The sequence below is a fragment of the Podarcis vaucheri genome (genome assembly GCF_965113315.1).
Source record: "Podarcis vaucheri genome assembly, chromosome: Z".
Classification (NCBI taxonomy): Eukaryota; Metazoa; Chordata; class Lepidosauria; order Squamata; family Lacertidae; genus Podarcis; species Podarcis vaucheri.
In genome coordinates this window covers 33,077,756-33,213,521 of record NC_138758.1, presented here as the reverse complement: position 1 = coordinate 33,213,521, position 135,766 = coordinate 33,077,756, and the positions used below count along the sequence as shown (strand labels likewise).

At 46.3% G+C, this 135,766-nt stretch overlaps 3 protein-coding genes and 1 long non-coding RNA gene across 7 annotated transcripts in view; 3 read left to right on the top strand and 1 right to left on the bottom strand.

Moving 5' to 3' along the window:
- Positions 1-55,367: 55,367 nt before the first annotated feature.
- On the top strand, positions 55,368-114,978 carry NACC2 (NACC family member 2). 4 transcript variants are annotated; one of them, XM_082208384.1, is made up of 6 exons: positions 55,368-55,519; positions 103,035-103,926; positions 106,021-106,188; positions 107,563-107,668; positions 109,111-109,208; positions 110,821-114,978. In XM_082208384.1, exons 2-6 carry the CDS (start codon positions 103,089-103,091, stop codon positions 111,336-111,338), a joined length of 1,728 nt encoding a protein of 575 aa, XP_082064510.1. In that variant the 5' UTR covers positions 55,368-55,519; positions 103,035-103,088; the 3' UTR covers positions 111,339-114,978. The 4 variants fall into 4 exon arrangements, with proteins under 4 accessions (XP_082064510.1, XP_082064507.1, XP_082064509.1 ...); XM_082208381.1 differs by having other exon boundaries at positions 55,394-55,543; XM_082208383.1 differs by lacking the exon at positions 55,368-55,519 and adding an exon at positions 70,455-70,472.
- TMEM250 (transmembrane protein 250) lies at positions 55,404-59,276 on the top strand. The gene is made up of 3 exons (XM_082208392.1): positions 55,404-55,543; positions 57,322-57,379; positions 58,666-59,276. Exon 3 carries the CDS (start codon positions 58,807-58,809, stop codon positions 59,224-59,226), a length of 420 nt encoding a protein of 139 aa, XP_082064518.1. The 5' UTR covers positions 55,404-55,543; positions 57,322-57,379; positions 58,666-58,806; the 3' UTR covers positions 59,227-59,276.
- LOC309524046 lies at positions 113,526-117,532 on the bottom strand. Its single transcript, XR_014215767.1, has 2 exons — positions 115,660-117,532; positions 113,526-114,665 (listed from the first exon to the last, which is right to left on the bottom strand). It is a non-coding gene; the product is annotated as an uncharacterized lncRNA (long non-coding RNA).
- Positions 117,533-133,674: 16,142 nt separating this feature from the next.
- The window catches only part of UBAC1 (UBA domain containing 1), a 13,379-nt gene continuing 11,287 nt past the window's right edge, over positions 133,675-135,766 (top strand). Inside the window, exons 1-3 of the mRNA XM_082208577.1 lie at positions 133,675-133,894; positions 134,499-134,619; positions 135,190-135,263. Coding sequence (XP_082064703.1) covers positions 133,757-133,894; positions 134,499-134,619; positions 135,190-135,263 — 333 coding nt within the window. The 5' untranslated portion in view covers positions 133,675-133,756. The remainder of the gene's footprint in view (positions 133,895-134,498; positions 134,620-135,189; positions 135,264-135,766) is intronic.

The window sequence follows — 135,766 nt, the reverse complement described above, 5'->3', positions numbered from 1 at the left end:
ATTTTCTAAGCATCCCCCCTCCTCCTTCTTCCAGGAACCCCTGTGTTTTTCAAAGCAGACTCCTGTATATCATAACCTGTAATGCTGAATATTACCTGTTGGTTATGTGTTCTGTCTGTTGTCTCTTTCTCTCTGACCAAATACCGTGAAGATTTTCAATAAATTTGTCAGCAAAAGATTGATGGGGCCTCATGCTCAATGTGCTCAAATATTCTCCTGGTTGTAACTCCACAAAGCTCCCACACTTACTGGTCACTATTGGGGGGAGTGCTGGGGGGCACTCCAATGACCCCTTCTGTCTTCTGTGTCTGTTCTTTCATCCCAGGCTGTGGACTGAAGGGGTCTGAAGTCAAGGCAGCCCAGGCCTGGTCAGTAGTAGTGGCTACTTGTCACAATGGCTATGTTTTCCCTCCCCTGTTGGAGGCAGTAAACATATCTGAGTAACACCAGTTGCTGGGAATTACAGAAAGGCAGAGTGCTTTTGTGCTCATGTCTGCTTGTGGGGCTTCCATGGGTTTGTGGGTGACCAGTGTGTCTGTATGAAACCTCCAGGTCGTCTATCTAGATTCCTAGATTGGCCACTATGATGATAGGATGCTGGACTAATGGCTTTTGGCCTCCAGCCACAAGGCTCTTTTGATGTCCTTCTGAGGTGTCCTTGGAAGCCAGGACCCATTCCTCTGATGGTCTCAAAGACCATTCCTGTGGGATCCCTTTCCATGGAGGAATCCCTCAATAAAGCCGCTTTCAGTGCCACTAGCCACACTTGGGTTCCAGCAGGATGGAAAATGAACCTTCTCTAAACCTCCTCATGACCCTGTGGATAAATACAATTAATTCCTCATTTGCCTCCTAAGTCTCATAAGCTCTCTATTTCAGCAGAGAGAAAGATGGTGGGGCAGCCTGACCTTGAATCGTTCTCATTGCCAAGATGGTGGGTAACCTGATCCTTGTGAACATAAGGAAACAGAAGGGGGGAAACAGGTGAGGATGTGTCACATGAAGAACTGCTAATCCAACCCAATCCTCTCATCAAAACAGTTTCCAGGCAGGTGCGGCAGGTTTCCAGGCAGGTTGCGTCTACCTGGCAACCAGATGAATCACAAATAACATGGGATCAGGGTGTGAATTAGTGATCAACCTTTGTCACAAAGCTTGTGTGTAACTCACAGGATGACTTTTATGTGATCTCTGTGCTTCTGCAGCACTATGCCAAGCAGATCTAACGACAAGGGAAGGGCCACAGCTCAGCTGCAGAGCACCTGCCCTGCAAGCAGAAGATCCCAGGTTCAATCCACACTGGCATCTCCAGGTGGGGCTCAGAGAGACCCCTGCCTGAACCCCTGGAGAGCTTCTGCTACTGTCAGTCATTGCAGACAATGTGCTAGATGGACACTATGTGACCCAATGTGGGATGCAAAACGAAACTGATGCTCAGTCTGTCAAATGCCTTAGAAACAGAGGAAGGCCTTATAGTCTTGCAAGCACAAGATGGGCCTCTGTGGGGAGATGTCCTGGTGTTTGGGGGCCCAGATTAAGGGAGAAGGAATAGAAGTTGGTGGGGGCTTTGTGAGGGGACCGAAGGAGAGCTGTCCTGCCCCTCTGCCCACCCTTCATAACCATCTAGCTTCCTGCCCCAGCCTTATCTTGGAACACAGAACAGGGGTGTTTGAATTAGACTTACAGAATTGGTACTCAACTGTTTTCATAACAGATGTCCCTGGATCTCTGGGCTTCTGTGACATCACACCAACTCAGCTAGTGCCTCTAAGGATGATTTCTCAATGGGCAGACAGACAGCATGAAGGTTGGGACAGAACCCCTGCTAGGGAGTTCCTGTGATTATGAACATATACATACTCAAAATCTATTTTTCATCATATCTGTTCTTCTGTGCTTACATCTGACACGTCATCCATATATCTGGGGTAATGTCAAATACGACAGAATCCTGAGCCTGACACCACAATACAGGCAAGATTTGATAGCAAACTGTGTAGGTTGTTTCATCTGCTTTCCTTGGCCTTGGAACATCAGAAAGAGCCTTCTGGATCAGGCCATATAGTCCAGCATCCTGTTCTCACAGTTGGCAGCCAGATGCTTGTGGAAACTTGCAAGTGGAACCTGATCACAAGAGTATCTCTCCCCAACTGTGGTTTCTGGCAACTGGTACATTCAGAAGCATTGCTGTGGAGGCAGAGCATAGCCATTGTGGCTAGTAGCCTTCAATAGTCTTCTCAATGAATTTACCCAGTCCTTTTTAAAAGCTACCCAACTTGGTGGCCCTCACTACCTCCTGTGGCAGTGAGTTCCACAGTTTAACTCTGCACTCTGTGAAGAAGGCTTTCTTTTTATTCGTCCCGAATCTTACAACCTTCAGTTTCATTAGATGTCTTCAAGCTCTAGTGTTAGCAAACTACGCGTTTGTTTCTTTTGCTTTCCTTGGTTTATAATTTCCTTGTATTTATGGAAAATGTTCTTGGTCATCTTTTGGGCACTGCTGAATCTTTTCTTGTTACTGGAATGTAGAATTAAGCAGAGGCAGTAATAAAGGAAATTTGAAAAGACCTCTCTCTAGCCCGCAAAAAACCACTTTGCTGCATTTAAAAGCAAACACAGAGATTTATGTGGGCTATTTTGATGGGGAGCCCTGTATACCAACTCTCCCCCTCTGCATCCAGTTATCATTCAAGGGCATTCAAGCCCACTCATTTTGGCGGGGGGCGGGGGCCACGAGGATTAAACCCTCCACCTACTTGCTACTGCCGCCACCAAGCTTGGGATGAATGAATACAACCCGAGGCCACCTGGCCCGCCTCACAGGGAGGCTTGTAAATGTCCCCCTGTCAGCTGGAGGGGAGTAAATCACCCCTGACAGCTACATCTCCACAGAGCCGTTAGAATTAATGTCACAATTTGGTGCCTAATGGAGCGAAGAGATTTGCCGAGCTGTGGCCAACACCTCCTGGGACAACGGCCTCTCCTGGGACCTTGACTAGCACAGATGCCATCAGGGGTTGGCTTGTTCTGGTGCCGAGGCCAGAGCCATGTGGTGGGGCAGAGAGTGTGGGGAGGGCGGCAGGAAAGAGGCAAGGACAGGCAGGCAGGCAACTGAACTGTCAAGCAAAAAAGGCCCTTTGTTTTGCAAAACCTTTGGCTGTGTATACACCACACCATTTGGGGGTTTGCGTGGCATATTTTTATTTATTTTCAAGAAGAAAAACTAGGTCCAGGATAATAAAAAAGTGTATTCAGCGGTACAGACGTTTGTCATTTTGGAGTTAGTAATGGTTATGGTAAAGGTTGATGAATGCACATCATCACCTCCAGTACTGCGTTTGTAAGAACGGGGTTGCTTAGTGTGGCAACGCCTACACTTTGGAACTCCCGGCCTCTTGATATCAGGCCGGTGCCTTAGCTGTACTTTTTGCAGCATATGTCAAAAGCATTCTTGTTTAAACCAGCCTGTGTAGATATTTAGAAAGTTGAGGTGAATTTTAACCTGTTTTTATATTTTAACTTTTTGCATGTTTTAAAGTACCTTTGTCAATTTTTTCTGGATTTTCTGGCTCTATCATTTTGTAAACTGTTTTCAAGTATTTTTAAACAATCAAGCAATGTATCAATATTATGAAATAAAAATAAAAAGTAATAAATGCATCAAGTAACCACAGTACAAATAACTACCCTGAAAAGGTTCAGAAAAGGGCAACCAAGATTATCAAAGGAGTGGAGGCGACTCCCCTCAGAGGAAAGATTGTAGTGTTTGCAACTTCTTTCTTAGAAGAAAGAGGTTGTGGGGGGAAGTAGACATATAGATCACCCAAGTGGGGTAATTAATAAAATAATTGGCTGGATCCCTAAATCCAAAGCATAGGGCTAAACACACACCTCAGCAAGAGAGAGCTCCCAGCAGCATTTAAAATCTTAGAATTAGGCAACACGGTGAAGCTTGAGGAATATAGACGTAGACCTTTTAAACATCCCATTTAGTCCACTTAAAGTGCTTCTCTGGTTTCCACCCCCCTCACAATAAACAGACCATTAGTGAATTTAAAAGCTTTACTTACAAACTCCAAAGGTCAAATACATGTGTTCATGTGTTTTTCCATGCAGCATCAAGAACAGCACAGGTAGAAAATTTTGGGATACAAAATACAGTATAGTGAAATAGCCCTAAGCACACTGTAGTGAGCAAGCTTAGGCACATCCAATCTAATGTTCCCTCACTGGGGAAAAATAAGTACATTTTAATCTTCCTAGATGTATTTCCTCAAGGAGGAAAGTGAAACAGTGGATATGTCCAGAAACTATTTTCCCACGGTGAACAATAACTTTCAGAGGAAACCTACAACTCTCGTAACAACTGTGGTGAGTTTGTTTCATACCATATGAAAACCCTCCTGTAAGAGGAAAGGATTACATATAATCATAGATTTGTAGAGTTGGAAAGGACATTGGTCATCTAGTCCAACTCCCTGCAATGCAGGAACCCTGCCCATAGCTGTCCATGGGTGGACTCAAAGCACCAACCTTCTGGTTAACAGCCAGACACACTGACCCATTATGGCACTGGGGCTCATCCCAAATAATTATTTTCTCTGCTATCCCCAACCTGTCTTATTTTAACCATCCTGCTTCTCCCTACAGTGTCCATGAAACTCTTGGCTGTGCCCTTCCATCATCCTAACACACCAGACCCTACAAAAGCCACCCACCTCTGCATCCTAGTTCTCAAAGTGTCCAGTCAGATGCCTCTAGGAAGCCATTAAAAGAAGGCACAAAGGCAGCAAGGCTAAGAACATAATAAGAGCCTTGCTGGATCAGGCCAGTAGCCTATCTGGTCCAGCATCCTGTTCTCACAGTGGCCAACCAGATGCCCATTACAGGAAACCCACAAGCAGGATTCGAGCACAAGAGCAGCATTCTCCCCTCCTGCGGTTTCCAGCAACTGGGATTCAGAATTGCTGCCTTTAACTGTCGAAGAAAAGCATAGTCATCCTGGCTGGTAGTCATTGATAGCCCTCTCCTCTGTGAATTTGTCTAATCTTCTTTTAACGCCGTCCAGGTTGGTAGCCATCACTGCATCCCAAGGGAGTGAGTTCCACATTTTAACACTGCAGTGTGTGAAGAATGACTTTTAAAAAAATCTGTCCTGAATCTTCCGACCTGCAGTTTCGAGTTCCAGTGTTAAGAGAGAGGGAGGAAAAAACATTTCTCTATCCACTTTATAAACTTCTTTCCTGCAACCTCTCACTTTTTCAGAGTATCAGAGGTAGATTCCTTGTTCCCTCTGTATTTCCAAAGCAAATCTGATAACAAAGATTTACTGCTTGGCTATCATTAATCACCACATAATTACCTCTGTCAACAAACTTTCAACAGGAGATGTCTAGTTTGCCATCTTCCCCCCTTGAAGCTGCTGCTAAGGACAAATGCTTGACTGTGAGTAAAATATATGCTTTAAACTTACTTTTCAGTCTCTTGCCTGTTTCTTCTTCTTTTTTTATCCAAATAATTTTATTGGTTTTCATGTAAATACAAGAACAACATATAAATACAGCAACTTGTCCAGTGGTACATTCTTATTAAGTTTCATATGCAGTACACAGTATACAAGCAATATGTTTATTTATGTATTGTCAATTGAATAAAGGGGAGATCAGGCTAATGGCTAAATCCTGTGCTTTCAATTAAAGTACTTAAGATGGGATTTAAACACTGCTCAGGCACACACTTTCAAATGCAATCAGTAATCTTTTTGACTGTTAACCCACACTCGTGGGTCTGTAGAGGGGTAATATTTAGTTAATTATATCCCCTCACCTACTTAATAAAACCCATCATAGGGACCTCACCTGTTCTCCAAGAATTCTCAAAGATTATAGACAGAGGCACAAGCTCCTTTAGTATCCTTGGGTGCTGCTCATCAGGCCCTGGAGAGTTGTATTCATTTGGCAAATTCATGGAGGATAGGGCTAGTGATGGCTACTAGTCATGATGGCCATCCTGTTTCCATAGTTGGAGGTATTAGTGCTTCTGAATACCAGTTGCTGAAAGCCACAAGAGATGAGTGGGCTCTTGCACTCAGGTCATCCTTGTTGGCTGCCCATGAGCTACTGTTGAGCCATTGTAAGAAGACAATTCTGGACTAGATGGGCCATTGGCTGATGCAGCCGATTCTTCTGGTGTTCTTATGTTTGAAGGCTGGGAGGATGGGGGCCAGGAAACACCCCTTTGGAGGATCATGCCCACAGCTCAACTCTTCAATTCCTCACAATCTAGGTGAGACAGGTGTTTCAGCTCATGACATCTAATGGCATTTAACATGCATCTCCATGAAGATGCATGTACGTCATCTGGGGCCAGAGTGTTGCTTCTTTGCAAAATAATATAACTTCAGCCATCACTGATCACTTCTTATGTTCTTAAACAGCCTCGAAGGTTTGCTAAAGAGAGGCAAAGAGTTTTTTTAAATGACAATAATAATTGCAAAACAGAGTGGCCTGCCTAAGGGAGGGATCTGTCTACACCATGTAAATATATCTTTGGAACTCCCAAGTGATGGGGATTAAATGTCGCTCTGGGGTAGGTATGTTTGCACCTTGGTTCAGAAAGAGGATAAGGCAGGGGAATCGACCACAAACACTAATTATCTGCAAGACTAATTCATCGTGTGCTGTTATTGTGAACTGCAGTTTGTATCCTGGAGGTTGTGGGTGGTGCAACCCCCTTAAAAACCTTTTGTGGTGAAAGCTAGTCATCAGCATTAAGGCCCGGACAGATTTATAAACTGCTAAGTGTCCCCCTGGGACAGACCGAACTGCTCATGGATAAGATCTAGCCTGCTGCATCCAGCTGGCGTAGCAAGAATGCACGAAATCTAAATTAATTTGGGAATCGCTTCTGCTGCTCCTGATGGCAAGTTGTTGCTTTAAGCCTCTGGAAGGCATTGAAACAGGAGAATTGCACTGGGGGAGAAGAGAAAGGTATGTGTGTGTAAGATTATATAAGAAGCAATCCTTTTAAACCCAGGAGCAGATCCATTAATGACAGTGTGATAGTCACACTTTAGATAGACACTCTTCCAATATTTTTAAAGAGAGGTGTGATCTCCTCTGATACACAAATACGGGGAAATAAGGGAGGGGGCCGTGGCTCTGTGGCAGTGCAGGTTCAAAGCCCAGTGTCTCCAGACAGGGCTGGAGGAAGATGCCACCTTGAAACCCTTGATTTTGAGGGGAAAAATATAGCTTAGTTGGAGATCATCTGTTTTGCATGCAGAAGACCCCAGATTCATTACCCAATGGCACAGCTAAGTAGGGCTGGGGAAAGACCCCATCTTGAAACCTTGGAGAGTCACTGCCTGATGATGCAGACAACACAGAGCTGGATGGACCTGGGGCCTGATCCAGCTTACTCCACTAACCCCACAGGGCCACATTCACTGGAATTTGCAGGCATTCAATAAAACCGAATGTTGGAAGATTCAGTACAGATGAAAGAAAGGCCTTCTTCATATAGCAAAGAGTTAGGCTGTGGAACTCTCTCCCACAGGAGGAAGGAATGACCACCTACCTGCAAGCAACTTATCCAAGGAAGGACTTTCTGATGCCAAGAGACATTTGACTGTGGAACAGTCTCCCTTGGAAGGTGGTGGACTCTCTTTTCTTGCAGGTTGGATGGCCATCTGTCAGGGATGCTTTAGTTGATATTCCTGCATTGAAGGGGGTTGGACTAGATGACCCTTAGATTCCCTATCAACTCTACAATTCTATGGTTCTATGATTCCATGCTGGATGAGATGGATGAGGTGGTTTGTGTCGGCAGTAAAAAATTGCCCACCTTCCCTCTTCTGGGGAAATATGTTGGGGAAGCAGCAATCATGGTGTTGCACTAATGAAAGTTCTCATTTATGAAGGCCATTAATTAAAAGCCTCCTGTAAAAGGAGGGTTGACTAGCTGGCTGGCTGGCTCTCTAGCTGCATTTTCCTGGGGACATGAGACATTAGGCCCCTGCCTGAAAGCCTTGTCAACATTTTTTCAAGGAACGATGAAAATGTAAACGGCACTAAAATGATTCCATGGCGTTGCGGTTTGGGGAAAGGTCACCTCGCTGGATCTCATTTATCTCCTTGCCAATTTAAAGAGCTTCTTCTCTATTAGTGGTTTTTTTGAAATTAATGTTACCAAAGTAATGTGAACAATTATGGGCTGCAAAGGATTGATAGTTTACATGGAATAGAGACTGAGATCCTCAGAATGGGGGGGGCATATATAATTTTTTCCTCTTGCGTCTCTGTTGCCTTTTGATGGATGGGGGATCAAAAATGCTTACGTGGTTTAATTTGGAAGAGGACAAAAGGGCTGGGTGAAAAATGCAGTGAAAAGTTTGCAAAGAGGAAGGTTACATCTGGGAAGAAGGAAAGAGGAAGCTGTTGGTGGATTCTCTTTGGCTGGAGGTTTTTAAGCAGAGTTTGGTTGGCCACCTGTCACAGATGCTTTAGCTGGGATTCCTGCATTGCAGAAGGTTGGGCTAGATGACCCTAGGGATCCTTTCCAAACCTACAGTTCTATGATTCTGCTCCTTCCTGGCCTGACTTGACTGGGAAGCTAGAAGGTGCAGCCACAGATGTTGCTTTGCATGCCATAAATTTCTGCCCTCCTGGTAATGACCTTGCTCCAGCTTGCTCCATATGCCTGTGGATTGAGACTCATGGCAGCTGGCAGGACCCAAAGCAAATGGGGCCATTTTCATTAGGAGCGCTTGACACCAGCCTGCCCTGGATGTCGTCAATCCTAAACTGCCAGCCCTTTGAATATATTTTTAAAAGGTGCAGTGAGATGGGATGATTAAGCAGGGCCTGCTGGGTTGCGAACAGGGCATCTCTCTAAGTCACGACAAAGCCTACCTGCCCTGGCAAGAGGATGCTAATCCCTTGGGACTAAAAAGGGATGTGAGTTGGTATTACAGTCATCTGGTGTTTTGTTTTGACAATGCTGCTTTCCTGGGATAAGGATCAGGTTTTAACGGTGAGGGGGCTGGGAGGCCTCCAAGTCATACAGAACTGTCTTTAATTTAAAACCATGATGACTAGAATCTTGCTTTGTCTTAGAGGAAGGGCCATAACTGCTTTGCATGCAAATGGTCCCAGCTCCAAGTTGCATATCCAAGCAGGGCTTGGAGGATCCTCTGCTTGACACCCGGGAGAGCCACTGCCAGTCATTGCAGATTATCCTGAGCTAGATGGACTCATGGCATGGTATTAGGCTGCTTCCTATGTTCCTATTTAATTCAGCCCTCGAGGACCAGAATCTTATTTTATATTTTCAGGGAAGAGCTGTAGCTCAGTAGCAAAGCACCAGAGTTTCCCCCACCACTTGTATTGCATTCTGATCTAGATGGAGAGATGGCCTAACTCTGGATAGGCTGCTTCCTATATTCCTGGGAGCATAGAAGAGCTTTGAGGGTGGTCAAGGCTGGTGCCCGTTTCAAGTTAGGCAATTTTGAGCTGGAAGAATCCTAAATGACTCAACAGACAGGCCAGGATGAAAGGAACTCGCTCCCCAGCCACAATGCAAATGGCAGCAGCAACAGAGTCACAAGGTTGCATTTCCTCCAATTGGGCCCCTCCAGGTGCCTTGTACTACCTTACACCAGCCCCAGTCAAGTACAGCTAGGCTCCCATCAGTCCCAACCAGGACAGCCATATGATGTGGGGGCTGATGGGAATTGCAGTCCAAAACATCTTCAGGGCTCCAGGCTTGCGAAGGCTGGACCAGATACATGTATTAGTTAGAAGGGGATGTTGAGTTTGCTTCTCTGAGTTCTGCCTCTAGTGAGTCCTGCTCACCACACAAACTTTGAAACTTATGGCCTATTGATATGAAGCAGACACCTTCACTGTCCTCGTTTTTGCTACCTGCAAAAATCTATTTTGTGTAGGTAAACCTATTCAGACACATGTAGAATGCTGACATGTGTTTCACAGATTATCCACACTTCTTCTTGTCCAGCTACTTTCCCCCTGGCAAAGCTGCTCTTTAGAGCTCAATTGGAGAAAAAAGGCAAATTGGGTTCCCCCTGGATTGCCATTTGTTCCAACCTATTGCTAAAAACCACTCAGGCCTGTACTTTCTAGGCATGGGACCAGCAGAAGTGTGGCTGAGCCCTTAATCTGGTTTTTAGCTTGATCATTTACTTTTAATTGTTTTTTGAAGGTTTTCAATTATGGCAATTATGGCTGCCCCCCCCCCGGGTAATTCAATTGTTTTATTATTTTTGTAAAGTGCTTTGAGGTTTTCTTTTTCTTTTAATAATCAAGCAGTATATAAACTTTATGGAATAAATAAATACCCAGTACAGTAGACCCATTGAAATTGATGGGCATGACTCAATTAAGTTCATACACTGTGCGCCCCGACACTCCCCACTGTGGTGGGCGCTGTACTGGCTGTGACGTCGCATGGGGGCGGTGCGTGCATTAGTCACGCACCGTCCCGACATCACCTTCCTGCCCGCTGGCAGATCGGACATTAAGGTAAGAAACAATATATGCAGTTACAGATAGGTAGCCGTGTTGGTCTGCCATAGTCAAAATAAAAAAATTCCTTCCAGTAGCACCTTAAAGACCAACTAAGTTAGTTCTTGGTATGAGCTTTCGTGTGCATGCACACTTCTTCAGATAGGTATCTGAAGAAGTGTGCATGCACACGACAGCTCATACCAAGAACTAACTTAGTTGGTCTTTAAGGTGCTACTGGAAGGAATTTTAATATATGCAGTGTTATACTTGTTTTAAATGTCGCAATGGTTTTGCGGCTCCCAGGTTTTTTTCTTTCCTTCAGAAACGGGTCCAAGTGGCTCTTTTCGTCTTAAAGGTTGCAGACCCCTGCTCTAACCACTACATCATACTGGATCCTCCAGTGTTTGGGAAAGGGGGAAAGGCCCCATAACCCTGCCTGCCAAGATCACTTATGAGTAAGCCCCTGATTCCGGTGAGTCTTCCTCACTGCGTTAATCCATCTGCCTGCATTAAAAGACCGAGTTTCCTTTTGTTGTTTTGAACACAGACTAATATGTAAAGGATCTAGGTGGACAAGACTTTAGGATCTAATTAGAGAGTTCCTCTTATGCAAATTCCTTTTTCATTAAACTAAGTGTCTTATTAAAATATGGGAGATATTTGAATATATTGCTATGAGGAAATTAATAACACTGACAGGGGAAGTTTTATGGCTTCCCCTTTTCCCTGCTTCCCCTGCACAGCCTCCCATTCAAAATACTTTATTCCAAAGTTTAATTATTTTGACGACCAGTTTTAAACATTGCTGGGGAATATTTGCATCAGGCACCTAAATGGCGAAGAAAAGGGATTCGGAGACAGCATATTGGTTGTCAGAACCCATGAAATATTGGGTGAAATTCTTGACATATGTAGGATTGGAAGACAAACACCTAATGCAATATGATGTCACTAGAGAGAGAGATTCATGTCCCAGGAAAACAGAATCAGCGACCCATCCAGATCTGCATAGGGCCCATTGCAGTCCATCATTATCCCAGTTGCAAACCAAGAGCCACAATATTGTTACCATGTTAATTTTAATCTGTTTTTGTATTTAAACTTGTGTATCTTTTAAAGTACTGCTGCTTTTTCTTCTTCTTGATTTTCTTTTTCTATCATTTTGTAACCAGCTTTGAGGGTTTCTTGCCTCCCCCTTTTACAATCATGCAGTGTATTTTTTTTTATGAAATAAAGAATTAAAATAAAGCAGCATAGAAGGGATCAGAAGAGATAAACTAGGTCAGATTGAAAAGCCTGGTGCAGAAATGGCACCCGTGGGTGCCTCATCCCCACTGCACTTAAGCTGAAGCAAGAGGACCTCAGTTGAAGAGCTCAGCAGGCAGGCAGGTGGAAGCAAATAGGAAACTGAAGAGTTGGAAATGGTACAGAAAAGAACAATCCAAATGATCAAGGGGACAGAGTGACTTCCCTATGAAGAAAGGTTGCAGCTTTTGGGACTTCTTAATTTACAGAAAAGGCAAGTAAGAGGTGACATGATGAAAGTTTGTACAGTTATGCATGTCATGGAGAAAGTGGTCAGGGAAAAGCTTTCATCCCTCGTTCCTAACACTAGAACTGGTGGACATCCCATGAATGTTGGAAGATTCAGGGCAGATAGCTAATAATAATAATAATAATAATAATAATAATAATAATAATAATAATAATAATTTATTATTTATACCCCGCCCATCTGGCTGGGTTTCCCCAGCCACTCTGGGCGGCTTCCAAAAGAATATTAAAATACTATAATAGATCAAACATTAAAAGCATCCCGAAACAGGGCTGCCTTCAGATGTCTTCTAAAAGCCTGGTAGTTGTTGTTCTCTTTGACGTCTGGTGGGAGGGTGTTCCACAGGGAAGGCGCCACTACCGAGAAGGCCCTCTGCCTGGTTCCCTGTAACTTGGCTTCTCGCAGTGAGGGAACCGCCAGAAGGCCCTCGGTGCTGGACCTCAGTGTCCGGGTAGAACGATGGGGGTGGAGACGCTCCTTCAGATATACTGGACCAAGGCCGTTTAGGGCTTTAAAGGTCAGCACCAACACTTTGAATTGTGCTCGGAAACGTACTGGGAACCAATGTAGGTCTTTCAAGACCAGTGTTATGTGGTCTCTGCAGCCGCTCCCAGTCACCAGTCTAGCTGCCGCGTTCTGGATTAGTTGTAGTTTCCGGGTCACCTTCAAAGGTAGCCCCACATAGAGCACATTGCAGTAATCCAAGCGGGAGATAACCAGAGCATGCACCACTCTGGCAAGGCAGTCCGCAGGCAGATAGGGTCTCAGCCTGCGTACCAGATGGAGCTGGTAAACAGCTGCCCTGGACACAGATTTGACCTGTGCCTCCATGGACAGCTGAGAGTCAAAATGACTCCCAGGCTGTGCACCTGGTCCTTCAGGGGCACAGTTACCCCATTCAGGACCAGGGAATCCTCCACACCTGCCCGCCTCCTGTCCCCCAAGCTAAAAATCCTTCTCCATGCTGTACAGAGTTAAACTATGGATCTCACTCCTGCAGGAGGCAGGGAGGGCCACCAACTTGGATGGCTTTCAAAGAGGATTATACAATTCACGCAGTGGTGTAGCGTGGGGGGTGCAGGGGGGGCCGGCTGCACCGGGCGCAACATATGGGGGGTTAGGGTTAGGGGGCACAAATCCACGGTTTAGGGGGCGCAAATCCACGGGTTAGGGGGCGCAAATTACTTGCCTTGCCCCGGGTGCGGACAACCCACGCTACGCCACTGAATTCATGTAGGAGAAGACTATCAATGGCTACTAGCCACAATGGCTATACTCTGCCTCCACAGTGTGAGGCAGTCATTGCTGGGACCCTTAGGAGGGGAGAGGGCTCTTGTGCTCAGGTCCTGCTTGTGGGTTTCTGATTGAGGTGTCTGCTTGGCCACTGTGAGAACAGGATGAGGGACTGGATGGGCTGCTGGTGTGATCCAACAGCCAGGCTCTTCTTATGTTCTTATGGAACCTCCAAGTCCAAAGGCAGTCTGTCAAGATTCCTAGGTTCTTTTGGGTATTTGGCCATTGTGTGAAGAGGATGCTGGACTTAGATGGGTTGTTGGCTTGATCCAGCAGGGTTTTTCTTATGTGCCAAAGGCAAACCTTGAAGGACATGAGGTGCTGGCTGTTGGGCAGCTAGTCTGCCCTCAACCCGCCCCCAGCCACCTGCCTTTTGACTTACAACCAGTCCAGTCACAGAGTTGCCCCTTGAAGACCTCCTCAGCAGCGAGGAGGAGGGGGAGGACACAGCTAGGTCTGGCTCATCCTACAGGTGGCCCCTTGCCTTTTGCCCTACTAGACCCAACTGATGTCAGATACACCTGTGCTCTTCCTGAACCAAACCTAAAACTTTCTCTCCCTCCTCCTGTTGCTGCTTGCAATGGGTCCCTTCTTTTTGCATCTTATTATGCAAAAGAGCTTCTTAATAAAGGTTAATCATGGATTATCACAGAAATGCATGGGGGGGGGGCAATCACATCAATCCACGTCGAATGATTGTGTTGGTGTGTAGCCTAGAAAAAGAATCTAAATCAAGGCTGGCAAAAAGGGTCTAGATTTTCTGCTCCAACATCAAGCAGAAAACTTGTTTCTAGGCAACCCTCAAATCCAATTTCATTAAATCCAGAAATGCATTTGATTTATCTATATCTATATCTATATGTATGGATTGTTTATGGAATCTCCCTTTTCCTAATTCTTTTATCCTGTACTATTGTAAAGGATTTGTGTCCACAATAAATAATGCTGGTTAAATTACATCCTCCTTTGGCTTAAAATTTAATATTCCTATCTCCATAAAGAAATTGTATTGGAAGGCATTGCATATATGTACAGCTGCACTCATAACCCTAATGGAATTACTACCCCAGAGCAGGCGAGATTGGAAGGAAAAGGTAAAGGTTCACAGTTCAGATGGCCCCCGAATTATTTATCTCCCTAATAACTTAACCGATTGAATATATTACTTGTCAGTGACCTCAGTGTGTAACAATAAAGACCTGCGGTTATGTCAGAAAATATATGAGACTGTAATACATTGGACTTGCATAGCAAGCTGGAATGCTTTCTTTATGCTAATGAAGTCCTTTGCAGAAGGACATCCGAAGGACAGGGAGAATCATAGAATCATAAAATTGCAGAGTTGGAGGGGACCCCAAGGGTCATCTAGCTGAACCCCCTGCAGTGCAGGAATCACAGCTAAAGCATCCCTTGACCCTCCAACCTCTGCTTAAACCCCCCCAAGGAAGGAAAGTCCACCATCTTCCAAAGCTGTCCTTTCCACTGTCCAACAGATTTTGCTGTTGGCAAATTCTCCCTAAGGTTTACTTGGAATCTCCTGTCTTGTCATTTGAATCTGTCAATTTGGGTCCTTCCCTCAGAGTAGCAGAAAACAAGTTTGCTCCATCTTTCACTGACAGCCCTTCAGATATTTGAAGATGGCTCTCATAGTCCTCTTTTCTAGGCTAAACATATCCAAAGTGGGGGAAGGATCATATTGATGCATCTGATCCATGAAACCATAATTATGGCATATCAGGAGTTGAATGCTGTTTTGGCCCTAGAGAATAGAATATCTTTCAAGCCTTATGAGCAATGGTTGATGGAGCTGGGTCTGTTTAGCCTGGAGAGCAGAAGACTGAGAGGTGAGATTATAGCCATCTTCAAATATCTGGAGGGCTGTCACGTGGAAGAAGAAGGAAGCTTATCTTCTGCTGCTCCAGTGGAAGCTTGTCTACTCTTGCTTCATACCTAGACTTACAGACGCTTCAGGTTGCGCGTTTTCAGGATATGGACGCACCAAAAGCTGAAAGTACCGGAACGGGTTACTTCCGTGTTCCGGCACTCGTGCATGCACAGAAGCACTAAATTGTGCTTTGCGCATGCGTAGAAGCGCTGAATTGCAACTTGTGTGTGCGCAGATGCGGTGCTGCGGGTTGCGAACATGCCTCCCACACGGATCACGTTTGCAACCCGAGCATCCACTGTACCCCTAAACATTTTTTAAAGAAAAAAAGCCCTGGCATTAACCCCTTAATTAGTCTTAAGCATGTTGGTTATATGAAACTGGTTAGCCCACAAACTGCTTCTCAGTAATGCAACTTACACACTTGGTTGTGTGAGATGCACTTTGGTTTACCTTCATCCATGTTGCAAGTTCCTTGTGTTGCTGTTTCATGATTGCTCTGATGGCTCAGTGACAAAACCTTCTGTGCCAGAGTTCTGGGTCTGCTTCATTTTTCTGGAAAGTCTGTGTCACATTTACAATGTCTGCTGAAAGACTAGTCTTGTAGACATCATAAATCAAACATGCTTCAACATACAACTTCCCTTCTTTGGTTATCTTGCACTTGCCATTTCCATATTGTATGAAGAAGCCTTTTCTGTCCCAAGTGGACATGCTGATCATGTTGCAATTTAACTGTGGGACATATAGGAGCTGATCCACATGATTTGCCTTCCATTTATTGCTTAGTTTGCAGTTTAAGGTTCCAAAACCTGTACCACAAATCTTTATGTTATCACCATTTGCAATTTGAATGCTTCCACCCACTGATGGGTTAATATCCTCAATGCCTCCAAAGAATCTTTATCATAACTCATATGCTGCATACATTCATAATCTATTAACCAATTGTTTGATATTATATCAGAGCTGTTCTCACCAATACTCTTCTCTTGCAAAATAAAATTGCTTTCTTTGTCCTTTCTTTCCCTTATTTCTTTCCCTTGTCTCCTGGGATGTGGTGGCTTAGATGAAGAGGTTTTTTTTTGCTGGTTTAGGGGCTTCACAAAATTTGGATATATGTATTTCTTTGTTATATCTGAAACAAGTAACTCTTTTGGATGGAGCCTTGACTCTCCTCTGAAGAGTGGGGCATATAGGTTGAGTCATTGGGTTCATCAGTCCTGGTCTCCTTTCAGCACATTCCTCTCTCAAATGACCAATGACATCAAATAGAGTTGACTTTAGACTGTCACCCATGAAAGTAGCAAATGTTTCAAACTTTGGTCCAAATGACCTCCTAAAGTTGCATACTTATCCATTTTAAAATCTGCTAGTTCCAGCTTCTTAGTAATAGCTAGAAACTGTGTCACATGGCTGTTAGAGTCTCTCTTGGACTCAAGCTTTAATTTGAATACAGTAGTTCCTTCATCCAAGCTCAGTAAGAATGTTTGCTTTTAAATCCAAAGGCTTTCTGTAAATTGTCAATCATCTGAGTGGTTGTGTCACAGTTGTTTGTGAAAACTAGCTGGGAGTCTGAAAGACTATCCATAATAACAGACACTGCTACATGATCCTACTGTTCCTATCTGATTATTAATGCTGCATCATCTATAGGCTTTTCCTGTTGGATGCAAGAAATAACCCTTATCTTCTCAGAGTGACTTTGTATCTTATCTTTCATTGGGCAAAGTTACCCTCTGTAAATCTACGCAGTTTAGGGCTGTGAGTAGCATAGGGATTTTGGATATCCATTGCAAAAAGAAAGAAAAAAGCCAGAAAGAATAAAAATGATGGCAGGATAAATGCAAAAAAATGAGAGATTGTTCTCAAAAATCTCCCTCAGGAAAAAAATGAATGGCTACTTGGGAAGGGGTGGAAAAAGGAGAAGGCGGGTCTGTCTCCTTGGAACACAGAATAAGAAAAGAACAATAGAACAAAAATGCTTTGCCTGGAACATCATGGCTTGGGAGAGATCAGGGAAAAAATATTTCACTGCCTTAAAAAGCAGGCTTTAAAAACTCATTTAAAAAGCTGAAATGTCCACATAAATATTCAGCACTGGAATCTCAATGACAATATTCTTTCCTAGGCTCATAACCCATGCAAAGAAAAGGTATATAAGGGAAGAATTCCTCAGTGCCAATACCCAAGTTTGAGGCAAGTACTACTTGGTGAGAGAACCCCAACAGAGATTTAAAATCACAAAATATCCAGCAAAGTAAAGCGTGGAAATATAGGCTTTCAAATATGCCCTTATGACTTCTAGTACTTCCCTCTTCCCTTAGCATAGAAAAAGACTACAAGTTTGGTAAGTTAAAACTTGTTTACTTACAAACACTCTGAAGATCAGGTTCATGTGCTTTTCCATACAGCATTCTGAAAGCATTGCACAGGCAGTAAAACGTGTCTTTTAAAAATGTTTTTGGTTTTTAAACAAATACAAATACAATAAGCATTAAACACATATCCAGCAGTACATCTAATTGTGTTCGTTCTAGCCATTGACTTTTGACATAAACTTATGCATTCAGTGTTCAAACATATTACTTAACCTCTCCACTTAGAATATTGAGTGGTTGGTATAACAAGGTCTTGATTTGGGTCATTAACATAGTTAAAGAAAGGGGTCCACCTTTCTTTGATTTGGAGTATAGTTGCTTAATGAGGTGCAAGAACTTAGATCCAAATTTCAATTTGGTTAGCAGGTGTGTCAAATAAATCAATGAATCAATTCTATCAAAAGTCTTATAGGCATCAAGAGAGATTAATGCACCATCTATTTTCTTTCTATTGAACCCATGTATAATGTTTAGTGCCCTTCTGTTAGAACTTGTGATGTTTCTGGCTAGCACGAACCCTGTTTGAACTGAAGATATGTATTGAGTTATAAAAGTGTTTAGACGCTTGACCATTATTGCTGTGAACAACTTTGCATCTACATTAACGAGAGCTATTGGCATATGACTTTGGTCTCATAGGTTCTTTCCCTGGTTTAAATATTATCACATTTGAAGAATGCCGCATTTGTGATGCTTCCCTCCATCTAGGATTGAATTGTAGAATTTAGTCAGCCATGGGGCAAGCTCATTGCAAAAGGCTTTATAAAATTCTCCCGCAAAGCCATCCAGTACTGGTGAGTTTCCAGATTTTAAATTCTTAATTAACTCTAGAACCTCTTCCTGAGAGATGGATTGGTTTAGGTACTGTTTGTGTTCATCTGACACTGGCTGAAAATCTACTTCTATTGAGGCGGGTTGTCAGATGAGTACAGAGAAGCATAATATCCTCTGAATTTGTTGCTGATCTCTACTTTGTCATTACATACTGTCCTTTCAAGGTTGCAAACCCCAGTAATTAGATTTGTATTTTTACATTATTATTATTTTTACCACGTTTGCTAATAGTCGAGAAGCTTTGTTGCTAAATTCATAATAACTGTGGCTAATGCCTTATGTATCTGTTCAGTTTCTAAGAGCTGCAGTTTTGCACGTGCAGTTTTTAAAGCTCTAAGAGATGTGGCCATTTAGGACTTGCGGTATATCACCTCAAGGGACGCAGGTGGCGCTGTGGGTTAAACCACAGAGCCTAGGACTTGCCGATCAGAAGGTTGGCAGTTCGAATCCCCGCTCCCGTTGCTCGATCCCTGCTCCTGCCAACCTAGCAGTTCAAAAGCACATCAAAGTGCAAGTAGATAAATAGGTACCACTCTGGCGGGAAGGTAAACGCCATTTCCGTGCGCTGCTCTGGTTCGACAGCTTACTCTATGGCAGGGCCGTTCAATTTTTTATACCAAGTGGGCCACAAGTGTACTTCAACATGGATCCCATGGGGATGGGGACAGGGAATGGGAATGGGCCCCAAATCTGACACACACAGCTGTTGTGCAGCCTTCCCAAAGCTGGCTGAGTGAGGTGTCGGGCTTTGGGAAGGAGGCTTCAGGTTCCACCAGGGTTCTAGAGCCCTCCCTCTTTCCTAAAGCTGGGAAAGTATTAACCAGACTCTGAGAAAGAGGAAGGAGGATTCTAGAACCCTGTCAAAGCTCAGCTTTGGGAAGGCAGTGTGAGAGCTGGTCTGTGTGTCAAATGTTGCAGAGGACCACCAAAAAAGGCACTGAGATCCACATGCAATCCTCAAGCTGCACATTGGACCACCCTCCATCTATGGTATTAATCCATTCGTTCAGTAATTAGACTTAAGCTGTTGGTTATATGAGGCTGGTTATCCCACAGACTGCTTGCATCTGCAAAAGGTTTGGGGTGGACACAGACTGCTTTGTTTCCAATTGGTGCACATCCTGCAACCTCCTGCAGAAATCCTGTAACATTCTATACCATAAATTGTTTTGGTTTATTGTTTGTTCCACCTTTGCTGCACCATAATGCAAGAGATGCCCTCCACTGCTCCAGAATGAAAAAGGCAATGAAAATGGGGAAGCATTTTGAATCTACCTTATAGGGTTGTTGTGGAGATTAAATGCGGAGTCGGGAGAACCATATACACCACCTTGGAGGAAAAGATGTTCTATTAATTTAATCAAGCAAACACTCATAAATTAATTAATTGTTCCTTTGTGATCCCCTGGGACCTGCTTTCTGCTTACCAGCCTAGAGGTGAAAAGCCCAGTGGAAATTCAAGGAGTCATTGTCTTCATCATCACCAACTGTTAATATTAGATTTATTTATTTCCTAATATTTACTCCCCAAGGTGCAGTGTTGCTGAGATTTGGCTCCAGACCATCCAAATCCCATCCATTCCCTTCAGAACATTTCCCACTAGTTGCAATATTGCAAAGGGAAGAAAAAAAATTGTAAATAAATGGGCAAGCAATTTCCCTGAGTGCCAAAGCTCACTACCTTTCAGTATTTTAATGCTTCTTACTTTCCAGGTCTTTGCATTATTATCTGGATCAAAGACACACACAACTGGTTATTGTTCTGCTACGAGTTTCAGGAGATTCTCTTCTCATCCCCCCCCCCCCGTATCCCATGTGCATCACCATTAATAAAAGATTTAAATGGGATGACCATTGTCTGCGTGGTAGCAAGGGGACCGCTAGCTCCAAGGATTTGCGCAAAGCTGGAAAGACCCAGACAAAACAAAGGAAGGAAGAGGTCTGGACCATTGTTTGTGGAAGGTGATAAGGGGAGTTTTATGTCTTTATTTCTCTCTCTTCATTTTAGGTGTGTGTATACTACCTTTCAGGCCAAATGCACAAACTGGTTGATGGAAATAATAAAAAAATAAGCATCAATATACAATTGTGGTGGTGGACTCCCCTTCACCTTCACTGGAGGTTTTTAATCAGAGGTTGGATGGCCACCTGTCATGGATGCTTTAGTGGAAATACCTGCATTTCAGGGGGTTGGGACAGATGCACCCCCAGCGTCCCTACAATTCTGTGATTCTGTTAAAAATTCCCCAAGATCTGCAACCCCATTCATTCATGATTCCAGATCCCAGTAAGCCTTCTTAAACATGAAGTCACCTTTGATAGATTTGTCTCCATTTATAGTTGTGTCATTAAGATAGGGGCACTTTGACTGTAACCAACAGAGAACCCCTTTGAGTACAGGAGGGTTGGAGAGTCAAGGTGCTTCAGTGATCAAATGTGCCAGACCTGTGATGCTTCAGAATACCAGTTGCTGTGGACCAGTTGCTACTCGTGCTCAGGTTCTGCTTGTGGGTTTCCCTTGAGGGCATCTGGTTAGCTACCATGCGGAAAAGATGCTGGACTGGGTGGGCTCCCTTTGGCCTGATCCAGCAGACAGGCTCTTGTTTTGTCCTTATGGAAACTCCCAGTCCAGAAGCCCTATGTTCTTAGGTCTATTTGGCCACTATGAGAACAGGATGCTAGATTAGATGAGCCCCTTTTGGCCTGATCCAGCAGTTTATTTCGACCTTCTTATCTTCTTATGTCAGGTGCTTTGTGGCTGGTCCATCAGGACCTCCACAGGATCTCCACTGCCTGCCTCTCACATTCCTCATCCAAGTGGTCCTGCATCCCTAATTGTTTTGATGGTGACTTACTCCGCCTTAGCAGGATATATCAAATATATATCTGAACATTGATCAGCTTTGGGCTGATAGAAGCCTGAGCACACGAGGTCTTGGTCTTTGACCCACAAATAGCTTATGAATCTCAATCCAATAGACTGATCTTCACACACAGAGGCTGTCTGAGGAAATGTGGGGGAGAGGAGGAGGGAGAAATCGATGGAGCACCTTAATGATTCACAATTTATAGAGCGGCTGCCATTTTAATATTAGAATAAATGTTATATGGCAAAGGAATGGGAACAGAGGTGGTGGCAGAGAAAATATTTCTTTAGAGGCTCCTTTTCTGCTGGGAAATTATGTGCAGGGGATTTTATTATCCATAATTTATTGGACTCATTTAGACGTATAATTTAAAATGCTGTATGGGAAATATATGAACTGTTCAGGAGAGAAACTCCGCAGTGGATGGATGAGGTTTGGGGTCTGAAATGGCTGCCAGGTTTGGGGTCATGAAAATTTTGATGTGGGCTTGGGGTGTGTGTGATGGGTTGGAGGGGGGGGGCTGCCTGCCTGCCTCCCTTCTGCCAATGTTTCTCCTCTGGGAGGCATCAGGATTGTGGTGGTGGCCACTGAGCAAGATGGGTCCCCTTTTGGCTGATTCAGCAGCCAGGCTCTTCTGGTATTGTAACCTCCATTCAGATACAGGATGAGGTTTCAGGCAGAATGAGACCTGCACATTGCATGTGTCTTGGATGATCTCAGAAGCAAAGCTTGCATTTCTCTCCCCACACATGCGATGTGCACTGGAGTAAAATAACCCCCCCCCCCTAATTTCACACATCTGCTCATAGGGCCTGAACGAGTGGTGACTAACAGGAAACGGACTTTGGCATCCCCAAGGGTCATCTAGTCCAACCCCCTACAATGCAGGAATCTCCACTAAAGCATCCATGACAGATGGTCATCCAACCTCTGCTTTAAAACTTCCACTAATTTCTGAGGGAGTCTGTTCTACTGTTGAACAGTTCTTGCCATCATAAATTTCATTCTGATGTTTAGTCAGAATCTCCTAGTAAATTGATGCCATTGGTCTTTTTGCTACTGCATCACACTTAATTCTGACTAAACCTTGTGGCCTACGAAGACCCCTAGAGTCTTCTCACATGTACTAGTGGCAAGCCAGGTGTCTCTCATCTTATCTTTGTGCAGCTGGTTCTTCCTGCCTAAGTGTAGAACCAGACATTTGTCCCTACTGAAATTCATTGTGGTAATTTTTGGCCCAGTTCTCCAATCTGCTAAGGTTATCTTGAATTCTAATTCTATCTTCTTGGCATTAGCTACCCCTCTCAGTTTGGTGCCATCTGCAAATTGGATGAGCATCCCCCTCAATTCCTTCATTCAAGTCATTTATAAAGATGCTGAACAACACCAGGCCCAGGGCAGAACCATGTGGCACCCCACTTGTGAAACTCCAGAGGACACAATCACTTACTCTCAAGGTTCCCGTACTTTCACTTTGTCAATTAGTTTCTCTATGTTGGTGACAACCAGATTCAAGAGAGATAACCCCTTGTTGTTTCTTCCACCTTCTGGGAAATGAAATTGTCAGTGAGGCAGTGGAGGAATTTGCCGGACTTACATTCTTATCAGCATTTAAGTTCCAACAGATATCGGGGTAGCTGAAGTCTCCTATGACTACCATATCTCTCCTTTTTGAATGTTTGGTAATCTGCTCCAGGAAGGCATCATCCAAATGTTTAGTCTATCTTCAAGGTCTATAGCAGACACCCGTCACTGTTGTTTCCCTCCCCTACAGTTTTTACGCAATACTCTCAAACTGCCTTCTATGCTCCAAGTCATGGATCTCTTCACATGTACACATGGCTGAGAATCCATGTCCACAGTGCGGGCATGGAATCAATTCTATAGCTCCAGAGACACAGGATTCTGTCAGTCCTGTGTGCCACATTCCTCCAGGAGTTTGTCTCCTGCACTGGGCGATATTCCTCCACCCTAAGGGCACCCCACCTGCATCTCTGTAGATCAGTGGTTCTCAACCCCAGATGTTCTTGGACTACAACTCCCATCATCTCTAGCTAGCAAGGCCAGAGCTCAGGGATGATGGGAGTTGTACTCCAGCAACATTTGGGGACCCACAGGTTGAGAACCGCTGCTGTAGATAGTAGATATCTTGATGAAGACATTGACCTAGTGTGTGGTAATCATGAAACAGGCAAATTCCATTGAAAAAAACACTGTCAACATGTTTTAAGCAGGTGCTGGAAAGAGTCCAGCAAAGGCTCCTGCCAGTTCCAAAGTGTAGGTGCTGCCACTCTAAAAGTTATAGGATATTAAGCTTACAAATGAACCCTAATGTTCTTGTGGGAGTGTGTGGTCTTCCTTAAGCCACTCAGCTCTCTGGCTTGTTCCTACAACATTACCTGCCTTCCTCCAAGATGCTCAGGGCTCTTTACAACCACCCTGTAAGGTAGGTTAGACTGGGCAATACTGCTAGCCCCAAATCACGCAGCAAGAGATTCAGCTGAGCAGAGATTTGAACCTGTAGCTTTCTGATCCTAGGCAAACACATTAACCACCACACTGCTCCACATTTGCAGCTGAGGTAAATCACTTTGAGGGTTTGTAAAACAATGCAGCAGTGTAAAAAAAAAATTGAAATAAATAAACAGCGCAATGCGGTGTAATGCAAATGCTGCAAGAACAAATGTGATCTGCTCACTTTCCTGTTTGGGCCAACCTGATTTTATTTATTTATTATAAAGTCTTCAGATAGCTGCTTGTTTTATTTACACAAGCCCATCGTTCCTGAGCTCAGTTAGCAAAACGTTCATCTCCCTTATAAGCTCAGGGTTTTCTATTGACAAAATTGTATGAAAAATGTCCATTCGACTTGCCAAAGCAAAGACCAGCTGATGGATGACTCTGGTCTAAAATGATTGCTCTGCTGGTTCACAGAAAGGCTGTCGCCAAACTGTGTTTGGGTGTATTTTAAGCCCACACCCCACTGCAAGTCCATGAAACAAAAACACACCCTCTGCGTTCCCTTAACTGCTTCACGAGTCAAACAGGCAGACACACCAGCAATAGACACTTGTTACTTACTGGAATTAAACCCGGATTTATGAGGAATAGATTCATAGAATCATAGAATTCTCTAGTTGAAAGTGACCCCGAGGATCATCCAGTCGAACCCCCTCCAGTGCAGGAATCACAACTAAAGTTTCCGTTTCTAGCATGACCCTCCAGTTATTTTGAACTACAACTCCCATCAGCTAACATGCTGCTGAGTATGTTGGAAGTTTGGGTGCAACATACGTTGCTGAAGAGGGGTTGCATGGGGTTGAGAATGACAGAACAAGAGACCTCCTGATTTCCAGGCTGTCCTTGTACTTTTGATCTCTTTGCTGACCTCCCTATCTCTCTGATGTTTTGACTAATCCATCTTAGGTTGCATCCTACTTATAATTTCATTCTGCCTCTTCTCTCAGACCTCAAAATCTTGGATCTATCCTCCGGGAGACAAAAAGAGCAAGGGTGTCTGCCTTTGCCTTATTTAGATTAGCCAATGTGGTATAGTGGTTAGAGCATTGGAGTAGAACCTGGGAGACCAGGATTCAAATCCCCACTCAGCCATGACATTAATTGGGTGACTTTGGGCCAGTTGCTGCCTCTAAGCCTAGCCTACCTCAAAGAGTTGTTGTGAGGATAAAATGGGAAGATAGAGAACCATGTACACCATCTTGAGCTCCCTTGGGGGGGAAAGGTGGGCAGTAAATGCAATAAAAACTAAAAGTTAGGTTAGAACCCAAATCCTCCATCAAAGTTATGTATCATAGAATTGTAGAGTTGGAAGGGACCCGAAACACCAGCTAGTCAAATTTCCTGCAATGCAGGAATGTAGTCCCTATAACAATAGAATTTTGTTATTTTCTTGCTCTAGTCTACAAGCATCTCTCTCTCTCTCTCTCTCTCTCTCTCTCTCTCTCTCTCTGTGTGTGTGTGGTTGCAATAGGTAAAAATCTGCTCTCTTGCCAAATCCATGATCCACAACAAAAGACTCCCAACAGGGTGGCTACAGTTCAAAATGACCAAAGGATGCAGCCAGGAGGTTAGGAAGCACCATAGTCATAGTTCATTACAGCTTTGTGGTTCTTTAGTGTTGGGGAAAATCCTCTTCTCTTGAAAAGATGATGCTCATTTGGAAAAAGGGCAATCCCTCCACTGGACTAAAACCTCCCATCTCCTTAATTTGAAGTTTTCAAGCAGAGGTCAGATGGCCATCTATCAGGGGTTCTTTAGCTGTGAATCCTGCATTGCAGGGGGTTGGACTAGAAGACCCTTGGGAATCCCTTCCTACTCTACAATTCTATGATTCTGTGATCTTCCCAGACCACGACTGACCAAGCTGGGTAGAGACGATAGGAGCTGTGGTCCAGCAGCAACTGAGGACTCCACATTGGCTACCCTTGATTGACAGTGACTTGGCTGCCTGTGGAAGTGGGGGGGGGGATGACAAATGGAAAATATGGGGGGGGGTCTCCATTTGCAGGGTCTCATTGGTTGCTGCCAGCTTCCAGCAACCCATTTTGTCAAGCCTGGTGGTGGCTACCGTCAGCCTTTTCATCAAGAACGGCTTAATTTATAGCAAGCAAAGACTAACAAATCAAATGCCTTTTGGATTTATGTCCCCTGGGATCTGATTGACCAAGCAACCTTTCCAGCACTTTAATAAAGTTTAAAAATATAAAATATGTATGCATGCATGCAAGGACCTCCTTCCCTGATCCAGAATTTATGCAAAGTGTTTGGTGCCCTTCTGGATGGATGGATGGATGGATGGCAGGCAGGCAGAGAGCAACTCCTTCATCTTTTAATTATGTAAAAAGACACAGTTGGGACCTTTCAGGCTGCAGCATTTATGATTGCAATGATGAAAAGCATGAAAGAGGCACTTCAGAAAGGGAAGCATCAAGAAGGCCCGTGCTTTTATGAGTGGGAGGGAGATCTGGTTTAGCCAGATTCAAAAGGGGAGCAGCTGAACACAGAGAGAAGCCATGGAGGGTTAAGAACCCCAAGATTTCTGCAAATGTCAAAAATGTTTTCTCCTACATTGCTTAATTGCTGGTGGGTTTGTGATAAACTTGGTACATATTATTATTTATGGTGGGATTGCCAGTTGGTGCAAGATTTTTTGGGACTTGATTTTGACAGAAATGGTGAACATTGGTAAAGAAACTAATATTTCCAATGATAACAACATAGATATATTGTCAAAAAAAAATCATCTTATGTAAGATATTGGCAGTTCAAATAGTCATTGCAATTCAATAGAAAACGGCCCAAAATCTTACACTGGGCACATGGTGCAACTTCCCCTGCAATATAGTTATAATTGAGAAAATTATGCATAATTTGAGATTTCCATAAGGACTAGAACCTGCAGACATTTTTCATAGGATTTGGCATTTTTTATGACATATACAGCAGAACCATCATTTTCAAGGCAACCCTCATCCTAAGCCTGGCAAATCTGACTTGATTAACTCATAATACTAATACTTATGCACTGCAGGCAATTAGAAGAAGAAGAAGAGTTTGGACTTGATATCCCGCTTTTCACTCCCCTTAAAGAGAACCACAAAGTGGCTAACATTCTCCTTTCCCTTCCTCTCCCACAACAAACACTCTGTGAGGTGAGTGAGGCTGAGACACTTCAGAGAAGTGTGACTAGCCCAATGTCACCCAGCAGCTGCATGTGGAGGAGCGGGGAAACAAACCCGGTTCACCAGATTACGAGTCCACCACTCTTAATCACTATACCATACTGGCTCCCTGGTTAGACTAGATGATCCTTTGGTTCCCTTCTGATTCTATGATTCTTTACTGGGACTTTGTTTTTTCCACAATTTTTATTGTTTTCAATTTTAGATTTAGAAATAAACATTTTACACACTTTAAAATATCCAGTGACTTCCCTTCTTCTCCTTCCATGGTTCATTTTACGTATCATACATTCCTGCATATTTTACTAAACCATTCAAATCAGTTTTCCACTTTTACATCCATCAAAAATTATTTACCCTGTTGAATTTATCTTAGTGCTGCCAGCGTTTTCAGCTGTATACAGTTATTTCCCATATATTCAATAAATGTTTTCCATTCTTCTTTAAATATATGTTCTTCTTGCTCTCTTATTCTATGTGTTAAATCCGTAGGTTCTGCATATTCTGTCAACTTAAGTTGCCAATCCTTTTTAGTTGGGACCTCACTCACTTTCCATTTTGGGGCTAACAAAACACAGGCCGCAGTTGTTGCATACATAAACAACCTTTTCTGACACCTAGGAATTTCTGTCTGGGTTATTCCCATCAAAATGGACTCTGGTTTTTTGGGGGGAAAGTAGTTTTAAACATCTTTCCCCAATTCATTACAAATCATTTTCCAGTATACTTTTACCTTTTTAAATGTCCACCACATGTGAAAAAAGGTTTCCTCTGCTTCTTTACACTTCCAACACATATCTGATTCCTTTTTAGAAATCTTAGTTAACCTACTCAGGTTTACTCAGGTAGAATCTATGAATCATTTTCAAATAGTTTCTTTACTGGGACCTTGGTACTTGAACCCCTGTGCCACTGAACTCACTCTACATGCCTGTTTGATAGTTTTGTTTTTCATCTTTTAATTTACACCTGCTATTATAATTCTTCCTTCTGTTCTATATACACAATAGATTTTTTAAAAAAAACTTTACAAAGAACAAGCCCCAATAATTTCTACATCTGGAAACTACACTGGAGATGTACTTCTTCCCCCTTGCTTTAGATACCCATGATTATTAGGGTCCACCCTGTTCCTTTTATCGCACCAACATTAAAAATAGTTTGAACCAAATTGCAATCATTAGAATAAGAGGAGCCCCAAAAATGCATGTCTCAGGTGTCCACAAAGTGTGTCTTGAGCATTTGCTGGAAGCTGTATCATGAAGGTGCCCAGCACACATCTGCAGGGAGTTCCACAGCTTAGGGGCTGCCACCGAGAAGGCCCTCTCCCCCTGAGCAGCCACCCTACATGGCTCTGAGAATAAAGGAACTACGAAGAGGGACCTCTCTACTGATATTTTCATGGAGAAGACAGCTGTCAATGGCTATGAGCCACAATGGCTCTGTTCTACCACCACAGTTAAGAGGCTGCAATACTTCTAAATACCAGTTACTTGAAGCCACAGGAAGGGGTAGGAGCTCTTGTGCGCAAATCCTGCTTTCTGGCTTCCCACAGGCATCTGGTTAGCCACTGTGAGAACAGGATGCTGGACTAGAAGGGCCTAGATCTGTCAGGAATCACAAACCCTCCAAGTGCCCCTATTATTCAGGGACAGTCCTGGATTTACAGAAGCAGTCCCAGTTTCTGATCTGATCCCAGAATGTCCTGCTTTTTCATAAAAGTAAAGGTAAAGGGACCCCTGGCCGTTAGGTCCAGTCGTGGCCGACTCTGGGGTTGTGGTGCTCATCTAGCTTTATGGCCGAGGGAGCCGGCGTACAGCTTCCGGGTCATGTGGCCAGCATGACTAAGCCACTTCTGGCGAAGCAGAGCAGCGCACAGAAATGCCGTTTCCCTTCCCGCCGGAGTGGTACCTATTTATCTACTTGCACTTTGATGTGCTTTTGAACTGCTAGGTTGGCAGGAGCAGGGACCGAGCAATGGGAGCTCACCCTGTTGTGGGGATTTGAACCGCCGACCTTCTGATTGGCAAGTACTAGGCTCTGTTGTTTAACCCGCGTCCCAACCTTTTCCATAGGACGTCCCTATTTTCATCAGATAAATGCTGAAGGGTGCGGAATAGGGTATCCCCAACACTATTTTTCACCTGGGACCCACTGAAACTCAGTTCCAGCACCTCTCAGGTAGGCACCATTGCCATTCTAAGAGGTGTTCATGGTGAGTTCTAGCACCTTTTTTCCCTAGAAAAATAGCACTGGATGTCCCTATTTTCACCAGAGAAATGTTGGAGGGTATAGAACAGGCTTCCTCAAACTTGGCCCTCCAGATGTTTTTGGCCTACAACTCCCACGATCCCTAGCTAGCAGGACCATTGGTCAGGGGTGATGGGAATTGTAGTCTCAAAACATCTGGAGGGCCGAGTTTGAGGAAGCCTGGTATAGAATCATAGAACAATAGAAAGGTAGTGTTGGAAGGAGGCTGTTTCTCAGATAATCGGGACATGTGTCATTTAGGGCTTTAAATGACCTCAAATTATGCCTGGAAACAAACTGGCAAGCAATGCAGCTGTTTTAAAAGCTATAATCTGACCGCTGCATTTTGGCCCAATTGCCATTTGCAAATTGTCTGGCCTAACTTTGAATCAACTTTCCCATAGACTGAAAGCATGACAGAAGTTTACAAAATGATGAATGCCATGGAGAAAGTGGATTGAGAAAAGCTCCCCCCCCCCCTTTTCTCCCTCTCTCATAGCACCAGAACTGTGGAAATCCAAAGGAAGCAGAATGCTGAGATATTCAGGACAGATAAAAGAAAGTCCTTCTTTGTTAAACTATGAAATTCCTTTCCACAGGAGTCAGTGATGGGCACCAACCTAGACAGCTTTGAATGAGGATAAGATAAATTCATGGAGTAGAGGGCTATCGATGGCTACTAGCCAGGATGGCTATGTTCTGCCTCCATGGTTCCAGCTAGTCATGCTTCTGAAATTGCAGGAGGGGAGAAGGCTCCTCTGCTTGCGGTTCCCCATTAATGCATCTGTGGCCACTAGACAGGTCACTGACCTGATTCAGCAGGCTCTTATGTTCTTATGGAACCTCCCAGTCCAGAGGCAGTCTATCTAGAGTCTTAGGTTCTTAGGGGCATTTGGCCACTGTGAGAACAGGACGCTGGAATGTATGACCTGATCCCCTTCGGCGTTCTCATGTTTTTATGTTTGGGTCATCAGCATATCAATAGCAAGGCAGCCCAACTCTTGCTGGCCTGCTGCACCCTCCAGATTTAGGGTGACTGCATCCTGGCTCAGTGCTGCTGACACCTTATAGGGCCAAATCCTGCCATCTCCTCAGATACCTTGAGGGAATGCTGTCCTCATCCCTTCCCTCAACCTCGCGAGCGCCGGCTGAGCGTCCCAGGGAAGAAAAGCATCAAATGGACCCTACAAAGCATTGTGGGGACCCACAAAGACAGGAGGCAGCCTCCTCCTGACCTGCAAAGAGGTATTAAGGCTAACCTCGAAATCCGCCCCCAAACGCAGCCCAGAACTCCCACCAAATTGCTTTTTGCTCTGATGCAATATGATAATTCCTCTGGCAGATTCTGATTTCGACAAGCAAATCTTGTAGTTCAAACATGGGATTAACACAGAGTATATATATATATAATATTAAATATTATTATTACTTACAGTTAGGATTATGGAGTAAAGCCTTGAAAGTAGCCCTGGGCAAGCTGGCGCCCTCCAGATGTTGAGGACTACAACTCCCATTGGTCTCAGCCGGGCCAACACATCTGGGCAGACCACCAGGTTGGGGAAAACAGAACTTGGGCAGGGCAAGGAATGCAAGAGATGCAGGATGGAAAGGACTTGCTCAGAGCAAACTGGCACTGCCAGCTTTCATTGCATCACACACACACACAGAGATTATTGCAGGGGGTTAGATTAGATGATCCTTAGGATCCCTTGCAACTCTATATTTCTATAAGACTATGATGGGCAGGGTGGGGGACCTTGTGGATAGTGCCACCACCAGGGGGCTCTGCTTGGTTGGTGCTGTTCTCGGACAGGGGCTTCTTGGTGGTAGCTCTCTGTCTTTGTGGAAATCCCTCCCTTGCAAGACGGGCTTGTCTCCATCCTTACTAACTTTCAGAAGAAATTTGAAAACAGTCATAGAACCATAGAACTGTAGAGCTGGAAGGAAGGTGGGGTCGCTTCCAGTGTGGGGCTCCTTTGCTAAGTCTCTGCTGCCCCCTGTTGCCCAGAAGGAAGACCACCTGCCCTCCCTCAACCCGCTAATTTATGGCAATTGAAAGCTGACAGCTTTCCCGGCTTCCTCACTAAGACTATGGGATGTTAGGCCAAGACTTATCGATCAGGCAATATATCACCCCTGAGTGCTCCCTCCCAAGCTGACCCGGGGGCCTCTTAAAACAGGGTTCACCAAATTGTCAATTAAGTGCAAATCAATCCTTGGCTATTTATCAATGTGTTATTCTGTCTGCGCCATCCCTGGGTGGAGAAATCGATTTGCTTCCTGTCACTGGGGACCTATTGAGGGGAGCTGGAAGACTGACATATGCAGGGTCTGGGAAACGACTCAGACTGAGGATAATTGCTGCAGTGGGGAAGCAGCTTGGCCAGAGGACAGTTTGAGGTGGATGAGGCCTTGGGAAAGTTGGAAAACATTCAGAAAAGGGAAACAAAAATGATCCAGTTAAGCTGGATGTTGGAAGATTCAAGGCAGATAAAAGAAAATCCTTTGTGCAGTGCAGAGTTAAACTATAGAACTCACTCCTGCAGGGGGCAGGGGTGGCCACTAACAGGTGGCTTCAAAGAGGATTCTACCAATTCATGGCAGAAGAGTATCAATGGCAAGCAGCCAAGATGGCTATTCTCTACCTCTGAATACCAGTTGCTGGAAACTACAGAAGGGGAGAGGACTTTTGTGCTCAAACCCTGCTTGTGGTTTTCCCACTGGAGCATCTGGTTGGTCACTGTGAGAAGAGGATGCTGAACTAGATAGACCATTGGCCTGGTCCAGCAGGCTCTTATTATGTTCTCATGTAGATCAGCTTGTGTGAAGTCGATCCTCTTCCAGCAAGGAAGAGGATCATGCCAAGCATCACTAATCCCATAGAACTGAATGGAAGCCACCTAAGGGCACAGTGCCCTGGGGTCTTGGCCTGGAAAGGTATCATCTTGGCCCATGAACAGGACAAGGAAGGTGGTGGATACTCCTTCACTGGAGGTTTTAAAGCAGTCATTGGCTGGTCATCTGCAAGGGATTTTTGTGTTGTGATTCTTGCACTGCAGGGGTTGGGATAGATGACCCTTTGGGGTCCCTTCCAACTTTACAATTCTGTGATTCTATGAAAGTGCATCTCTAGCCATCAGCCTTAATTGCAAGAGCTGTACTCATCTTCCTGTTTTGCCTTGGAAATCAGGTTAAGTGTAATCTGTCCTAGATTCTCCCGCAGATGGTTCGTTTCTTAAATACTTGAGGAGAGTTAAGTTGATCCTTAATTCCTTAATCTGGGAAGCAAGACAAACAGATTTGGAGGGGGGGAGGCTTTTCCTTGTTGCAAATCTGGCAGGAATCACCCAAGGCTTCTTTGCTTTTAATTCCTAAGGAGTTAATTGGAAGCAAGTAACAGGATGGGGGAGGAGGCCATGATTTCCCTTCCACGTTGGGGATGGTGGTTCTGTCTGTTATAGTGGGTAACTTGATTTATATTTTGTATTTGAAATTGTTTGTTTTTATGTTTTGGCATGGCCTTTGGCTAGCACAATAAACTTACTGATGATGAAACCTTGGGCATGGGGAAACCTCAATATTCCCTAGCCATTGCCTCATCAGTACCCCAAGAGCTTCCATCCATCTCCACTGGGCTCCTGGGAAGCTGTGCAATATGGATGTTCTCCTTGGTTGCTCTCCATGGTAGCCATGAGATTCAGGACAGATCGTTCCTGCAATCAATTAGGGTTTAGGCCCAGTTTTGGCACAGAAACTGCTTTGATCCCCCTGTATAATGACCTCTATCGGGAGAGATAGGGAAAATGTGTCCCTGTTAATTTACCTTGACCTCTCAGCAGCTTTTGATACCATCACCCATGGGATCCTTCTGGAGCAGGTGTTAAGGGTGGATGGCACTGCTTTACGGTGGTTCCGGTCCTACTTGGATGGTTGTTTCCAGTGGGTGATCCTTGGGGAGTGTTCTTCAGCCCAGTGTAGCCTTCAGTGTAGGATTCCTCAGAGTTAAATTTTATTTCCTATGTTGTTTAACATCTACATGAAAACTCTCAGTAGAATCACCTGGAGATTTGGAGTATGTTGTCAGCAATACACACACCTCCTTTATCTGATGACACACAACTCTACTTCTCTTTTGAGAATTGTAGCAGTGGACTTGCTGGACCATTGTCTTGCCTTGGTAATGGACTGGATGAGAGCCAACAAACTGAAGCTCAATCCAGATAAGGCTGAGGCACTGTTTGTGGGTAGTTCACTAAAACGGATGGATGGGAGGTTGCCTGCTCTTGATGGGGTTATACTGCCTCTGAAGGAGTTCCATAGCTTATGAGTACTTCTGGATCCATTGCTATCACTTGAGGCTTAGGTGGCCTCAGTAGTATGGAGTGCCTTCTGTCAACTTCAGCTGGTTGCCCAGCTGTGCCCCTATCTGGACAGGGATGGCCCAAAGAGCCTTAAACAGCTCAGGACCACAATATCTCAAGGACCACCTCTCTCCACCCAGACATTGAGATCATCCTCTGAGGCCCTTCTTTGTGTGCCTCCTCCACAAGAAGTTTGGAGGGTGGCAACAAGAGAAAGGGCCTTTTCTGCAGTGGCTCCCTTTTTGTGACATGTTCTCCCAGGGGAAGTTTGCCTGGCACCTTCATTATACACCCTTAGGCACCAGGCAAAAACATTCCTCTTTAACCAGGCCTTTGGCTGATTGACATCCAATGCCCATTTAAATGTGTTGTGGGGGATATTTGTTCTTTTTAAAAATTGTTTTTTTATTATATTGTATTGTGTTGTGAACCAAATGAAGGGCGGTATACAATTAAAATAAATAAATAAATACAGGAATCACAGCTACCTTTCTCCGCTTAGAGAGGAGGAAAGGGACCTCAAAAGACTGGGAAGTGGCATTTTGCTATTTTTAAGCAATGCAGGAATCTTTCACCCAACATATAGCTTGAACCCACGACCTTAAGATTAAGAGTCTCATGCTCTACTGACTGAGCTATTGAGGATGACAGATCTGCTGGAAGAAGAAGAAGGCTCTGGAAAATAAATATGGATTCACCAAATCTGGAGCATATTTCAAGCGAACATTTCCATACATGGGCTGCTTCTTGTTTGCTCATACTGGAAAGTGATCCATAACTTACTTTCCATCAGGCAGCCTCCCTGGCCCATCACAGAGCTTCTCCGTGGGGGTGGGACCTTTTCGTGGGATGAATCATTCCCACCATGAATTACAGCAGCAGCAGCAGCAGCAGAAGATGCTATTGTGGAAGGGTCTGTATGATGATCACCTCACTGCTACTCCCAGCCCTGGCTTGGCCTTTTTAATATCGCAGAGAAGAAAAGTATACCTCGCCTCAAAAAGGAGGCTGGAAAAGGAAAGGGGATGGAGTGACTCTCCTCAGAGGAAAGGTTGCAGCATTTGAGTCTTCTTTAGTTTAAAGAAAGATAAGAAATGGTGTGATGGAAATTCATAAAATGATGCACGGCATGGAGAAATTGGATGGAGGAAACACTCTTGTAACACTATCACTAAAAGAGGATTCTGCCAATTCATGTAGGAGAGGACTATTAATGCCTACTAGCCACAATGGCTATGCTCAGCCTCCATAGTTGGAGGCAGCAATGCTTCTGATCACCAAGTACTAGAAAGCACAGGAGGGGAGAGTGTTGATCTTGTGCTCAAATCCTGCCTGCTGGATCAGGCCAGTGCCTTAGCTGCCCAGCATCTTGTTCTCACACTGGTTGAACAGTTGCCCATGGGAAATAAGGAAGCAGGATTTGAGCACAAGTGCACAGTTTCCAGCAAGTGCTATTCAGAAGCACTGAATGGCTAGTAGCCATTCATAGCCCTCTATGAATGTGCCTAATCCTCTCTTAAAGCCTCTCAAGTTGGTAGCAATCACTGCCTCCTGTTGCAGTGAGTTCCGCAGGTTAACTACACACTGTGTGAAGAAGTACTTTCCTTAATCTTCCAACTTCCAACTTCATTGGATGCCCAAGAGTTCTAATGTTATGAGAGAGGGAGAAAAACTTTTCTCTGTCCACTTTCTCCAAGCCATGCATAATTTTGCAAGCTTCTTTCACCCAACAGCAGGGTTTTTTTGAACCTTTCTGTGGATGTCCCCCCCCCCCTGCTGCCATCCCCCTCCTGAAATGGCCTGGAGACTTGCGATCCCTTCCTCTGAATCAGTCAAGAACTCCTTGACTGAAACTTCACTCCCAACATGCAAGCAAGAGACTGGAGCTCTCCTTAGCAAGGGCTTGATAGTGTTAGACAGATAATTATTGATCTGGCCAGAGTTTATTCCGGCTGCCTAATTTCAATAAATGGTTGTGCTGGGGAATTAGCAAGGGATCTTGGTTGCCCTATTTCTTGGGGATCTGTCACAAACGTGATTTATACATGCTACAAAAAATTCATACTTACTGGTTGGCTGGGCAACTTTAGTTGGCAGAAGGTGCTTAGAAATGTTTTAGCATGTAAATATTTCCTCCTGGCTCTTAACATGCTGAGCAATGCCTTGAATAATGCCAAAGGCTTCTCTGCAAAACACGATCACTGAATTTCAATGTTGTCCCAGCTTTGTTTACACACACACACACACACACACACACACACACACACACTAAAGGAAGAGAAATTGCCAGGAAAGAAAATGAAGCATTTCCAGGTTCTTTTCCAGATGGGAAGTCTTCTACTGCGGTAACCAATGCCCCACTGAGAGAGGCCCAGAGGAAGCCACACCATGGCTTTTGGCTATTTGAGTTGGTCTCTTCCTTCCAGCAGTCTGACTTGCCAGTAGTTATCAAAGAAACAGAACAATAGAGTTGGAAGGGACTCCAAGGGTCATCTAGTTTGACCTCCTGCATTGCAGGAATCACAACTAAACCATCCCTGACAGGTGGTCATCCAACCTCTGCTTAAAAACCTCCAAGGAAGGAGAGTCCAGCTCCTTCCATTGTTAAACAATGGCTTCTATTCTAAAGGCTACACATGCCCAACTCCCTCAACAGTTCCTCACAAGGCTTGGTTGCCAGACCCTCCATCTTCTTGGTAACCCTCCTCTGCACACCTTCCAACCTGTCAATAGCCTTCTTAAAGTGTGGTGACCAAAAATGGGCACAAAACAGGACATAGGTTAGGAAGTCATAATAGGTGCCAATGTGTACTTTCCCTTCCCAGAGTGACTCTGGGCATCTCTCCAGAACATGGCTAGCACCCATCTTGGGACTTAATAATTCAGTATCACACAAGAGCGTTCATGGGAGAAAGAAATGCTCCATCAGTTCACAATAACAATGCAATAAGCATCAGGACACCCTTCTTGGTTAACACCTACAGGTGGATCTAGGCCATCCAAATGCCTGAAGATGTCTCCAAGGAAGGTGGCCTGTATACAAAGTATGTCCAAATGTAGTAAAGGGCTTTGGACCTTACATGATAGATCCAAGCTCAAAGGGTAAACCTTCCATCGTCTTTAGTTGCCCAAAAGCACTCAGTACCTTTCTGCAGATTTGTGTCTCTGCCTGGAGCAAGTCTGTTAAGTAGCCCCTGACAGCCCAAGACTCACCCTTGAGGGCGACCAAACCCACAGGTGAAACAGGATTCTGGGCTGGAGTGAAGACAAATGCACTTGGGCTCACGCCTCTAGCACACTCCTTGTTGCATCCTGTGAATAAGTGGTGGTAGTGAGGCTAATGTTTGCAGGATCCTTGCTTAGAAAAGAGGACAGCCTTTATTAGCATGATTCACTTGGGGCTATAAGAAACCTTTGCAGAGTCAGGACCACCCAGAGTGAACATTTTGAAGCTGCTCTTGGTTAACAAGACTCTCCTCTGTGATTTAATGGAAGGAGGGCAGCCCTGTTATTACCATGCCCTATTTAAAGCTGTTAGCAATGTTTCTTTCCTTTTAATTCTTCTAAAACAGGAAAACACACAAAACCTGTAAAAGGAGCTAAAACCTGAAGAAAATCAGGGGGAGATGCAGGAACCCCATTGCTGGAAATCACGAGCAAATTATTTCCCAGATGAGAGGCCTTTTTGGCGCGGCGGAGATATTGCCCATTTTTCACAGCAGACAAAAACATTTTCCAGCGGATCAATTTAACGTCGCCAAGTCGGCTCTTTTCAACCCACAATCCATCATATTTCCCCTTCTGCAATCTGCCAGTGTCCAAGTGTTTTAAGTTTCAAATGAATTATTTGATCACACACAAGCAAGGGGTGCCTTTCCCCCCCACCGAAATTAGGACATTGCCGGCCTGCCCCATTCGGGTCACAGGCCATTGGGGGGCTGCATGGAAGAGCCCCCCACCCACCTAGGGCTTCTGTATTGGCAGCCCCGTTAGCTGGCTCATCTGTCAAAGAGATCCGGCCATCAATCACGGGGCCGCCTGATCAATATGCAGCTTATGCATTCATCGCTCCTTCTGGGAGACTATTAGGATGAAGTTGTCAGTGGAGCAGGAGCAAAGGGGGGAGGGGAATGTGTGTCTGTGTGTCTGTCTGTGTCCACATGTATGTGTGTGAGAGAGTGGTCAGCAGCAGGAAGCATAACCCCAGCGGGAAGCCCAAAGTGAGCTGCTTTTTGAGCAAAAGATTTTTTTTGACAGATTTATTTGGAGGCTCCAGAATGCACTGCTGGAGGTGAATCATCCTTCAACAAGGCAGAACTGGGGTTTTGGGGGAGGGAAAGGGGGGGAGACCCCACCCTTGATTGGCCTGTCAAGGTGATTTGTGAGCTGCACCAGCTCAGGTAATGGGTGAATCCTAGAATAATATAGTTGGAAGGGATCCCAAGGGTCATCTATTCCAACCTGCTGCAGTGCAAAAATCATAGTTAAAGCATCCAAACCCACCAGTGCAAGGGCACCAGGAGGTGGGTGGGGTGGTATCCAAGGCAGATCAGAGCAAGGGGGCTTGCAAATGAAGGACTCCACCAGTGGAAGCATCTGACTCCTTTTAAAACACCTTTTATGCTTTTATTTACCAGTGTTAATGAGGAATGGAGCAGGTGCATCCATCAGGATCAGGAGTAGCAGAGGCTGGCAGCTGCAAGACCTGTGGCTACATCTCTAGGGGAGCTCAGAGCCTGGTGGGCTTGCTTCTGTCTGCCTCTTTTCAGTTCTGGAGGGCTGTCCTGACCACCAGACCAGGAGACACCCACAGTACCTTTCAGCTCACCTCACATTTATGTCTAAAAGAGATGCAACACTTGGTTTGTTTGTATTGTTTGTTTTTATATCCAACCTTTTCTCCAGGGAGCTCAAGGTGGCGTATATGCCTCTCTTACTCTCTGTTTTCTCTTCACAACTGCCCTGTGAGGTAGGCTAGGCTGAGAGACTGTGACTAGACCAAGGTTACAGCCAGTGAGCTTCATGGCTGAGTGGGGACTCGAACCCTGGTGTCCCCAATTATTGGGACAGCATACTATGATGGTGATGGTGATAGTGATGATTGGGGCAGCTAGGAGAATACAATACATAACATCTAAACACAAAGCAGGTGTATTTGTTTTCTTTATCATATGCAAATGTATACAGATACAGTCAATTAATTGACAAGCTTAATTAATTGAGGCAGTGATGCCACCAACTTGGATGGTATTAAAAAAGGAATTCACAGAGAGGCTATGCTCTGCCTCCCCAGCTGGAGGCAGCAATGCTTCTGAATCCGTTGCTGGAAACCACATGAGAGGAGAGGGCTCTTGTGCTTGGATCCTGCTTGTGGGCTTCCCAATGAGGCATCTGATTGGCCGCTGAGAGGTCAAGACAATGGACTAGATGGGCTACTGGCCTGATCCAGCAGGCTCTGCTTACATTCTTATGTATGTATGTGTGTGTGTGCTGGTGGGGGTGTTGTTGAGCCTTGATTCCTGACACTAATCACTTTGACCTCCATGGCTGGCCGCTTAATCCAAGGCTGCTGACCCTGTGACCCCAGGGGCCTTCGATAATGATGCAATAAAAGGTATTGGGTGGGGAATGAGCTTTGCCTTTGCACAGGGAGCCCTGGCATACAATACACCCTTAACTAATTTGGGAGAAACCTGGGAACACATAGACTTATTGCATTAACTTTAATCTCCTCTGTTTACAAGACATGAGTTCCTTCAGAGACCTCATAAAAACATCCCTTCACCTCTGACCTCGCAGGGAAGCCACTGTCCACATGCAGGCAGAGAGCAAAAAACACCTGCACACCCCTCACTGTTCATGAAGTGGACACCATTTTGTCCTTTTCCTCAGGCAGGCAGCAAAACGTAATGGGCCAGACCTCAACATGGGCTGCCATTTTGAGCATGCTGGCAAACTTCTCCATCCACCTGGGATTCAGGGGTTTTTCCTTTTTAAAAATGAACTGTGGTACCCACCAGACTTTGAGGGAGGGAGAGGTCCCCCCCCCCCGTCCCTCTCTTTTCTCCTGCCCTCCTCTTCTGGGCACTCCAGCTCATGTTACCTCCTCCACCAGGCCATCTGCTCCGCAGGGCCAGGACTTGTGCATAATTCACTAGTGTTGAGCAGTGAAGTCCTCGTGAGCCATTGTAAGCCAGCTATTCATGAGGAAGTTGCCTCCGAGGCCCAGATCTGGTGACGGGAAACCAGACACCCTCCATGGCTGACTCCTGATCTCTTGTCCTTTTGCCCTCCTGCGCACATTATGCAAGGGAGAGGCTGAAAGGGAAGGAGGTCGATTGGGCACTGGAAAGGGGGAGGGAGAGGTGGGGTGTCTTCTCCATGCAGGAATCAAACACCTGTGCTAAAATCCAGACACGGAGAAGTACTGGTTTTCGTGACAACTGAGTTAGTGTTGCTGCAACTGCGTGGTCGTGATGGGTGCAGTTCAGCCTTAGGACAAACTGTGTCATCTCTTTCCAAAACTTTTTGATAGGAATACCCTTCTGAGGGGCTGGCCCTAATGTTAGATGGGGTGAGGAAGCCGCCTCAGGCAGCAGAGGCTGGGGTGCAGGGAGGGTGTTGAAGTGTCAGAGGCTGAAGGTGGCATTCCAGCATTGTGGAGGATGCAGGCCCCTTGCCAGCATGGAAGGAAGACACTGAACCCAACCCAGCCATACTCTGTGGGTTAAGTCCAGCATTGCCCTAAGGAACATGCCTGGTTAGTGCAAGCATGCATTGGTGGGTCCTGGGATCATCAGAAGACACCCACACTTTGTCTTGCAGGCATTTGTCTCTTTATGCCACTAAAATGCACTCTTGGGTAGCTGTTGGGTGTGTGTTTGTCTGATGCTTCCCGGAGGCTGACACAGCCATGTGGCCCCAGGTAACTTGAGGATCTGCCTCCTTTCTCAGTTTCCGCCAGCATTCATTTTTAAAGATATCCCAGCATGAATATTTAACAGGCAGTATTAACAAAAGATCTGTAGCTAACATTTGGCAGGCATCATTTTGGACACAATGGGCAGGGGCAAAAGCTGGGCTACTGGGGGCAGGAAACAAGGCTGAAATGGAAAAGTCACTACTATAAGGCTGCCAGCCCATTAAATAATATTAGCTAATTAATCTCTGAATGGAATAAAACCAACTTATTACCAAAACCTTGGCAAGGGTGTGTCTTTGTGGTATAGGTACCTTATAATTCAATAAAACAGAACGTTTTCACATCCTTTTTTTCATCCCAGGTAAAAGCAACACTCAAGAGTCCAAATAAGCAGTCAATGATCAATTATCAAAAACTTTATTGTTGCCTTTTTATGGGGAGGCTTGTGGTGTATGTAAATGTGTGTGTGTGTGTGTGTGTGTGTGTGTGCAGGTGGTGCTTGGAAGCTGGTCCCCAGCTCTGCATCCTCTCCAAAGACACTAAATAAGTAAGATGGGGGAGGCCTTGGAATCTGTACCTTCTTCTTGGTTGAGGGACCAGGTTCCTATGTTCTCTCTCCATTGTCAGAGGTAGTGATGCTTCTGAATGCCAGTTGCTGGGAACTGCAGGAGAGGAGGGTGCTCTTGTGCTCAGGTCCTGCTTGGGGGCTTCCAGTAATTGGCATCTGGTTGGCCATTGTGAGAACAGAATGCTGCACTTGGAGGGCCATTGACCTGATCCAGTAATAATAATAATAATAATAATAATAATAATAATAATAATAATAATAATAATATATTATTTATACCCCGCCCATCTGGCTGGGTTTCCCCAGCCACTCTGGGCGGCTTCCAAAAGAATATTAAAATACTATGATACATCAAACATTAAAAGCTTCCCTAAACAGGGCTGCCTTCAGATGTTTTCTAAAAGTTTGGTAGTTGTTGTTCTCTCTGACATCTGGTGGGAGGGCATTCCACAGGGAGGGCGCCACTACCGAGAAGGCCCTCTGCCTGGTTCCCTGTAACTTGGCTTCTTGCAGGGAGGGAACCGCCAGAAGGCCCTCGGTGCTGGACCTCAGTGTCCGGGTAGAACGATGGAGGTGGAGACGCTCCTTCAGGTATACTGGACTGAGGCCGTTTAGGGCTTTAAAGGTCAGCACCAACACTGACCTGACACAGTAGGTGGTTCTTATGTTCTTATGGAACCTCCATGTCCAGAGGCAGTCTATACTAATTCCTAGGTTTATAGGGGCATTTGGCCATGATAAAGAAGAGGATGCCAGGCAGGATGGGCCCTTTTTGGCCTGATCCTGCAGGTTCTTCTCATGCTCTCATGTTTCAGCACTTAAAATGTCCCAGCAAAAACATTAGAGCTGACCGAACTCAACCCACCCCTGTCCTTTTGCCCCTGTAGTATAAATGAAAGGACTGAGTGTGAACAGTTCAGATGTTGGCACATTTCCAAGACTGATGCAGTCTAGAAGCAGGTGATCACTTTGCATATTTTCTATCATGACCTTTAAAATAATTAACTTGCAATCATTACAGCGGAAAAAGGGTAAAAACAACAAAGCAAAGCAGCATTTCCAGCTTTGTCCAACCTTGACCCCAGGAACTCGTTACCAAAACAGTGGCTGGCAGGATTACCCAGTGGAATCGGATTCCCTGACTGAATTGAAACCAGTAGCTCCTTTCCTGCCAAAACTATGTGTGCTAACAAACCCTTAATTGCTCTGCAATCCTACATACAATAGATAGGATTTGGAGGATGGGAAAGTTGAAAATTGGAAGGGGGTTAATTTTCAGAACACCTGCAGGACAAGAAGGCAAATTTCCTGTTGCTGAAATCTGCTCAAGCTCTCAAATCCAACATCTGCATATTCCATGTTGATCGTGCAGCCATCTCCCATCTGTGCAATTAGGACAGGCAGCCATGACATGGTCAGAAGGCAGGATCAGTCACATCAAAGATCCACTTCTCTGCGGTTTCCACCACCCACCCCTGTTCCAGCTAATATCACCTTGCATAGCCCAGGTTCATAAAGAGGCCACTGCTGGATGAAGCCAAAGGGAGCCCACCATGCCCAGCAGTGCCCAACCAGGTGCCCACAAAGGGAAACTCATGAGCAAGCAGAACATGAGTGGAGCAGCTTTATTTCTCATTTATGATCCACAGCAACTGATATTCAGAGGTAGACTGCTTCTGATCCATCAGGCAGTACATAGCCATCGTGGCTAGTTGCCACAGATAACCTTCTCTCCATGAATTTGTCCAGTCCTCTTTTAAAGCTGTCTAGGTTGGTGACCAGCACTGCCTTTTGTGGGAGGGAGTTCTACAGTTTAACAATGAATTGGGTGAAGAAGTCCTTCATTATTATTATTATTATTATTATTATTATTATTATTATTATTATTATTATTATTTTCTGTCCATCATTTCTGTCTGACATTCAGCTTCATTGGAGAACCCAGTTGAGTATTGGTGTTATGAAAGAGGGGGGGGAATTACCTCTCCCCACACCACACGCTATCTTCTTCCCTTCCATCATGATTTTGTCCCTTCCCAGACTACCAGGGAAGAGCAGCCCAATTCCTTGTGGAGCAAAAGGCCTTATAGTGGAGCCTCCCAATTGGCTATAATTGCATAGCCTGAATTTGCTGGATGTGACTGACTCTCCTCAGCAATAGTAAGAGTCTGGAAGCCCACCCCACCCACTCCCTCACCCCCGTGGATAGTGCCCAGCCTTTGGAGACCTTTTGCAAGGAAGGGGTCTTGGGGAAGGCTGTTCTGAGGAGCATCCCATCATCATCACCACCACCACCACCACCACCTGTGGCCATTAATCCGTGATAGCTAGCCAGATTAATGCACACAGTAGTTACAAAATCTCATTCCACTGCCTCTTCTGGGTGAGAAGGATTAATGGCAGGGCTGTCATATCTACATATTTACATAATTACAAAGAGGTGGAGAGAGAGGAGCAGCTCCCAAGGGCTCATTCACAGGCCCTTCTTCTGACCCTGTGACATGGGGAAAGTGTCAAATCACTTTTGTTAGGGGGGGCGGCAATTTGCCTTCAATGATTCTCTATCTGGTTTGCTGTAGGAAGATTCCCTCAAATACCTCCTTTTACTACTGGAAGATCTGTGGGCTGACATCAGGTAGCCACGGGCAGGGGTAGGTGAGACACCCAGAGCTTAGCCTGAGACAGATTTCATGGACACAACAATAGAGAGCACTCTGGTTGACAGTAAGAGCTGTTCAATGGTGGAACAGACTCCCTTGGGAGGTTGCAGATGCTCCTTCAGTGTAGGTTTTTTAACAGAGGTTATGAATGCTTTAGTTGAGATTCTTGCATTGCAGGGGGTTGAACTAGATGTCACTTGGGTTCGCTGCCAACTCTACAATTCTATGATTCTATGACTCATTTCCACCCTTTCATAGTTTGTTTAACGAATCTGAAGCTAACCACAAGAAAACCATGACTATGTTCCTTAAAATGTGGAATTACTATCAGTAGCTGTGCTTTTTAGATTTATGTCCAGTCAAAACAATTGTCAGCTGAAGGTCCCTTTGTTGCTGCAACACACATGAGCTAACTTTGCCACAGTGTGAATTCAGGCAGAGATTTACAAGGAGGCTTTTAACAGATGATCTGTGTTGTGCAAGGTGGATCGATTATTGGCAGCTTTCACTCATTTGGGTGTCAAAATCTAGATTTACCTTTGTTTGGTCACTGGGATTGTGTTTGTTGCATGTGTGAGAGGGCCTCTGCGTAAATATGGTGGCGTGATCTGAATCTGAGCCTCTCCAAAAGTAGTGCTAAGACCAAGCCTCAAATGTTTCCCTCTTCAGGTGCCTGAACATTCATTTGGCCTTACTTTTTGGGGAGCCCAGATTGTGAGCCAAGGTTATTCATCTCCCTCCCTTTCCACCTTTATTTGGCTGGTAAGGCTGACACCCCCCTCCTTTGACATAACCACAACCACAACCGCTTTCCATTCCTAGGCACGGCCATAAGGCCCCACAAGCTGGCACCATGATGACCCCTGATGGCACCTTTGAAAACTCTCAGCAAAGATTCCCCCCAAACTCCATAATGCATAGAAAACTGTTTGCTCTTCCTGCTCAGTTCCACTTCACATTGGCTTGCCCATTTAATGGTCCTTAATATAGATGAGGTTTCCTTAGTTCCTGACCCCCACCCCAATCTTAGCGGTAAAGCAGGTTGTGGCTTCTCCTCCTACTTGCCCATGAAGCACACGGCCCAGTGTGTCATCCACTCCCCTGTCCTTTACAGGGCTGTGGCAAATTCAGTGCTTCCCTCCACCCCACATAAAACCCACATTCTCCCCATGCCCTGGCGACCCTTCTCCTGCTTTCTGCTCCAGAGCCAAAGGATTCCCATTTCACTGGGCTTTGTGTGGTGCCTCCTCTTGCTCCCATATAATTCCCTTGAAGAATCTGTGGTGTTCTTAGTAGATTCCATAATCACAAAAGGTAATTAAAACTGCCAGAGTCTAATTAAACCACTTAATTAAACACCCCTTTGGCAGCAGCTTGTGACTGCAGAGCCAAATAATCACAACTGCTTGGGTCTCTCCTACAGAGCCTCCTCCCTCAATTATTGGGGCAGGAATAGGCCGTAAATCAGAATAAAAGGAATCAATACTCACTCTTTGGGAAAAGATAATCAAGGCCAAGCGATCTGATCACTAAGCATTGCAAGGACCAGCCTTAAACCAGAGTAGGGCAGTCTGCAGCGGGGCTCCATTCCTACCCATACCAGGCCTAGGGGAAGCTGGCATGACTGTGGGATCATGGCTATGGATCATGTGCAGAGTACCTACCTCTGGTGCCGAGGCAGATGCAGGCATGCAGGATGGCCGACAAACGTTATTCTGGTGTGAGATGAATGAGGGTGTGGGGCTTGTCAATAAACTCATAAAGACACACAGCCCCATAATGGCCATTCAGAAGGGAAAGGCCATCTAGGAAGCAAACAATTGTGACCCTTATTGATAACTGCATGGGCTCCCAAAGCTATTGGCACCTCAAATCAGCTGGGCAATGCAGGGCCCACTGGGAGCAATGACTGAAGGAGCCAGCAGGATCCTTCCAGAGGGGAGGATGGAAGCTTGCCCGCTCCTCACACAGGGCCATTTTGCCAAATGAAAATTGACATTTTGGACTGAACTTTGTGACCTCCCATCATTACGCTAATGGCCTCCTCTGAAGCAGAATCTCTGAGGTTGGGCTTAGGAGTCTATATGGATTCCTTGGGTGGGGAAACAGGCAGCAGCAGGCAACAGAGGCTGTCTACACACACAGCTTAATCCAGGCAGAAGGAGGTTGGAGAGAGAAAGGCACTTCCTCTCATTCTGGCCATTGTTGAAAAATAAAGGGCAGAGATCTGCATAAAATTTGTATGGATACAAAACACCACCACCACTACTGACCTGTGTTTTGGGGTGGATGAATGAGGGGACTCAAACATCCTCTTGTTTTTTTAAAAAAATCACCTTGTGCAAATATCACTACACACACATATATATTGAGATGCATATAGCTAAATGCACCCTTGCATATACATCACACACAAAACCTATCACCACCTTGCATTGCAACCACACTGTTACACATTGTGACACAGTGTTTCAGCTGCAATGTGTAGGTGTGTTGTGCGAACACACCCCACGTTCCTCCCAGGGCTGGAAAGAGGCTAGTTTAACTTCCAGTTTGCTAGTAAAACTGAATTACTGTGTTGCAAAATGTCTAAAAAGTGTGTCACCAACATGGGAAGTTTGGAAAGCTCTACTATAAGCTCTACTATAAGACCAGTGGTTCCCAATAAGGGGCCCAGGGACCCCTGGGGGTCCACGGAACACACCCAGGGGGTCCATGACCCCTTTCATTGCATCGCCCCAATTAATTTTTTGTCATTTTTGCATGGTAATATCACAAATTTTATTGTCTGATTTAGTGTTTGCTGTGCGATTTTCCAATATATTTTGCCAAAATCCATTTTGAAATCACACTGAGCTGATGATTTTGACCTGGCAATATGCAGCAATATATGGCTCCTGACGCAAAGGATAGCAGGGCAGCCAATTTCTAGGCACCATATCTCACGATGATCTCAGCCGATAACACTGATCTACCTTTCCCTCATGCTGAGGGGAAACAGGGCAGCTGATTGCCCTCACTGTAAGGCACCATGGCACTACCTTCCCCTGGCACTGAGGCGGAGCATCTTTTCTCAGTCAGCAGGAAAGCAACAGCAGTCACAGTGGACGTGCATCTTTGCTGGCTGCCACCACTGATAGCAGGTTGATGCACCCAACCCCCACTTCCATTATATTTGCCTGATGTTCTGTGATGATTTGGGTGGTAGCTCTGCCAGGAGACCCTCCCAAAAGCAAAAGTATAAAATGTCAAACACGCTTTTGTTTAGCTTTCTTTGCTGATTATTCTGTAAGGACCAATTTACAAATGTAATAAACGGATCAAAGTCTACTGGCTGCTATTGCTTTGGTATTCTTGGTTGTATTGCCTCTGTCTTTTCTCTGACCATCTAGCAATCTCTTTAACAGGCTCCTGCGTCTTCTGTGGTGTGTGGGGATCCCTCAAAGCTCCCTGCCTCATATATATTTTTTTCAAAAACCTGGCAATCATGAAGGGGCGACAGCTTCCCCGTTTAACTGGCACCAGGCCAATTTGCCGAATCGGGTTCAGACCCAAAGGGAAGTTCTGGGCTCTATTTCTGTCCTGTGTCTGCCCAGTCACACCAGTACTGACTGGGGCTCCTCAGATTGGGCATCCAAAGCAAGGGGGCAGGCTCTGTTTCCATCCTCTTCACTATCTCCTGTATAGCCACACCTGTTGCCTGCAATCGATTGTTATGAAGTGACAGGGATGCTTCAGGAAGCAAGGGGACCATTCTTTTCCCTGCACTATCATCGGATTGGCCGCACTGACATTGCTAAGGGAGGAAGCATTCATAGAAGGTGGCCCTTGTTTCCTTAGCTTGTAAGAGGCAGGAGGATTGCCAGGGAAACACTCTCCAGTGAGGACAGTGGGAAGAAAGGGACCGGGACACAAACCACCCCAGAAGGCTATAGGTGCAAATAGGAGGGATGGAATCCAGATTGTATCCGGTGGGAGAGCTGTCATGACAAAGGCCATGGTCCCAAAATGTGCCCACATTCTACCACAGCTCACTGGGGAGAGATGAAACTTGCTGAAAGTATAAAGAGCTTCTAAGAATGGTGCAACCTGTCTGGGATTTGACATTTCCCAAGGAAGTTCCCGGCTCCATGCCAGCAGGTCAGGAACATGATGGAGGGTTAAAGATGGGTCAAACACCATTGCCTGAGCCATCACAGTTCACCCTGTGTACAATATTGTGACTTTTGGTTGTTGAGTTCCATTCATAAATACACTATTTCATCCATAATTTTGACATTTACATTCATAAAACACAGAGCAAGGTCTGTATATTAATTATTTCTGGAAGGCATGCACTTTTAATTATCAACAGATATGATCAGTTTAGGGCAATGGTTTCCAACCTTTTTGAGTCCACAGCTCCCTTGACCAACCACATCCTTTCTGCGGTTCCTTTGTGGAAGCCGCTTACACTGGGGTTCTGTTACAGGATGAGCTAAGTGGAGATTTCCCCATTCTGCCTTGCCCCTTTTCAGCACGATTTTTGGTGCTTGTGTAAGTGGGAGTGCATGTGTTGATGGGAACCCAAGCAACGCCATGGCTCTGCAGGGCTGAGCTGACTCACTCCACATGGCAGCCCCAGCCTACCTTCCCCAAAATTAATGTACACATGGCGGGGCAGGGATGGAGAGAGCAAAACAAGATGAAGAACAGAAGCAGAAATATTTTGTTACTGAGGTGAAGGAAAGCAAGAAACACACAGCACTGGACACACAGGCAGACATGGCACTTTCCTGCAACATTCTCCTTGTCCCCATAAAGCTGGGTGACTGTTAAGAAGGAGTTGGGTTGCCTGTGGGAAGAGGAAGAGAAGAAGAGGGGTGTGTGTGGAGTGTTGAGGGTAGAAGGAGAGAGAAACACACAAGACACTCCTCACTTTCAGGGTTATTTATAAATCCCTCCTTATAGAGCACACACACATCAAGGCACACATCATCAAGCTACTTTGCTATTTTCTTGCATTTCTCAAGCCCTCTGTTAGTTACTGGAGCTGGGGAGGATTTTTGTTTGGGGCGGGGGAGAGATTTTAAGAAAATAAACAGTCATGGAAAAAGTGTTTCCCCACTTTTTGCCGCTGTTTTATTTTGGGAAGATATTGGCTGCAAGTTAAGGAAAGGACAGTGCCCGCCCCCTCCCCCCACTCCCCTGAATGCCCCTCAAGTCATCCCAGGGTGCCATGGCCTACTGGCTGAAAACCAATGGTTAGGGCACTTGCCATAGTGCCTCTAGTGGCTGGCCCATTTGACAGCTAGCACACTGACTTAAAGGCCACTTTTTTGTTTGTGAACTCACGTGTGGGTTATGTTTCTGTGCTTGTGGGTGGGTATTAATGCACTTATGTACATGCACTTATTTCATGTATATATTTCTTATATCACTCTGATGGAGGCAATGCGTTTTGAGCATTTCTGCAGGATATTAATAAGCAAACCTTTAAAGATCATGCCATCTTATTCCAACCCTACAGTTCTATGACCCTATGACTCTGTTACTTTATGATCTCACCTTTTTCTCTGAGAAGCAAACGGTGGCATATATGGTTCTATCTCTCTCCTCATTTAATTCCTATGACAACCCTGTGAAGTTGGTTAGGCTGCGAGGCAGTGAGCTTCATGGCTGAGTGTGTATGTGGGGATTTGAACCTTGGTTTCTTCCAGGTCTTAGTCCAATGCTCTAACCATTACTAGCTACATCCCAAAAATACATTTCAATCTTCTAGGTTGGATGTTGTTGTTGTTTTTAAATGTCTCACTTAGAAGGTTAATATTTGCCATTCTTTCCTGCCACTTTCTGGACATATATGTGGTCCCCAAGCCCACACAGATGTTTCTGAAGCCTGTAATCCTGACAAAGGACTTAACTTAGTGTTAAGGAAAAATGGGTTACATAAAGACGCCTGATCTTCTTAAGAAAGCGAGGGTGGCCCCCCCACTCTGCCCTGCGGGCATATTGTATGCCAAACAAGACTAAAAGAGGGGCACGGAGGCACCAAGGCCACTTGACAGATGTCTCTCCTTGGAAATCCAGTTTTATTTTTTCTGATTTCTTAATGTCTGGTGGAGAAACACCTGCAATATGGACAGGGACTGATTCTCAGAATCATAGCCTTCCTTTTATTTGGAGAGGCCCTTTCCCTTTAAAATTTGGGCCCACATCAGGACTGAGCTCAGATATGTGCCTCTGTCTGTAAAGCCTGAAAAACACACTTCTTGGAGGTTTCCTATACTAGTGCATCATTTAGTGTAGCTGCACATACACTTTGGAACCCCATGCCAAAGCAGGTGCCTTTGCTGTACTCTTTTTGTCATCTGCTAAAAACATTCCTGTTTAGATAAGCTTGTCCAGATACTTGGAAAGCTGATGTGAGTTTTAACCTGTTTTCTAGTATTATAACTCCTTTAACTGAGCTAGCCTGTATAAATTACCCCAAAGAGTCCCACAGTCCCCTGGGGAAGGTGAGGGGTTTGGTTGCTGAAGCAGTCACTCTTGTAGTTTTAATGAAAAGCTTTGATTAAAAACATTGGGAGCATTTTTATAGCTGGTAATTGGTCTTACTTTCTGAAGAAATTCTGTTAAAAGAGAATTATTATTTCTCATTTTGAGGTGGGCAACTGCTGGGGTAAGGGGGTGTGTGTGTTATGGCACTGGTGCCTCCCTTGCCTCATCGTGCCATCTTCACAGTCCTTAGTGCTCTCAGGAGCAAAGCAGAAAGCACAAGAATAGTTGTGCAAAGACTACAAAAGTGTCTCACAAATCCATCACCATGTCTGAAGCTTTTGTGGACTCCATCTCATCAGGCAAACGTGGAAAGAGAGGGGAATAAACAATAGCAATTTCCTCAGGATCCCTGGCCACACCGGTGCCACCTAACAGAGAGGAAGGACACGGTGTACCAACAAGGCCACACAGGGAAGGCTCCAATCGCCCCATGGCACAATCACCAGGAAGAAGTCTTCCGCCAACCAAATCACACATAAGAACATAATAAGAGCCCTGCAGGATCAAGCAAATAGCTCATTTAGCCGAATATCCACTTCTCACAGTGGCTACTCATATGCCCTCAGCTGGAAACCCACCAGCAGGACCTGAGCACAAGTGCACCCCTCAATGGCTTCCAGCAACTGATATTCAGAAACAATACAGAATCCAACTGCGGAGGCAGATCATAGCCATGGTCATTAGTAGCCATTGCCAGCTCTTTTTCCTCTGTGAATTTGTCTAATCCTCTTTTAAAGCCATCCAGGTTCATGGTCATTACTGCCTCCGGTGGGAGTGAGTTCCACAGTTTAACTATGTACTGCGTGAATGACTTCGCCCCCTCTGTCCTAAATTTTCCAACATTAAGCTTCATTGGATGTCCACAGATTTTCAGTGTTATGAGAGGAGAAAAACTTCTCTGTACTTATCATTCATACACTTCTATCTTGTCCCCACTTAGGCATATTTTTTCCTAAATTAAAAAGACCCATTAGGGTATTGCTCCCTAGCTTCTTGATCATTTTTGTTTCCTCTTTCTCTGCACTTTGAGGTGTTCACCGCTTGAGTAATTACAAGCTGGTAAGAATGACCTCACACTATTTAAAAACAATGTGAGGGTAGATCCCCACCTTTTAAGGAGCAAATTTAATTCTTTTCCTTTTAGCAACCCTATTGGAAGGAGCTATCTTCTTGCTAAGGGCTCCTCCTAATGGCCAAACATCAGAAGCACGCCCAACAAAGAATTCCTCCGAAAAAGCTCCAGGGAAGGTTTTATGGGGTTGGCACAATGAATGGACCTTACTGTAAACAGGGGAAGATATACTACGAAACTAATGAAGCTCAAGCTTCTGCGCCCCTAATCCTGGAAGGGCCCCAGAAGTGGCCTTAGTCCACATTGCTTTAAAAAACTGAGTCTAGTAGACCCAATTTGAGTCACATGCCTAAAAAACAGTAAGACATAAGAATTTTTTATTTACATCGGTGACTTTGACATGTGACATAATCCAGTAAATTACAGCATTTTTTTTAATGGACATATTGTACTTTTTTTAAAAAAGTGATCTGTTGTGGAACAACCCCACTGAAGAAGATAACAGTGGTTGCCCAGATCTTGTTACTGGTTGCAAAGGGCCCCTCTCATAACAGTTCAAGCTTCAAGATCCCAAAAATGTAGGTCTGCCACTGACTTTAAAAGCTGTTTTGAAAATAGTTCTGCTTTGTCCCATAAGGGAGCATAGGCAACTAAAACCCAAGAATAAAGGGCTCCTCAAGAGTAAGGGCTCTTAGAATACCAGCAGCTGTGAGCAGGTGTGGGTGTGGAAGATTATTAGTCCTTATTTTGAGCAGGTGTGGGTGTGGAAGGTTATATTAGTCCTTATTTTCAGCACCCCAGTTGCTAGAACACCATTAGTTTCTAGCTCCCTGTAGGTGGAAGAGGGCCTTTTGTTAGACCTTGCTCAGAATAGATCCTCTCTGTGTCTGGACTGCTGTCTTCTGCTGCTGCTCCAGGATCATATTTCGGACTGAGATTGCTTGTGCCTGATTCTGTTTTGCCTCCGACTCTACAGGTTAGACAGTTTTTTTTTGTAATTTGGCTTGATACCTCCCCACACATTGTACCAACTGGAGTAGGATTGACCATCTCCTGGCCTAACCTACTTCACAGGGCTGTTGTGAGAATAAAGGGAGTGGGAAACCACATAAACATCATTGAGACTGATGGTTGTCCCTGCGGATTCTTCCTCTCTAACCTCCCCCTCCCCATACATCCAAGCGGCAAATAAGTGTGCATGAGATGTTTGCCTTTTCCTAAGGCCCATGGCAGTGAGGGAAGGGTTAAATGCTCCCTTCTCAAGTACTACTCTCCCAATTAAATTTAGAGCTCCTGTTTTGAAGATGTAGAGTTGGCATAACTGGTGACAAAATCCTGAGTTATCAGAGCTTCACTCTCTCCTCTCCTACCTCACCCTAGCTTGGGCTCAGGTGTCCAGAAGCCCCTTTCCTGCTATTCTGTGGTTGCTTTGCTAAGCAATGCTGCTCTTATGAATATTCCAGCTGGGTGGATTTTGTTGATGCTAAGCTGACACCTTTTGGAAAGGTTTGCTCATTATGCTGTCCAGCATTTCTCACTGCAAGTTGTTCCCACCTGCTCTTTCCCTTCTGCCTCTTAGTGTTGAACCCTCTTGTAATTCATCACTCCTGGTGATCCAGTTTATTCTTACTGTTGATTAAATTAGTAAATGCAATCACAATCTGAAGTGATTTAATTGAGAGGATTTATTTGAACATGACAGTTTAATGCATGTTTGATAAACTATTATAAGGTTTAATTTTGATTTTGCATAATTTAACTTTTAAATCTGCACAGGAGGGTCCCCCATCAACTATTAATGACCAAAATAAACTCTTTTAAGATGCATATATTTATAATTTATTTTGAAGTCCAGGTTTTTGCCTCCTCAGTGTTGTTCTAGTGACAAAGTGACAAATATATTGAAAATAATATTTGGAGCTCTTCAGCGGTGCTATAAATCTTTAGGAAAGCATACAATTTATTAAAAGTTTGGAAAAGTACAAGTTAGCATTTATATGGCAACAAGTGACAAACAAATGTGTGTGTTTGTCTTCCCAGGTGACCATCAAACACCCTGTCCCTTGCCAGCGACCCCTGAGGGCACGGCAGCTCCCTTGTCACAGGTAGCAAAAAGCACAGCACTTCTGCTTATATAAATTCAGCATTAACTTCAGTAAAGGTAATTCCATATATAATCCACAATTATTATTTTTTGCAGTGTGGTGGATACTGCTTGAAGAGGTTCCTTGAACATACGAAAGCAATTTCAGGTAACTATTTGGGCTAATTACAGCCTTCGTTTCATTTTTTACACACATGAACGCAGGCCAAAACCTCCCTGGTGATGACTTCATGCCACGAGAATGCAGCAGTTGGTGTGTGTGTGTTATCCATTCATGGCAGGGAAAGAAAATTTCATTGATACAGATGATTGGCTCCAGAAGTGGGTGTTTGCCCACCATGACAATTTATTACTAGATGGCCATGGGCCAGCCCTGGTCTCAATTATTTCATTATGTACATATGTACGGCGACATATTAATACATATGTATTAACTAACTTCTCTAGCAGGGGTGGGGAATATCAGGCCTGGGGCCAAACAATCTAACCCTTGGCACGCTAGCCAGGACACACATGCCTATGCCAGAGCACCCCCTATCTCCTGAGTGCCCTGCTCTGCACCTTCCTCAAGTGCTTTTGCCAGGCTTAGGGTGGTTCCCAGGAAATTTGCAGGAGAAGCAAAATATCCCGGGCAGTGTGGGAAGCCACATATTACCAGCAACTGAATTTATGTGGTTACAGGTATGTTGGTCTGCCGTAGTCGAAACAAAATAAAAAAATTCCTTCCAGTAGCACCCTAGAGACCAACTAAGTTTATTATTGGTATGAGCTTTCGTGTGCATACCAATAACAAACCATGTTCGAAGAAGTGTGTATGCACACGAAAACTCATACCAATAACAAACTTTAAAGGTAAAGGAACCCCTGACCATTAGGTCTAGTCATGGCCGACTCTGGGCATGACTAAGCTGCTTCTGGTGAACCATAGCAGCACACAGAAATGCAGTTTACCTTCCCGCCAGAGCGGTACCTATTTATCTACTTGCACTTTGATGTGCTTTTGAACTGCTAGGTTGGCAGGAAATAACTAACTTAGTTGGTCTCTAATGTGCTACTGGAAGGATTTATTTTTTTTTTGAATTTATGTGGGAGATAGAAATAAAACTCCAGTGCCACAGATAACAGCATAACAAAATAATGGTTGATTTCCCAATCCTATAGAAAAGGGCTTCTTTTACTACAGTTAAGCAATCGACAGGGCAGTGAATTTTCCCAATGTGGGAGTTGTTATCAATGGGATTAGTTGCAAAAATCGAGAAAAAAGTGAAAAAAGGAGAGTTTACAAGGGTGAGGAGCATCTGTGCCACTCCAGATGTTGTTTACCCCCAGTGGCTCCCATCAGCATAACCGCTGGAAGGCTAGAGACCCCATCCTGCCTTTCATTTTTCCAACTTTTCCTTTCCAGGCAGGAGAAAGTAAATCAATTGTATGTTCACACTATGCACCGAAAGCGCTGAGAGACCACTTTTAAAGAGCCCTGACTCCCCCCCCTCCCCGCTCCATGGATCCTGGGATCTGTGAGCTGCAGTTTGCAGAGTGGTTTGGCAATCAATCCCTTTTCGCAAGGAACTCCGGGAATTGTAACTGTAGAGCCTCGTACCCATCTCCAGCACCTTACACAAACTACATTTCCCAGTATTCTTTTCTTATGGGGGGGAGGTGCAGAGCCACGACTGGCTTAAAGCAATATGAAGCCACTTTAATGCATGCCATTGAATGTAGCCCAAGGCCACAACAAGGCCTTGGACTTTCCTCTCCGTTGCTAGGTAACCGCTTCCCGGTTCGCACTTCCGCCTTGGAGGCCGCGGCGGATTGGCGCCCTGCGATGATGCCATCGGCCCGCGCGGCTCTTTCCTCGCCGCTGCCCCAAAGGAAGGAAGGCAGAAAAGCTGAGGGGACGAGAGAGACAGATCAGTCGTGGTGCCGCCGCCGTCCGTCCGTCCCTTCCTCCCGTCCCTCCCTAGCCATGAATAGTCTCCGCCGCCTCCGCTGGTCCCCGGTGAGTCCACAGAATGCCCCGCGGGTGAGTGTGAGGCGGGAGAACCCCCATAATGCCTAGAAGGGTTGGGAGTGGCAAAGGGCTTCTGGAAGTCCCGACGGCGATGGTGTTTCAGCCCCTTGAGGGAGTTCAGGGCGCTGCACGTGGACCCGCTGCCCTCCTCCCCGTAGTGATAATCCCCACAACAGCCCTGCGGAGTAGGCTCGGCGGATTCGTTGGGGCTTGCCCGGTTTCTGCCTGCCGCGCCCCATCCCCCCCCCCCCACGCAGCCAAACAAACGGGTGAATGGATGACCGGCCCTTTGGGCAGCCTGGAAGAATTGAGGCCGCCTGCCTTTTGCACGGCAAAAAATGCCCCTGCCTGGCGACTGCTGATGACTGAGCTGCTCTGTGGGTCAGCTTCCCAGTGCACCGTCCATGGGGTCACCAGAGCACCAGCCATGCTCCTGCTGTTGCTGAGTTTCTTTCCTTTGCCTTGTTCGCCCGTGTGAATGTCGGGCTTAAGGAAGGCCCTGCAGAGGGTGGCAGGAAGCATCTCTGGTTTGGTTAGTGGTAGAGCGTGGTCTGCAGGTAGCATCTCCTCCAGGTAGGGCTGGAATCTTGCCTGAAGCCCTGGAGAACTGCCAGTCCATGCAGGTGGGCAAGACGGGTCAATGGTCTGACCCTGTATTGGCCACCTTCCTATGTGTAATAATTGACAGGGAAGCAAGAGACATATTTTATGTTATACTGTACCGGTAAATTCAGATGGAAGACCTTTGTAGAAATTTGTTGTTGTTGTTTAGTCGTTTAGTTGTGTCCAACTCTTCGTGACCCCATGGACCAGAGCACGTCAGGCACTCCTGTCTTCCACTGCCTCCCGCAGTTGGGTCAAATATGTAGAAATAGACGGTGCTTTTTTCCCCTGGGGATACGCAAAGGTATGCAGTACCAGCACCTTTTTTCTTAGAAGAAAAGCATTGATTAAAAGTGTGGCATTTACTGTAAAAACTTCATGGTGAGTACCAGCACTTTTTTCTCTAGGTGAAAAGCGCTGTTTATCAATAAACCCACATCTGAGTGAAAGAAATTGCTATATCATAGCAGAAAAGTTGCCTAGTGAGAAATAAGATGCAGAGAAGATTCACTCATTTGTGCATTAATTGTTTATATTCAGACATGCCACTTGAGTAGAGGTCATATTTGCTTCCTGGGATTTACTTGTGCGGAATAAATCACAGCTTGCATGAATGGGAAATCTGAGCTGGATTCTTGATTTGAAGCTGTAGTGCGCAAGTGGCAAAAGAGGGTTAGTGACCTTCATGAGAGGTCATCAAGCATGATGGTAATAAGCTCCCCAAATCCACATCTTGTTCATCTCCACATATAAGGTATAAGCAGAGATTTTAAATTGTTGACTGTGTTTCATATTGTAAGTGGCAGGTAGGGGCTATGCTGTGGAGGCAAAGTAGTTTAAGAAATTGTTGTGCTCAGCTGTGGTACCTGGAAGACAGGATACCCTATGCTTTAAGAACAAAGATGCTATTTCAGTGATTTTTAATAAACTAAGAAGGTTCCCCTGGCTCAGCAGAGGAATAATTCCTTTTCCCTTTTTTGGGTCAAGAGTCAAATGCAGATACTTTACAGTGTCCTTGGAGGCAAGGATACTTTTGTAGGAGAGAAGTGCAGTCATAATCTACCACTGACTGGGCTCTTATCTTGTATTTGTATTTGTTGCGTCAGAGTGTTTAGGAACATTGTGTGTTTGGGCAAATTTGTCTCATAGTTAACGTTTTTCAGTTACTTTCCTTTTGCCGTTGTCAGAATGGAGCTGTGCATGGCAAGTAGGCAGTGGTCTGGACTCATTGCTGCAGTGTGGATAGTGAGTATTAAATGTGTCTTCTGTGATGAATCCTCTGTGCTCTCATCAGCTATCTGGAGATCTAGTGGGTGGGATTCGTTGCAGGGGTGTTAGGCAGGATTGATTGATCACAAAATCAAGGCCTCAAACCTGGTGTAGCAGTGAAGCCATGGGCTTAAAAAACCCCCTCATAAAAAGCAGGGGAAATGTTACAGGTAGCCTCTCTGAAAGGGTCCTTCCGGATGCAAATGAATGTACATTTTACATACCTGATGGTGTATTGTATGTGGGCTTTTCCCTGTGCCTGTGACAACATGTCATATGTAAAATGGCCTTTTAGAATTCTCCTAATACAGAAGAAACCATCCGGGTTCCTGACCAGCCTGTCTGTCCACCTTCCCTTTTTTTAATCACCCGGATAGAGCTCTCTCTGGTCATACACTCCCTGGCTTTCCATCATCCAAACCAACCTACTTCCTTACCAAAGCTAAACTGTTTTTTGGCATTTTATTGATGACATTCTAGTCTAGTTGCTGAATTTTTTTTTGACTTTGCAGTAACTCAGCCAATGGTTTGGGATTCACCATCCATCAGTTTTTAACCTACTTATATGGTGTGAGAATTTTGCGTAAGCTGTTCATCTGCGATTCTCTTCCTAATGTAGTAAGATCTCCATAGACTTGTCACCAATAGTTGTTCTCTTGCACTTGTTCCATTAGTAATTTTCCAGGCTTGGCGATTGGCTAGGAAAATCTTAGAGTGAGTTGATCAGTTAAAATCTGGAAATGTTTTGGAGCATTCATGGGCCAGGCCAGGTTGACTTTACATATAAGAGCGGCCTGCACAATCAGACTAAAGGTGGTCCATCTAATCCAGCATCATACTCTCATAGTTGCCAACCAGATGCCCCAAAGAAAAACCTGCAAGCAGAACTTGAGTGCAACAGCGCTCTCCCCACTTGCAATTCCCAGCAACTGGTACTCAGAGGCATACTGCCTCTTGACAGCAGAGGGAGAACATTGCCATTGTGACCAGTAGCCATTGATAGCCTTGTCCTCCTTCATGACTTTGTCTTGTCTTTATAATTCATCCAGGTTGGCCTCCTGTGGGAGCAAGCTATAGTTTGCACCGTGTGACAGGTGGCTCTGGGTGACTCTGCTTTTGACCGCTGTCTGGGAAGCAGCCTTTTGGCCAGCATGGGTGCAGATGGGCCCTGGTTTGGAGCCAGTCTTCCAGCCCTCTCCATGGTCCTCCTTGCCCTCTCAGGTTTTTTCTCAACCTGACTCTCCTTCTGTTCCTTCCTGCAGGCAGCCTCCATCCCGGCAAGTGCTTGTGCTCCTGGGTCGCCGGTCTTCCCCTCCATCTCCACCTTCACCTTCATGGATGCTGCCTGGGTCCTCCCAAGCAATCCCTGCTCTCTGGCTCTGTAGAAGGTGGGGTGGTGCCTGATGCCTGTCATCCCCATCCCGCGGCGGGTCCGCTCTTTCCATGGCCCCCACACAACATGCCTGCACTCTGCATGTGGGCCGGTCAGGACCACCCACTTGGTGCGCACCAAGTACAACAACTTTGACATCTACCTGAAGTCCCGGTGGATGTACGGCTTCATCCGTTTCTTGCTGTACTTCAGCTGCAGCCTGTTTACCTCCATCCTGTGGGTGGTGCTGTCAGTCTTGTTTTGCCTCCAGTACCTCAGCATCCGGGTCTTTCTCCGTTTCCAGTACAAACTCACCATCTTCCTGCTGTTGCTGGGAAGGAGGCGTGTGGACTTTAGCCTCTTCAACGAACTGCTCATCTATGGCATCCATGTCACCATGCTGCTGGTGGGGGGGCTGGGCTGGTGCTTCATGGTCTTTGTGGATATGTGAATAAATAAAAAAACAGTGCATGTCGGTCAAGGAGGCATGTTGGACTCTAACTTGGGTTAGGTCTTGTATGTGTGAATGCGTCCTCTTCTCCCTCACTTTGTCCTGCTGCTGAGGTTTATAAATTAATGGGTACTCGCTTAGAAGTAAGGATTGGAAGTTGACTTGGAAATTCATTTCTAATTCTTCATTGCCCTTGGTTGGTAATATGTGGAAAACAAATCGTATTTTTATCTGCTTCATTTTTTACCATAAGCACCTGCCATATGTGGCCAATGGCCCATCTAGTCCAGTGTCCTGTCCTCACAGTGACCAGCCAGATGCCTCATTGGGAAGCCCACAAGCAGGATTCAAGCACAAGAGCCCTCTTCCCTCCTGTGGTTTCCAGCAAATGGTATTTGGAAGTGTTGCTGCCCCCAACTGTGGAGGCAGAGTATAGCCACATGTTTAGTAGCCTTGTCCTTCATGAATTTGTCTAATCTCTTTTAGATCCATCCAAAAGCCATCTCTTTTGGAATCTAATGGTATTTAAGTGGGCCCTGCAACAAATTGTTGCAGTCCATTCCCGCCTCTTAACAGGGACCAGCCAAGATAACCTCCAGGGTACTCCGTTCCATCCTCCCCTTGTTTTCTTTTCCAACTAGCACTAAAAATTAGGTGGCCACTAAGCATGTTGAATCCTCATTCTTTCTTAAAAAGTATGTGATGTACTTCTGCGAACTTTTGGGGGCTCTTTCCTCCTGTTGCTCAGTGGCTGTTCTTCAGTCTTTCCTGAGTTTGCTCTTGGAGGCAGGGATGTGTTGTGTGCTTGCTGCCCCCAATGCCATTCTCAGGGCAGCCCCTCAGGATCTCAACGGCTTGTTGCCATTCCACTGCAGAGTTCTTTTGCTCAGACTATTGAAAAAACATATCCTGTATACGGACAGTTGTGCACTTCCATCCCTGTATCTTGGCTGAGGGATGTAAAATACAGAACTCTGAGGAACTGTTTGTTTCAGCACTATCATTTATCTATTTTATTTCAGAATTTATAAACTCCACTGGTGTACAAAAAATAGAATATAAAACATAATACAAATCTCAAAACAATGAAAAATGTGAAGCCAACAAGAATTAAAAGGCACAAAAATATAAGTGACCAATTTGGGAAAGCTTGGTGGGAAAAACATTTTTGACAAACATTGGAAACGGAACGGTGTTGGGTCCTGCTTCCCTTCCAGAGGAAGAGAATTCCACAAAGCTAAGAGCATGTGGATTGATGCATTCTTGCCCCTCGTTATGAGATTTCCTCTCACATTAGCCACCCCCAGTTCCTTTCAGGGTTACAATGATTTCCAGATTAAAGCTGATGATGGACAGGGCTAGTGTAGCCAAGGTAGGCGAATGGTGGAGATATCAACAAGGGTCTCCCAGGTTCAGCTCTTGTCTCTGCCATGGGTTGCCAAGCAGCCTTAGGCTAGCCTCGGCCCCTTACAACACTGGTGTAGTACTTGCCTACCTCACAGGGTTCTTGGTATAACGTATGGGAAGCACTCTGAAGTGTGTGTTTTTGCCAATGTTGGGCTGTGTGTGCCTCCATTCTGCAGCAGGAACCAGTTTTGCATTTGCAGAGTGATCCACTGACTCAGAGTCCTGGAGAAGACTAGAAGAAACTTCTGCAGAGAGGGAGAGGGAGAGGGAGGAGGAAGAGAGAGCTTTTCCTTGTTATTCCATTTAAGCAGCAAAAAGGTGGAGGAAAGGTGGTGGAAAAGCCTCTGAGAACATGGACTTCTCTTGGAGGAGAGAGTTGTGGAAGGAATCTGCCTTGTGAATTGTTTTTTTGGGGGGTGAGGGGCTTCATCTCCTGTTCAGCTTCCTGCTGCCCATACATTGGACTTTGGTCATATTTTGGGCTAGCCTTTGCTTCCAGTCATAGTTTCAAATGGACAGGCTTTCCCCAGTGGTGGGTCTGCCAGTGTTGCTGTCTGAAAGTCATTTATGTGCAGCAGGATGCCAGGCAGGGATGGCAGATTCCAAATGCTGGTTTGCCAGCTCCCTGGGGCATCTGGGTGGGCCAAGAACATGGAGCCCATTTTATTTTGGAAAGGGAAAGTGAGAGAGACATGTTCCACCTCCTGGGATGTGATTTGTCACTGGGTTTCAGTTCCGGAATCCTGGGCTTTTGCCAGCTCTTTCAGCATCTGCCCTTGGTGGCTGTCACTGCCTCCTGTGGGAGCGAGTTCCAGAGTTTAAATATGTGCCATGTGAAGAAGTCCTTCCTTTTGTCTGTTCTGAAGTGTTTTGCTTCTGTCTTTTGCTTGGTCAAAGAGTTTCTGTAGTTCTTGGACAAGGGTGTGAGTGGGAAGGAGAATAAAGATCTCCTTTCATTTCTTCGTGTGCCAACCCTGTGACTTTGCTTTCTCTCTTTTTCTCGCACCAAAGCAAAAGATTCTGCACAGAAAACGACCTACGGACAAAATTATTGCCACAAATCGTATTGCTTTGAATTAATTTCTCTTTGTTTTCTTCCGTGTCTGGGGTCTACCTTGATATATAGTTACATGGCAGTTTTAATCCAGGCTACAAATAAGGATTATTATTATTTTTTAGAAGGAGGAGGGTGTTGTTTGTATCGGTAGATCTTGCAGGCCCAGGACCATTGTAACCAAGGAGAGGAAGCTTTTCTGTGTTGTGGGATGCCTGATATAGGGAATATAGCTGCTGGGGGTCTTGAGGTCATGGTTGAGGGGCCAAGAGGAGTGGAGAGTAAACTTTTGCACTTTGGTTGCTGGTTTCCCTCCAGCTCAGTTTTCTGGAATCCCTTTTATTAAGAGTTTATTTCTGTTGTGAATCAGAACACATTGTAATAAGGAGCGGCTCATTAAAGTGTCCAACACAGAGACTGGACTCCAGCCATCTCCTGAGGCCCCAGTCCCTGTCCTGTGACACATCCATGCCCTTCACCCCCACCCTGCTGCTTTGCCCTTTCTATGCTGTAGCTGCAGCACCATAATTCAAGTTATGCAAATGCCATACTGTGCTGCGACGTCCAAGAAGAAACAAATTAAGGCCAGGTGGGGTCAGAAAGAAACTGAGCACTGATTTTCTGTTCCTAGAAATGTGTTCCCTGAAATCTTGAAAGAGGCCAGATAAAAGGGGCCACATGGATGAGTGTTTGGTTTTGGGTTTTTGTGTGTCCGCACAAATTCCTAACCAGTTGGTTTACTTTAAAGAAGAAGGACGCTGTTAATAGCTGGGAGGGCAATCTGGATTACGCTCTAGGAGACATTATCCTACCCTTCTCCCTGCATGTTTCCCGCTGAGCTGGAGAAAGGGGCAGGACTCTCAAATCCCCTGGATTCCAACTCCCATCCTCATCATCTCTGACCATTGGCCGCCCAGCAGCATCCTGGGAGTTGGAGTCCAGCAACACCTGCAGGGTTACAGATGCTTCCCAGCTCTCCCGTAACCCCACTTTCTCTCACTTGTTCAACTTAGGCCTCCTCCTCAAGAATTTGCCTTATTAATGGCTTAGCCATATTCTTTCCAACCTGTGACTAGTTCTCCCTCAACTTCTGCAGTAGCCAGATTAGCTACACAGATGCAAAGGCTCTGTGTGTGTGTATGCGTGGCTTGCCGTCCCAAATGTCTCAGCTGATATACATATATATATTTAGAGTATATTTTTAGGCTACCCAACCCCAAAACATTCTCTGGGCAGCTGGCAGTAAATATTAAACACATCAAATATACAAAATGAGTCTTGAAGCATTAAGAATAAACTCAGCGCTAGAGAGCAAAATCTGTGCTATAAACTTATCCTTAGAAGGGTGTGGCCAGAGGATCCCCACATTGTTATAGGCCAAGGAAAATGCCAGTGGGGGTCTCTGGGGACCCTTTGGGGTCGGTTCTTCTTACAGCATTGGTTGGCTGCTGAACTTGGATCTGAGAAGGAGGTATTCTCCCCCCATGCCAAGCAGGAGTTGCCCAAAGGAGGCATACAAGGCACCATCCAGCCACTTTAGGGACTCCACTTTAGATTTGTGTAGGGTTTACTCCATCCTGGCTAATAAAAGCAAGCTGGGAAGGGCTGGGCAATGGGCTCTGTGGGGCAGTGAATGCTTCCCTCTGTGAGGGAGCCTTCCCAGACCTGCTGAAAGAGGTGGTCATTAAACTGCTTCTTAAAAAAACATCTTTAGACCCGGCCAATATGGCCAACTATCGCCCAGTCTCAAATCTTCCATTCTTGGGCAAGGTGATTGAGCGGGTGGTTGCTGAACAACTCCAAGCATGCCTGGAGGATGCGGACCATTTGGATCCCTTCCAGTCGGGATTCAGGCCTCATCGTGGGACTGAAACTGCCTTGGTTACACTGGCCGATGATCTCCAGCGGGCTAGGGACAAAGTTGTGCTGGATCTGTCAGCGGCCTTTGATACCATTGACCATAACATCTAGGGGAGCTGGGGGCACTGTTATACAGTGGTTCCGCTCCTTCCTCCTGGGCCGTGTTCAGAAAGTGGTGGTGGAGGATGAATGTTCAGGCCCCTGGGCTCTCACTTGTGGGGTGTCTCAGGGTTCCGTCCTTTCCCCCATGCTTTTCAACATCTATATGAAGCCGCTGGGAGAGATCATCGGGGTTTGGGCTGGGTGTTAATCAGTATGCGGATGATACCCAGCTCTACATCTCTTTCAAATCAGAACCAGTGAAGGTCCTGTGTGAGTGTCTGGAGGTGGTTGGAGGATGGATGGCAGCTAACAGATTGAGGTTGAATCCTGACAAGACAGAAGGACTGTTTTGGGGAGACAGGAGGTGGGCAGGTATGGAGGACTCCCTGGTCCTGAATGGGGCAACTGTGCCCCTGAAGGAGCAGATGCGCAGCCTAGGAGTAATTTTGGACTCACAGCTGTCTATGGAGGTGCAGGTCAGTTCTGTGTCCAGGGCAGCTGTGTACCAGCTCCATCTGGTACGCAGGCTGAGACCCTACCTGCCCACAGACTGTCTCACCAGAGTGGTGCATGCTCTAGTTATCTCCTGCTTGGACTACTGCAATGTGCTCTACCCTTGAAGGTGACTCGGAAACTGCAATTAATCCAGAAAGCAGCAGCTAGACTGGTGACTTGGAGTGGCAGCCGAGACTATATAACACCGGTCCTGAGAGATCTGCATTGGCTCTCAGTACGTTTCCGAGCACAATTCAAAGTGTTGCTGCTGACCTTTAAAGCCCTAAACAGCCTCGGTCCTGTATACCTGAAGGAGCATCTCCACCCCCATCGTCGAACCGGACACTGAGGTCCAGCGCCAAGGGCCTTCTGACGGTTCCCTCACTGCAAGAAGTGAAGTTACAGGGAACCAGGCGGAGGGCCTTCTTGGTAGTGGTGCCCGCCCTGTGGAATCCCATCCCATCAGATGTCAAAGAGATAAACAACTATATGACATTTAGAAGACATGTGAAGGCAGCCCTGTTTAGGGAAATTTTTAACGACTGATGTTTTAATGTATTTTTAACCTTCTGTTGGAAGCTGCCTAGAGCGGCTGGGGAAGAAATAAATAAATAAATAAATAAATAAATAAATAAATAAATAAATAATAATAATAATTAACCTTTTCCCAGCGTGTATAAGGTGGCATATAATTAATAAATTATGACAATTTTTCATTGCACAGAGTTGATAGGTCTGTGGGAGGAGACTCTTCTGGGCTTTGTCCCAGAGGCCAGCAGGCAAAAAGATGATTTGCTTTATTCATTGCATCTATTTATATCCTGCCTTCCAAGGCGGCTTCTAAGTTTCCTGGTGCTGCATTTTGGGCCCTTTTCCAGTTTGGGTTGATGTTTTGATGACCTTGAGGCTCTCCTGTTCTGCTGGCAGCACATGATCTGTGGGGGCAAGGAGGGGGCTGGCACCAGCTCAGAATGTTTGTACAGCATTTGCTGCAGTGAGGCTGGAGATGCAGCAGTAGGAGCAGACTCTGTTGGCGGTGGAGGCGGCTGTTGTTCAGCTCTCCTGGAGCAGCGCCAGGCTCTGTGCTGGGTGGCTGGGGCTGCTCTTTGCCCAGTTTAGAGTGCCTCTTTGTTCCTGGCTCCCTTATTGCTGTTGTTTGGCCTCAGGACCTGTGGGTCGTGCCCAGCCAAACATTTTGCCTACCCTCACCTGGGCATTGGGGCCCTCCCTATCCCTCTACCCAGGGAGAGAATGGCTTTAAGCAGCTGGGTGGGGTTAGGTGGTATGCTTACTAGGGAAGACTGATAGGCCCTGACAGTAAAAGTCCAGGCTGAGAGACTTCTCCCTTCACTCTGACTGTATTGGCTTAATCCACAACCCAGTGTCCTCTGATAATTTTAGACTACAACTCCCATCAGCCCTAACCCACCTCAAAGTAGACCTATCCTACATGGATTTTGCCATTAGTTGTATTTTTGGGTTTGGGGTCAGGAACCTCCATGTTGTGGCATAGTCTACCTTTGAGTACCATACCTTTGATGAAGGCGACATCGGAAGGACCACTGCTGCTTTTGCTCCAAGGCCAGATAATAGACAGACAGCATCAATTATTTGAAAGATTTTGAGATGTTCTTTTCTAATGGCAGGAGCTGTTTGATAGTGAAAAAAGTGACATTGGAAGGTGGTGGACTGTTCTTAGTCGAAAGTTTCTTTAGCAGAGGTTGCATGGCCACCCATCAGGGATGCCAAGGGGGTGGACCTGGTGGACTAGATTTGCTTTGGTGGGGGGGGGGCATTCCAACATCATCCTTGGAAACACACTTCTTTCAGCAGGATGAAAGACCATTATCAAACTTTGGGGCAAGAGCTGGAAAACCCAGATACTTAAAATGGCTTGTTGGAGTTTGGCATCACACTTTGGGTGCAAGTTAATGAGGTGGGGGGAGGGGAAGGAATTGCTCATTCAGTATTAGTACCAATATCTATACCTGAGCCAATAAGGAATGCAAAAGCTTTGGCTCCCCCCCCCATTAGATTTCCGCCTTTTCCTTTTCTTTCTTCCTTAATTTTGTTTGTTCTTTTTGTGACATAGACTACCTGCCTACCTCTGCTTCCCCCCTTTTGTTTGTAATAATAGCATCAGACTTGAAATATGGATGCCTTCTGAAATATTTCCTGTCATGCCATCAATCAGATATATATTTACAGTCATTCATTAAACTAGAGTGTACATTTCATCCCTTCCTCCTTGGAATATTAATGCTGCTTCTGGCTGAAATGCTGTGTGAATATTCAGGTGGGGGTGAGGAATCAATCCCTGCACCAGCAATGATGTCACTCTGAGCTACAATCAAGCATTCTGTTCAAAAAACCAAAACCCAATTGGCATTGCAAAGTCCAATGTATATTGATTGCTATAGGGGAAATCTACAAGGTGGAGGAGAGAGATTTTGGCTTCGCTTTTTGTAGTTGAGGGCTGATGCTCTGGTTAACATTCTGGTTTTTTAAAGTAATATGATAACCTTGTAATAAGGCCATATGCTGTGTGTGTGTAGATGGTCTGTGACTATCTTCCTGCGACCATGCAGGGCTGAGAGCTGTCTTCAGAGGATTGTCTTTCTATTGAGGAGAGAGCATAGCACAGCAGTCTTTGGCTGCAGTTGGCTTCAATGGCCAAGGCTTACTTCTTAATTGTCTGCTTTGCCCCTCCCCACCCAGTAATGGGGTCTCTTCTCCTTCCTCATTTTTTGAATGCTATACAGTGGTACCTCGGGTTACATATGCTTCAGGTTACAGACTCTGCTAACCCAGAAATAGTACCTCGGGTTAAGAACTTTGCTTCAGGATGAGAACAGAAATTGCATGGCGGCGGCACGGCAGCAGCGGGAGGCCCCATTAGCTAAAGTGGTGCTTCAGGTTAAGAACAGTTTCAGGTTAAGAACGGACCTCCAGAATGAATTAAGTACGTAACCAGAGGTACCACTGTATTTGCACTCCATGTATGACTCCTGCTGTTGATTGGGAGCCCACCTCAAGTGTTGTTTTCTTCATTTTTTGGCACCAATTGCATCAAATGTTTTGGGATGTGTCAGGGTGCTTGATTACAGATTGGAGGCTTATTAAGTATAAAGAAATTGAGAGTCTGAAGAAGCTCCAGGTCAAGGCAGCAGACAATCTTATCATTGGAGGATCAAATAGGAATCCAAATGCATCTGGAGATCTGCCCTGGATCCACCAGGACCCAAACATTGCTGTGTTTATAATTAAAACGCCCCCTTGCACGTGGAAAGTACCGTATTTTTCACCCCATAGGATGCACTGGCCCATAGGACGCACCTAGGTTTTTTTTGGGGGGGGAGAAATAAAGATTTTTTTTATTTCCCCCCCCCAGGTGCGGGGCTGGGGCGGGGGAAGCCTGAGCTTCCCCCGACCCCAGCCCCCAGAACAGGCAGCTTTCCGCAAGCCTTGGGAGATCGGCGCGATTTCCCGCCGGCCTCCCACGGCTTGCGGATATCTGCCTGAAGCCCAAACCAGGTTGGGGAACAGCGGGATGGGGCGCTCCACCTCCCCGCTGTCCCCTGAGCTTGTGGGGCTGCCGGCGGGGAGAAGCGCGCTTCTCCCCATCGCCAGCCTCCAGATCAGGTCGGGAGACAGCGGGAAGGCACGCTGCGCGCTTCTCCTCACTGCCAGCCCCACAAGCTGGGGGACAGCGGGGAGGCGCAGCGCGTCTTCCCGCTGTCCCCCGACCTGGTTTGGAGGCTTCCTGAGGCTCCCAAGGCTTCAGCGAAAGCCTGCATTCGCTCCATAGGACGCACACACATTTCCCCTTCATTTTTTTGTAGGGGAAAAAGTGTGTCCTATAGGGCGAAAAATACGGTACATTTAGGTACCTTGTCAATGTGAATCTAGGGCATGCCCTCTCTACATGTAAATACAAATTTTTTTAAAAATATAATTTTACAGTGTATTGATGTGATTCCACGCTGTTTCTCTAAATGCTGGGTGTTAATGAAATTCCTCATCCTTTAGCAGTTTTTGAAGCAACACATTATTATTTTTAAAATCCTCTAGCATGGCAAGTAGCTTGAAATGCAGAAATGTCTACGCTGTGGAAATTGAGGAAAAAGGTGCTTGGAGGCATCCTCTCCTGAGGAAGACTTTTCAGAGGGGCTGATCTGTACAATTCTTGAAGCAAAACCAGCACTAGATCCATTGTCGTTAGAACTGAAGCTGCTCTTCCATAGTTAGCAACACCAGGCTGAGCTAGTGGGCCACACAGTTCATTGTCTTTCTATTTACATTCCAGTCATTTTTATTCTTCATCTTCTATTTGATTTAATTAATAAAATAAACCAAAGATAAGGAGCATAATAAATCCTGTAATGGAAGGCTGAAAGCAGCATAAATTGTATATGATGCTTGAACTTACTGTTCTAAAACATTACAAAAAATGCCTATTTCCCCATGAACCTGTTAGGCTGGTTTGCATGTACAGTATCCTTTTTTTGATAAGTTAGCATAGTCATATGAACCAGGTTTTCTCAGTCCATTCAGACATAGTAGGAGATAAGTGTGACCCTCCCCATTTTTAGCTATTATGCTCTTAGCAGTAGTTAAAAGGTTAAACACTATTTATTCATCACTTTCTGAAATAACATATTTTAGATAACCAATCAGAAATATTTTAGGTTCTAAGGGTTTATGATATCCTAACATATCACATATAGTATTAGCCTGATCAGATTTCTAGAGTATTCTATTTGAGAATAATTCCAAAAATGTGTATATAGTCTGCTTTATTTAATCCACATCACCAACATTTATCTGATCGTAACGTATATCTGAATTTGTATCAAGCCATGTACCATATTTTTCCGTGTACAAGACGCCCCCATGTATAAGACGCCCCATTTTGGGGACTCCAAATTAAGAAAACACCTCTCAGCACTACCTGTGTATAAAACGAGCCCCAATTTTAAACCTTTTTTTGGTAAAAAAACTTGCGTCTTATACAGTGGTACCTCTGGTTATGAACTTAATTCGTTCCGGAGGTCTGTCCTTAACCTGAAACCATTCTTAACCTGAGGTACCATTTTAGCTAATGGGGCCTCCTGCTACCGCCGCACGATTTCTGTTCTCATCCTGGGGCAAAGTTCTTGACCCGAGGTACTACTTCCAAGTTAGCGGAGTCTGTAACCCGAAGTGTTTGTAACCCGAGGTGTTTGTAACCTGAGGTACCACTGTACACAGAAAAATACAGTAAATTACCATGTGCATGTCTGCTTTTCTCATTTCTGGCCCTATGCCCAAGTGACCACCCCTGGAGGCTGCTTGGATGGGGCAGGGGACTACCCAGAGGCAGAAAAAGGGCAGAACACTTTTTTTGGGGGGGGGGCTTACAATTGCTGCCTCTTCCTCCTCTGATTTGGAAGCAAAAGATGGGTGTTGGTGGTCATAGGATCCACCCCCCTCCGCAAGGCCTTCCTGGTGCAAATCTTGCTATCTTTTTGATGCCAAGTAAGCACTTTCCTTTGATGGAGTGGTGATGGTAGTTATTTATTTATTGCTTTTCTATCCCACCTTCTTCTGGAAATTCTGCTTTTATTATTATTATTTTACTGTATGGTTTTATATTGTTGTAAATCCATATATTTCCATGACACATCAGTATATAAATATTTTAATTAATAAATAAAGGTGCTCAAGGGCGCCTATACATTCCCCCCCCCTCCATATTATCCTCACAACAACCCTGTGAGGTAAGTTAGGCAGTGAGTGTGGATTAAATAACTCACATTAATTTCTAGAGGGTCATAAGGTTTTAAGATGATGGAGATAAAGCAACTGTTAAGTTTGGTTTTAAAAGTTGTACCCTGCATGGAAAAGTGGCTCTTAATTAATCTGTGATCTGGCTTTACTCTGAGTAGTACTAGCAATGGGTGCACATACCTCTTCATATTATTAGGCTGATAACTCCTTGAGGTCTTTCTAGCCAGGATATCCCCCTCACCCCTCTCTGTTCAGGCAGTTTTGAAACCCCTTTCTCTTCTATGGCCGGGGCGGGGAGGCTCCCCCCCCGTGAGCCCCCCCTACCCCCAGTAACTAACACTGGGTGGGTGTGGGGGTGTGCCGCCTCCCACCCGCCCCCGTCAGTGTTGTGGGGCTGAGCGAGTAGAGGCTGAGCGGCTAGGCGCCCCCCCCCGCCGCGCCTGCCTCCCCCCTCCTCCTCCACGATCACTTCCTGCCTCCAGCCGGGAGGAGCTGCCGCCGGGGAAGAAGGAAGGAAAGGAGGAGGAGGGGGAGGAGGGCCCCGCCGCTGGCCCCACAGGTAAGCCGTCCGCCTCCAGTCTTACCTTTCCCCAGGAGGGGGGGTGTCTCTCTCTCCCCCCGCTTCAACCCCGCTTGCTCTCGCGCACTGAGTGGGGAGAGGGCGTCAGCTGCCAACCTCCCAGGCACTGCCCTGCGCCCCCTCTTATGTCACCCGAGTCTTCCCCACACCCTAGAAGAGGACAGGACAGGATAGTAGAGATTCCCCAGCGACACAGCTGATTTCCTCTTCGCATTCCCCCATATGAAGGGAAATCTGCAAGGGGGGGGGGGACCCGAACTCGAGCACAGCTTGTCCTTTTCCCAAAGTGGTCCAGGACGACTGTGTCTGCTGGGAGCCAGGCTGCTGCTCGTGTGGGGGACTCTGGAGGTTGGGGGCTTTTGTGCCCCATTACGGAGAGGGCGTAGTCTGGGGTGCGGGGTGGGGACACCTGAGTGCTGGTTGTCCAGGTGCTGCTTCTCCCGCCCTCTCCCCTGGCCGCGGGGGCTGTTGGGAGTTGGAGCGCAGCAGCACCTGCTTCCCCACCTCCCCGACAGTCGCCTCTTTTGCGTCCCTCCACACCTGCTCTTTGAAGAGAGGCACCGCAAATTCCCTTCTCTTTTTGTAGGGGGATGGGGGGCAATTTAGGACTCCTTTCCCTGACACCTTCACCTGCCTGCTCTGCCAGCTGAGCACCTCCTTGCCAGTTCAGTGTCAAAGTCTGGGAAGGGAGAGCAGCACCCCCTGTCTCAGGACCCCTGAAAGGACAAGCGGCCCTAGACAGCCCACAACTGGTAAGTGTTCCTCTTGGAGACCATCCCTCAATCCTTTTCTTTGCTGGAAGAAGGGGGATGCAGGCAGAAGGAGCAGCCCTCCATACCTGTTGCATCCCTTTCTGGGGTGAGGGAAGTGGTCCTCATCGGTTCAGGAGTTCTGTTCTGCTTCTCTTCACCTGCGCATGCCCCCCTCCCCTCTGTAAGAATTCTTTGGAGGGTTATGTCTGGTAGATTCTTCTTTGAATACAATTAGCTCAGTGTGTTAATCAAATTAACAGAGCAGCTGGATAATGGGTGCAAGAGATGGTCAGCAAGCAAAAAATGGCGTATTGGCTGTCACTTTGCAGGACAGGATGGTGTAAGTTTCCAAAGGCTAGAAAGAGCCAGAGGGCTAGTGTATTACACACACACACACACACACACACACACACACACACTTCCTCCTCCTTCACTGAGGTGAGCTGCTTAGATATTTCTTACCTCAGCATTTTGATGGACCTTGCACTTTAAATGCTTTTAGAGAAGGAGGAGGATTTTGGCAGGTGTTGCCAGGACATACCTGGCAAATGCACCCTCAAGGGCAAGACAGTTGAGGACTTCACAGAGGGGTCTGTGCGTGTTCTTAGTTCCAAAGATGTACAGATAGAAAGATTCTCAGTGTAAGGAACTGGTGTGTTGTTGGAGGTGGACTAGAGAGGAGTTGGGCAACTGGTAGACAGACACTGGTGCTTTTCAAGAAAAGTAACCTTGGTGTTCTGGAAGAATTTGCCTATGTTGCGCAGTTTTAAAAGATTGGTTTCTTTACTGGAAATAATTTGACAATTGGAGTAGAAATATGTTGTTTTTTCATTTCTTAGTCTTTCTCTCCAAATCTCTTTACACCCTTGGATGGAAGTGGCTTCCTCAAAATTTGCCAATGGGCAGCGTGACTGACCAGCAGGTGTGATTCTGCTCCCCTATGGTCAATGTAGATGCCTCATGGGAAAAGGACTTCTCAGAATTTCTTAAGGCTGTTTTGTTTTAATGAATACCTGATTTTAGTTTAGGAGCAGTGGTGCACCATCTGAGAAGATGGTGTGGCACATGTGGAAGTTTATTTAGGAAGGGCAGGAGGAGAGCTATTAGAATTTGATAGTGCTGTATATTGTCCCAGTTGATCAAGAATACACTTCCTGGCCTCAGCAGACGTGTGTGTGTTTGTGTGTTTTCTTGGATTCCAAGTCAGATAAGTGCCTTTCCCAGTGCTGGTGTGTTCCTGAACATGCTGTGGTTAAAAATGCATTTGGTGCCCCAGGACTCCTCCAAATGGTTCAGCTTCTGTGAAAAGGAGGGGGGCACTGTACTCCAGTACGTGAGTCTCTGTGCTGCGGCAGCAAAGTACAGAAGCACTTAAAAATGACGTGGATCCATTACATGCTGCTCCGTTAATTGGGAGACTGACTTGTGTGTTTCCTCCTCTTTGGGAGGCATTTTGCAGGGCTGTGCGGATTGATGCCCTGGCTGCATGCCCAGGGTTGGTCTTGTGACATGAGGAATTGATGAGCTGGTACACGCTCTTACCTTTTGCTAACTGAAATATTAAAGAGCAGTTGAAGTTGAATTTGGTAAACATAGTGGAATTTATGGCTGTTCTCTTCCTGTCAAAGCTGCTCCTATGAATTAGTATTCTGCTGCCTGAGCAAAATATTTTCCTGTCATGCAGTTTCTGGGCCTGACTCTTGTGATTTTCACAGCATTCACAGTTTGTGTTTATAGGACGATTTTACAAATTTCCACAAATCTTTAACAAACATACCTGGCCTCAACCTGTACAGAGGAGACACTCCTGAGCCCTGAATTGTTAGTTTCAGGAACAACGTGGAGTTTTCTGGCACAAGTTTGTAGTTTTTGTGGACTTACGGTAGGTCTCCATTAGGGTCATGAAGTGTTATGCAAAGCTTCAAATAAAGGTACACTTCAGATTTCACTTTAAAGGCTTTTAAAACAGAAATTGTGCCAAATTGTAGTAATGTTTGTAGAGTGAGGAGAGTTTTCCCAAGCATGACAACTCTCACTTTTATTACTTTCAACATAGTCATATAGAAATATTTGCGCCTAGCTCTGAAGGAAAGAGAGGGTAGTGATTTCTTCACTGGGGGCTGTTTGGATGTGATGTTTTCCTGGGCTTTTGGCTTTAGATTTGTGTCCAAGCTTGCCATCCAAATATGCTTCTTTGTTCTGTGGGCTTTGCTTCTAAATGTTTAGGCTCCAGCTGTTGTGTGGTCTCTGGGGAAAACGAAGTTGTACTGCTGGATAAGCATTTAATGGTTATTGTATTTGTATTTGTTTAGAAACCAATAAAATGGTTTTTTCCAAAAATAAAAAGTTGGAGGGGTAGCTTTGGGGTATTGCTCACAGTTTCAGATGTAAGGAAAATGATATCTGTGCAACAGGGCGAGGGTGGTGCTACTGGAAGAGATCCCACTCTGGTGCATTTGTTCACTCCTTTGTTCCATAACCCAGAGTCATCAGAAGCCAGATGAAGTTAAAGAGCAAAGACCTGCACCATTTTTTGCAGGTGCTCAGCCTTTACAGTGGATGGGTGTAGCTTCAGAACCCCTGCTGTGTGCCCTGAGTCTCCTATAACCTTAAATAGCAGTCCTCTCCAGGTGGATCTTGGAGGCCTTAACAGGGCCCAGTGGCAGACATGATCCTATGAAGTATGCTTGGCCCCACTTATCTAGTGTTAGAAATGTGGAGGTGCTAGAAGGAGCATCATTTACATTCTGGTGCTCCACCCAGGCAAGAGCTAGTGGCTCAGGTCTGCTCTAGTTGTGACTTTGGGGCAGTCATCAACGGCAGCCCTAAGCAGCACTTGGTGCTGACAGACACCACCAAATATGGGGGGTAAAAGGAGGCAGCGATGGGAGGCAGTGAAGGAAATGAAGGGCTGTGCTCTTCCCTCCAACCAGTGGCTTGTACCTCTTGTTATTACTTCATTCCCTTGCCTTGTTTAAGTTCTATGCAACAGCAGATGGCTGCAGAGAGAATTGTACATTTTTTGTTAATTCCTCTCTTAAACTCTGCTGGTGCCTCTGAGGCCAGCTGAGAGCATCTTGTGCAAATTGCTGGCTTAACATTTTCCTTGTTGTGAGTTGACTCTTCTTTCTGTGGGGCTCGATCTTGACAGCACAGTTTATCTCCTGTTTTAGGGGGGCTTTGCTAACAAGACTTGAATGAAGCGATTTCAAATATGAAAATTAAAACATGATTAGTAATCGAGAGAGTGATTGTTCAGCCAGCTAACAAGAGAGCACAAACCTCCCAGGGTCCTTTCCTTCCCCATCTGACCTGCCATTACATCCCAGTGACAAGGCTTTTGATAATCTCTGTGCCAATTTTTTTGTAGCAAATCCAAGGCCAGCCCAGGTTTTTCTTTCCAATGAGATCATTTGCAAAATATGTTTCTCCCTTGCTGCAGGCATATTTCACTGTGTCACTTGCCAGTGCTCATTTGCTGGGAACTGTGATTCATTAGCCAAGGCTGTCTTCTTCTTCATCATCATCTTCATCTTCATCTTCTTCTTCATTTTGTTTAATTTTTCAAAGGGAAGTCACAAAAATATATACCTTGGGATGATTCTTCATAGTGATTACTGTATGTATGCGAATCTAATGCACAATGCACCTCCATTTTCAAAACCTTGAAACCAAAGAAGTATTTGTGGTGAATGTAAATGCGCCAATAAACCTAATGTGCACCCTAATTTTCAAGACTTAGTTTGGCCGGAAAAAGGTGTGCATTACGTTTGAGTAAATACGGTAAATCGTGTGTAATGTTTTGTTCCATGACCTGGCTTGCTTGTCAGGGGGAAAACTGCCTCCACTCTTGGAACTGTTGTTCCCTGATGTTTGTTGGGACCTGTGATTTGGCCGAAAGTTGGGGCCAGGCCTTCCTAGGCAAGACCACAAACAAGTGACCTTTCACCTCTTGAGCACATGGCTCACTGCCTGCAAAGCGGGATGGAAGTAAGAGCTGCCCATATAAAACATGATCCTGAGGCTTAGTACAGCTGTGATCCAGGTTGCTGCAGGGCTAGGAGCAGCTGCCTTTGGCATTCAGGGGGAGCCTGAAAGCTCCATCTCCAAACAGTGAAGCAATTACTCTTGTGTTTCTTATCTCCCTGGTCTCAAAACCCATAAGTCCTGGAAGCTCACAGATCCTTATCAAGTCCCCCCCCCTTTTTGAATGCACACATTTACTTCAGCCATTTAAGTTTGCCATGGAAGAGAAATTTCTGAAGGAGGGAGAAATCTGAGCAGTGCCTTTTCTAGGTCAGCCTGCCTTTTATTTATTCATGCATATTTTCTGCTTCATCCAAAGGGTTTGAAGCTTTTCAATAAAATGCATAAATAATACTCCTCCAGTATTATTAGTCTTGTTATTATTTATTTAATTATTATTATTATTATTATTATTATTATTATTATTATTATTATTAATTTGCTTTTGGGTCACAGAATGAAATCTTCTGAAAATTTCATCCTGTCCCACCTGTCAAGAGCCCCATGAATTGAGAGGAGAGGCAGGCTCCTCCTCTTCATCTTTCTCTTCCTTCTCTGCCTCATGAAGAGAGTCATCGAGGAGGGCAGAGCAGTGTTCAAAATTCACCAGGTGCCAGGTGACCAAGTGAAGATGCCCAGGCACCAAGATGGCTTACATCTCCACGATCTGGAGGTGCATGCTTGGGGATCCTTCAATCTTGCCTGTTTTCACACGTTAACAACTAATCCCGAAGAATTCTATCAGTGATATTTTGTCTGCACAATCAGAATGAATTTCAGGAACAAAAAGCCGTATTGAAAAATAGAAGTTTCAAGCTGTCTGGCCCCAACATGGCAACTAGACATTCTGTTTTGGTGTCTATAACCCTGGTTTAAGGAGTTGTTTGGCACCTAGTTTATATATCTGAGTTTCTAACACTGGTGCAGAGGCCAGATCTCCAGGGATTTCAGGGACAGTTTGCTCCAGTGAATGTCTAAATGGACTTTTTCAGGGTAAGGGATGGGAACTACAACCTGCAGAATGGTAGCTTTGCAGTGGCTGTGTTTAGCACTCTGCACATACTCACAGGCATAGTCTACTTGCTCTGGGCACAGAGATACCGGGGTCCCCTTTATGCTTTCTTAAGAAAGAAGCTGGATTACTTATTGCTTGGTGCCCATGAAAAGGACTGAAAAAGAACACACAAACCCATATGTGTTGGCGGGGATAGGAGAGAGTGGCATGGTTTCTGGGACTCACAGTAGCCAGTGAAATCACACAAGGCTCTTTGGGCCTGGTTTTGTGTGCTCAAAACCTGCTGCACCAAAATAATATGAAACTCTTCCAGGGATCATAGCGGGGAATCTGCTTTGTGAGATTTGCAAAGATTCAGCCACTGTTTCGCTTCATGGTCTGCCTGGTTGCCACCCAGGTTCATGACATTCTTTAACTGTAGCCCTGCACCTGGCTACCAAAGAAAAAAGAAAAAAAGCAAGGGGGGGGGAAAGCTGGGGATTGGAGGATATTTCAGCCCCTCTCCTAAATCTTGCACCTTGTTTTAGAATTAGCATGTGGGACAAATGAAGCATTTCTTTCCTTTTGGGTCTGTAAATTGCTCTTTTGCTTAATATAAGTACACGGCATGCAGCTTAATGTCTGAAGTAATAATAAAGCAAAGGAGCCTCTTTGCAGCGCAGCAAAGCCCTTGCTTGCTTTTGCATTTTTTATCCTCCTGCCCACCTGTTCACCAGCAGTGCCCCCAATATGATGCCTTCCCAAATATCCCTAGGCGGACAGAGGAGTCTTCTGCCTGGCAGCTACTTCTACCCCTTGTTATCAGTGAATTCCTCTGCCTACCTGCCATGTTTGCATGTCTACAAAGGGTGCAGCGTTTCTCCCCATATTTTCCTTCCCAGCAAGCTTGTGGGGTAGGCCAGCCTGAGAGGCAATGACTGGCCTTGAAATCACCCAGTGAGCTCCATAGTTGAATGGGAATTGATCCTGGGGCCCTACCCCACCCCCACTTGGCCATAGTCCTCCACTTACAGCATACTTGATCTTCTGAAGTGTTGCCTTTTCCAGAATCTTCATATCTGGAAGCACTTTGATGCCCAGTTTTAATGCATCTCTGCAAGAGAGCAGAGTTAAGGTTGCAACCCTAAATTTGAATTTCCTGATGCTTGCAGAAACGTTTTCTGTTTTTAATGCACCATAGATTACTAGGCTTGTTTCAGTTCTCATTATGGACTTAAATTCTGTTAAATGTTGGAGGGGTTCTTTTGTTCTCAGCAGTTTTCCTCTTGTTGTTTTTTTTGAAGACTGTAAAATCATTAGTGTGAAGGAAGATTAAAAAGATGCATAACAATTAAAATGTTAATGCTGCCTGCATTTCTGACTTCTGAAGCTGCTCAAGCATCTTGGACCATCTTCTCTTCCTCCCCTTCTCATCTTAACTGCACAATTTTTATTCTGCACTGACCCCCTGCTGAGCCAGTTATCCTGAAATGGGAACACAGACACACACATTTGGGGAGTGGGGGACTTCAAGGCAACAAGCCCTGGGTCCTGTTGGTCCCCAAGGGACACCTGCCTGCCACCTCCCACTCAGTCCTGCTCTTACAGGTGGCAGTATTGGCTCTCAGGACGCATTGGTGCTGCCACAGGCTGCCTGCCCACCAGCTGTGGCAGGGCCTGCTCCCTTCCTCTCTGCCTTACACTTTGCCCCAATCTCATTAGCAGCTCTCCCTTCTGCAGGGCCAGTGGGAAGACACACCAAGTGCCTCTGTCTAAGCACCAGGTCCAACAACTCCCAGAGTTAGCAATTGGGATCTGCAAGGGGGAGGTGTAAGCTGCCAGCAGGGAAGGAGATTCCCCCCTCCCACCAATGCTGGTTTGTCTTTGAAGTTGCATTTTTGCCTGAAATGTATGGTCTTCCAGATCTGATTGACATCTTGGACTCTTGGGATTGCCTTTGAATAACTTGCTTGGATGTTTGAGTTCCTTTATTTTTATTTTTATGTACAGTATTTAAATTGTTATCCCACTTAACCCCAAAATTGTGTCTCCAGCTGCCAGCCACGTGCAGGGAGACGTTCCCAAAACTGTTTTATGGATGTAGAATGACAACATCTGAAACAGCAATCCAAGAATGCCAGTGAATTTGGCCGCAGCCTTTGCTGCTCCTGATTTTATAAATTCCCTCTTTCTCAAATAGTGAAGAAAACAAACTGATCCATCTGTTCTTTGCATTGGTGAAGATCTCATGACAACTGTGCAGCCATTTAGTGGTTATTGCTCAAACCTCTCTTGAAGCAGATATTACAGTCATACCTTGGGTTGAAGTAGCTTCGGGTTAAGCATTTTTGGGTTGCGCTCCATGGTTTTGCCGCTCGCCAATGCACAGGCGCTCAAAATGACATCACGTGCGGAAGCGGCGAATCACGACACGCGCGGACGCGGGTTGTGTTCACTTCAGGATGTGAACAGGGCTCCGGAACAGATCCCGTTCACATCCAGAGGTACCACTTTAAAAGGTAAAGGTAAAGAGACCCCTGACCATTAGGTCCAGTCGTGACCGACTCTGGGGTTGCGGCGCTCATCTCGCTTTCTTGGCCAAAGGAGCCCACTGTACTATCTCACAAAGTCCCATACATAATTTGGGGGAGGGGCCACTAGACACAGGGGACTCAAAAATCTCTTATGGAATCAGCCAGCCTCTTTTGTCCGAGATGCCAGCAGATCTCACATCATAAGAAACTGGTGGTCCTTATGATGCAACAAGACTTTTTGCTGTTTTCTGCAACAGAATGGCACAATGACCCTTCAGGAAATTCTTTTCTGAGTTTGGCATTCCATGTGAGCTGGAATAATGTTTTAATGAAACATTAAAAATATACAACAAAAATGGAACAATTTTCATATAAATCACAAGATGTATAACAAGGATACAAAACCCCAACAGCAGCACACACACCCTGCCACAAACTCCCCGAAAACAACCCCACAGCCCAGCTTTTAGCAGCTGGAGTCAGTTGGGACCCCACCCTCCCAGGCCAGGTGGAAAAGCATTCTGAAGAGATGTTCAGGATAGCAAAAGCTTTTAGGAAACAGTTGAAAAGTTGCATATATAAAAACAGTCTAAACTTTTGTTGCTTATGTGTGTATATACATATATATGCCCTCAGTTTAAAACAGTGGCACATGCATCCAGTCAGCATAACAGCTTCCCCAGTGCAGGAGGCCCAAGGCCGAAGCTGACGCTTCTTTTGCTTCAAGCTTTGTTTTCCCAGAACCCACAATAGCACAGTTCAGAGAAATGCCAAGGCTGGCTGAGGGCCATTTCAGACAAAACAGGGGCAGTGGAGTATGTGTGTCAGATGTAGGGGGCTCAAGGGGCCTCCTAGGAGTGGTGTCCAAAATAGGACTCTGTTTTATGAGAGATGGAAAACTGTCAAAAATGGCAGATTTGCCTCCCCATGACTTCCCCTGATATTTCTGAGCTTGAATGAAAGCCTGGGCCATCACCAACACCTTCTTCCTCCCACAATACTTGTTTTTATTAATGCATTAATTAGTGCTCCCCCTTCTCCCTCCCCTCCCCCCCATGCCCATAGAATGGAATCTGCTAAACAAATGGCTCTGAAGATATCCTCTTCCTTATAAGATGTTTGTGTGGTATCATGAATTAGAGGAGCAAGAGGTTTTAATTCAAACACAGTCGCAAGAAGGGATATTTTTCTCCGCTCAGTTTTCTCCTTACATAAATGTTTTCTTTTATAGTGCAAATTACTATGGAGAATGTTTTGACTAAACTTTCCAGGCTTTTCCTGGCACTCTGGAGAAATGACAACTGATTGTTCAGGCTTTGTCAGGGTTCTTGACAAGCCTTTTGCTTCTCCCTCCTGCTCCCAGGGCTCTGACCCCCCTGCCCTGCTCCCTCCAGGTATAATTCTCTACTTGGGCTGTGGGGCTTCCTGAAGGGGCTGCAATCTGCCTCCCCCTCAGTGGCCCAATTCATTCTTGCCCTTTTCCAGATACCTCGCATTGCAAGGGGTTGAAATAGATGGCCTTTCTGATCCCTTCCAGCTCTCGGTCTGTGATTCTATGGGGGAGGCAGCTCTGCAGAATTGGCAGAGTTAGTTTACTGCCCTTGCAATAAATGCATTTTTGATCCCCAAACTAGGGAAGAGTTAATCCTTTTCACATCTACAGTGATACAATTTAAATATTTTTTTCTTCCTCTCTCAGCATGAGAGTAACAGCCAAGAATCTCAATTGGTTATGTAAATTCAAAGCAGAGGCATGATTATTCCAACTTAGTTTAATTTGTGAGTGAATATAATAAAAGGTGTTCTGAAAATGAATTATAATGACGCTTGGTTCAGGCTACTCTTGCATAAAATAAGTGTCCGACTTCTGCCTAGCTGCAGGATGGATGTGTGGGCTACCCCCCCCCTCGTTTGCTCTGCTGTCTCCCCTTCAAAATAAATAAATCAAATTGTGAATTTAATAAATCAAATTGTGAATTGGCATGCAAAATTCCTAGGTTCAACGCCCAATATCTCTAGGTGGGAATGTTCTCTGCTTGAAAACCTGGAAAGTTGTTCCTGCCAGTCAGTGTTGACAGTACTGAGCTAGATGGACCAATAAATCTGACTTGGAAGAAGGCAACTTTCAATGCTCCTAAATGAAGAAGAGCCTTGCAGCTGGACCAAACCAAAGACCATCTAGCCCAATGTCTAACATCTTGCTGTGGAACAAATTGTTCTAAAGGGCATGAGGCTCTGGGTCCTGCCACTGCTGGTGCTAAGTACCAGGGTCCTCTCTTTACCTCCTCCTCCTCCTCTTCATCTTGGTGCTTTGGTCACAGTTTCCACCTCTGTTTGCTTTGGGGTCAGGGGGTTCCACTGGGATGGATGCTGCAGAGAGTCACCTCAGGTTGTAGTGTGGACATGCCACCTGAAGATGGGGGCAGGCTGTTGCTACCCCCCCCCCCCCGCTGCACCCGCTATTCTTTGGAGCAAATAAATCTACACAAATCCTAATTGCTATTAAAAAAAAACCCCAGTTGTACCCCAGGCTATTCAATATATAGCAGAGCTTAAAAGCACTTACTGCCTTTCCCCTTCTTGCTGGAAAAAGATGAAACAAACCCATTTGTAGAAAAGCCTCAAATGCAGAAACCAACTATTCTAATTTCCAGCCCATTCCCTTTATTCTTCCCCCTTTCTAAAATGTAAAAGGAGGGGGGCACAATGCACAGAAGAAATGATTTCCATAAGCAGACCATTTCGGCAGCTAATTTTACCACCACTTACATCTGACTTTATGACTAAGATCTCATGCTAACTATATTAATCCTATCAGGTTTTTGGAGCAAGAAAAAAATGAGACTGTATATTTTATGGATGCAGTAACTTCTGAGCCATTAGACATCTATGCTGACATGAAAGTAATCAAATATTACAGGCCACCAGTTTCCCCCATGAAAACCCTGGGTGCTTGAATGTAGCTTTGCAGGTTGGGGTTGTGCAGATGACCCCTTGAATATTACTGGTTATAGGTGAGCGGTCTTTCATTTTTCCTTAGTTGTGAAAGAGGCAGGTGTGTCCCACCTTAGTTGCATGATAGCAGAGGCCCTTGGGTCCATTGTAGTGGGAGGGGTGGATTGGTGCTGTTTTAGTTTTAATTTAATATTACCTTGTTTTTTGGTGTAGCAGCCATTTATGTAATGCATCTGATGGCAAAATGTTTTGTTAAGGGTTTTTCTGGAGAGAATATAATGGTTCTCAGAAACCCAATTAAGAAGCTAGAACATTAATGGGGGCCATAAATCATCAAGTTAGAGGCTTGGGAGGAGCCAGCAAGAGTGGTTCAACTTGCCCTTTTGGCCAGTTTGATGTTCTGCTGCTCAGTCATTCTGAGGGACATGCAGGGAGGTTTGGGGATGCATAGGGGCAGGGAACTCAACTGATGCCCAAGGATGCCACTTGGCCCTCTTTGGATGGTGTTCTTTGTGGGGCATCACCCATGCCAAGAGGGACATGATGCTGAGCAATGCTATGCTTGCTATTTAACTAATGTGGCGAGTGAGCTTGAAAGCTGTTTTGACAACTGTTTGTTTCTTAAGAAGAACTTTGTGGTTAAAAATAAAATAAAAAGAGGAGGAGGAGGAGGAGAAAACAGCAAGGGAGAGCACAGTCTTATTTGAGCTTGACTGCAAAATTTCCTGTATTTCCCAATTTTGAAGGTTGTAACTTCAGCTGTGCAGAACGTGCATTTTTCAGAGCTCTCTCATTGAAGAGACCTGGCTGAAATTCTCTCTTGCTGTGATTCTCATTCTTTCAGCTGGGAAGGGCTCTGTGGGGTCAGTGCATTTACTCTATTGCTGTAACCCTGGACCTGTGTAAAGCATTGTTTTGCTACTTTCCCTGATGACCTAGATGCCTCCTCCCCATTGCCCAGCAATCTATCCTAATCTGGTAGCTGCAAATGGAAAGGCAGGAGGAAAGCCCAGTTCATGAACAGGACCTGAGCTCCACAGTAGCGACTCTCCATACTTGCAATTTCCAGCAACTGGACCATCATAGCAGGATGCCTCTGAATACCAGTTGCTGGGAGCGGGGTAGTGGTTTCTGGTATACTGATCCTCAGGCATGTCCAAAGTCCGTTTAGGGGGCCTAATCCGGCCTGCCGGTTGGTTTAATCTGGCCCCTGTGGCAGTTTATTTCCTGGGGTAAAATCCTAAAATAAAACCTTAACAACCTCAATCCTAAAAACAAAGCTCAACAACTTCAGTCCTAAGAAAGGTCAACAACTTTGGTCAGCCCCCACAGCCCTTCACTTCATCAAATCTGGCTCTCTTTGAAATAACTTTGGACACCACTGCTCCAAGAGCTTGCCTAATCCTCTTTGTCCAGGAAACTGAGCTAAAGAAGGGGATGTTTGCTGATGAATGTCCCTGGGTCCTTTTGCCCTTGCTTTGACACTTGCACAAGTGGGGAGCGTTTTACTGGTTCCTGGAGTGTTGCAAAGGACTAAGGGGCCCACTCAGTTTTGTTCTGTCCTCTTCTCTGGGTCTTCATCTCCAGCTGCTCCACACAAAGGAGTCCCCCCCCCATAGACGCTGGTGGGGGGCAGTGGTTGAGTAAGGGAAGAATGGGTGGGAAAGCTGTTCCCTATCCCTCAGCAGATGGACAAAACAGCAGCAGAATCAGTCCCTGAGTCAGTCACTTTCCAGGTTCAGGTCACCTGGTAGTTTATGCAGCCCCTCCTCTTCTCCCTCAGAAGGAAGGCAAAGTATAGGAAAAGGACTTGGCTTCATAGGCTGAGCATTTGAATATTTTCACAGGCAAGCAGAGAAAAGCATATTGATCCAGGGAAGCTTCCCAAAATTCTGAGCTTATTTGCAAACCTTGGAAGCGCTTCCAGCTTCTGCATAATTATTTTCTTTCTTTTTTTAAAAAAAGAAGCATACATGAAATACAGTATAACGTCAGGACGATAGTTGATCGTAAGTCGTAGTTGGAGGTTTGCTGCAAAATGAATGAGTGCCCAGATCCAAGGATGGTGGTATTTTGCACCAGGGAGGCTAGGAAAATATCTGCACTGTAGACAGCTTTGTGTGTAACAAGCTTTTAGAAGGTTTTTGCCTAATGTCTGCTTGTGGACCTGGAGTGAAGCCACAAGTTAGTTTGCTTGCTGGGCTGCAGCTCCATTGCTTTGCTTACAGTTTACAGAAGAGCCAAGGCTGCCTCCGTTTCCTCTCCATTCTTCCAGTCCACCTATGAGACCCCCTATAAGGCAAGGTGGGTAGGGTCACACAGAGGGCTGCTCCCCAAGGCTGCTTGTTCAGGAAAACCTCTGAATTTGTCGACATGCTTGAGGAGTGAATCAGCTCCTAATGAGTGCTTTGTCGTGGGGTGATAATCTAATGGGGGTGGGAGTGGGGTCTTGCACTTCCTCCTCCTGCAAGATTTCAAAGGGTTCAGGAAGGCAGCGTGGATGTGGAATCCTAGGGCTGTGTGGACACAAGAAGATTGTCAGTTGAGGTGTCTGGTGTGCAGCCGGAGCAGCTGCACCTCATGGTTGTGGGAGTAGAGAAGAACTTCCCCTACTTTTTAGAAAGGTCTCTCTGTGTCTGGGTTGATAACTGCCAAATCAAGCTTCCATAGTTATGGGAGGTATACCTCTAACCACCCGCTTCTGGGGAAGGGCAGCAGGTGCAGTCCTCGGTGCCATAGCCCCAGGTCTTGAGTTCGGGCTGTCCCTTTCTCACCTTGCCTTGTCCAAAGCAACCTCCTCCAGAGCTCCCTCATTGGGGAACTTAAGGTTTTGCTCTGATATGAAGTTGGATGGCCACCTGTCAGGAATGCTTTCATTATGATTCTTTCGCTGCTGGGGGTTAAACCAGATGACCCTTGGGGGCTCTTCCAGCTCTATGATTCTATGAAGAAAATGTGGCACTGGGATGGAGGTGCAAGGGTGGAAACAGCTTAAGGTGCAAGCGCAAGGCTGGAGACTTGTCCTTGTCTCTATGCCATGGTGTGAGGCAGAGTTGGCCCTCACCAGCTGTGAGTTCTGAGTGCCCCTTCCATTGGAAGGAAAATGGAACATGGGCATTACAGCTTCTTTTGTGGGGGGTGGAGGGTGGTCCAGTGTTTGTGTGTTGCCCCTCTCCCTCTCTCTCCCCACCCCCTGCTGCATCCTCTTGCTTTCTTCCACCTGCTTTCTTCCCTGGTTTAGCCTCTTCCTAGTTGCTCCTTCCCGCCTATGGCTTAGAGGCTCTCCCAGCCTGGGTGGCTGCTGCCTTGTCTCGCCTGCCCTCCTTCCTTGTAATTCTGTCATGAATCAGAGCAACTTTTAACAAAACAAGATCCTCTCACTGTTGCAAAAGAGCTTTGGGGAAATCTGGCTTTTGTGGTTCAGGGTCTTACTCCGATGCACCAGGAAGGCAGGCAACGTTTAGCTTTTATTTGGCCCAGAGGATTCTTACAACATTATCCACATTTCCTTTAATTTGTGGGATTTCTAGTAAATGGGTTTAAAATTAGGTCTGGGCACAAAGCCAAAGAACATCTGAATGGTGCAAAACTGCAAGGCAACAAATGGCGAATTCTGAACAGTTTGCTTTCATTTCTCTCTGGGTGCTGGCAGGATTAACGGAAGAAAGTGTGTAGGGGTGGGGGTTATATTTTTCTCTAAACCAGCTGGGGAGAGGCATTGCCCAGTCATCCTACCCCACCTGTTCCTTCTTTGGATGTATGAATGGGCTTAATCAATGCACATCAGTTAAGGGAGCACATTAAAAGGCATTAATCAGGACTGGTCCCCTACACCTCTGCCTGGCCACTGAGCTCCTTAGGTTGTGGCCCTGCTGAGGGTGCCACACCTGAGGAGTATGTTTAGTTTGCACTGGAAACTGGGCTTTTAGTGCTGTGGCTCCAGCCTTCTGGAATTAAACAAGTGCCTTGATATTTAGTCACTTTTGCTTAAGGAAGCATTCCTTGAAATGGGACCCAGTCATTTGATGGAATAGCAATGGTATAATTGTATAAGTCAATCTATTGCCTTTATTTTGCTGAGTTTGTCATCTTCACACAGCTTCATTAACATTTTTGTTGTGAAGATGTTTATGAACCTGCAATCACTCCATTCCCCCAAGGGAAATAAGAGGGAAAAGAGGAAGATGGAGTTCACTTGCTGGGGGTGGTAGATGCCCTAAAGAAGAAGTGGCTGCCATGTGGGGGCCGGTGATGGACAGAGGTGGTGGTCTCCTGCAAAATGTCCCCCTTTTCAAACCAGAACTCTGTGAGCAGGCAAAAATGTGAGCAGCTGCTGTTCCACGCTCCACGGGGAGGTCTCCTCCAGCCAGCCCCACAATACTTAACCATCCTTACATGTCAAAATAAAAAAAAATTTTTTTTTTCCTGTAGCACCTTAAAGACCAACTAAGTTAGTTCTTGGTATAAGCTTTCGTGTATAAACTATCTGAAGAAGTGTGCATGCACACGAAAGCTTATACCAAGAACTAACTTAGTTGGTCTTTAAGGTGCTACAGGAAAAAAAAAAAATTTTTATTTTGACTATGGCAGACCAACACGGCTACCCATCTGTAACTGCATCCTTACATGTGAAAGGGAACTAATTACTCCCAGGGAGAGTCTTAACCAGCTTAACCAGAAGGCTAATGATTTTGGGGGTAGGGGGATAGATATTGCAATGAGCGTCCAAGTCCTGAGGAGATTTCTGAAAGAGGTTGCAGGAGGAGGAGGTGGTTGAGTCAGGCCTTTGGTCACTCCCATCAGCCCTGGTTAGCATGGCCAGAGGCTAAGGGTCATGGTGAGAGTTGGGAGTTACCATGCTGTAGTGGCAGCTCTCTAAGACTTGAGGTAGAAAAAAGGACCTTCCCCAGCCCCAACTGGAGGTGGTGTTTGGGGCTGAACCTGGGAACTTCTGCCCCCTCCCTTCCCTCATCCAGCCTGCTGAGTGAACCATCAGCTGCGTCTTCCTTTGCCTCCCCAGGGATGGCTGTCACCTGTGACTTGTTCTCTCCCTTGGCCTTTAGCAAAGAGTGGGGAAGTAGCAGCAATGCTTAGAACCCCCTGGAAAAAAAAAAAAACAGGCAGAGAGAAAGTCAAACTATCTCAATTTTAAAAGTAAAATAACAAATGGGAAGGTCAGGGGAGGTGGGTGGGTGCTGTGGGGCTGCCCACAGGTACCACATTGAGTGTGTAGGTGGGGACACAGCTTTAAATAACACACATTTGATTTTCCTGCTACCTTCTGTGTAGTTTATTATTTTAATGTGATTTTATCTGAAATGTTGTGCTTGCTAGCTGCCTTGTGGACCCAAATTGCACAGGGACGTGGGATCCCAAGGACAGCATAGAATTGTAGGGTTGGAAGGGATCCAAAGGGTCATCTAGTCTAACTCACCTACTCCAACTAATCTACTCATCTAGTCCAACCCATTGAACAGAGCAACCTCTGGGGAGGGGCCCTTCTCCCTTCCTGCCATCTGTCCTGAACCTCAGTTCCTCTCCTGGGTGCAGGGTGGATTCCAACCTTATTGTTGTTTCCCAGACAGTTTTTGCAATACCAGACCTGAATGGCAATACAGCAACTGTAAATCTCTAAGAGAGAAAGGATTACATCTGATTTTAAGCACAATTAGAAATGCAAGTGGAACACTTTGTATTTCACCTCATCGTCTACTATTTATGGCACGATATGCAAATAAACCAAGCTATGAATATTAAACTAGTAAACTCTTTCTCTGCCTCTTTGAAGGGTGCAGCCGGGGGGGGGGGGGCTTAACCACTGCCTCTGATGGCTCAAGGGGGCCCTGTCCACCCCAGAGTTTCCCTTGTGGCAAGAGGAGGGGAGGGCTGGAAACTACCTAGATGAAATGGGTTCAATCCTTGGGAGATCACAGAATAACAGGATTGTAGGACTGGAAGGGACTCAAGGGTCATCTAGTCCAACCCCTTGCAATGCAGGAATCTCAGCTAAAACATCCTTAACAGATAGCCATTGTGAGTCAGTTGATGAATCAAAGGCAAGAGTAAAGGTAAATGACCCCTGGACAGTTAAGTCCAGTCAAAGGTGACTATGGGGTTGCGGTGTTCATCTGCTTTCAGGCTGAGGGAGCCGGCATTTGTCCACAGCCAGCTTTCTGGGTCATGTGGCCAGCATGACTAAACTGCTTCTGATGCAACGGAACACCGGGACGGAAACCAGAGCACATGGAAACGCCGTTTACCTTCCTGCCGTGGCAGTACCTATTTATCTACTTGCACTGGTGTGCTTTTGAACTGCTAGGTTGGCAGGAGCTGGCACAGAGCAACAAGAGCTCACCCTGTTGCGGGGATTCGAACCTCCAACCTTCTGATCGGCAAGCCCAAGAGGCTTAGTGGTTTAGACCACAGCGCCACCCACGCTGCCCTTCCAGGAGGCTTTGTAGGACTGGAGATGGTGGAGAGGCCTTTGGATAGGATGAACTCTACAGAGCCAGCACACTGGCAGTGGCAGGATCCCACCTTGCCATTTCCTTCAGGGGGAGGACCCAGCTGAATTTTAAGGAAACACAGCAGAGTTTCTTTCGCTCTCCACCCCCTCCCCAAATCTCTCAAGTTGGCCCTTTCCGATCAATTCATGCCAATGTAAACACCTGTATTTGTATATACTCATTAAATTATGGTGTTGTCCAAATCTATATTTGATTATCACATCTCACTAATAAGTACTTGCTGAAGCAAGCAGAGGAAGTGGCAAAAAATGCTTTTTGTGGCCTTCTGCACTTTCCTGTCCCAAACTCCTATGTTGAGCACTGATAAGATACTTCTGCTGTTGGGCTGCTCCTACTGTTCCTCCCACCCCCAGATAAGGGGCAGAGCCAGGCACTTGCATTTATTGATTTGCAAAGTAGATATTTTTTAAGGTTTTCTTTAGAAAATGTGGAAGCACTAGAGCAGGGGGTCAGCAAGCCTTTTCAGCAGGGGGCCAGTCCACTGTCCCTCAGACCTTGTGGGGGGCTGGACTATATTTTGGGGGGGGTGAACGAATTCCTATGCCCCACAAAGTCACATTCTTCTCATGTAAATACATACTGATTCCCAGACCATCTGCGGGCCGGATTTAGAAGGCAATTGGGCTGGATCCAGCCCCCGGGCCTTAGTTTACCTACCCATGCACTAGAGACCCCCACCAGGTGGCATTGTGAAGGGAAATCCCAGATTCTTCCCTGTGGAGCAGCAGCACGCATGTGCCCCCTGCCCCCAGAAGGCAGGGCTTGTTCCTGGGTAGAGTCTGGCCTTGCTGGCCACAGAAGCAGGCAGAGTACTTCGATGGCTGCGGGTGTGTGTGTGTGTGTGTGTGTGTGTCAGTGTCACAGTCTCCGTGAAGAACAGACATGGCTCATGAATGCAAATGGAAAATATGCCAATCTCAGCATCGTAGTTGCATGTGATAAATACTATTTGCATATCATTTTCCTGACTTTGATGAGCATCTGAATACAGTTTCGCTTATTCTTCAGCTTCATAGCTAGCAGATTGGGAAGGTATGAATGGGGAATGTGTTTCAGCTCTTACAGCAACATACAGGCCTGAGTCTTTTTTCATGCTGATGTGAAGTTTCAGAACCAAACAAAGAAGGGAGTCATCAGGCTGCCTCCATCTCCAAGCACCTGAAGGACCACTGATTTATTTATTTTTGGCGGGGTGTGTGTGAGCTTATTGTTGGCATCCATCTGTCTCCAGAGACAGTAGAGTGCTCCTTCAGGGGTGAAGTTAAACCATTGCATTAGCAGCACCAAAGTGATTTCGCTGGGGAGTAACCAGTGTATATGGAGGACCAGGCTGTCCATATGGCAAGACCCACCTCTCAGCTTTGCTAATGTGGTTCAAAGAAAAGCAAAGCAATATGTTTGGCATCAGCTTGGCTGCAGGAGTTGTCAGGAGACACTCAAGGCATCTTCCAAGCATCTTAGGGACTCCACTCTGGAATTATGTAGGGTTTACTCCTTAGCCTTTTCTTCTCCCAAAGAAGGCAGCAGAGGTTTAGGATCTGAGTTTTCCATCTCCTAGTTGAGCTTCCTTCACAGGTTGATGAGCTCCATCTGCCCCTCACTTCCCTCTACAGCATGTGCAGAAACCGCCTTCTTGACCATTGGACCCACTATTAGTCTCTCTTCTCAGTCTGCTGGAGGCTGTCTTCACATGCAGGTGACGTCTCTAACTCACTTAGGTTTTGAGAACCATCGACTACTCTCACCTGGTTTACCTAGCCAGTTGAAGCTGTTTTCTGGGGTGTGGCTGCTGTTGCATGTTGACAGCTTCTAGGAGCCACAGGTGAGAGCTGAATGCAGGGTGGGGACCCCAAGGTGGACAGACTACCCCAAAAGGAGCATGATGTGTTCCCCACCAGAGATATTACTCCTCCCTTAACACCCCATACACTCTGGGGAATGAGAAGCCCACATTTATTAAACTTTTTGCATATTTCAATAGGGACTAGCAATGTCTTGTTGCAAAAACCAAGACTCACAGAAACCCAGCCTAGGAAAAGAGTTTCAAGGTTGAGGTCATGGGCAGCAAACTGAGAGCAGCAGCTGCAGTAGGACCAAAGAGCAACCAAGGATACAGCAACACACCAGGGTGGGCTGAGGAAGACCTTGTGGCTCAAGCAAGGTCCAGCTGAAACAGCAGCCTTTTCAACCCCTTCCTGCCCATGAAGGTCCAGTGGCCAGATTGGGTGGGGGGCAGAGTGTGTGGCTTGTTGCAGTTATGTGGCTCACTGCATGGGACAGCTGCATGCAGGCCCAGCAGCTTCTGAGGGAGTCCAGAGGCTGGGGGGCATCCAATTATCCCCCCTCCCCAAATTTTGAAGGGGGTGGTGCTGCGAAGGTCAGAAGGGGGAGACTGGGGGAATCCCACCTGAATCTGGCCTAAGGCTGCCTTGTAGCCTTTGGCTGCTAATCCAGATGGGGGACACTATGCTCAGGTTCCTGTCCAGTGTCATGGGAGGGAAGGAGAGAGAAGCGCCTCTGCAGACCCCACAAAAGTGGGTCCCAGCCAGCCAGCCAGATGGAGGAGTGAGCTGCCTTCTGCCTTTTCCCTTTCCCCTGCCTTAAAAAAAGGGGGGGGACCCACCCATCCCCATTGCATCAGAACTAGGCAGCATTCCTGGTGCTCTCATGTCTGTTTCTGCTGACTCACAGAGTAACTTGCTGAAGGGAGAGAAAAAAAACAACCACGCAAAGTTCAGGGCTGGACATCCCATCCCACCATACTAGGCAATGAGCTGAAGCAAGAAACCGCCTGCTAGAGGAGAGAGAGGGTGCGAATGCAAAGAGGTACCGTATTTTTCGCTCTATTGGACGCAGTTTTTCCCCTCCAAAAATTGAGAGGAAATGTGTGTGCCTCCTATGGAGCGAATGCAGGCTTGTGCCATAGCCGTGCGCAACCCAACCGGCAGGGAGAGGCTGCACGGGGCTATGGCTTCTTTAGCCCTGTGCAACGTCTCCCGGCAAGGAGAGGCTGCACGGGGCTAAAGGGAAAGCCAAAACAGCGAGCGGGATCCATCCCGCTCGCTGCCTTGCCTTCTTCCATAGCTGCGCGCAACCCCTCCGGCAAGGAGAGGCTGCACGGGGCTAAAGGGGAAGCCAAAACAGCGAGCGGGATCCATCCCGCTCGCTGCCTTGCCTTCTTCCATAGCTGCGCGCAACCCCTCCGGCAAGGAGAGGCTGCACGGGGCTAAAGGGGAAGCCAAAACAGCGAGCGGGATCCATCCCGCTCGCTGCCTTGCCTTCTTACATAGCTGTGCGCAACCCCTCCACAAGGAGAGGCTGCATGGGGTTATGGATTCTTTAGCCCTGTGCAGCGTCTCCTGGCAAGGAGAGGCTGCACGGGGCTAAAGGGGAAGCCAAAACAGCGAGCAGGATCCATCCCGCTTGCTGCCTTGCCTTCTTTTATAGCTGCGCGCAACCCCTCTGGCAGGGAGAGGTTGTGTGCAGCCTGTACGCTGCTCTTTGGGGCTGGGGGGGGAATATATTTTTTCTTGATTTCCCCCCCCCCTAAAAACTGGGTGCGCCCTATGGTCCGGTGCACCCTATGGTGTGGAAAATACGGTATATTCCTCTTCTGCTTTGCTGTCCTGGTGCATTGGGGAGGAGGTTTGAGGCCAGCCTGCTAGCCTGGGGGCTTCTCAGCAAATGCTGCCTCGCTGGCTCTGCTCTGCATCTGCTCCTCTTTTCCTTATGGTGGTTGTCTGTAGACTTTGGGCATCTAGCCTCCTCTTCCTTCTTCAGGGTTCCTCTTTTTGAACTGGGACCCTTCGGTACGGCATGCCACTTCCCATTCTTTTCATCTTTACCCGAAATCTTGAAATGCCAAGGCTTGCCCAGGCACTATCAGCACTGTGACCACCTGATCCCTTCTTCTGAATGCTTCCGTACTATGAAGGTGGGGGGAACCCCACCCCACCCCAACTACAGCTCCCCTCCTTGGCCTCAGTATCTTGGTCAGCATTCTCTGTAAAGGTAACATTGCTTTGGGGTTGTTTTTGACACCCTCCAGAAAATGGCTGTGGTTTGGGAGGCATATTACGTAGTTGGGAAAGGTGGTTAGAAGGCAACACTGCCTTTGGTTGCTTTCCTCTTTGTGGAAATCAGTGTGCTGGTCTTTGAGAAGAAGCTGTTGTATGTTTGGGCAACTTGTTCTGTTGCTGGCAGGTTACTTAGGAAGCCACCTTATACCAGGTTGGAATGTTAGTCCCTGTAGCACAGTGTCGTTTCACTGACAGGAACCAGTGGCTCTCCAGGGTTTCAGGCAGGAGGCAGTCCCAGCCCTTACCTGGAGATGCTGCCAATAGGGCTTCAACCTGGGACATTCTGCATACAAAGCAGGTGCTCTGTCACTGAGCTATCTGGCTTCTTCCTCTAATGTTTTGCCTTGATAACATCTTTCCCCAACCTTTCTGGGGCTGATGGGCGGGGGGGGGGGGGAGAGACTATAGAGTGCTCTATAGAGTCATAAGTGCCCTGCAGCTGGACCTGCCCAGAGGCATTCTGTTCTCAGAGGGAAGCCAGATGACTAGTCGGAAACCCACAAGCAGGACCTGTGTGCAAAGCAGTGGTACCTTGGGTTACATACGCTTCAGGTTACAGACTCCGCTAACCCAGAAATAGTACCTTGGGTTAAGAACTTTGCTTCAGGATGAGAACAGAAATTGTGCTCCAGTGGCACGGCAGCAGCAGGAGGCCCCATTAGCTAAAGTGGTGCTTCAGGTTAAGAACAGTTTCAGGTTAAGAACTGACCTCCGGAACGAATTAAGTACTTAACCGGAGGTACCACTGTATACAAATTTAATAAATAAATAACAATAAAATTGTCCATTTGATGCTTTGAACAATAGATAGTAGCCTTTGATAATCTTGTCCTCTGTTGGAGCCAGTGTTGTCTACTCTGGCTGTCAGTTACTGTTCAGGGTCTCACCCAGCAACTCCTCCCTCTGTTCCTTTTAACTGGAGGTGTCTGCCTTGGGGGATTGAACCCAAGGTCTTCTGCCTGCAGAGCTGCTGCTATGCCACTCAACTGTGGCTCCTTGCCGTGGATGAAAAGTGGCCACTTGTCAGCATTTTGGAGAGCAGTCCTTCAGTGCCTGCAAACCTCATTGATTTCAATAGAACTAGAGATTCTTAACAGAGTGCAGGATTGCAGTGCATAGGACCCCATCCAGAGAGTCTTATGCACCTTTAAGGTGCAGCCACAATAGTTTCCCCAGGAGGTGGTTGGAAGCCAGGCTCACAGGTCTGGATCTTGAATTGTGCTAAGTGGTGCATCTTCACAGCCAGCAGTGTGGGGATTTTAAAAGGTTTGGGCAGCTTTCCCCCTTTCAGCTCAAAAGTGCTGAAAGATAGTCGGGGGGGGGGATTGCTTTTTGCACACAGGTGGCACCTGGGGGGCTCTGTGGATTTCCCCTCATTCCTGAAAACTGAAGGTAGACCATACACGCAATGTGGTAGGCTGCTCCTGCTGCTCCTTGAAGTTTAAAAGTCCCTGAGCTGCAATCACCACAGCATCCTTCAGTTCATACTACAGTAGAACCTCAACTTACCACCACCCCTACTCGCAAATAGTTCGACTCATGACCATAGCAAACCCAGAAGTAAATACCAGGTTTGCCACGATTCGCGCATGCGCACAGAACTGCGCTGCCGCCGATTGCGCGCACACAGAATGGCGCTTCTACCAGCGACCCGGATCGACTCACGAACGGACCTCTGGAATGGATTCCGTACATGAGTAGAGGTTCCACTGTACGTCTGTCTGTCTGTCTGTCTGTCTGTCTTTGTTAAAATCTCTCTGTCTCAGGAGACAGTGGAGGAATGCACCTTTGGGGTAAAGTCAAACCATTGGAGAGTTACAGTGTCTGCTGTGGCTGTAGAGACGGATGCAGGAGAGACATGTGTTATTGTAGCTAGGGCAGATGAAGGTGTTAGTGATCACTGTTAGAGATGTATCATGGCGTTTCTTCTGTTTGCCCTCCTCCCAGCAATCATTCCTCCTCTGGTCACTGCTATGGATACACGACCTGTCTACAGGCACTGTGGTCATTTGCAAGGGATTATCACACAGCAGGGTTGATGTTGCCAGCCATCATGTCTTGTTTGCAGACATCTATGTAACACATAGTTGGTCTGTCAACAGGCCTGGTCCCTGTAGCCAGCTCCCTGTAGAGCGTGTCCTTGGGGGGATCCTTCCATCTTCCATTCTGTGGACATGGCCAAGCCAGTGTAGACATCACTGATACAGGAGTGTGAACATGCTGGGAATGTGGGTTTGGGAGAGCATATCTTTCTTTGAGACTCTGTCCTGCCATGTGATGCCCAAAATCTTCCTGACACAGTACTGTGGAAGGCTTTGAAGCATCACTCCTGACAGCTGTTAGGTGCCCTCCAATCACTTCCATAAAGCAGCATGCCCTAGATACAAGCCTGGTAGACCTTCTTCTAGGTATTGGTCATTAGTATCACATTCTCCGATATACTTTTGGAGAGGTGAGCCATTGGCAGAGCTGCCTTGCCAATACACTTGTCCAGCTGAGCATCAGTAGAGAGGTTGCTGGTTATGGTGGAGCCCAGAAGCACAAAATTGTCTATAACCTTAAGCGTTTGGTCACCAATGCTGACGCATGGAGTGCTGGCAATGTCCTGACCCAGGATGTTGGTCTTTGTCCGGATGATGGTAAGGCCGACCTCCCTGCAGGCTTGGGCAAGATGGTTGATAGCCTCTGTAGAGCTTCCTTGGAGTGTGCTGTAAAGGCTGCTTCATCTGCAAACATCTCTCTGATAAGCACCCGCTGCACTTTTGTCTTGGTGCGGAGACATGATCATTTTGTGAAGCTTTGGTGGGCACCACATCTTGTTGAACAGCGTGAAGAGCCTGTTTTGGCGGATGAGATCAAAGGCCTTTGTCAGGTCTATGAAGGTGATGTACAAGAGGCATCTCTGCTCCTGGCATTTCTCCTGCAGCTGATGCATCAGCTGATGCATTGAGAAAATCATGTTGACTTCTGAGCTCTAAAGCCATGTTGTGACTTGAGATAAACCATGCTGGCGAGTGACTGTAATCTGTTGAGAACTACACAGGTGAAGGCTTTCCCCATAGTACTCAGTGGGGAGATTCCATGTTAGTTGTTACAGTCATGGTGGTACCTTTGTTTTTGTAGAGGGTCACAATGCTGGAGTCATGCATGTCTTGTGGCATAGATCCTAACACTGCAAGATGAAGCCATGGAAGTGCATCATGAGGGGAGAAATTGAAGCCAGCTTTCAGCACTTCTGTTAGGATTCCATCCTGTCTTGGGGCTTTGCCACATGCTTGAGAGTTGGTGGTATTCTTCAGCTTGTCAAGGAAGGGAGCGACATCCCACTCTTCCAAGGCAGGTAGGCAGGATACTGTTGACTGCTGTGTCAGAGACCATGTTTTCCCATGAGTACAGTTCTTGGTAGTGCTCTGTCCATCACTTTGTCTGGTTGCTGCAGTCTCTGATGATCTCTCCTGGCAAAAGTTTTAGTGGTGCAGTTTTCCTGACTGTTGGTCCAAAAGCTTTCTTCATGCCATCATACATTTTGTGAGTGTTGCCAGTGTCAGCAATGAATTGAATGCTGTGACACAGCTTTAGCCAGTAGTTATTGGCACATTATCTGGCAGTGTGCTGGGCATCACTCCTTGCCTTTCTCAGTGTAACAGGTGTCTTTTTGCAGCGCTTGTAGTTCAGAAGAGCCTTGCGCTTTACAGTGATAACAGGCTCCATGTCCTTCATGCCAACCTCAAACCAGTCTGGGAACTGTTGGTCTCTTTTGCCAAAGGAGGATATACCATATTTTTTGCTCTATAAGACACACCTTTTCCCTCCTAAAAAGTAAGGGAAAATGTGTGTGCGTCTTATGGAGTGAATGCAGGCTGCGCGGCGAAGCCAGAACAGGGAGAGGGAGCGCTGCGCAATGCTCGCTCTCGCTGTTCTAGCTTCTGGCTTAGCTGCGTAAAAGCCTCCTCAGGGCAGCGGGATGAAAGCACCCCGCTGCCCTGTGGAGGCTTCGCGGGCTGTCGCAGAAGCCAGAACAGCGAGACGGAGTGCTGCGCAGCGCTCCGTCTCGCTGTTCTAGCTTTGGGCTTAGCTGTGCAAAGCCTCCGCAGGGCAGCGGGGTGCCTTCTTCCCACTGCCCTCTGGAGGCTTTGCGGGCTGTCCCAGAAGCCAGAACAAGGCACCCTGCTGCCCTCCGGAGGCTTTGTGGGCTGTCCTAGAAGCCAGATCAGCGAGAGGAAGCGCTGTGCAGCACTCCCTCTAGCTATTCTGGCTTTTGGATAGCCCCCATGAAGCCTCCGTAGGGCAGTGGGACAAAGGCTCCCCACTGCCCTGCGGAGGCTTTGCGCGGCTCTTGCGGGAGATGGGGGAAGGTACAGAGGGCAGCTTACCCGCGCGCAGCCTCTTCCAGGCAGGGGGAGCCTTCATCCCGCTGCCCGGGAGAGGCTTCAGTGGCTGTCCCAGAAGCCAGAACAGCAAGAGGCTACCCCAGAAGCCAGATCCCTCTTGCTGTTCTGGCTTCTGGGATTCAGAATTTTTCTTCTTGTTGTTTTCCTCCACCCATAACTAGGTGCGTCTTATCGTCTGGCGTGTCCTATAGAGCGAAAAATACGGTAGCTGTGTTGTAGGTTGCCTCTTTGATGTGGTTCCACCTTACTTCAACACTTGTCCGGCAGAATCAGAGAAGCATTCACAAAGTTCAAGTATGATTTTTCTGCCAGTGTAGATTCAAAACCGCACTTTGTGCTATGGGCCCTTTTTGGCTGGAAATGGATCTTGCTTGCCACCAGGGAGTGATCTGTGTCGCGGTTAGCACTGTGGTAACTTTGTGTGACGCAAACACAGTTCAGTGCCGTTCACCTGGTGATAATCAAGTCCATCTGGTGCTAGTGGCCTGACCTTGGATACTTCCAGGAAATTTGCTGTTTTACCTTGGTAGAGAAGAACAAGTTTGTGATGCAGAGGCTTTGATACAAGCACAGCTCAAGCAGCCTTTGTCTGTTCTCATTAATGCTGCCAGTACCAAAGAGGCCATTGGTAGGCAAACTAAAGCCCAGGGGCCGGATCTGGCCCAACCACTCGTGTTTTTACATGAGTAGAATGTAAAATGCATCTCTGGGTTATTTGTAGGGCATAGGAATTCGTTCAAACCCCCCCCCCCAAAAAAAAAAAAAATATAGTCCGGCCCCCCACAAGTTCTGAGGGACAGTGGACTGGCCCCCTGCTGAAAAGGTTTGCTGACCCCTGAAAGAGGCCTATGCAGTTGTCCCATGTGTGATGATCACCCCCTATTCTTGCATTGAAACCTCCCAGCAGAAATAGGTGTTCACAGTCTGGGACCCTCCTGACATCCTGGTCTAGTTCCTTGTAGAACTGGTCCTTGGTTTGTATGTAAGGGAACATAGTGAGAACATAGACACTCAATATGTTAATTGGACCGAAGGTGGCTGAGAGGTGAAGGGAAAACAAGTGTTCTGAGCCCTCAGCTGGTTCTGTCGCAGACAGAAGAGAGTTCCCCACTGTGAATCCTACACCATGAATACATGGGTCTTCCGGATGACCTCCTTGCCAGAAAATGGTGTAGTTCTTCTCTCAGAGTCTGCCATTCGAAGCGAGTCTGGTTTCCTGTAGAATGGCATGTCAGTGTTTGAATTTTTTCAGATCACAGTCTTCCATGAGTCATTAACTTGCAGCAGTTCAGTGGACGAGCAAGGACACATGGTCTTGACATACCAGCTTGCTAGGTGCAAGAGGATTTGTTTCTTTTATTTTTTACCTGGTATAGTAGTTTGGTCTGTTTCTTGATTGATACTCTGAGTTTCAAGCACCCATTGAAGCAGGTGGACAGTGGCAGGCCATCACTTTTTGACCAAGGACTGCCTGGCTTTATGTGGGCAGTAGCTGACAAGTGAGACATGATGATCTCTCCCACTGACGAAAGCTACCCATTGTGCTCGTGCCTTACATCAATCAGATTGAGCTTATAACTCATAACTTCTGCTTCCTGCGTTTTTGCTGCGTTTTGCAGCATCAAAGTGATCAGGGCATAGTCCTGGGCAGTGTGTATGGAGGTCCTGGTCCGCTCAGAAGACAAGACATTACTGGCCTTACTGATGTGGTGCAAAGGAAAGCAGAGAAGTATGTTTGGCACCAGCTTGGCTGCAGGAGTTGCCTGACAGAGGTATATAGTTAGAAGCCAACTGGCCAGACATGTACATGGCTACAGAACTGTTTTTTTTACTTGCAAATTGTTTTTTAGTTCAAAAATACTTTACCCTTCTCTCCAGCAAAATGATAAATGTGTTTTAGCATCGGGGCAGCTAAAGCAAACCCCACATTCCTGTAGTCATGTTAGTTCTATAATTTAAGTGAGTTTAAAATGTGAAACTGCAATACACAAAGAGTGTTTGGGGTTTTTTTATTAGGTTTGGTAAATCTGTGTGTTGTATCTAACCAGGTTTTTACTCAGAAATTAATGGAAATTAATTTTGCTTGGTGTGCCCTGAGCCTGTCTAATGTTAGATGCAATTCTATATTTTGTGCAGAAGCCATCCTGAAGTTTGGGGTGGCAACTGGGGGAGAGGGCAACATGAACTGGGAGATTCTCAACTGCAGCCATCTCAAGAGCCACCCATCTCAAGGCCATTAAGTTCTAGGTTTGAAATTCCCTAGTGCTACGACCACTGAGGCTAGATCTGTCTGGTGCCTATTGCTCCACTTGTGATAAGGAGACAGATCAGGCTCCAGGTCTCTCCCCTTCTGAGGCCTTTAAGTCTCTTTTTAAGGGATAACTAGAATTTAGACAGCTTGTGTGGCAACCATCTGTAATGCAACAAGGCTAAAATCTGAATTAACAGTTGATGAATTAACTGGAGAGAGAAATGGCCCTTTTTTGTGGACATTTTTGAAACTCTAGCATCCCTCTCTTTCAAGGAAAGGAAAAAGGAGTAATTTCCTGCTTCTGTGGTTGCTGAGTAATATAAGCAAACACAGACCTTTGAAAAAAGCAAGTCCCAAATTCATGGTTGATTGATTTTTCTTTTATTAGTTACCTACCCTTTGTGGCAAGGTGGGTTACATTTTTAAAAAGTGGTATTTATGTGGGGAGGCTCACCTTAAGAGTGTGTGTGATTTTGGGGGCCTGTGCTTTCATGAGAGCATGGTGTCCAAAAGCGTGTGAGATTACAGTGCCCCAAAATATGTGTTTTTTAGGTGCCATGTCCTTTCATGGGTCATGTGACTTATGCAGGAGTGCGGCCTGGAAGACACGTGTCTTGTTTTGCGCTGGGACATGTTGGAGGGTATGACAGCACCATTCACGTAACAAAAACTACCACAGATAACATTTTCAAAAGTAGGGGGTCCATAACTTGGCTTTTGAAAAACAGGGTCCTCAGTGCTTAGCTACGTAATTGGGAACCACTGATCTAGAGGCTCTCAAGATGATCCTTATAATTTCTGAGCGGGCAGTATATAAATCCTTTTATATGTGTTAGTAAATAAAAAATGGGGTTTGCTAATACTTCCCACCAATTTTTAAGCAGCCCTTCCCCAAAAGCTTCAACAAACAGCAGATTTAGATTATATTGTAGGAATTAGAAGCTGTGTGTGTATTTGGGAGGTTATGCATCATTGCAAGTTCAGCCAGCCAGCCCAGGAGGTTCCCTTTTAGCCCCTTGCTAGCCAAAGTGATCTCTAGGGTCAGGTCAGGTTGCCGCAAATGTGTGTGTGTGTGGGGGGGGAGAGAACATCAGTGGCAGCTGGACTAGTGAGGCCAAGAGAAACCTTAATGCACACTCCCAGAGGGCCCCCCTCCCCAATTTCCAGTTGTTTCACTGGAAAATAAAAGTTGTGAGAGGCTTTGAGGGGGGATATGATAGGATGCTTCCCCCTCCCCTCCCTGGAGTTTCTTTTCTACCTAAACTTTCTAGTCTTGCAGCGGAGGACTTGCAGTCTTTCAGAGAATGTGTCTTTCTGGTTGGCAATGTCTTGTAAGAAGGGGCTCAGGTCTGAGTAATGGCGCAGAGGGAGGAGTGTGGCGTGTGGAGTGGGGGTAGAAAGTGGAAGGCAACTGGCTCTGTGACCTGAAACACTTAGTCTTAATAACTTGCACTGTAGAAGGAAAACAGGTCTCTGTCCCAAGGAGATTCCAGTGGTAATAGACCAGGCTTCCTCCAGCAGCTGCTGGGGGATTGCAAGCAGATTCCAGACCACATAGTGAAAATGACACAGGGGCATGGGGTGGGGACCATGCTGCAAGGTGGGCTCAGAGCCAGCTCCAGCACTGGTATTGCCCCTGGGTCAGGCTCAGGGTTTTGAGGCAGGCTCCAGGGCAGGCCTGTTTTGTGAAGGGTGTTTGTGTGTGTGTACACCCCCCCATGTGTGTCTACACCCCCTCCTTTTGTGACACCCTGGCCATTGACCTTATCAGGCAGAAGGAGGATAGTAAAAGGTGGGTGGGGGGTATTTTCCTTTGCCCTGGTTCCTCCTGTCCTTTGTTCCTTCTCACTCTGAGGAGTTAATGGAGAGCCTCCGCTGCGCCAGCTCTGCAGACTGTTTGGAATACTTTAAATGCTTTGACACTCTGGATGTGCTGGATGGGAGAGGAGGCGGTTTGCAGCTTAATTCATATGCAAAACTGTGCCATAAATCCTGAGCCCTGTCTCAGTTGCTGTGGCACCACTAAGCATTTCATCAGCGCCCCATACAGTATTTCTGCCATCTTTGTTTGCATTGCAGTGACTCATCAAAAGTCTGTCTTGTACCAACACCCTGAGCATTCCTCTGGCACTGATCCTTCTCCCCCCCCCCCTCTCCTCCCTTTCTCTCTCTCTCTCTCTCTCTCTCTCTCTCTCTCTCTCTCTCTCTCCTCCTTTTCTTCCGAGCTTCAGTTTGAAACTGGCCTTTGCTTCAGGTCTCTCGTCAAAGGGCTCTATTCATTGCAGAGAATGGCCTGAATGTTAAGCTGCATATCCGGCCCTGTTCATTGAGATGCTGCTTTGCGCTGCTCCTGCTGCTCCTGCTGAGGAGGTTTGACTTAGTCTGAAGCTAAAACTCCTCACAGCAGAAGCAAGGAGGACAGGCAGGAGGGGCTGAGGCGGGAAGGACTGAGGCAGGAGGGGGCACCCCCTCATTCCAAGCAGCCTTTGCTGCTGCACTGGAGAGTTGGGTGCTGAAGAGGGGGGTTGAGGAGACCCTTCCAGAAGCAGGTGCTGTGGATTTCACACCACTTAAGGTATGTTCACATGAGGGGGGCACATCCCTGCGCTGAATGCTTGGGCAATGTGATGCAGCTGCAGAATGGGGCTATCCTAGCTGGCAGCTTTGCAGGGGTGATTGGAGGTAGTGTGTTTGTGTGTGTGTGTGTGTGTGTGAGAGAGAGAGAGAGAGAGAGAGAGAGAGAGAGAGAGAGAGAGAACAGAGCAACCCATTGTGTGGTCACTTTTTTAGGAGCAGTCAGTTTGCAGGGAGGAGAGATATTTTGGAGTCTAGTTCAACTAGGTGCTGTTGAAGCAACTCAGAATTGGGACCTCCTGTGTGGAGGGGGTGGACTGTGTGTGTGTTGGGGGGGGGAGAGGTCTTAATTGTTCCTGTGTGCCAAGGAGATGAAGGGAGGCGCCATTGAAGTCATGAGGAGTTTCTCTCTCCCTGCCCTCAACCAGCTAAAGAGAGGCATAGATTTTGCTGGTTTAAGAGAATTTGTTGGCGTTTCTCCGCATGCTGCCTGTGTTTTGGTGCATGTGGGTGGGGGAAAAGAGGAGGCATCACTGCTATGACATGACGGTTCCCGGAGGATCCTAAAATAGATCCATGGGCTTTGCTGCATTCTTGATGCAAAGGCGAGAGCCCAGGCAGGTGTCTCCTTTGCATGGAGGTCAACATCTCCCCTCCCCCCGAAATATAGAAAGGGGGTGCCTTTGGGAGTCCAACAGTTGAGAAGAGTTTCAGGAGCTGGGGAGCCTGTCCGTATCCTGGGCTGCTGCAGTAGAAGGCAGCCCCCAGCCTCTCTCCATTCCCTGCATCCCGCACTTTGAATGATGGTGGGGGCGGAGGGGACGGACAGCTGCCCGGCCCTTCCTTGGCTCCTCAGCAGCTCCAATGTGCAGGGAAACTTGGAATAATTATGCGCAGAAGTTGCTGCATTTCTGAAGCGTCCACCCATCTCTCTCTCCCCCCTCCTTTCTCCCAAGTTTCCAGCTGTGTCAGCTTTTTCAGGAGCGTGCGCTGCCTGCCCTAATAGTGCCTGTGTTAGAAATCCCATTCCAATACCTTGTTTGGGGGATCATACCTTTTGTGGTGTGTGTACCCCCACCCCCGAAAAAGGGAAAAATCTTTCAGCAGCATCAGCCTGGATTCAGGTTGGTGGAGTCAATGGAGGCAGTTCTCAACGCCCACCCCCACCCCAGCTGGAATGGGTAGCCATCTTTGCCTGTGTTTTTCTTGCCCTGGACTGGTGGTACACGGAGGGCTTTGTGGGTGGGGTGTAGTTTTTTTGAAGTCTGTTATATTGAGTTTCTTCCTCCCCTTGTTAGGAATGCTCTTCACAGGAGGGGGATTTTCCAAACACTGGCAGAATCCCTCTCCCAGGTACTTCCTGATTCTTGTGTTTCTGCCAGATATCCTCTCTCTTCCTTTCTCTTTTTCACGTGCCTGTTTCCTCTCCTCCCACCCACTCCCCTGCCCCGCCTACAGATGTGCCCTCTCTCAGAAGCCCTGGCCTTGAGCGCGTGAGGCAGCTGCTGAGCCATGTCGCAGATGCTGCACATAGAAATCCCCAACTTTGGGAGCACCGTCCTGGGCTCCCTGAATGAGCAGCGCCTCCTGGGTCTCTACTGCGATGTCTCCATCCTGGTCAAGGGCCAGGCCTTCAAGGCTCACCGGGCTGTCTTGGCAGCCAGCAGCCTCTACTTCCGAGACCTCTTCAGTGGCAACAGCAAGAGCGCCTTCGAGCTACCGGGCTCCGTGCCGCCCGCCTGCTTCCAGCAGATCCTCTCCTTCTGCTACACCGGCAAGCTGACCATGGCTGCCAGCGAGCAGCTGGTGGTGATGTACACAGCAGGCTTCCTCCAGATCCAGCACATCGTGGAGAAGGGGACAGACCTGATGTTCAAAGTGAGCTCCCCTCACTGCGACTCCCAGACGGCCATGACGGAGGAGCCCTGCTCGGGGCCCCAGAGCCCCTGCCACCCCCTGCAGCCGCCCTCCCTACCCTATGCCGTGTCCCCTTCTGTGCCCCTTCCACTGCTCACCCGCGTCAAGCATGAGACCTTGGAGCCTGCGAAGCGGTCCTTGGAGTGCAGCCTGCGGGAGGCGGCCGGGGGCAGCTCCTCTGCCAGCGCCCCGCTCAAATTGTCGCGCGTCTCCTACTACGGGGTGCCCAGCCTTGCCACCCTCCTCCCCAGCATCCCACTGGCTCAGTACTGCCAGGGGGAGCGGACGAGCCCTGGGGCCAACAGCCTCCCCACCACTGACAGCCCCACCTCCTACCACAACGAAGAAGATGAGGACGACGATGAAGCCTATGACACCATGGCGGAGGAGCAGTACGGGCAGATGCACATCAAGTCCACAGGCGGCTATGCAGGTAAAAGCCCCCTTTAGCCTCCGCCACTTTCAGTCTCATGGGACCGTAAAATGAGAGGCATCTGCAGTCAGGCAGGTGTTCATTTCCCTGCATTTTAGAAAAGTAGTTTAGTAGGTGGAGTGTCTGATTTGCAAGCAGTTGTTTTGATCCCCAGTTGGCATCTCCAGATAGGGCTGGTAGTAAATCCCCTGCTGGAAACCCTGCACAGCCATCACTGCCAGTCAGTGTTGGTAATACCGAGCTGGGCAGACTGATGTCCTCACTTGGAATAAGGAAGCTTTGCACTGATTTAAGACTTGAAAACTTGAATGGGAACAGTGCTGATTGCAGCTTATTTCCATTTTGGGGTGAGGTCTCTTCTTTCCTTCCCCCCTGCCAGATATAGATCTCCAGGCTCTGTGAATTTGCTGAAAAGGAAGGGATTTCTTAGTAAGGAGTAGTTCATTTTTCAATAAGATGTTTTTGGCGGGAGGGACTGGCTCTTTACATGTGAATCTGCCGAAGGTGCCATTGTTGTCCCTTTGGTTCCTTGGGGAAAGTAATAAGCTCTTAAATTCTGCAAGCTTATTGATGGCGTCTGTTTCCTTATTTTTTTTTTTGGGGGGGGGTGTCTGCATGTTCAGAATTTCCTCCTCATTTAATGAAACTGGCAATGCAGCATTACTCTGTGGATCAGTTTCCTTGATGCCGACAGATTTTAAGGGTTGCATATTGAGCATAGCAAGATTGTTGAGCTCTTTCTCTTGGTCCATTTTCTGTATCTTAAGGAGCCTGGAAGCCCAGCCCAGGCAGATGTCTCCTCTCCTTCCCAGGAGAAAGAGGCAAGATGCCTTCAGGCAGGAATGGGAATGAGGTGCTGGCTTTGGAGCTGTGTTGAGGTTCTGTGCTCTAAAACCAAAGAAAGGGTGACAGTGTGACTCTTCAGTCCAGGCCACTATGGGTCAGTGTGGTACTCTTGGGGTCATGAAAGAGCTGGTAGGGCAAGAGACACTTTATGGCCAGCCTGGATGCCCCCCCCCGCCGACCCACTGGAGAGACACATTTTTAGCCAAGCCAGCAGGATTTTATAGCCAGAGCCCAGCTAGGTTCTATGTCCATTGATCAGCTAAATTTTGTGGGGGGCTGACAGGGTGCTTGGCTGGCAGCATCTCATGTGCCCAAAGTATGTTAGCTCGGGGGTAGGGGGACCTCACTTTGCAGGTGTTTGAAAAAGCTGGGAGTATCCAAAGTGCTAATGTGCTGATTTGACCACCAGGCTAAAACTTTCCCTGTCTGTATAGATAGTTTTGGTGCTGAGGAGCAGGTGACTCTCCAGGGTCATCTTGTCCAAAGGAGGACCTCCTTTCCCTGGGAGAAACTGAAATCCATCTTTCAAAGCTCACTCAAAACTTAAAACCCTGGGAGACTGAAGCCAGTCTGGTTCACTCAGACACAGTGATTCCTTGATGTGAGTTGTATGCCAGGGAAACAACAGCCCACCAGGAGCACCTGGAGCACCCAGTCCAGCCCCCCAACAGGTAGCTCAGCAGGAAGGAACCTGTGGGCAAGACCTGCTGCCAGCAGCAGCAGCTCTCCCCACTAGCAGTTCCCAGACACTGGCATTCAGAGGCCTACGTATTACACACTTCTTTAAAACATTGATCAGCCAGCCATCTTAAAGTTTATTTTGTGCAGTGTTACTTATTTGTTTATTTCGTAACTTTTATATACTGCTTGATTGTCAGAAAAATCCTCAAAGCGGTTTACATAAAGTTTTGCTAGTGTTTTGTGTTCCGTTGCGTGCCATGCACCACCCTATCAATCTCTTAGGAAATGGCTTTATAAATATTTTTACTTATAAATGAACAATAAATTCTGCCTTCGAGAGTGGAGGTAGAACATAACCAGTGTGGCCTGGCTGTAACCATTAGGCCTACTTTCCCAACCCTCTTGTCAGGATCTATTCACATTTCCCGCTGCTGCCTCTGCAGAGCAGGGGTCATTTGCAGTGGCTGCTTCTACTTGGCTTCTTGGCCCAAGAGAAAGTGGGGTTCCTGCAGCGTCAGCCATTCGGGATACCCCGGGGTTTTCTGAGCCTCCCTCCTTCTCCCCAAGGGCCTCAAGAGAAGCCGGAGCCAGTGCCCCTGGAGAGCCGCTCTTGTGTCCTCATCAGGCGGGACTTGGTTGCCCTCCCTGCCAGCCTTATCAGCCAGATTGGGTATCGCTGCCACCCAAAACTCTACTCAGAAGGAGATCCTGGAGAAAAACTTGAACTCGTGGCAGGTAAGGACCACAGGGGCAAGTTTTCCTTTATGCTTATGGACTTGTTGCAGTAACATGGCTTGAAAATTGTAAAAATTGTAGAACTCTTGCAATTCTTTGTTTCATTAACAAGGGATCTTTTAATTTCTGCATGATTTGGTGAGGGTTTTTTTAATTTTAAAAAATAGAAAAGATAAAAGGACGCGGGTGGCGCTGTGGGTTAAAGCCTCAGCGCCTAGGGCTTGCCGATCGAAAGGTCGGCAGTTCGAATCCCCGCGGCGGGGTGCGCTCCCGCTGCTCGGTCCCAGCGCCTGCCAACCTAGCAGTTCGAAAGCACCCCCGGGTGCAAGTAGATAAATAGGTACCGCTTACCAGCGGGAAGGTAAACGGCGTTCCGTGTGCTGCGCTGGCTCGCCAGATGCAGCTTTGTCACGCTGGCCACGTGACCCGGAAGTGAGATGGGCGCACAAACCCCAGAGTCTGTCAAGACTGGCCCGTTCGGGCAGGGGTACCTTTACCTTTACCTTTAAATTGCAGTGAACCAAAATGTAGAAAATTTTGCTTATAAAATTAATCTGACCTAAATTTATTTTGTTTATAAAATTACTTTGTAATTTATAGTAATATTGTAAATGTGATACCTATTTAAGTAGAGTCCTCCCTTCACCTTTCTTGTCTCTCACTCTCTTCATTTTGCTCCTCCTTACTTCTGAGAACAAATATAACTTCCTTGGATTCTTATTTCATTTACTTTGCATTGTATCTTTGAAAGCCGTGATGTGGTTTTACATTTTTCTAAGCTTTGTTTATGAAATGGACTAGCCACCTTGGTGTCCACCTTCCCTGAGCAACTTCTCAGTATTTAGGTTTTTGTGAAGGGAGTTTTAGATAAGAGACCCCAAAGAGCTAATCCAGAGCATTTCCCCCTTGTCAGGCCTTCAGTGGGGGGAGAAGAAAGGTTGCCTCCCTGAGAGAGCAGGGAGTAGAGGTGGGCAGGGCCAGGGCGCCCTCACCTGGCAGGAAGAGAATGTGCCTTTACTGCTGGCCATTCCAGTAAAGAGTGAAAAGGCTGGAACTTTTGCTGGGGGTAGTGATCCTGAGGGATCTCAGGACCCTCCCTTGGGTTGCCACACTCAGGTCACAGACAACCCCTTTTCCTGCTGCCCAGGTCACTTCTCTGGGATATGTCAAAAGTCTTTGCTGCTTCAAGATGATCTGAGTCAATATTAACTGTTTGCATGTTTGCGTCCTGTTGTACACCTTGCAGAACAGAGCTGGGGGTGTGACTTCTGGACCTCTTACTTGCTCTCTCCTGCATTGCTGGAAGTTGGACATGATGACCCTTGGGGTCCCTTTCAACTCTACAATTTTATTATTCTCTCTCTCTTCACCCAGGCTCCGGTGTTTACATCACTCGGGGGCAGCTGATGAACTGCCACCTGTGTGCAGGTGTGAAGCACAAAGTTCTCCTGCGGCGCCTGCTGGCCACGTTCTTTGACAGGTAGGACACAAAGGAAGAGCCCGTCCTCCTAGGTCCTCTTGACCCAGCCAGCTTCTGAGCTGCTGCCAGGGAACCAAGTTTGGAGGGAGCAGGAGCTTTAAGTGATGGAAGGGAGGGAAATTACCCATTGCATTTTGCTTAATGGGAATTAAAAGTGTTTTTAATTTGTCTGTCAATGGAGGCCACATGTTTCCTAGTAGAAAACATAAATATGAGGACATGGGATTGTGTCCAGTGCTAGTCCTGTTCAAAGTAGACCCACTGAAGTTAGCAGACATGACTAGCTTAAGTTTGTTCATTTCAGCAGGCCTACTCTGGTTAGAGCCCTTCATGTCTGTCTTTACCAATTAGCAGAAATGGCTAAACCCGGCCCTGGGAACACTACACTGCAACACAAAGGGAAACCAGATTAAGATTAACAACCATGCTGGGTGGGATTTTTGTGTGTGTGTGGATCCTGTGCATTTGCACATATAAGAGTCTGAGGTGGCTGTACTCAGCGCTGGCATGAAACCTTCAGGTGGTTGGCTAGAGGAGAAAAACAGCCCTCAGGCAGAGAAAGGTTTAGCCACCGCTGGGAGCAGAGAGATCTGGGACTGGGAAGATCTGGGACCATCAGCATATGGATCCGCAGGTCGAGGGCAGACAGACCACTTTCATTTTGCTGCTCTTTGAAGGAGGTGCAGTGTACACAAATGCTCGTAGGTGTAATAAGACATCACAGAGCCTAAATTGGACACTGCATGTCAATACATTTGGAAATACACATGGTAACAGATTTTGTCCCTTATCCTAGAATCGCAGAATGAGATGCAGACAATTCTTCAAATAAGTGGTGTGAACATAAATATGTATGTGTAATAATTCCTTTAAATGGGCTGATGAGTCTACTGGCAAGTGAAAATTCTCTTGCCTCTTCTTAGCAACTAGTATTTGCACCATCTACAAAGAAATGGCTTCCAGAAGTTCTTGAAACTGCATGTCTCTGTAGGTCTGTAGATTTGGTTAGTCAAAGAAACGGACATGTAGGTTGACGTCTCCGTTGTGCTCCCCCCCCAAAAAAAAGCTGAAACTTTGGGGGGTTTATCCAGTGTAAGTAATTTGGAATTGTGTTCAGTATTTATAATACTATGAAATACCTTTTTAAAAATTTTGTTCTTTGGCCATGGTGAAGATTCCTTAATTTCTGCTGATTTGCAGAGTAAGCCTCAACAAGCCACAACTGATTGGTTTGTATTATCTCCTGTATGAGGTTTTTTCTTGGGGGGTGTACCTCTTTGGGCTTCTGCTTCTCCCTCTCTTCTCCCCCCACCCATTCCTCCATGGAAGCTCCTTCAAGGTCTGCTGCCTGAAATGGGCTCTTTCCCATGTTTTGGATCCCAGCTGTGAGTTTTCTTTGAATGTGCTCTTGAGATTCTGCTTCCCACTCCTTCCCGGGACAGGAACACACTGGCCAACAGCTGCGGAACTGGGATCCGGTCTTCCACAAGTGATCCCAGCAGGAAGCCACTGGACAGCCGGGTCCTTAATGCTGTGAAACGTAAGTGTGGAGAGGAAGAGGAGAAGGAGCCTCTGAGGGTAGATGGGAGAGCTATTCGGTTTATTTTACATCTTCCTTTAGTTGTGACTCCTGCCTTGCAGGAGGTTGGACTAGAAGACCTATGGGTCCTCTACAATACTGTAATCTACAATTATAATTAAGAGATTCTTGCTCTACCGACTGAGCTACTCTATTATTCTAAGGGGTCTGGATTCAAATGCCCCTTCTAAAAAGACACCAAAGCTTTAAAATCCTGTATTTTGGCGTCAGAACTACTGCCTTTTTGAAAAACTGTTTTTTATTAAAGATTTTATTGGGTTACAAAGGTACATACATTATCTCTGTTTTCAGATCATAAAGTTCTTTCTACAGGGCAGTTCTATTCAATATGAGACAGTAATGTTGTAGACAGTATAAGGTTGGGGGAGAAGAGAGGGGGGAATGTTTACTGCCGTTTGTGTGTGCTGACAAAGTTTGTTTTTAAGTCAGGGCATGAGAGGGAAGATCTTTGAGTCATGGGAAGATCTTTGAGAGGGAAGATCTTTGAGTCTGTGGCCACAGCAGATTTTCTCTCTACTAAGCTATTTTGTGGCAGCCCCAATTGGTTGAGCTTCTCCTGTTTCATGAAATGCTCATTGTCTCATGACAGCAATGTGGAAAGAAGCCCCAAACAGGGGACCCTCCTTAGAATGTTGCCCCTGGTTGAAAGGGCAGGCAGAGAGGGGTGTCAGGGAATTTGGACACTGGCGGAGCCAGGCCAAGCCATGTTGGCTGAAAAAAGACTGCTGAGAGGTCATGAGCCAGAAGGGGCCAATTGGAAAGTCACTTGGGAGGGCGGTGCTGGGAGGCAGAAATTTGCACTTCAAATGTATCCTCAAGGCAACTTGCAAGAATTAAATAGTTCCACTAGCAAATTAAAATGCAGCAGCATAAATCTGATAAGGACAAATGAGACCAGATTCATGCAGAGCCAAAGCAGAGGGTATGCTCTAAAGAGTGTGTGCAGTTTTGCTTCGGAAGGTGAGGAGCCTGCCTGGGCTTCTTTAAAAAGAAGGGGAAATTCTGCCAAATGAAACTTCTACCACTACAGGATTATGTCCTTCTGTGCAGCTCTTGAAGGACTTGGAGGCTCTCTCAAGGTCTGGACTTGGGAAATCAAGGCCTGAAAAGCAGGGTAGGGTTAGGGTTCGTGACTCTGGCAGCTGCATGACTGGGAGAATTGGCTCTGAAAGGGGGATGAGGAGAGGGAGGCCTTGAGTTGAGCAATGCCAGAGAGGCTCTCAATAAGTACAAGTTGTTTGTCATCTGCAGAGGCTGGGTCTGGTCTTCTCTGTTCTTGCTTGCTAGTTTCCTACCAGCCGGGTGAGGTGTGATTCAAGCTGTTGAATGCAAAATCTGGAAGCATTCAATCTTTCTTTCTTAAAATAGTGAATAATTCACAGTCTACTATGGGACCTTCCAGCACTGTCTCCTTATCTGTGCTGGATGTTACAAATCTAGTAAAGGCACCTTTATGCAATCTGTAATTTTATGGCCATTGTTCCTGGTGCTGGGGGGAAAAATGTTAAAACTCTGCCTCTGTTGTAGCTAAAACACCCCCTTGTCTTTGCAGTGTATTGCCAGAATTTTGCCCCAAGTTTCAAGGAGAGTGAGATGAACGTCATCGCAGCCGACATGTGCACTAATGCCCGCCGGGTGCGGAAGCGGTGGCTGCCGAAGATCAAATCCATGTTGCCGGAGGGTATGGAGATGTATCGCTCCGTCATGGGCTCCACTACCAGCAGTATCTCCCTGGACCCTGAATTCCAGCCTTCCGCTGCTCAGATGTTCGAACAGCGGATCTACGCAGAGCGGAGGGGGGATTCTGGAACCATTGTGGCACTGAGAACTAACACGGTCACTGTGGATCAGAGCAACAGATCCAGCCAGCTGTTTGAGCCGAATGAGCAGGGGGAAGGGGCCAGTTCTGTCATCCAGGAGTCTGCTGGCCCAGAAGCAATGGCTTTGGAGAGCCACAGCACCACACCGCCTTTCGAACAGGGCCCATCTGGGTCCACTAGCCGGCCGGAGACTCCGGCAAGACGACCGGAAGGCCCCTACGGAGGAGGAGGAGGAGGAGGGACTTTGTGAAAGAGCCAGGATCATGCTGGGCTTGACCAACGAGGGATCTCTAATACTAAAGCTGCTTGCATGCATTATTAATACAGAAAAAAGAGAAATGTGATCAAACCATTTACCTACTGAACTGCTACTGTTGCCTGAGAAAAATGTGATTTTTATTCTGCTTGTGTTTAAGATGGATGAAGGAAATATCACATTCGTTATACTGTAAGCAACTCTAGGCCTAAGGCAACCTACTTACGGAAAACGGAAATGAAACAAACCCCAGGCTCCTTTAAAATAAAAAATCCTGAGGTTTGTCTAGAAGGCAGTAGGATTTTGTTTCAAAAGAGCTAAGCGATATTCCTCTCCCCCATTCATCCTCCTCCTCCTCCACCACCATCCTCAGCCCTCTTCCTCTTCCTCTTCCTCCTCCTTGTGATGGGGCATGTACAGAGAGGGGAGGGGGCAAGGAGCTGATGGAGGATGAGGAGGAGGCCTTGCTGGGGTTGGCTGCTGTAGGGTGAGGTTTTGGTTTGGTTGCTGCACAATTCCATTGCTTGGACCTTTTGTTTGACTTATGGACAGGGAGGATTTTTTTCAGGCACAATCCACTAGGAATATATCCTGTGCAGGTACTGTTGGGACGAAGGGACATTTTTGCCTGGAAACTCCACCGGTGGCCAGTGCTCAGGATATTTGCTGGATGGAAAGCCTTAATTGCCCTTTTTTTTTTCTTCTTGATGGTGGCCCCTGCCTGGTAGTGGCACCAGGGCACCACACTTTCCTTTGTGTCCCCCTCAGGCAATAGCTTCCCCCAGAGTTTCTTTTCTTTTCTTTTTTTTTTTTGGAAGGTGAGCGCAGGGCTCTTTCTGGCACAGCTTCTGAAATGATTTGAATCAGGTTGGGCACATGACACCATTTGTGGGTGTCATGGATTTCGTCCTGAGTATTGTGGGTGTGTGGCTGCACAAAACATTCCAGAATGACTCCCATGATACTATTTGACCTGCTCTTAGATACAGGGGTATCTTTGAGCTTCATTTTGTTTAATGCTGAAATTTTGCTGGCAGAGATGGTGAAAGGCAAAAGCTGCTTGGGCTGGGCAGAGGTGCCCCCCAGGGGGCTAATACTGAGGGCCTCACTCTATCCTGATGCATCTCATGGGACCGGGGAGGGAGGTTATTGTTAGCATTGAGTGGTGTGTTGATGGAGGTGGAATATGGTAAGGCTCTACTGGGCCAGAGTGTGGGCTGCAGTTGCTGTTCTTGGCATTTCTGAAGGCATTTCTGAAGGAGCAGACAGGGAAGAGAAAAGAGATCAGAGGGAGAGGTGAGAAGGGAGTCACTAACTTGAGAGTTTTGTGGCACACTTGGCCAGAATGGATGTCTTTGGTGGCTGTCCAACCCTACCCCAAACCCTATTGTTCCTTTTTAGGATCTGTGTTTTCCTATTTGATCCCACTCTTTTTTCTTTTCTTTTTTTTGAGAAGGCTCATGTAAAATATGAGAACAAGTTTTTCAGTTCTGATGGCTTGAGCTGCTTTGTCTGGTAGGGTGTTTCTTAGAGGGGTACAGCTCAACTTTCACATCTGAAAGGTGTTGGGTGCAGAGCGAACTTTGGCCAAAGGAGAACCAGCATGTGTGCAAGAGGCAGAGCAGGTTGGAGTGGGATCTGGGCTGGGGAAGCAGGCAGGCAGCCTAGCTTGCTTTTTGGGTGGTTGTGTGTCAGGGGGAGAGCAGCCTCATTTTTGCTGCACTCAGCACCTCCCCCTAATATATGTAGGACAGGCGTGGCAGAGGAGAGAGTAGGGGGAAGCCACCATGGCCCGACTGGGCTATTTCATAAATGGAAGGGCAAAGAGGCCCCTTCTCTGGTCTCTGGTTGGATGGCCGTTGCTGGGGGTTGCCTAGATTACCCTTGGGGGCCTCTTTCCTCTCCACAGTTCTATAAGGGAAAGGTGCTTTTGCTCTGGGATCTGCCCCTTTTCCAACTCCAAAATGGGTCCTTGGCAGCCATCCCCTTAGCTGTTCTAGAATGGTTTATCCCAAGATTCAGTCACCTTGATTGAAACACAGGAGTTACTGGAAGGCCCCCACCTGGTATGTGAGAGGAGATGCTTCATCATGAAGGGTGTGCTACTTAGGAATCTCTCCCCATTCCTAGCCCAAACCCTCCTTGATATAGGGGTTTGTCTCTGCTTTTCTAGGCAGGATCCCTGTGTGGGTTTCTGGGAAGGGACCACAAAGAGCAGGCTCTTGAGGGGGGAGGGGAGACAGACTGAGTTTGGGGGGATTTTTCAGGTGCAGAAAGCTCAGGACAGTGGGAGCTTCTGAGAGCTCTGCAATGGGTACTTTCTGAGCTCCAGGTGAGGCTCTGTGCTGGAGCCAATGGCATGAGGTGTTGCGGGGGGTATACTCTCTTCCTGGGGGTTCCTCCCTTTGCCATGTGACCATGGAGGCTTGGGAGGGAGTCCTTGCCTTTGGCCAATATTTGAAACTTCATTCTGGGCCCTGAATAAAAAAAACTGTGGTCCCTGATCTGTACCAGTGCCACCCCACAAAGGATTAAAACCAGCTGAGCACTGGTGAAGTGGATAGGTGAGGCCTTGAGGAGGGGGAGAAGCACCAGGAAGCTGAGCCAACGTGTCTCCAGGCTTTTTCTGGCCTGGGATGCCTCTGTAGCTGCAGCTCAATCAGGCCATTGACTCCACACCTTCATGGGCCTAATTCTGCATTTGCAGGTGAATGAGAACTTTGTTATCAGAGTGAGCAGTCGAGTAATGATCTGCCCTAGATGGTCCAGTGAGTAGGGGCAGCTCTGTGGGCAGTGACCCCCCCCCTTCTGTATCTTTCCCTGAGTCAGTGGTAAAGGGGGATTGGGTCCATGAAATATGATGGTATCAAACTGAAAGGATTACTACCTTTCTTACCTTGGGTCATTTCCTCTTCCAATTGGATACCCTACCCAAAATAATGATGGTACAAAGTGCATCCAGGAGCTGTTCCACCCGCCCCTGGCCCCATGATGAAATGACCAGAACATAAAGAAAATACTTGAATGGCTTAGAAAAGAATCCGAAGAGAGTGTCGCATTGCACAGTTAAGATATATTTTTATACCGAGCACAATTTCATGTACATTTTTATTTGGGGTTTTTTTGTTTGTTTTTACTTTCTAGTAAAAGAGAGAGAGAGCTTTAGGTAAACTTGAAAAAAATGTGAATGGTTTGTTTTTGGGGAGGGGGGCCTTCCTTGTCTTCTTGATGAGAATGAGCATTTGCACTAAACCAGATCCGCATGTGGAGGCTTAAGGGCAGATTTCCAAGACGTATCTGTGGATCATGATTGTCTCCTCCCTGGTGGGAAGGAAGAATGTCGCAAAATAAAAGAATGTAAAGTGAGAATGAAGCCCAGAATGATCGGGATTTCCTGAGTGCCTTAGCCCTTTTTGGATCACTTGTTTTCCATGCGGAGGGGACAGAGAGGGGGGGAAATGCCAGATCAGAAGGAATGCCCCCCGCCCCGATTTCCCCCTCTTTGTTTACAATAATGCTAGAAATGTCACGAGAGTGTCTGGGAGTTGCTTTCTGACTGTGATGATGCATAATGTGAAATGGAAACGGCATCCCTCTAGATCTTAAAAATAAAATAAAAATGGAAGCAGAAGTATTTATGGTATGTCTGCACCTCTATTCTTAATGCTTGACTGTTAGCAATATTACATGTGTATATTATATATATATATATATTAAAAGTTATATCAAGCACCTTTTTAAAGAGAGAGAAAACCAAGTGAATTTAGTGGTTGCCACATCATAGTATAAGAATTGAACCAACATTCCCACCCCTCCTTTTCTGCAATGGAAACATCCCCAGATTGCAGTTGCTTTGTAAATTAGCCTGGCTTCTCCAAGGTTTCTTTACCTAACCCTTGCTCAGAAGTGTGCAATTCCAGGGTTTTTTTTTTCACTCTAAACCAAAATTTGGAGCCAAAAACAAGACTCGGAATTTTTTTTCCAGAAATCTGATCTCATTGCAAAGGTGAGACCATGTTAAGCCATAAGTCCTGTCCTTTTGTCTGCTCTGAGACTTCCCTGACAGTTATTCTCTTCTTGCTCCAACTGAAATGGCCACTAATTCAACCCTCAAGTTGCCAGAGATGTTTGGCTGTTCCCCACTTTTTCTTACCTGTCCTGGGAATCCAGTTTGGAAATGGGTTTTGCTTAATTTGAAGAAATTCTTCTTTCTCATTTTAATTAAGTGCTGGAAAGCATCCTGGTTAGAAAATTTAGCTTTTTTGTAGGATGCTGATTTGCCAGGGTGGATAAAAGGTTGTGACTGTTTTCTCACCTGGTGTGGCAACCTTTCCTGGTACTTCCCATCACTGAGGAATTGGGACCCTCTTGGTGAGTGCTCTTTCCTGCATCTTCTTCCTTGCAGCATTAAATGCAAAGAGGAAAAGCAAATTGGTGCCATCCCCACCTGACAGGGCAGGAGAAGGGGGGAGTCCTAAAAAGGGCACAGCCATTTGGGCATGGTGCTCTCCGGGGGAAAGGTGCCCGGGGGAGACGGGCTGCTTTACATGTAATCATCTTTGCCTGAGAAGAGGCCCTCTCTGTGATGTTGTCTTCCCTGAGCAGCAGAGTTTTCACAGCTGTCCAAATGATGCAGCCTGTGATATGTGCTGTGCATTTTGACCATATCTCCTGTGGCCATTAAGGGACCCCTAACCAGTCTTAAAGGGCCAGGCCTTTCAGTGTCACTGTTACAGTGCTGCTGTGGCTGCCCATGGAGGGTTGTGGTCAATTCACTGGGTGCCCACCTTGGAGCAAGGCAATCTGTGCCTCTGCCAAAGCTGGCATGAGAGGAGGGAAAGAGGGATCCCATGTGTTGTCCTTGCTGAAGAACTTACAATCTTCTGTTTCTTCCAAACGTCCTTTTTGCACTTTTACGTCTGAGGTGGAGGGGAGGGAGCCCAACCTTGCAATACTATTTTTAAGACTCAAAAATGATAAAGTCATAGCTAAGCAAGAAAATGTATAAATATGTTTAACTTGAACCTTTGGATTGCACTTGATTCAGATTGTGTGCAGATCCTTTTGAACTGCCTGAGAGAAAAGTCTTAAGAGAGCAAAAGGGTTTCTCTTGGAGTCTTTATCAAGAGTACCCAGTAGTACTGTAACTCATGACTGTTAAAAATAAATGAAAAGTTAAAAATCCCAGCGCTAATAGGGGAGATTTTGAAGTGCTTTGGAGTTGTTTCAGCCACGCAAAGTTTTGTTTATTCTCTTTGTTATTTATGTGCCATCCCTCAGCTTGAGACTGTTACAGCCATGGCTAACACTATAGATTCAGAACAGTGTCAGGTGGCTGGGCGGGGGCGGGGGTAACGTGGGGAAGTGGCTTCAAGATGTCTCTTCTTCACAAGCCCCCTTCCAAGAGTTCAAAGTATGGTTGTAGCGCTTTTCATATAATGAAAAATCCATGGAAAAATGTGATCATTAATGATGAAAATGCTTTGTAAAATTCACATTTACAAAATAATAAAGTAAATAAAACCATGTGTCTCTTGTTTCTGCTGCCCTGCTCCCTCATCCATCATTTCTGGAGTACAATGGGGGTAAGAAGGGGCTCTGAGGTAGGGTGGGGCGTAGAATGATTCTGGTTTCCTATAAATCTGGTCCTGTCCCCTACATTTTACTGCAATACGGCGCCTGTGAGTATAAGCCCTCTGAATTGTGTTATGTGCCGTTTATTGACAGATAAATAGGTTGTGTTCATATGTAAGTATTGAGGCACAACTGAATCTTCAAAAAAGGGTTATTCCTCATCACTTCTGGGGGTGGCCATGAAATTCCTGTTTTGGAGCTCTGTTTGCTTTTAAGACGGGTGAAAATGCAAGGCAAGTGGGGGAAGAAATAGTGTTTTGCTCAGATAAAGGGGGACTCATTCTACAGAGGAGTTGTGCGGGTGTAGCTGAGACTGCTGAGCTTTTCAGACACCATCTTGGTTGTGAGTCTTGGGGGACCTGCTCCCTGCCTTTCAGATCTTTTCCACCTTGACTAGGAGGGCTGGGCCCTGACTGACTGCAGCTTTGAAAGCTGAGGCAGCTGAACAGACCTTTAGGTTGGGGTATTGTTTAGCTGGTTTCAGTTCTGTTATTTCCCCATTTGTAAAAAATGTTTTAAATTGTTATTAATTATTTTACCTTGTATGCTTCTAAATCTGAGCTTTTTATGGGATGTGCCTCAGAAAAGAGGAACTGGAGACAGCAGGAGAGGTCCCAATCACAGTGGTTCAGGGTAGGGGGAGGTATGGTCTGAGAGGTGGGGCAGGCCGGGTAAGGGGCACATGGCACAGACAGATGGTGGCTGTGCCGTGTGCCAGTCCCATCTCCAACCTGGGGAATTGGCTTGAAATCAAGCTTCTTGAAGAAAAGTTGAGTGCTTATGCCAGCAAGCCCCACTTTTGACAGGAAGCCACATCTTCCCTTGCCCCACACATGTTAGGAGTAGGACAGGTGGGCACTACTGGCAGGGGAACATGGTCTTGTGGGCCAAGTAAGGGGCCCTGACAGACCTAACTCAAGCAGCTGCTTTTCCTTTCAAAGGCCCTGGGGTTAGTCTCTGTCAATGCCACTTAAAAATGGTCAAGTAATAAGTCATGGAGTGACAACTCTGCCAGCCAGCCAGTTCTCAACGCTCGGAAAAGCTCAGAGGTGGAGTATCTGTTTTGTTTGCAAAAGGCCCTGCATTTGGTTCCTGGATTCTCCAAATAAGGCCTGGACCAGGCCCCTTTCTGAAGCTTAGAGAGCCCCTGGATATTAGTGCAGGCCATTTGAGAACTTTGGTCTCTGGAGCCCAATGTGTGTTGCTTTACTTATTTCAAAACATGGTATGCTATCCCTGCTGCATGTGGGAATGGTGGAATGGTGTGGGTGGGTGGCTCGTATTCTGAATCCTAGAGTTCTGCCCCCGGCATCCAATCCTGATGATATCACTGATACACAGTCTTATCAATATGATGTATGCCAGCTAGGATTATCACTGAGCAGGGCAAAGATGAGCTGTATTGGGGGGGCAGTTCGCTCTTACAGCAACTAAGGACCTAAATTGGAGCTTAGGTACCCTGTTGTATCAAAACATAGTAAGAAAGGATGGTTTCATCACAGCTGTTAGTGCATGAGACTATAGCCACGTAAAAGTGCCACCTAAAGGATCCATGGCTGGTTTGAGCTTTTCTCTTCCAGCCCATTTCCGAGGCCAGTGTTCAACATCAAGCATGATAGCTGCAGTAACTGTCAGTTTACTGCCTGTTTACCTAGGCAAATTGACCATTAAAATGCTGCAAAGTTGCATTTTCCTCTAGTTACCTAAAATATATATAAAGCAATTGCTCCCAAACCACAGCCATTTAATTTCTTTCCTATGGATAGGAGGGGCCCCCTAAACCATTGTAATGTAGAATCATAAAACTTCCTACTGTGTTATAGAAGCCATTTCCAAACTGATTTATTCTAAATGAGTTGTTATAATCAGACTTTCCCTTTTCTTGCAGGCATCAGTGTTTTAGGAAAGCCAAAGCCCAGATGCTCCCATACTTCACACTGATTACTTATCAATGCCATTTCCCAAATGAGGTCTTTGGCTTGCAGTATTGTCAGTAGGGGATGGATGGTGGTCGGTTGAAGGAATAAGAAATAGGAATGAATTATTTGCTGCTTCATGACACAGTTCCTAGAGTGAAGGAGCCTTTCCAGAAGGAGGCAGCACCAGAGCAAATGCAAAGCTGGAAAAACTGCCTGAGAACAAGCGTGAGGAAGGGGCTGCTGTATTGGCCTCCCCACCCCAATTGGCAACTTTTGCATTTAAAAAAAAAACCCCAACTGTGTGAATATTTGGTTGCAATTTTTTACTTTTGGGACTGTGGAACTGTCCCCTAATTGGTGCTGAACAACTGCAGCTACAACTGCTGGTTTTGTGGAATCATGGAACTGGTTACTCATCCTGTTTAATGCCAAATGTGTAGACTGGGAAATGTTGGTTATTATTATTATTATTATTATTATTATTATTATTATTATTATTTAATTAACTCACCTACATTTTTCCATGTACCTTTCCCTGCTGTTGAAGTGGAGAGAACTCTCTTAAATAAATAAGTGCCCCTACCTTAGAAACACTGCCTAGTGCAGCTCTTCCTCGTAGTCATGGAGCTTTATTTCCTTTACTGCTGGATTTGCCTGGGAGAAGTGTGAAATCTAAAATGTGTGGGTCCCTTAAATCATATTCATGAAAATCTGGCATAATACTTTTATCCCTGGCCACCGGCCATACTGGCTGCAGGGTCTGAGTAGAGCTAAGAGTCCATCAACATTTGTAGAGCTGTAATAATAATAATAATAATAATAATAATAATAATAATAATAATAAACAACTTTATTTATATCCTACCCACCCCAGCCGAAGCCGGGCTCAGGGTGGCTAACAACAATAAAATAGTACAACATAGCTATTCCCTAGCCCTGGGTCACAGGGAAACTCAACCTCTTGGTTTCTTAGCACTGGGGATCCCTTCTTCCTACCCTGCCATCTCATCTGTGGCAATTGCAACAGCAGTGTACAGAATGGTGGCGCTCAAGTGTGATGACTTAATGCCTCCCCACATCATTTTCATAGAATCATAGCTGTGGAGTTGGAAGGGACCTCAAGGATCACCTAATGCAGGCACCCAAAAACTCAGCCCTCCAGATGTTTTGGGGACTACAGTTCCCATCATCCCTGACCATTGGTCCTGTTAGCTAGGGATGGTGGGAGTTGTAGCCCCAAAACATCTGGATGGCCGAGTTTGGGGATGCCTGACCTAATGCAACCACCTGCAATGCAGGAATCACAGCTAAAGCATCCCTGACAAATGGCCATTCAACCTCTGTTTAGAAACCACCAATGAAGGGGAGTCCACCCCCTTCCTAGGAAATCCTTTCCATTGTCAAAGAGCTCTTACCATCAGAAAGTTCTTCCTTAATGTTTAATCAGAATCAGTTGTGTGCTGTAAGCTCGGGCTGTACATATATTCTGTTAATTGTAAAAACTGTTCTGGAATAGACTTCTTCATGGAAGAGTCCGTAAACTGGTTTCTAGGGGAGAGAAGGAGAGGTATTTAAAGTTTGCTGACATATTTGGTAGAATGCAGGAAGTCATAAAAAAGAAGTCGTCGTTTGGGAAGCAGCTCTTGAGAGGTGGTACTAATGAACCACATCTCCCAAATCTCTTTTTGAAAACAAAAATGGCAAGAAGTGATCAAGGGAAATTTGTGGGCTTAAGGTGGTTCCCAGGAAATTTGTAGGAGAAGCAAAATAATCTGGGTATTGTGGGAAGCCACATATTATCAGCAACTGATTTTATCCCATATTGGTTTTTTCCCCCTTTGTGTTAGCTGTCCTTGCAGGCTGAAGGTGTGGGGTAAAATTTATGGGGGAAATTGAAATAAAAACCCAGTTGCACAGTTAACAGCATAACAAAATAATGGTTGACTTCCCAATCCTAAAGAAAATGCCTTGTTTTACTACAGTTAAACATTCAACAGGGCAATGAATTTGCCCAGTGTGGGAATTGTTGATGGACTCAGTTGGGGCCCCCTGAAAAAAAGGGAGAGGAGCTTTATGACAAGGGTGAGGAGCACCTGCGAGCCTCCAAATGTGGCTGCTCTTTGTAGCCCCCATCAGCACTGGCTAGTGTGGCTAGGGGGAAGGGGCGAGGGGATTGGTCAGCCTCCCACAACCACTGGAGGGCCAGATATCCCATCCTGCCCTCCACTCTTCTAACTTTCCCTTACCAGGCAGGAAAAAGCAAATCAAAGCTACATTCACACTATGCACTGAAAACGTTAAGAGATTTCTTAACCAAGGTTTCTGGGAACTGTAGTTCGGGAGTTAGGATATCTTCCCCCTTCCCAGGGTTGCAAATTGCAGAGTGGTTTAGCAAGGAACTCCGGGAATTGTAGCTGTAGAGCCTCCTAACCATCCTCAGCATCTTAAACAAATTAAAGTTCCTAGTACAGTATTCTTTTCTTTTTCGGGGGAGGGGGAAGCAGAACCACGACTGGTTTAAACTTTAAAGCAATATGAAAACCAGTTTAACGCATGTCATGCATGTACTCCAAAGGCCCAGCAGGCCTCGGACCTTTCCTCTCCGTTGCTAGGTAACCGCTTCCCGGCTCGCACTTCCGCCTTGGAGGCTGCGGCGGATTGGCGCCCTGCGATGATGCCATCGGCCCGCGCGACTCTTTCCTCGCCGCTGGCTCAAAGTAAGGAAGGCAAGAAGACGGAGCGGACGAGAGTCAGCTAAGTCGTGGTGCCGCCGCCGCCCGTCCTTCCCTCTCCTGAGAGTGTGAGGCGGGAGGATCCCGATAATGCTTGGAGGCGGGGCGGTCCCGACGGCGATGGTGTTTCAGCCCCTTGAGGGAGTTCAGGGCGCTGCACGTGGACCCGCTGCCCTCCTCCCCGTAGTGATAATCCCCACAACAGCCCTGCGGAGTAGGCTGGGCGGATTCGTTGGGGATTGCCCGGTTTCTGCCTGCCTCGCCCCATTCGCCTCCCCTCTCACCCCCCACGCAGCCAAACAAACGGGTGAATGGATGACCGGCCCTTTGGGCAGCCTGGAAGAATTGAGGCCGCCTGCCTTTTGCACGGCAAAAAATGCCCCTGCCTGGCGACTGCTGATGACTGAGCTGCTCTGTGGGTCAGCTTCCCAGCGCACCGTCCATGGGGTCACCAGAGCACCAGCCATGCTCCTGCTGTTGCTGAGTTTCCCTCCTTTGCCTTGTTCGCCCCTGTGAATGTGAGGCTTACGAAAGGCCCTGCAGAGGGTGGCAGGAAGGATCTCTGGTTTGGTTAGTGGTAGAGCGTGGTCTGCAGGTAGCATCTCCTCCAGGTAGGGCTGGAATCTTGCCTGAAGCCCTGGAGAACTGCCAGTCCATGCAGGTGGGCAAGACGGGTCAATGGTCTGACCCTGTATTGGCCACCTTCCTCTGTGTGATAGCTGATAGAGAAGCACGAGACATCGTTTAGGTAAAATTTTTAGGTAAATTCAGATGGAAGACCTTTGTAGGAATAGACAGTGCTTTTTTATAGGGGTACTCAAGAGTACGCAGTACTGGCATTTTTTTCTAGAAGAAAAGCATTGGTTAAAAGTGTGGCACTTACTGTAACAACATGGTAAGTACCAGCTTTACATAAAAGGTATAAGAGATTTTAGACTGATGTCTGTGTTTCATAGTGGCAGGCAGGGCCTATCCTGTGGAAGCAAAGTAGCTTCAGAAATTGTGCTCAGCTGTGATGTCTGGAAGAAAGGATACCCTATGTTTGAAAGTTGTTACGATTTCATAGAAGCTGTGTGCTCTATCCCAACAGCATTCATTTCACAATTTAAAAATAGGGAAATGCTACCAGTGCCGTGCCATTTCATGTACTCTTTGCTGCTGCTGCTGTCTGGGTCCCCTCCTCGGCAGGTGGTGGCTGTATGTTGAACAAGCCACAGCTAGACCCATTTGCAGCAGTTGAGAATTCAAATCAAGTTGTGGCTACATGTGAGACTTAGAGGGACTGACTCCAAAACAGATCTCCCTGTCAACTTCGTGAAGCATCCTATTTCATCTCTGAGCTTGCAGCAAATGCATGTTAATGCTAAGCCACTGTGGCTTTAGCAAGCATCTCTGCCCATGTGAATGGTTAATAATATTGTTAATATTAATATTGTCTGTAGTGTCAGGAAAGCCCCAGGAAGGCCCGGAAGACTTTCTTGGGAGCAGTGGGAGCTGTGCTTACAATTCTCTGAAATGGTGCAAGCATTTTCTAGCACAGCCATCAATAATGGCATGAATATGTATGATGTTGCATTAAAATGATGCCCATGAATAAATTAAGCATAGGTAGATGACTTATGAAGGAAATTGTATCAAACTGTAGCAATTGTTAGGCATATTTCTTCCTTGGAGACTTTTGTTTTCTTGGAAGTTCTCAGGTTTCTCTTTGGGAAGAACTTTCCATTACCGGAGGGAGGGGTTCACCACTGAAAAGGTCTTTTCTGCAGGAATCACCTTTGTTTCTAAGGACACCTACATCATAAGACGGGACACAGGTGGCACTGTGGGTTAAACCACAGAGCCTAGGGCTTGCCGATCAGAGGGTCGGCGGTTCAAATCCCTGCAACGGGGTGAACTCCCATTGCTCTGTCCCTGCTCCTGCCAACCTAGCAGTTCGAAATCATGAAGTGCAAGTAGATGAATAGGTACCACTCCAGTGGGAAGGTAAATGGCATTTCCGTGAGCTGCTCTGGTTCGCCAGAAGCGGCTTAGTCATGCTGGCCACATGACCCGGAAGCTGTACGCCGGCTCCCTCAGCCAGTAAAGCGAGATGAGCGCTGCAACCCCAGAGTTGTCCGCGACTGGACCTAATGGTCAGGGCTCCCTTTACCTTTACATCATAAGACCAGGCCAGCTTCTCAGATTAGAAGCCACAGTCACAGAGTAGCAAGGACACATGCTCAGCCAGAGGAACCCCAGCAGTCCGGCTGATGTAGCTGTGATTCCTGCATTGCAGGGGGTTGGACTAGATGGCTCTTTGAATCACTTGCAACACTATAGTTCTGATTCTGTGACTCCTAACTGCACTGAGAACATTTTAAGCTACTTGCTGCTATGCAAAGGTTAACTGGTTGCTGCAGCATTTAGAAATATATTGGTGGAGAGGAGACTAACAGAGCAGACTGTTTGCAGGCTGGAAATGAATAACTGATTCATTGGTGGTAGTAAATGAGCCTTGATCTGATTTTAAGTGCACTGACAGTAGAATTTATTTTGCATTTAATTGCTTTCTTAAGCCGCTGAGGATGAGGTGGTTTTTAACCAAAAAATTACATAGGTTCCCACCAAATCATCTCAAATGGGCAGAAGACTCAATTATATTTATTGGGTTAAAAAAAAGCAAGCAAGCCCATAGTATATAACTGGAATTGGTAGGTTTTTTTTGTCATTTTTACCATAGGTTATATCGCCTCTTTCTCTTCCCACTTCCCATTTTTCAGCAATGGAAGTACAGTAGCTGTGATTCCCATGCCATATAAACCATCTTGATTCGTTATTAAATTCTTTTTATTAATCTAAAGCACTACAAAGAATTTGAATGGCTAAATCAGGTGCTCAATAGTCATTTCCTCTCTGCTGTAGCACTATAAATATGAGACTCATTTATGAGCCTGAGATGCCAGATGAGAAGGGTTCTGTCGGCCTTCATCTTTATTGCTTTGTGTTACGGCAAAATGGGGAAGAGGGTCCCCCCCCCGATAAAACATGCCATAATGCACACTCTCTTTCTAGGTTCTTAAGTAAAATGCAAGCCCCCTCAGAAAGCTCCCTACCTCCTCGTGGCATTGGGGAAAACAAGACCTGTCCTTTGTGGGGTTTGGTTGCTGAAAATGGGATCTGGACAGGAACAGCACAGTCTATTAAGCTGTTTTTAAAATACTTTGAGAGTTAGTCCATCCATGCAGGGACTCCTGAGATTCTGTTCCATAAAGAGGGAGAAGAGGCAGTGCAAAATAGATTCCCCTCTAATAGCCAGCTCAGGTGGTTGGAGGCCAAGAGGAATAGAGCACCAGGTTGAAGAGGAAAGTATCCACATGCCGAAGTAAGCTGCAAGACATGCAATGGAAAAAAGGAGGCATTGAGGATGGGCCGAAATTCCTGTTTGAAATCCTTACACAATGTGCTAGCAACCTGGGGGGAGGCCATAAGGGCCTGGGGTGCTGTGCAAGAGCTGAACTCTTCTCAGGGGATGAGGATACACTGCACCCTTTTTGTTGCAGAACCCCTTTCTGCTCATAGTGACACTGACTTTCCCAGTCCAGCTCAGAGTAACTGAGTCTATAGCATCTATCTGTTTATTTAAATTTATGCCACTTGATTGCTTTAAACAAAACAAAAAGCAGTTACCGAAAAGATAAAACATTAAAATCCAGGAAAAAAATACAACAATACTTTAAAACATACAAAAGTTAAAATACAAAAACAGATTAAAATTCACATCAGCTTTCTAAGCATATGGACAGGCTTATCAAAACAGGAATTCTTTTAGCAGTCACCAAAGGAATACCGGGAAAGCACCTGCTTTATATTAAGATACAGGGAGTTCCAAAGTACAGGTGCTTCCACACTAAATGAATTAGTTCTTACAAATGCAGACTGGGTATGGAATTCTGTTCAGGGGTGGGAATCACGAGGGTCCTCTAGTCCGACACGCTGCAATGCAAGGATCTTTTGCCCGATGTGGGGCTCAAACCCATCACCCTCAGATGTCTCATGTTCTATGAACTAAGTTATCTCAGCGGAACAGACTCCCTTGGAAGCTGATGGTCTCTAGTTCACTGGGGGATTTTAATCCGAGATTGAGTGGCCACCTGTCAGGGATGCTTTAGCCACGATTCCTGCATTGCAGGGGGTTGGACTAAATCAGTGTTTCCCAACTGGGGCCACACGGCCCCCTGGGAGCCCCCAGGATATTCCAAGGGGGCCACAGGTGAAAATCCCGTAAATGGGGGTGGGGCACAGCACAAGGCTAGGGGGCCACAGAGGGAAATGAGAAGTAAAGGGGGAAATCATTTTTTTTAAAATCCTGAATGACTGGCTATCTGCTTGGCCAATCACAAGTTGGCAAGAGGGTGGCCAACCAGATCCTAATGCTCCTTTTTGCCACATGGGTTTCCTTGGAGCAGTCCTGCTTTGTTTCTGGAGGGAGAGGGTTATTGCTGAGCCTCTCATTTTGACCATAGAGCCTGCTGTCCAGAACCCCCAGGTCAGGTGAGTGCAGTGGTGGGGCAGCAATTGATAGGGCTGGGCAAGCCGGAGCTGCTTGTTGGTGCTTCCAGTGCTGGATGCAGTGGCAGCCTGGGCATGACTCTGCAAGGTGCAGGGTGCAATCCACCCCAGCACCTAGTGGATCAGGGCCTTCGGATGTTGCCAAGTGACGCAGGGCCCGTCAGCCTGGCTCTGCAAGGCACCTGGTGAAATCCACCCCAGTGCCTAGCTGAGTGGGGTTATCCAGTGTTTCTTGCATCTAGTAAATAACGAAGTCTACTCAAAAGAAAGCCACACCGAGTTCAGTGGGCCTTACTCCCAGGTAAGGGTGTGGGGGGCTATAGTGTTTTACTGTATCTAGGCAGCCAGGGCTTCTCTGAATGACAAGAGCTTTTTGTACCAAGTCAGCGAGGACCACTTTCTTTTTAAGATTCTCCCATATATACAGAACTCCCTGTGCACCTTTTGGACTGTATCTGTAGGTTTCCACCTCTGTGTCAAATAACTAGGGTCAATTAAGTATTGTTTACTTTTTTAATACATAGAAGATGGATCTCCCTCAGGAGGTTCTGGACTCAACTTCCTTGGTGGTTTCTAAGCAGAGGTTGGATGGGCATCTGTCATGGATGCTTTAGCAGAGTTTGCTACATTGTAGGGGGTTGGACTAGAAAGATGATTCTATGTTTTTCTGTTTCAACAATGTTTCATTTTGTTTCTATCATTTTATGTAATTGTATTTTGTATAAACTATAAAAAATATAAATATAACATGTTCTATTTACAAACAAAACATTTAAATAGCTAACTTTCTACCAGTAGGATGGAAGGTGGCATGGGTGTAGCCAGGATTTTTGTTAGGGGGGCAGAACCTCAGATTTGTATTGATTTGTTACGTATGGGGGGCAGCTGCTCTTCCCTGCCCCCTTCAGCTATGCCCATGGGGTGGGCCACAGGAAGGAAACCAGGTCGGAAGGGAGCCATGGTCGGAAAAAGATTGGGGAACACTGGACTAAATAGCCATCAGGATCTCTTCTAGCTCTACAGTTCTGTGATTCTATTCTTCTATGTTCCTTCCAGAGGCAAACCATCTGTTTATACAACTTTTGTACTAGGACAGTAATGCTTTCTTCAGGTATTTTGAGTACATAGGCTTTAAGCATCTAAACCCAATTTTACCCAGTTAGGGCACACAGTTAAGCAAAGTAATGGAGCTGGGTCTGTAAAATACTGGAAATCAAGTGACGCTAGCCACCCCATTAAGGCAACCATCAAGGAATAAATGGCACAGCAATAGGGCTTTATGAATATTTGGAAAAGACAAAAAAGAATTAATTATCTCAGTCCTCAAGATCATTCAAAGCTCAGTGCAAGGGTGGCTAGAGGTTTGCCTGATGAATCTGGGAGGAGGAGGAGAAGATGAAGATGATGAAGAAGAAGAAGAAGAAGAAGAAGAAGAAGAAGAAGAAGAAGAATTTATTATTTGTACCCCGCCCGTCCGGCTGGGTTTCCCCAGCCACAAAGATTTAAAAAAAGATTAAAATGTCACACATTAAAAACTTTCCTAAACAGGGCTGCCTTCAGATGTTTTCTAAATGTCAGGTAGTTGTTTATCTCTTTGACATCTGATGGGAGGGTGTTCCACAGGGCGGGTGCCACTACTGAGAAGGCCATCTGCCTGGTTCCCTGTAACTTCACTTCTTGCAGTGAGGGAACCGTCAGAAGGCCCTTGGCGCTGGACCTCAGTGTCCCGGCAGAACGATGGGGGTGGAGACGCTCCTTCAGGTATACTGGGCTGAGGCCGTCGGAGCATAAACCAATCTGGCAGGTTGCATGGGGGAATGGCTTGTTCCCAGGAAAAACCCTCACCCCCACAAAAAACCCTTCTCACCCTAGAAACATGGGGAAAGAAGTGTTGCAATGTTGAGGTCACATAACACTGTTTAGCAGCCACATTGCAGCACAGGTGAAAATAGCAACACCACATGCATGCCCCAACCAACAATTTCCAGTGAAGGAAAGTGGTGGAACTGGAGCCCCTTTTCAAACCATCCACAGCATAACTTGTTACCCTCTCCTGCTGCTCCCAAACTTCCTGTGGGGAAAGGGGAGTCCATAAGAATCCCAAGATGAGTCCTCTTCAGGAGTCAGGCTCCAGGTGCTGCCTTGAACTGGTGCTTCTCAACCTGGCAACAAAGTTTTCAGTTCAGATCCCCAAAGCAGGGTGCCAGGAATCAAAATAGAAGTGTCTGGCTTTCTCCCATGGCTGCTGATGTCCCTTTGCTTTCATCAGCCTGGGAAAGGAGTTTTATTTGGCTGGGGAAGAGGGGCAGTCCTGGTTAGGAGCTGGTAGGCTGAATTTATGTCAGGGGAGTCCAGGTGTATTCATCTGACTTCTTATTTTCTGCCTGCCTTGGAGTTGTGTGTCTCTTTGTTTGTGCCCACCCTGTACCTTGCATTGCAAGGGAAGTCAAGTTTGAATGAAATTCATTGCTTTAATTTGAAGTAAATAGGTAAAATTCAATAAAAGAAGTGTGTGTTGCACTTTTCAGTTAAGTATTGTTGCTATTGGGAATCCATCAATCACAGCAGATGTTCTAAGCGGCTGCTACCCCCAAGACCCTCTCATTGCAAGGAGTTGGACTACATGACCCTTGGGGTCCCTTCCAACTCTGTGATTCTATGCGGTGGAGATGATTCAATCTTTTCTGGCTGGTGATTCCAGCCCTCCTCTGCCCTCTTGTGGGGCTTTGTCATTTCTAGAGCATCACTAATCCATCACGAAGGATGGCTTTGCCTTTGCCTTTCTGTGCCTTCTAAATCAAATTGTCAAAACCTATTGTGAAAAAACACCTTTGAAATGTTTTCTGTTTCTGGGCGAGAATTGAGACTATGACACGAGTGGGATCCAACCTCCCCACACTCACTTTCTGTGGGTGTTCAAGTCAACCCTCCTTGGAGACACCAGGGAGCAGGGTTAGAAACTCACAGCTAGGTCCCAAATTACTGCTTAAACCAAGGTTGTAGTCACCAAAATGGAATGTTTTGTTGTCATTTTTGGGCAAGATGGCTCTAAAGTCTTATTTTTCAAATGGTGGGCTGACTTTGGTTGATTCTCAGTTAAACATCTGGCTAGTTTTGATGACAATCTTGAGCTAGGTTAAAAGCTCTGAGAACTTAAAGAAGAAAATTCACTTCATTCAGGGACAGTTCCTGTATATATTGACCTATTCCAAGCTCTTTTTCTTTTTTTTCCCTTTTTTTTCTTTTTTACTTCTTTTTATTCATTTTCTATAACCAAACAACAACAAAAAGAAAAAGACAAATGAACAACACACACCAAAGAAAAAAGAAAACATCAACCAACACAAAAAACATAAACAAGCCAGAAGACAAACATTAATTAACAACAAATAACGGTTGACTTCACTCCATCTCGGTTTTGGGTTATGTAACTATTAAATCCATTCTGCAGTTTTTCATTTTACATCGTCTACACATCGCAAGGATTATATTAAACCTACTGTGATTTTTATGTCTCTAGAGTTTGTTTCCATGTATGTTATGAATTTGGTCCAATCGTCAATAAACTTTGTACCTTTTTGCTGTCTTTTTCTGCGTCATTTTTGCCAAATCCATATATTCAAATAATTTAATTTGCCAATCTTTAACGGTCGGGATATTTGGGGTTTTCCAGTTTTGTGCTAACAGAATCCTGGCAGCTACAGTTGCGTATTGAAACATTATATGATCATCTTTCTTAATCTCATCTCCGATCATTCCGAGAAGGAAGGCTTCGGGCTTTTTAACGAAAGTGTATTTAAGTATTTTTTTCAGTTCGTTGTATATGAATTCCCATTTTTTTTTAACTTCTTCACATTTCCACCACATGTGGTAGAAACGACCTTATTTGGATTTACACTTCCAACACCTTTTATACATTGGACCAAATTGCAATTTGAACCAAATTGCAATTTCACAGGGGTGATGTACCAACGGTACATCATCTTTTCCATATTTTCTCTAAGGGTAGTGCAGGCTGTAAATTTCATTCCTTTAGTCCACAACCTCGTCCATTTGTCAAAATCCAAATTATATCCAATGTCTATTGCCCATTTTATCATAACCTCCTTGACCTCTTCGTCCTTGGTGTCCCAATCTAATAGCTGATTATACATTTTAGATAGCAGTTTTGCTTTGTATTATCTCTACCTGGAACTTAGATTTTTTTCTCATTCATTCCAATCTTTTTATCTTCCTTCCATAAGGCGTTAATTTGATGATACTGCAACCAGCCTGTTAATTTGCTTTTTAACTCTTCGTATGGTCTAATTTTCCATCCTCTTTCCGAATTTACCAGGAGATCTTCATAAGTCAGTCTCTCACCTTCCATGTTTATTTTTTTAATAGTTAAGATATCAATAGGCGATAGCCACCAGGGGGTATTTTTCCCCCAGTAGTTTCCTATTCTTTTCCCATGCTTCTAACAGTGTTCCTCTGATAATGTGGTTTGAGAAGCCTTTATGCACCTTCTCCTTATTCTGCCAGAGATAAGCATGCCAACCAAATCTTAAATCGAAGCCTTCTAAGTCTAGCAGATCTGTATTTTTTAAGGTAATCCATTCTCTAAGCCAGCAAAGGCACGAGGCTTCATAATACAATCTCAAATTTGGGACCGAGAATCCCCCTCTTGTCTTTTCTATCCGTTAACAATTTAAATCTAATTCTCGGTCTTTTGCCTTGCCATATGAATTTAGAGAGAATTTTCTGCCAGTTTTTGAATATTGCAGTACCTCTAATCACCGGGACATTTTGGAATAAGAATAATAGTTTCGGCAGTATGCACATCTTGATTGCTGCCATTCTATCTGACCAGGAGAGTTTTACAGTGGTGCCCCGCAAGACGAATGCCTCGCAAGACGAAAAACTTGCTAGACGAAAGGGTTTTCCGTTTTTGCGTTGCTTCACTAGACGAATTTCCCTATGGGCTTGCTTTGCAAGATGAAAACGTCTTGCGCTTTTTTTTAAGCCGCTTGAAGAGGCGCAGTTGCGACAGACCGTGCTTTGCAAGACGAAAAACATCGCAAGACGAAAAGACTCGCGGAACGAATTCTTTTCGTCTTGCGAGGCACCACTGTATCCTATTCCAAATATCTAATTCCTTTTGGATTTCCTTCCAGGTATTTATGTAGTTATCAGCCATTAAATTTATATTTTTCATCGTTAGCCACACTCCTAGGTATTTTACCTTTTTTGCTTCTTTGATTCCCGATTGAGATTCTAACTGCCTCCTTAGATCTTCTCCCATGTTCTTAACCATCATTTTAGTTTTAGTTTTGTTTAACTTAAAGCCCGCTACTTTCCCAAATTCCTCTAGAAGTAACAGGACTTTGTCAATGCTTTGTGTTGGGTCTTCCACTGATATTACCAAGTCATCAGCGTTCCAAGCTCTTTTTCTTAATGGTGACTGTTCCTGCTCAGGCTGCACAGAAAAAGCAATTTGGTTCCAGAAATTCATTCCAATTATGCAGATAAAATATAACTGAAAGAATTCTACAGGATGGGATATTAGTGTGTGAAAATAATCCAGATCCAATGAGATATTGAGAGTCATCCTGGCACCCAGGCATCTTCACTTGGTCGCAAGTGGTCAAAATACAGGTGCAAAATGCAACTGGAGCCTGGCTAATTTCGAACACTGCCAGGGAGTCAACCTCACTGGGCTTACTCTGGAGTAAACCTGGGTAGATATGTGCAGGGGACATGCAAAACTCTGGAGCAGAAAATGGGAATTCTGTGTTTTGGGGAGCAGCTGGTGTTCTGTCTCTCTCTCTCTCTTACCCCCCCCCCCTGTGACAGAAAAATACCTTGAGCTTTAGGCAATGTGGTTGCAAAACCAACTTCACCCAGCTCCCACCTCTACCCTGTACAATTTATTACTACTGCTGCTGCTGCTACTACTACTACTACTAATAATAATAATAAAATCAAGAGACCACTGGGCCTTTTACATATTAAAACATAACATACATAATATAATTGGGGCTTTTTTTCAGCCATAACTCACTGGAACTCAATTCTGTCACCTCTCAGTTGGATGCCATTGCCATTATAAGAAAACAAGGGAAGCATTCATACAGTGGTGCCTCGCAAGACGGAAAACTCACTAGACGAAAGAGTTTTCCGTTTTGGAGGTGCTTCGCAAAACGAATTTCCTATGGGCTTGCTTCGCAAGACGACAATGTCTTGCGAGTTCCTGCTGGTTTTTTCCCCTCCCCCCCTTTTGCTAAGCCGCTAAGCCGCTTATCAGCTGATCCGATCAGCAGATAAGCCGCTAATAGCGCTAATCCGTCAATGGGCTTGCTTCGCAAGACGAAAAAACCGCTAGAGGAAGAGAATCACAGAACGGATTCTTTTCGTCTTGCGAGGCACCACTGTAGTGAGTTCTGGCACCTCTTTTTCTAGAAAAATAGCACTGAATATAATAATAGTAAAAGTGGGGGAGACAGCACCCATTCCATGCCACTTTCTCAGATGTCTCTGATGCAGGGATGCTACTGCAGGCAGTGGGAATCCTTAACAAACTACTAAGACTTATCTGCTGTAATGAAAAACCAGCAAAACCTTCCTCAAGGATCTGGAGGGGTTTGTCTAGGTACAGCCCCCTTCTTTCTCTCTGAACTACTGTGTAAGCTGTTTTCACTGTCCGATCCCACACCTGCAGTGTGGGAACAGAAACCTTGGCCTACACTGTGAGGTTGTAGGTCTCTTCCCCCCACTTTAAGCTGCAAGCAACTTTTCAACCTCGGAGCCCCACCATCAGCCCCTCGTGTAAAATTACAAAATCGTCCAGTAGCAGCTTAGAGACCAACTAAGTTTGATCTTGGTATAAACTTTCGTATGCATGCACATTTTTTCAGATACACTGAAACAGAAGTCGCCAGACCCTTATATATAGTGGGAGGGTGGGGTGGGGTTTTTCTCAGAAGGGTAGTAGGATATGGGTGATTGACTCAATGGGTATGGTAAACCTGTGGCTGTTAACGATTGCAGTTAGCCCTACAGGAAAAAGCAAGGGATAGTATGCAGATGACCAAAAATAGCTTTAGCCTATGTAATGAGATAAGAACCCAATATCTCTATTCAGACCAGGTCTCTCCATAGTTTTCAGTTTAGTAACTGAATAGAGATATTGGATTCCTGTCTCATTACATATGCTAAAGCTATTTTTGGACATCTGCATACTATGAGAGCTGTTCTCTCATGTTTGAAAACTGCGCCTGAAAGAGGAGCCTCTTTCCCCAAGGAGTTCCGCGGGAGTCCACTCGGGGTGGAGCTACCGGGTTGGGCGGGTTGGAAACGGCCCCCGAGGTTGCCTCTGTCAACCAGGCAATGATCCACTCTAGAGCTTTCCTATCTCTATAGAAGAGCGTCGGGTAGTTCCGCGGCGGAGGCTGGGACTGCAGCTCCCGGTATCCCACGGGCGACGGGCTTCCTGCCCCTCCCCTCCCCTCTCTCCGCCCACATCCGGTCTCCTTTCCCAGCCGGCCGTTCGCATCCTTGCGTTCTCCCTGGGCGGCTCCCCGGCGGCGATGCGGCGATGTTCGTGCAGGAGGACAAGATCTTCGCGGCGAAGGTGCTGCGGGTCCGCGTCTGCGCCCTGGACGGCACCGAATGGCTGGAGGAGGTGCCCGAGGACGCGGCCGTGGAGCGGCTCAAAGAGCGCTGCCTCAAACGCGTGAGCGGAGGGGAGCAGAGGAGGGAGCGGAGGGGGGCGCTGAATGCGGGGCCTGGCCAGGGGTCCTTAATGTGCTCGGAGCGGCCCCGATCCTGCTGGGTTCATCAGCGGGGGTGGGGAGGGAGGCTTTGTAAAGGTGGTAGACGCGCCCGCCTCCCCGCTTCATAGCTGTCAACGCTTCCCTTTTTTTAATTCCGAATAGGATTCCTCGCAAGAAAAGGGAGAAGTTGACAGCTATGCCCCGCTTGCAGTCGCAGTTGTTGCCTCGAGAAGCTGTCGGATCCGACCCTCGGCCCTCTGGGGTTGGGAGTCAGGGGTGCTGCTATGCCCCCTCCTCCGCGGGGTCTTCTGCAGGCGAAGCTGGTGTTCAGCTGCGGAATTCCAGCCTTCCCTACCTTGCGTTCACTTCCTTCTCTCCCAGGGTTTTTCTGACCGTTTGTGATTTTGCAGAACATAGGGGCTGGGTTTTGTTTTGTTGTTGCTGCGATGTACCTTGGAAGCGTTTGGCCCAGGTGGAAAAGGCTTGCGTGCACACACACCCCATCCCCACCCCCAGTTTAGTAGTTTGATTCAACTTCTGCTTCTTTTTACTTTCCCACCTCAGTGTGCATCCGGCAGCCTAGAGGATCCAAAATGTATAACACACCATAAATTGATACATGCAGCTTCAGAAAAGGTGCTGACCGACACAAAAACGGTCCTGGAGGAAAATATTCAAGACCAAGGTAAGGGAGTGTTGTGATAAGTAACACCCCAGGGAGTATCCAGATACCCAGAATGTGCAATTAGTCTTAAGCAATGGGCAGAAGTGTGCCCATCTGAATTGCTGTCTGGAGGACAACTTTCAGCTTCTTAAGCACTCAGGACACTGAGGGGAATGTGACTATCATTTACTGCCATATGCTGTCCTCAGAAATAGTATTAAAGTCATTACTCTGCAGGCAGCCCCCCGTTTATGCACGTTCAATATGTGAACAATTGTGTATACGTGCATCATGCTGAAGCCAGAAGTGACCTGGAAGCATCATGAAAAAAATCACTGAAGCATCTCTAAAAGGGGGAACAGGGTGTTGCAGGCTTTTCAATGGGTTTCAGTTATACGCGATTTCACTGACGTGTGCTGTGCCTCAGAACACCCATATAAATGGGGGCCTGTATTTCATTTCTCCCTGTGGACTCATCTTCTACTGGTGGGGGCATAACACAACAGAATACTTTATCTTCCCATACACCCTTTGCAGAAAATGTGCAAGGAAGGCTTGTTCTCTGACTCCAGACAATTCTTCTCTCTCTAGATGTTTTAGTGCTAGTCAAGAAAAGAGCTCCACCTGCCCCTCCAAAAATGGTGGACATTTCTGCAGAGGAAAAAGTGAGTCCAGGGGCCTTGTGGGGTGGCTTCTTCTGGCCTTTGCCTTGACAAGTTGTAGAAAGATACCTGTGGCTCATCTGGCTTGGATTTCAGGAGAGAGTCCATCTTGTCAGCTTGTAGGAGTATTTCTGCTTCTTTCTTTGCATCCTTTAAGGCACAGTCTGCCTGTGTTTACCCTGTGAGTCTCTCTGTGAAAAAACAGTCAGCATGGGAGCTATCCAAAGCCAGTGCAGAGCAGATCTCCCAGGGCGCTGGGAGAAATTTTAAGAGTGAGGTTTAGGAAGTAGAGCTGTGTGGCTGATTGTGTGCATGTTGGGTGGCAAAGGCAGATCTGGGCAGCAGGTGGGAAGCAGCTGCTCTCTCCCCCCCCCCCCAAGCCGTCTTTGAGCTCTATGTCCCTGCAGCCTATTTTGGGCGGTGTGTGCTGATCATTCAAGATCTCCTAGGTTCTATATTTAGCTGCTTGCTGGCAGCCTTCCTGTCCTCAACTGATAAGCAGGGTG

Excerpts from the sequence above, each read along its gene's own strand:
- TMEM250 (XM_082208392.1), top strand. The coding sequence starts at position 58,807 with ATGCCTGTCATCCCCATCCCGCGGCGGGTCCGCTCTTTCCATGGCCCC.
- NACC2 (XM_082208384.1), top strand. The coding sequence starts at position 103,089 with ATGTCGCAGATGCTGCACATAGAAATCCCCAACTTTGGGAGCACCGTC. Across the intron at positions 103,927-106,020 it reads GTCCACAGGCGGCTATGCAG|GGCCTCAAGAGAAGCCGGAG; the intron begins GTAAAAGCCCCC and ends CTTCTCCCCAAG. Across the intron at positions 106,189-107,562 it reads AAAACTTGAACTCGTGGCAG|GCTCCGGTGTTTACATCACT; the intron begins GTAAGGACCACA and ends CTCTTCACCCAG.